The following is a 144179-nucleotide window of genomic DNA, read 5'->3' as shown; positions in this document are numbered from 1 at the left end:
GCAACTCCTGGAAAACCTGCTTTGTTAGAATAAGACGGTTGACCACTAATGAGTCTTTGAATAGTTCTCCGCATGTCGGTGATGACGCCTTCTTGCTCAGTAAGCTTAGCTTGTCACTCCGATGGATTCATTGTATTGACGAAGTATTCTGTAATGTATTCCAGGACACAGGTAGGCAAGGATCCAAATGCTAGAGATAGTATATTGAAACACAAGCAGGAAGGAGTAGTGAGGTGGGTTGGTAGGGTAGTTCTTAGCAATCGCGGAATTGCAGAAAGGAGAGTTGTAGGTATGGTCAAATGTCGAAACCAGCAGGAAGAGTCACGAGTAATCTGAGGGCTAGGAATGAGGCGTAGTCTATGAAGGAAGCAGTGGTCAATAGCCAGGAGAAGCAAAAAAAGGAATGCTCGGTATGCATAAGAGTAATACAATACTTCGCAAGTTGGATAGGTCCGCAAGATAGAGGTTTTATTCCCTTTCAAATGGACCAGTGAATGGCAAACTGCCTTCCAAACCTGAAGGAAACACACTACCCTGAAATTAGAGTTCTTATCACTGAAATGGACAGTCACAGATAAATTCTATGACCACTTTTATGGCAATAAGTTTACAGCATTGACAGACAATAATCCTTTTTACTATGTAAGGTCCACAGCTAAGCTTGATGCCACTGGGCAATGCTGGGTGTCACAACTAGGCCAGTTGCTAGTTGTGTTTGTTTCAGTCGCAGTTCGTACCTCGAACCTAACTAGACTGCTCCATGCAACAGACTCCTCTCCTCACCTCTCAACTTCTCAACTCAACTCCCCAACCCAATTTCCCCACTCAACTGAAGGGGTAGAATTTGTCAGTTATCTTTTGGAAGAAATGAGGCATGTCTAGGTCATGCATATTCAATAACCTCATCACTCAATAACCTTGATCACAACCGGGGGAAAGGAATTTAAGAGCTATAGGAATACAGGAATACATAGGATCCATGATGAATCAATAGTAAAGAAAATAAGTAAATAAAGCAATAAAGGAATAAAAAATAATAATAAAGAAAATGACATATTCCTATCCATTTCTACCTCCTGGTCTTAGAATGAGGGTAGAGCACATAGATAATTATTTTAATTACTTTTCTGGTTTCTAGACATTACAAATTACTAACTTTAATATATTCTCTATTTGGTTCATACAGGATTTCTGGTAAACACAGCTAGGAGTGAGTAACAATTTGTTTACAATATGCAAGAGGTTAAGCAACATACAGATGAGGTAATATGAGTGACTAATACAAATTAATAAAGGAGAAGTAATGAACAGAATAATGTGACAACAGGCATTTATAAAACAACAGGAGCAGACATCACAATTAGGAAATTATATTAAAACTACTATTATTTGATTATCTGACATCATAGTAGATGGTAAATTGTTACTTTGTGAATATGTGGGATGAGCAAAGTTACTTAGCCTGGTAGGAATTTGAGTCTAATATAATTTATGGTCTTCCTTACTATACCCAGGCTTGTAAGAGCGTTTTACCTTACCATCCATCAGTTTATGACCCTTAGAGAGAAGGGGGTTGAGGGTCAGGAGCCAGGCCCTCTTGATAGCTGGGCCATTTATGACTTTGTTGCTAATCCTCAAGGCACCAGCATGTCTGTGGCCCTGGGGTGGAAGAGAGCCCCCCTTTTGACCAGAGCTTCATTAGTGAAATAATTTTTAATCTATCTTCATTGCAATATCCTTAATGGTTCTAAAAGAAAAATGCACAAATGCAACTATAAAGTTGTCCTGCCATGTCAGAAAAAGTCACTAAATGGTTGGCATTTTCTTGCAAACATAAATAGGCTGGGAATAAGGTTTTGGGGGAAATTTTTAATTTTTTTAAATTAAGACTGATTCACTGATTAAGACTGTTGGCTATATATATAGCCAACAGTCTTAATCAGTGAAGTGAATACAACAAAAGCCAAAAAACAGATTTCTCTATTTCTCTGCAAATGCTTTTTCTGATATAATAGAATGAGGTATCTTAATTAGTCATTTGCTTGTATGCAGCACATAGTTCTAACCAATTTCTCAACACTTCTCAGGAAAAACAATTTGAAAAAATTCTAATTTTAAGTGGATTTCCAATTAATGTTTGCCCTAGCATAGTTAAGCTACTATGTAACTAAAATCCACTATGGCATCACTTGTAGCATGTGCAGTTGAATGCATTGCTCTGTCTGTATTTCTCATATTCTCCAAAAGACATGCAATACGTTCTAGCGTCAGAAATCATATTTTATTACTTACACAAGTCAACTTATGAATACTTATGAGGTTGTTTCTCAATATCAATGATATTAAGAATGGGCTGTGAAAAACACCTACATCATTAATTAAATATACATAAACATGATTTTCAGAGCAAAAATCACCTGAGAGGTGTTATTTGGAAACTGAGAAATCACACAAAAATTACTTAAAGCACAGTGATATCCACCATAAAGGTAAATTTTTATCACTATTAAGGATGTTAGGATTTTTGCTTTAGATTACTGTTTCATGTTAAAACTGCACCAGATCCAAGCATCACTGTGAAAGCATAACTCCTGATTGTAATATAAATTGAAAAGGTCAGACATCACATAGTGCTCCCTCCAGCAAGACCTTATGTCCACATTAACACTTGGCCTGTTATTAAAAGCTTAGACTCTAGCACACCTGATATTTTCCTGCCACAGTAAGCTAGGTAAATTGTGTGAATTTCATTACAAGCACTTAGTCTGATACTTGTTCTATTTTTCTGAACATAAGTTCGCAATGTGTCACAATGAGTATCTCAAACTGTCACGAATGGCCACCCTCCTGGTGTCCCTCTTTCTGTGGTTTCCCTGTCCTGTCTGTTTTCCTTTACTTCCTAGTTGTTCCGTTCCTTGGTTTCGTTGAGTGGAGCCATCCGGATCTCTAGTGGGCAGAGCGGAAGCTCAAATCCTTTCCCCTCAGCAGACTCGCCAGCGAAGCTGGAGGAGTCTGCCCAAAGCCCCAGAGGCAAACTGCCTCTGGGATGCGGGGAGGTAGTTTTAGTCTGGATTTATAACAAATCAAAGCACTGAAACCATGCTAACAAAGGTAGTTAATAATATATGCAAATAAAGGATGCATATGATGGGTAGTTAATAACATATGCATATAAAGGATGCATCTCTTTTCTTGTACTTTTAGCTGCATTTAATACCATAGACTACAGCATCTTTCTGGATAAGCTGGAAACATTCTGTGGCATTAGAGGACAAGTATTCTCCTAGTTTAATTCTATTTCCCATAGGATAGATACAACTCCTTCTTTCTGTTTTATCCACATAGTATTGCAGAGATGATGCCAGCACTGACCTGCTTATCAGTGACAAAGAATATGATAAAAAAGGGTCTTTAGGAGAATGCCAGATAATATCCCAGTGCTGCCAGCAGATGAACTGATGTTGCCGTCTGTATTCATCCAACTACTCCATCTACTCCAATGCAATAACTGCCAGCAGATGAGCTAATGTTGCCGTCTGTATTCATCCAACTACTCCATCTACTGCAATGCAATAACTGCCAAAAGCTACACAAACAATATGTGTGTATATATATATATATATATACACACATATTGTTTGTGTAGCTTTTGCCAGTTACACCCACGCACACACACACACATTTCCACAAGCTTCTGCAATGTCACAACATGTAGTTCTGTCTGGAGTTGCATTCATTTTTCCCCAAGATCTTGTATTGATGATGGGAGATTTGGACCACTGTGCAAGGTCTTCTCTAGCACATCCCAAAGATTCTCAATGGGGTTCAGGTCTGGATTCTGTGGTGGCCATTCCATGTGTGAAAATGATGTGTCATGCTCCCTGAACCAATTTGAACCTGATAAATCCTGGCATTTTCATCTTGGAATATGCCCGTGCCATCAGGGAAGAAAAAATCCATTGATGGAATAACCTGGTCCTTCAGTATATTCAGGTAGTCAGCTGACCTCATTCCTTGGGCACATAACTTTGCTGAACCTAGACGATACCGACTGCAGCAACCCCAGATCATAGCACTGCCCCCACAGGCTTATATGGTAGGCACTAGACATGATGGGTGCATCACTTCATCTGCCTATCTTCTTACCCTGATGCACCCATCGCTCTGGAACAGGGTAAATCTGGACTCATTAGACCACATGACCATCTTCCATTGCTCCAGAGTCCAATCTTTATGCTCCCTAGCAAATTGAAGCCGTTTTTGCCGGTTAGCCTCACTGACAAGTGGTTTTCTTAAGGCTACACAGCTGTTTAGTCCCAATCCTTTGAGTTCCCTTTGCATTGTACATGTGGAAATGCTCTTACTTCACTATTAAACATCTCCCTGAGTTCTACTGTTGTTTTTCTACGATCTTATTTCACCACACGTTAAAGTGATCGCCGATCACGATCATTCAAGATTTTTTTCCAAACACATTTCTTCCTCGAAAATGATGTTTCCCCACTGTCCTTCCACTTTTTAATAATGGATTGAACAGTTCTTAACCCGATTTTAGTAGTTTCAGCAATCTCCTTAGATGTTTTCTCTACTTGATGCATGCCAATAATTTGACCCTTCTGAAACAGATTAAAATCTTTTCCATGACCACAGGATGTGTCATTTGACATGGTTGTTTAACAAATGCAAAGCTACTCACTGCATCAGTTAGGGTTAAATAACTTGTTGCCAGCTGAAACATAATTACCCATGCAGGAATTACCCAATGGGAGGCTCTTATCTATTTGCTTAGTTAAATCCAGATGGTGACCTTTTTTTGACCAGGCAGTGTATATATATATATAATGTAATAAAACATGGACTGGTGCCCAAAGAGGTTCGGTTCTCTCTTGAGTCTTGGTCCTCCCATAACTCTGGTTTCTTCCTTAATTCCACCCAAGAAGTTTTTCCTTGCCACTGTTTCTACCGGTTTGCTCATTAGGGATTCAGACCCAAACATTTGCAATTCTACTTTGTGACAACATATGTAAATACATTTGAATTTGACATTATGGTATTCATCTTCATTTTTTTTTCTACAGAGGCTACAAAGTACTAAAGTGCTGAAAAATGCTCAGTATAAAGGTGATAGGCAAACAATACTTCACAAGAAGTGATAGGAGAACTAGGTTTATATAGGCAGATAATTAAGGGGACACAGATGTGTAGAGTTAGTATTCGATAGACTATTATAAAAAAGTTTACTCCCTGCCACACCATCACATATTGTGGTGGCAGGAGGGCTCTGGAACTGCCAATCTGCTGTCCAGAAGGCTGACTTCATCTCAAAATTAGCATCCCTCCACTCCCTACATTACCTGGCTCTAATAGAAACATAGATCACCCCTGAGAACTCAATGACTCCAGCTGCCCTGTCCTCTGCCTTTTCATTTACCCATTCTCCGAGGCGTCTCGGCAGGGGTGGTGGCACAGGTTTACTAATGTCTCAAGAATGTCTCACTCCAATTTCCTTGTCTACAGTTTCCATCTCCTCTTTTGAATTTCATGCCATTACAGTGTCTTTCCCCACCAAACTTCTTATTATTGTCATCTACCACCCTAGATCACTTCATTGATGAGTTCAACATCCTTCTGAGTCAATTCCCTATTGAAGGAAATCCACTAATTTTCCTTGGTGACGTCAACCTTCCATTGGACAAGCTGCATTCCTCCTGCATCCTTCTGCTGTTGACAGCATTTGACCTCACCCTCAACTACTCTCCTCCGACTCACAAAGCTGGCAATGTTCTGGACCTGATCTTCACCTGTACCACCACAACATCAGACATTGCAGTCACCCCTTCCACCTCTCGGACCATCACTTTCTATCCTTCTCACGTTCCCTTCCTTCTCTTTCCATCCAGTCCTCTCCAACATGTTCCTCCTCCCTCCATCGCAATATGTACTCCATAACTCCCTCTTCCCTTACTTCTACTATTTTGTCCACCCTTCCTCACCCTGACTCTCTATCCTCTCTCTCTTTGGATACAGTTACAAATACTTTCATTTCTACACTCTCCTGATCAATGAATCTTCTGTGCCTTCTCTCTTCTAGATCTGCTAAGTCCTCCCCACCTGCCCCCTGGCTAACAGAAACACTTTGCTGCCACAGGAGAGAACTAAGGACTACAGAGAGGTGGTGGAGAAAATTTGTAGATTCAGACCTCAGCTCATACAAGTCTCTCCTTTCCAAGTTCTGACTGGAAGTAACATCTGTAAAGTCATCCTACTACAGAGAGAAATTTGAATCATCAGCATCTGATCCATGAAAGCTCTTCACTATTTTTTCTTCTCTCCTTAATCCTCCCTCTCCCCCTCTTTCCTCATCTCTTACTCCAGAGGATTTTATCACCTTCTTTGAGGAGAAGGTTGCAGCAATCCACCAGTCCTTTTCCTTTGTTCCTACTCCTCCAACAAATGTGCATTCCCCAACATCCAACTCTCTGACTTCTTTTTCTCTTCTCTCCACAGATGAAATTCTTCAACTCCTGACTTCCAGCAATCCGACTACATGTCCACTGGATCCAATTCCTTCTGCTCTGTTCCAGACAATTGCAAGAGATCTGCTTCCTTTCATCTCTGTCATCATCAACAACTCCTTATCTTCTGGATATGTGCCTACTGCATTCAAAACTGCCAGGGTGGTACCAATCCTCAAGAAGGCAACACTTGACAGCACCAATGTTACCAACTGCAGAGCGGTATCACTTCTCTCTTTCCTCTCAAAAGCCCTCGAACGAGCAGTTTATAACCAATTGTCTCTTTTTCTCACCCAGAACCAGCTGCATGGTCCCAATCACTCTGGCTACAAACCAGCACATTCTACAGAAACGGCCCTCATAGTGGTTACTGAGAAACTTCATGCCACTAAAGCTACCAAATAGTCATCTGTTTTGATTCTTCTAGACCTTTCAGCAGCCTTTGACACAGTGAACCACAACATTCTTCTCTCTGTTCTTTCCAGGCTTGGTGTGACTGGCTCTGCTTGGAGATGGTTTCGGTCCTATTTGGATGGACAGTCCTATCATGTGACATGGAGAGGATCCACATCCAAATCGTGTAGACTCTCCACTGGTGTTCCACAAGTCTCAGTATTGGGCCCCCTTCTCTTCTCTTTGTATACTTGTTCTCTTGTTGATGTATTATCTTCTCATGGTTTCTCCTACCACTGCTATGCCGATGACACTCAACTATTTCTTTCTTTTCCACCCTCTGACACGCATGCTTGACTGACATCGCGTCATGGATGACAGCCCACCACTTGAAGCTTAGCCCCAGTAAAACCGAGCTTCTGTTCATCCCAGGTACTCCCAACCCTTACCATGACCTCACTGTTTCCTTTGAGAACTACCTGGTATCACCATCCGAAGCTGCCCGTAGCCTGGGCGTAACTTTGGACAACCAGTTGTCGTTCTCAACTCATGTGTCTAATCTAAACCAGTCTTACAGATTCCTCCTTTGTAACATACGAAGGATTCGACCCTTTCTTTTGCAGAAAGCTACCCAGGTGCTTGTGCAGTCTCTTGTGATCTCAAAGCTAGACTACTTTGCTACTTGCTGGTCTTCCTCTAAGAGCCATCAAACCTCTACAACTTGTCCAGAATGCAGCAGCACGACTGGTCTTCAATCTTCCGAATTTCACACGTTACTCCACTGCTGCGCTCCCTTCATTGGCTCCCTGTGGCTGCACGCATCAGATTTAAAACCTTGATGCTTGCCTACAAAGACAAAAATGGACCAGCCCCTTCATACATGAGGTCAATGGTCAAAGCCTGATCTGTACCTCAAGTACTTCGAACCTCAAGTACGGCTCGGCTTGAAATACCTTACTTCAGGGCTCATGGACGACAAGCATCGAGACTATTTTCTGTCCTGGATCCAAGATGGTGGAATGACCTCCCACTTGCTGTCTGGACAGCAGAGTCTTCAAACACAGACTGAAGACCCACCTATTTGCAGAATACATACTCATCATGCTGTTCGTCTCCAGGAGAGCGACTCATCCAATCATTGACAGTTCATAAGATCCTCATCACCTGCATATTGAGTTCACCTGTATATAAGCCATTCTAAGACTGGTTGTTGTTGCGAAGTATTGCGTCCAGTTTATCTGTGCCATACCGAGTGATCTTTTCCTGTTTTTGATCTCCTGTATTTTTGACCTAGTTTTCCCATTACTCTCGATTCCGATTTTTGCCTACCCTTTATTGCATTTATCTGCCTGTGTTTTTGCTCTACGTTTTTTTGGACTCGGACTGTTTTCCTCTGTGATTGTGTTTACAGTTGACTGCATCTCTCTGGTTCTGACCCTGGCTAGTTTAACCCATATGGATCCGGATTACAATAAAACTCCTGCCTTTTATACACAAGTGTCTGACTTTGCTTACAACATTACAAAGTAGAAATGTATAAGCTTTTTTGCATGGTGCAACCTGGCAGAAAGGCTTTCTATTTGGCATTCTGCTTTGGAATAACATTTCCCAGAAAACAGGTCCATATTAGCCCAAAGTGGCCAGACTTTTGCCAGCATGGACCTGGGTGAATCGATAAAGAACCTACATGGAAACGTCCACAGAACCACTTTTCTGTAATTTGGGCCGACTGGAATAAAATTTGGACCTGGACAAAGCCACCTGTGTGGGCAGCCCTCACTTAGAGCTCAGTTAAGACCAGCCCAGGCCTAAAAGTTAGGGGCCAATAATATGACAATGAGCAAAATATCATGGGCCCATTGTAGGCCTCTACAAGGCTAGGGTAGGATTGCTCACTTGGAAATTGTGCCCAGAAACTGATTCAGTATAGTTAAAAGTATCATTCAGGATAGACAGAAAACTGGCAATATCCATCGTAAAGTAGGGAATTACAGCTAAATGATCAAATGATTACCCTTACACATGCCACTTCATATGAAGTTTTATAATAATAGGTTTTATTTTATAATAATACATAGGTTATTTTGTCATGAAAAGCATTCACTGACTGAAATAGACTAGAATAAATGATGATGATGTGATGGTGATACAGAATGCATTCTTAGTAACCATGACGACTTACCTATCATTAATAATGACTGGATAATGAGCCAATTTTGTCTTCAAGTGTCATTATATTCATACTGTGTGTTGAGCTGAGTGCAGTTTTAGAAATACCATCCTTGTGGAATTGGCTACTGCCTAAATGGATGCAAGGGTGATTGCTCTAAATGAAACTACTTTTGTCAATGAAAGAAACATTATTTTACAAATATCCAAATATTTTCTGATTCCACAATGAATTTAATGAATGTTTGACCTGGGTCATGTTATGAGACACAGCAGATTGTAATGGCCCAAGTGCTGCAGGCTGTAATGATTGAACACACACAAGGAAAAGGATCCAATTGCAAGAGGATTTAATCACAAAATCAAACAAATCCGTGGGGGTCAGACAGGTATTCGTGGTCAGGTCGTTCCAAGGTCCTTAACACGGGGCAGACACCAGGGGGGTTGTCCAGGCGTCAGGTGGGAGACGAGGTCTAAAAAACAGGCAGAAGTCGGAAACCAGGAAGACAAATGATACTAGAACGCTCGGTATGCACCATAGGCTAACGTTCAGCTGCAGGGCCAGAGGAATGGCTACGACGTTCAGCAGTGGGTCCAGAGACGTGGCTACAATATTCAATGTCCGGTGGTGGTCAGTCATTCTGTAACGGCCTGAGTGCCGTAGGGCAAGAAGCAGGACATACAGACTCTCTTGATGGAGAAGACATTTATTAACACATGATAGGACCCCCGGCACTCACATGCAACATAAACAGTGAACAGGAATATGACTATGGATAACATGAACGCCGTGAACATAAACAATGACCGACAACGATGCACACACCAACAGAGGTCTAAATACATACAGATATAACGAGACTAAGTCAGGCTCAGGTGTGTGTTAAACAACATAGGTGTGGTAACAAATGAGACAGACTGTGAATTCCCACAGCAGGCCGTATGACCAGTTGGGAAGGGAGCGTTCCATGACACAGATAACTTTGTCAGCAGTGTTATTTGTTCTCTAACTCTTGTTGCCATTGTAGGCATTGTAGGCCATTTGTATGGTGGCCAGAACAGTTAAATCACAACAGCATTTACAAAGAAAAAAAGTTGAGAACACAGCAGCATTAAGCCAGAGCACTAATAAGATAAGATACAGTTAGATTAGACTTTATTGATCCCAAAGAAAATTGCTGTATTACAGTACTGTACAAATTGCACAAGAGAAGACTTACATTGACTCAGAATAAATAAATAGATCTGGGTTGTTGAATTGGGTTGCAGAAGTACAAAAGTGCAGGGTTGTAGAAGTGAGTTCCAGAAGTACAAAAGTACGGTACAGATGAATTATAAACCTTTATATTATAAGTTAGTGGGGTCTGTATACATATATTAATTATGTACATGGAAGGTGTTCCAAGGACTGCAAACAACATATTACGTGATAAAACATGATAACACAAGTGAGAAATGTCTATATATATATATAAATGACTATGTATATAATATAAACAAGAGCTGCAAAATGATAATTGCACTAATGAAATAGATAGGAAGTGAAACTGTCAGTAAAGTGTTAACAATAGAAGTCACAGTGACAAAATTGGTCAGACTAGACAGTAGAAATAAAGTGAACTTAATATCAGGTCAGATGAGGTAACTGTCAGGTCAACTGAATTCCAAACTCACTACAACACCCAACATGCTGTTCGTCGCAAGGCCAAGGACTCATCCAATTATACACATTCATTCAGATCCTCATCACCAGAATATTGACAGCACCTGTGTTCTACTCCCCACCTGTATATAACCCTGTTTAGCCCTCAGCAGCATTGTGAAGTATTGCCACGAGTTTCTACTGTGCATACTGAACGTTATTTCCTTGATTGCTTTCCCGTGTTTCGATTGTGTTTTTTGCTTGTCGGACTACTGATTTTTGCCTGCCCTTTTTTGTACAGTTTGCCTGGTTTGTTTTTTCTTGCTTGTTGGATTTTGACTTGGACTGTTTACCCTGATGATTTGGATTACCCCTGTCTTGGCTTTCCTGGTTTTGACCCAGGCTTGTGCACCCATCACCAAGTGGGAATATAATAAATCTATTTCTCTACATCTGCAAGCATCTGGCCTTGCTTGTTGCATCACAGAATACTTAGGCAATATGCAGATTCAGAGGAGTTAAAATAGTACCAAGCATCAGGGAGAGATTGAAGATGTTGGTAAATACCAGAGCTAACTGGTCTGTGCAGGTTTGAGGACTCTCCTGCAGATACCGTCTGGTCCCGCCACCTTCCTGGTATTCACTCTTTTAAACACTGTCCTCACGTCACTATCCGTGATGATAAGAGGGTGCTGTTCTATGGTGGGCTCTGTGCATTTGCCGTTGGCTGCACAGATAGCACCATTGCAATGCTGTTAGCATTAGCGCTGTTAGCATTAATGCTGTTAGTTCTAGTGCTGTTAGCATTAGCGCTGCTAGATGTAGCCACGAAGCGAGCGAAGAATGTGTTTAGTCTCGTAGAGACTTATCTGCACTCATCAGTCCGGAGGGTGGGCTCCTGTAGTCCGTGATCGTCCGTAGTCCCTGCCACAGGGATCTAGAGCCACTCTGCTGGAACTGTGTCTCTAGTTTCCTCCCATAGCGCCACTTCACCTCCGTCACCACCCTGCGCACTCCATATACCGCAGACTTGTACTTGTTCATGTTTCTGCTGATGATCCCCATGTTGTAGGCAGCAGTGCGAGAGTTCAGAGCCTCGCGGATGGTTTTGTGCACCCAGGGCTTCTGGTTTGGAAACTTCTTGATGGTGGCTCTTGGAATCATGGAGTCCACCAGTTTCCCAATAAACCCCACTACTGCCTCGATAAACTCGCTGACATCATCAGTGCTGTGCTGGAACATGTCCCAGTCTGTGTCATCCAGAGCGTCCTGCAGAGTGGCCACTGATTGGTCTGTCCAGCGTGTGACCTCCCTCTGAAACGGAGTTTCCTGTTTCAGCCTTTGTTTATATTTTGGTATGAGGAAGATGGCAGCATGGTCTGACTTACCAAACGGTGGATGAGGTAGTGCCTTATAGCTGTCCTTGTATGGAATGTAGCAGTGGTCGAGTGTCCTATTTCCCCTGTTAGGGAGGGTTACATGCTGGTAAAGGTTGGGCACTGCATGCTAGAGGTTAGCGCTGTTGAAATCCCCAACCACAATAAGTGGAGCATCCCGGTGTTGTGCCTGAAACTGTGTGAGAGCCTCATGAAGTTCACACAGTGCAGTGTCCATGTTGTCTGGAGGTGGAATGTACACAGTGTTGACGATGACCGAAGTGAACTCCCAAGGAAGGTAGAAAGGATGAAACTTGAGGGCGAGCAGCTCCAGGTTGGGTGAGCAGGAGCGGGCGAGAGTAACAACATTGGCATTGTTGCAACAGCTGTTGTTTACCATCACACACACTCCATCGCCTCTCAACTTTCCCGAATCTTCCATCCTGTCCATGCGGTGAACCGAGAAGAACTCGGTTCGCATCGCGTCCTTTGTTCTCCCTCGGGATCTCCGTCAGCCATCTTTGGTCCAAGGTTAGAGATGGCTTGAGGTGAGTGCTATGTAGATTAAGAGAAAAAAGAGCACCTCTGCTGTAAGAGATGCACGTCATGGTGTAAAGAGAAGGGCTGTGGAGATATCGGGGATAGCGGGAAGAGTGAAAAGAGCGAAGAAGATAGCGAAAAGAGCGAATAAAGTGCCAGATGTGGACAGAGCAGTTGTGACAACAGCCAACCTCAATGGTGCCATCTTGCTTACAATTTATATTAGAGGAACTATACACCAGCACTAGGACTGACTACTCAGAGGAACTTAATGGCCAAGAGCAACTGGAACCAGACCTTTTGGAAAATGAAATGGAGTGGGCACTGAGACAGCTGCCAAACAACAGAGCACCTGGCATTGATGGAATCCCTGCTGAGCTGCTCAAACCAGTCCCAAGAGCTACACTGACAACACTATGTCGGAAGATATGGAGGACATGTACATGGCCAAAGGACTGGAAAAGATCAGTTTTCATCCCACTGCGTTGACACAAGGATTGTGCTAACTATAGAACAATTGCCCTGATCCCTCATGCCAGCAAGGTGTTTCTAAAGATCATTCAGAAGCACTCGGGCAACATCCTTGATTGAGAACCTCCTGATGTCCAAGATGGATTCCGCAAGGGCAGAGGGACCCGTGACCACATCGCAAATCTGAGATGGATTGTGGAAAGGGCAAGGGAGTACCCGAAGAAGGTCTACCTGTGCTTCATTGACTACACCAAGGCTTTCGAGTGCATTGAGCATGACAAGCTTTGGGTAACACTGAGAGAGGTAGGAGTACTGACACACCTGATCAGGTTGATCAGGTCACCCTACGACAATAAAGAAGCCACAGTGCGAACCAGATATGGGGACATGGAGCCTTTCAAGATCAAAAGGGACACAAGACAAGGGTGCATACTCTGCTTTTCTTTTCAACCTCTACACAGAGGTGATCATGCGCAAGCTGGACTTTGGGGTGAAAGTAGGTGGAAGAACCATCAGCAATCTGAGATATGTATACGATACGACCCTGTTGGCAAAGAATGAGAAGGACTTGAAGAAGCTGATCCTGAAGCTGAAAGAAGAAAGTGAGAAGATGGGACTTCAGCTGAACATCAAGAAAACCAAGATCATGATTACTGTTGACAAGAAAGTCCACATAAAGATTAACAATGAAGAAATAGATGTGGTTGATAACTTCATATTCCTTGGGTCCCTCATTGATTGCAGTGGAGGCTCGACAGCAGAAATCAAGTATCAATTAGTGCTAGGCTACGCAGCCATGGTGAACATGGACTAAATATAGAAATGCAAGGATGTCGTGATTACCATCAAGCAAAGGCTGATTACAACCATCATGTTCCCAATCGTGACATTTGGCTGTGAGATGAGGCTGTGAAAGCAGACAGAATAAAAATGTATGCCTTCGAGCTGTGATGCTGGCGAAAACTCCTACGAATCCCATGGACAGTTAGAGTTGCCAATAAAGCTGTTCTGAAATATATCAACCTAGAGGTGTCCCTAGAAGGCAAGATCATCAGACAGAATCTGACCTATTTTGGACACGTGATGAAAGCAAATTCGCTGGAAAAGGAGATGCTACTCGGAATGGTCAGTGGTAGAAGGAAACAGGGAAGGCCAATGATCTGTTGGCTGGAAACCATCAAGCAGGACACGGGAATGAACATCAAGCAACTGAAAGAAGCTGTGAAGAACAGGGAAGCATGGAGGGGACTAGCCTACAGAGTATCCAAGAGTTGGACGTGACTGAATAGTTGAACAATATATATATAGATATAGATATAGATATATATATATATATATATATATATATATATATATATATATATATATATATATATATATATATATATATATATATATATATTGTGGTTTTTCATGAAAGTGTAAGCATATCTCACAAGAAAGAGATATGATATGACAGAGAGCATGATTATTACCCTCATATTGTACTGTCCTAGTATTAATAATTCAAATAATCTTCCTCTGCCTATTATACTTGATATGAGGAGGTAGTCACTAAGTAATACACGTATAAAGGTTAATATGTATGCATACACCAGAATAATAGGGTTAAGACATCGATATAATAATTTCATGAACAACTGGAATAACAAGGCATAAGAAGGGTTAATATAAATATAGAGAAAGCAGATTTCATAACAGTTCAGTGATGATGGCTAGTTAGATCTCACTCAGAATTGAGTGTACTGAAACTGTTAAGTATATCACAATGCATTGTTGGCCATACATAGTTAATAAGTCTACATGGGGGGGGTCTCCTATAGTCACTGAAGAGTGCTATGGATCCATCATCTATACAATCATTATAGACTATAAAATCTTGTTGTATTCATGGAAATTCTATAAAGTTATATCCCATATATAAATCTGGTCTCATTGTGATGCTCACAAGGCCTTTCATATGGAAAAGGTCAAATTTAAATAGTCCAGCAAGAATATGCCTTTTATAAGTTTTTCCTGATCTGTGTATTCTGGGTTGTGAAGTCATCCTTAGATTCTAAGAAGAGTATTTATTGTCTTTTAGTTCCTCAGATCTAGGGTTGTAAAGTTTTACTTGTAGAGTAACAAATCTTCCTTACAGAGTGGCTTTGAGAACCTGATAAGGCAAGAGTGCCCTTTTTCATAGAGCCAAAAAGAGTTCTGGTGTTTGTAAAGGAGGTGTCTCAGAGTGGGTGCTATGAGTTGTATCAGGAGTGAAGGTCCAGTGGGGTAGTAGAGCAAAGGCTGGAATTCCAAAGCATCTTGATAAGGAGACCTTCTGCATGTGGTGTTGGGTTTATCTTCGGGTTAAATAGCAGTCACTGGAGTGGGGGTGCAGCTTCCACTACAGTAAACTTACAGTGTGCACAGAGTGTGATCTGATTATTATATTTCTGTCTTTTAGTACCTTGTGACTTGGTTGGTTGTCATGGAGCTCCTTTGCACATCCAGGGGGTATGGTGGAATCATAAATTGTGCAGGCAATTTTACACCAAAGTCTTTGTTGTAAAGGAACAATACAATAAATAATTCATACATTACAGATGTACTGAGAGAAGATTAAATATTTTGCCAACTATTCAATAAGAACTTAAAGCTAAAAATATCAATATAAAATTGTAAAATATGCCTTGTTACAGGTGAAAACTGTAATTGAACCAGGTTATTTAATTGCAGCTGTGATGGAATATAAACAAAAACTATATCAGCGCAACTAAAAGGGAGTTCCCAAAGGTGACCACAGGTCACAGCTCTATGAGAGCTCTATTGCATTCTATGAGAGCCTTATTGCATTCAATACAGATCATCGTCACAAACTTGAGTGAATTCAGGAGCTGGCTAGATCACAGCATCAACATCTCTGATTACCAGAAAACTCTATGACTTTGGGCTCCAGGCCCTGTATCATTATACAGAGAAGGCTAACTGAAAACTTGAGAAAATAAGAAAATCTTAATGAGACGATCAGTCCCTTCCATATTCCGTGTTCTCCCTGTCTTGTGTTCAATTCCATTCCATAGTTTTGTTTTGTCCTCACATTGTTTGATTGCTTACACCTGTCCCTCATTTCTAGTTCATGTATTTAAATGCTGTTGTGTGCCTTGGTTGTGGCTGTTCATTGTTTGACTGTGTGGATGTTTGACTGTGTTTGAATTATTGAATTTGTGAATGTGTTTCGTTTTGGTTGTTTCTTTATACTCTGTGCCTTTCTGTTTATCTTAGCCTTCGTGTTTCCTAGCCTTTGTTATAGCCTGATTCCCCTGTTTGCTTTCATGCCTTCATGTGTTTTTGTTTTGTAATGTATCCCCGTGCTCTCCGTTTTGGCTCTATGACCCTAGACTGCCTAAACGACTCTGATTTTGGATTTGCCCATAATAAATCTCGCTCCTCTTTGCACATGCATCCACCTCCTTACCGCTCAACGTTACACCTAAATTTAAAAACTGGGAGTGTGTCTCAGATTAAAGCTGCAAGGATGTTTCATAACTGAGGGGATTTATAGGTGTCACTCTACCCCCAGCTATAGTATTACTAATTTAGGGACTACGAGATGCCCTGCATTTTGAGAGGGCAGTGAGCGAAGTGGGTTATAGTGTGAATTAAATTTACTTATACTGTGGGGCCAGTTTAGAACTTTGTATGTAAATTTCGATCTGAAATTTAACTGGGAGCCAGTGCAGAGCTATAGATAAACCTGCTGGAGCCACATACTAATTGTTTAGTTTTTCCATGCCTCCGTTGCCCTTGGCATGCTCATTAGGAATATGGACCCATATATTTGTAAAGCTGCTTTGTGACAACTTCTGTTGTAAAAAGCAGTATATAAACAAACTTGACCTTGACCTTGACATAAACTAAAGATACCAAGACAGAGTATAAGGATATGAGATGAAGAAAGCTTAAATAGCATACCTAAAACTAATATTCCCTAGTTAAATGTGGGCTGCAGTTGCCACAAGCCATATTTAAACTCAAGGTACTTCATCTACTGGATAGTGCTAACAAAAGCAATAAATTGCATATGTAAGTAGTTTATAAGTCAGTGGGTTTGGCCTACGTGAAGCCAAACTATTTGCAAAAAACACACGTAAAGTACCATTGCTGAAAAAAAGATGTGTTGAAAAGGTTACAGTTTGCAAAAAACACATTGACTGGCCTAAAGAGGAGTGGTGCAACATTCTATGGAGAGATGAAAGCAAGATTGTTTTTATTGGGTCTAAAGGCCACAGACAGTTTGTAAGACAACCAACAAACACTGAATTCAAGCCACAGTACACTGTGAAGACTGTAAAATATGGAGGTGCAAGCATAATGGTTTGGGGCTGTTTTTCATACTTTGGAGTCAGACCCATTTATCGCATACCAGGCACCATGGACCAGTTGGAATATATCATAATACTGTAAGAGGTCAATGTTGCCTTATGCTGAAGGAAAAATGCCCTTGAAATGGATTTTTCAGCAGGACAATGACCCCAAACACACCAGCAAGTGGGCAACATCCTGACTGCAGACTAACAAGATTGATGTTATGTAGTGGCCCGCCCAATCCCCAGACCTCAGTCTGATTTAGAATTTGTGGAGTGACATCAAAAATGATGCAAAACCCAAGAATGCAGAAGAACTCTGGAATGTAGTCCAGTCAGCTTGGGCTGGAATATCTGTTTGCAGGTGTCAGATGTTAGTTGACTCCATGCCATACAGATGTAAAGCAGTTATCAAAAATAAAGGTTATACAACTAAATATTAGTTCAGTGATCAACAGAAAAGCTAAATCTGTAAACAACTTTCAGTTTATACTGTAAATATTCAAGTTTGTAAATGAAAATGAAGACACTGCTACTTTTTTGAACAGCCCATTATTCTTTTTTCTTCATTTTCAGTTTAAAATTGATATTTCGTTCATGTTTTCATTTAGAATTGAATGTGCAGTGCTTCCAGTACCTTTGTGTATATGGAAATAAATGCTATTATGAGGACTAAGCTTTTTCTCAGTTGTTTTAAACACACTGCTACTATTTTACACATAACTGTACATTTATAGTGTTTAGCAGACACTCTTATCCAGAGCAATTTACAAAAGTGCTGTCATTTACTCATAGAATACATCCTATCTACTACAGCAGATTAGAGTCCAATATACACATGATCTAGAATACTGTAGAAATACAAGGATCACCGCTGATGCCTAGAAGTACAAAATACATAAGGTCTATTTTAAACAATGATAATTCTAATAAGCAATTAATACTAGAGTTTATTAAACAACATCCTCTTTGAACATTGGCTAAGTGCTTACCTAAAAATAATTTGAATTATTTAGTTAAGTACTTAGCCAATGTTCAAAGAGGAGTTTATTAAATTTAGTAAAGGTTCAGTTACTTCAGGTAGGATTTCCTTAAGAAAGTCTTTGCGCAGTGAATATAGTAAGCAGGTAGAGGATTTTGAGTATGAGATCTGTGGTGGAAATCTTCCTGGACAGGTTAGAGAAACAATATTATGATTGCAGCAATTGCTGTGCTATGAAATGACTCTGAGGCAAGGGTAAAAAAAAGGTTTATTCAAAGACTAATACTCCCTAACTCCTTACTGTGAGTGGTTTTGTCTTGCTGCGCCTATCTTCTAAGCACCAATGTCAAGAACAGTGGGCAAGGTCGTTGTCAGAGAAACAAGAGCGACAGAGAGACATGATTGGCCATGATTGGCATCTTCATTGTCATGGTTTCCCTGTCTCTTGTCTTTGTTTTGCCTTAATTCCTGTGGTTCTGTTCCATTTTCTTCGGCCCTCATGAGTTGTATCTTTTTATGTATTTAAACCCTGCCTTGTTGCCTGCGTGTTTGCTGGTTATTATGATTCCTAGCATGTATGCTATATCCTAGCCACTGTTTGTGTGATTCCTAGCCTGTGTGTTTGTGATGCAGGCGGCTCAGAGGAAGCGAGATGTGGGGTTGCAGGGAAGTGCATTTTATTATCCATAGATAATAAAGAACCAGAAGCACTATATAAACAAAACACACAAAGTAATCCTTGGGTTGAAGGCAGAGCAGCAATGTTCAACAGCAAAGTTGAGGGCTCATCAGTTAATGTGCAGCGCTGTCTTCGTGTACCTGTGGGTTTTAAATAGACACACAATGACTACTCTGATAGACAGGTGTGCACAATCAGTACTCTGGGGATGGAGAGTGAGGCTGGGAAATGAAGTGATTCCCATCACGAGTGGGCGTCTCCTTCCTGCTGGCAGGCTGGCAAAGACCCTGCCTGCCTCCAGACATGCGGCTGGCCTGGTCTTTGCAGAGCAGGCTTCCCCGGATGCTCTCTGTGCAATTAGGTGGTGAGGTCGGGGTCCAATACCTAGGAGGCTGGTACCCAGCTACATTCTTCTGGACCATACCCCTCCCAGTCAAACAGGTACTGAAGTCCCATCCTATTCTGACACGAATCCAACAGCTTACATACCCTGTACACCAGCCCTCCATCAATGTCATCTTACATACCCTGTACACCGGCCCTCCATCAATGTCGATGGGGGAAGTGGAGGACCTGGGGAGCAACCCTCCTCTGCGAGGGGACCGTCCACCACATGCTGGAGTGGAGGGCGGACACACTGAAAGCCCGAGACACCTTACTGTTTCCTGGCATGATACATGGCATCATTAACCTGCTGTAGTATGGTGTAGGGGCCTTCATACTTCCCCAAGGGGCCTGCCCGGCCGTCTTTCATGGCCACCCACACCTGACTCATATCATGGAGTCTTCCCACCTCTCATATCTGCCTTCCTTTTATAGTTGTGGATTGCTTTGCACAGGTTCTGATGTGCTTCCTCCTATACCCGCTCACTGCGTGAGCACCATTCCTCCATGGCTGGCTGGTCAGATGTGGCTAAATTCTATTCCACTGGCTGATACTCTAAAACACACTCAAACAGTGTCACCCTCGTGCTGGAATAGCATAGTGAATTCTGAGCATATTCAACCCACAGGAGAAAGGTTCTCCAGGTCTCTGGGTGTTGATGGCTATATAAACGTAAGAACTTACCCAGTTCTTGATTAATTTTCTACACCTGTCCATTGGCCCGGAAGGTTCAAGTTCAAGTTTGGTTTATTCGTCACATACATAGTCATACACAGTATAACTCGCAGTGAAATGGTGGAGAGTGCTCTGTCCAAACTGAGGAAAAGAAAACAGAGGTGCACAGAGAAATATAGATATTCTATATATGTGAAATATATATATGCAAAGAGAAATATATATATTCTATGTATGTACAAAATATATTAACAATGTATGTACAATATATGTATATTATGATTATATAAACAATGTACAATGTATCCAGATGTTCACCGTGATGTTCAGCTTTCCCAGCAGCTCATTCCAGATTCTGGATATGAACTGTGGGCCACAGTAAACTATGTCTTCCGGCAGTCTAAACTGCCGAAATATATGGCGGAAGAGCTGGTCAGCTGTCTCCCAGGCCGTAGGTAGTCCTTTCAATGACAAATCTTACCATCTTTGAGAATCGGTCTGTGATCACCAATATCACTGTGTTCTCCTCCGAGATAGGCAGGTCTGTAACAAAGTCTATAGCAATGTGCGACCAAGGACATAGAGGAGTGGGTAAGGGCATCAGCTTACCTGTAGGTGGGGTGCACGGTACCTTGCTGCGGGCACACGCTGCACAAGATGTATTTTATGACCTCCCTATGCATAGAGGGCCACCAATACCAAGCGCTCAGCAGTTGGGCGGACCTCAGATGTCCTGTTCCCACTGATGATTGTGCCCATGTCATGAGGGTACTGCAGTGTTGGAGAGGAATGGAGAGGCGATCAGGTGGACAGTGTGGGTGAGGGTTCGTGGCTTCACTTTCCCCAATCAATGTATCACTTCAGCGCAGCCAGGAAACATGAAGGGGAGAGAACCGGTTCCAAATTGGTAGGTTGGGCTGCCTTGAGAGAGCGTCTGCTCTCACGTTCCTTTCTCCAGGTCTATAGGTAACCCAAAACCAGAATTGGGAAAAGAAGAGTGACCAGCGGGCTTGTCTCGCATTCAGTGTCTTGGCTGTCTGAAGATATTCCAAGTTTTTGTGGTCTATTACCACTATGAATGAATGTTTCACCCCCTCTAACCAGTGTCTCCATTCTTCAAAGGTGAGTTTCATGGACAGTAACTCCTGATCTCCTACCCCATAGTTTCTTTCAGCTGGGCATTTTTTTTTTGAGCTGTGTCTGAGCTGTGCCACCTTTCCTCAGTGCTGGGACAAGACCGCTCCTACCCCCACGTCCAAAGCATCCACCTCCACCAAAAGGCTTGTCGGTGTCAAGTTGCTGCAGGACGGGAGCAGTGGAAAAGGCGGTCTTAAGTCTCTCAAATGACCTGTCAGCCTCGGGGTGCCATTTCAATCTTTTGGCCTGTCCCTGGGGTAAGTCTGTGAGGGGCTGGACTAGGGTGCTGAAAGATTTTATAAACCGCCAATAGAAATTTGCAAACCCCAGAAAACATTGGAGCTCCCGGCACATTTGGGGTTTGGGCCATTCCTTTACTGCTTCCACCTTACTAGGTTGCATGCGCATGCTACCCTTGTGGGTAATGTACCCTAGGAAGCTCACCTCCCTTTGGTGGAACTCACACTTCTCTAGTTTACAGTACAAGTGGTTATGCAAAAGGACCTAGAGGACAGCCCTCACATCATGCACATGTCAGTTCCAGGAAGAAGAATAGATCAAGATGTCGTCGATATAGGCAACGACAGATCTATACAGGAATTTCTCTAGAACCTCATTAATGTAGACCCTCCATGATCCTTATAGGCGCTGCATAGGTCTAATTTTGTGAGAAAAAAAAGAGCTCCCCTTAACTGTTCTAATGCAGTCGATACTAAAGGTAGCAGGTAAGTATAGGGTACTAATAATTCATTAAGGCCTCGGTAATCCATGCATGGCCTCAGTCCCCCATCCAAGAAGAAACTTGCCGATGCTGGAGAGGTGGCGGGATGGATGTAGCCCTGCTACAACTCCTCCTTTATGTATTGACCCATGGATTGGGAAAGTGGCTCCAGCAGATCCCAGGAACAATATCTGAGATCTCCTTCCAGAATAGTCCAGTCCTAGGAACAGCTAAGATTGTATGCAGGACCCTCAAGTTCCCAGGCCTCTGGTAGAGGACCCAAGCTTGAAGGAAAAAGAGACCACCTGGAGGAAAGTGGGGAATTTTTATATAATAATAATTATTAGTAGTATTAATTACATTACTAAAAATATGGGTGAGTTAGCATGTTTTAAGATTGCTTTTTTGGGGGGGGGGGTACTTTGTGTGTGTGAGTGTGTTGAAGATACTCTAAGGTTTTAAATTTGACATTACAGTCTTCTGTTATATCATACACATACAAGCAAAGGAACAAGCTTTCATTGGATTTCTGCATCTCTCCTTGTGTTCTAATTATGCTTTTCATATTCACTCTAGAACAGCTCCTTAACACAAGCAAGCATGGCCTAGATTTCTTGGTCAGCTCTATGTTCATGAGATGGGGATATCTGACTGGGTAAATCAGATTATGAATATTGCTGTTTATATATATATATATATATATATATATATATATATATATATATATATATATATATATATATATATATAAAAGTTAGTTTCCTGGGTTATGATGTATGAAACAGTAAAACAAAGCTATGTAATGAAATAAGGAAAAGAAAAGAAGCACATTTGTTGTGTGCTTAGAAAAAATAAAGTTCTATTACCTAGCCAAATAGAGCCACATTGTTGGCACAAATATATGTAGTAAAGGGTTAAGAGTGGATTGTCAAAAGAGAGGGGGGAAGGTAGACTTGTTTGTGTGTGTGTGTGTGTGTGTCAGCATGCTATTGTGCTGAATAGGGGTTGCAACAAAGTCTAAAGTGCTGATTCATTGTATTCTGTGTATATTGGAACCATTATTTTTTTTTTTGGTCCAGATTTAAGTACTACTTACCTGCTTACCTCAGGATTTAGATAGGTGGGCTGTAGAATTATGGCACTATGCTGGAGTTCCAAGATAAGGTTGTTTTAAATTGATGAAATATTTTACACCTGGAATGCAATGCAATTTAACTGAAGCAGCTGCAGTGCATTAAAAAAACAGGAAAAGCATAAAAATATATCTGAATTACAGATGGTATCTAAGCGTAATGTAAACATTTTAAAAACAATCTAAGATAAGCCAAGATGTGAGATAAGCCAAGATGTTGGGGGACAGGGCATGCCTGGCTCATGCATATTCAATAGCTTTTGTTTTTGCAATGGTGGAAAATAATTTCTATAGGACATGAGAATACATAGGTTCCACTCTGAATTAGTTGAAGAAAATCATACATTTACTACCAATTTCTACCTCCTGATCTTAGAATAAAGTTTGTAAAAGAAACCCTGGCATGGGTAGAGCAATTGGATAATCAACTTAATTAATTTCCTAATTTCTAAAAGTTACACACTACTAACTTTAATATATTGTCTAATTGTTTCATATAGAATTTATAGTAAACACAACTAGTAGTGATTAACAGTTTGTTTACAATAAGCATGAAGTGAGCAATACACAAATGAAGTGATATGGGTAAATAATGCAATTTAGGAAGGAACAGGTAATGAACAGAATAATGAAACAATAGACACTTATCAAATAATAGGAGCAAACATCACAATTTGGAGATTATATTAACATAACCACACAATACTGGCTGGTTATCATTTGACATCATAGTAGGTTAAATGGCAAGTTGTTGCTTTGTGAATCTGTGGGAAAGAGAAACATGTATCTAAGAGAAACAAAAGTTGTCCTGGTAAAGGTTTGAGTCTGATGGAATTTGTCACATTCCAATCTGTGGGTTTTATGACACCTAACTAAATGGGGAACAGTATGACCAGTATGATAAGATAGGCTGTTTATGGATTTGTTGCTCAGCATCACGGCACCAGTGTGGTCCCGGGTCCTGTCTGTGGCCTGGGCTGAGAGAAAGCCCACCTTGATCAAGACAAAGTTTCATCAATGGAGCCATTTGTAGTCTATCTTCACTACAGTTCAATATTTTAGAAACTTTGACACTGTGATTACAAAAACACAAATATGAGTCTATGATTTATGAACAAGATATACAGGTCATATAAAGCGATTAAGTAGTGATGAAATAAAGTGTCCCTAAAACATAGAAAACAGAAGGTACATTCTGATGGGTGTGTGAGTGTTAAAGGAAAGTGGACAGCTTTCTCAGTGGGGTGCTGTGTGTCCTTAACTTCTTTAAAGACTGTATCCACTCATTCTTTATGTTATGTTATGTTACCATATATTACAAAGCCGATACTATAACATTATAATGTATGTATGTAACATTTATTGGTGTTTATGCCAATCATAGCATATGACCTTATGAATGCACTAAAATACATTATGGACACTGGCTTCTTAGAAAGTGTTACCAATGTAATTTTATTGTAAAGTTTTAATTCTTGCATGAATCGAAAAACCCTTCACATTTTCTTGCAATCAGTAATCATGCAATTAATGTACAGTTTTACTTGCAAATTCATTATGCATGTCCATAAGGACAAAACAGTGGTGTACTTAGGCTCATCTGGCCTCTATGTATATATATTTAACATGCTACTGGCCAAATAATAATTTTCCTGAGAACCACTACTATGTGAAGTATTTCAATAAAATACGTTTGGATATATTCTTAAGTGATTTTTCATTTCCCTTTCATGTATTAGGATGTTATAATTAGAAATAATGGGTAGAGGGTGTTAGTGTCAGTGGACATCCTGGGCATAAGCCCCATAAGTCCATTCTAGAACTACCCAAACTAGGTTGATTTGAAAGAGTCAAAGAGTAAAAACTATTGCAATTTTGCATGTGCACCGAACTCTTCCTCTGCTTAAGTGCATGAACACAATTCAAAACTATTGTCATTGTTTAGCTAGCATTCTTAGCAGCTATCATTAGTTTTCCTGCACACCTTGCTAGTTAACAAGAAACAAGCAAGTAAAGAAGATGCAGCTTTAGTGGCTAGCTAACCTGCCAGATAGTTTTCCTAGAAACTAAAGCTACATAAATAGGAATGATTGAAACAAAAAGCAAAACCTCAGTTAAAATAGCATATCTTTCATGTAATACACATAAAATGTACTGAGAAAGCACATACTTTTCTAAAGATAAGCACCATCTACTGGTTATCATGACAATGGTTATGGTCTGAACCAATTAGGTTCGCAGAGCAGAGCCAAAGCAGAGCTGCCTTCAGGACAGTTTTAAGTTCTTCCTCTTAGATCTCTTAATGTGATTCTGTCTATATAAAATGCCTTTCAATATGTTCGTTTCCTCTTTTATTTCCTTCTTGTCTCCTTTAGACATCTGTATCTTGTAACTTGCCCAAATAAAACAGTCAGAGACACTATCATGGTTGGCCCCTCCTAACATCCCATGCTTTCCCTTAATTATGAATTTGTTTTGATTTGTTTTGAATTGATGTTTCGTTTATCCCCGCCCATATTTTGTAGCACCTGTGTCTAGTTAAATCTTATTAGTACATGTATTTAAACCCTGCCTTGCTGCCTGTGTGTTTGCTGGTCATTGTCCTAGCTGATGTCATGAACATAGCTTCTCATTTTCTCATGTGTTAAGCCTTTGTTCTAGCCTTCGCTTGTTCTAGTCACCATCGTGTGTAATCCATGCCTTGCTTGTTATAGCTTATGTTAAATACTAGCCCCTGTGTGTTAATTCTAACTGTTCATATTCCAAGCCTCGTGTTTTCTCTGCCTATTTGTATTCTCTAGTGTTTAGTGTTAGTTATTATTGTTGCTTGCATCTTTTATAGCCTGCTTCCCCTTTTGTTATCATGTGTTTTTTTTTTTTGTTTTTTTTGTTCACCATGTATTCCCAGACTCTCCATGTTGTCTCAATGACCCTGGACTGTTCTAATGACTCGGATTGTGGATTTGCCCTTAATAAAATCTCACTCTTCTCAGCATGTGCATCCACCTCCTGATCGCTCCACATTACAGACAGTAATCAGAATTTAACAGTTCCCCTCGCCATGTACCCCCATTTTGCTGTAGTCTTTCGCTCCGTGTGCTTTTTGTTTTTGTCTCCCTAACTCTGCCCCCTTGTCATGTTGTTCCTCGTTTGTTGGTATATATTTCCTCTTTTCCTTCTGTTCTTTGTTGGTGAATGTGTCAACCTTACCTGTTGTCCTTCCAGGTTTGATATCCTAGAGTGGCTATCATTGTATTGTTCATGTTCTTACTTGAGGTTTTGCTCTGTATGATTGTCAGTAGAACAGGGCTAGCGCTTGCATCCCACCTCAGCACCTCTACTTACCTTGCAGCATTACAGATTCACAGACCTAAAAGATGTTGCAGCTAGCCAAAATAGAGCAGCTTTTGCTTGATGGCTGTTTGGTCCGAATTGCCTGGGACCATGGTAGAACAGTGTACCAGTAAAAAGCAAAAAAGCAGGTTCTGTCCCAGAGCCAGAACCTGAGCTTCCCTCTGTCCCTATCCTGGTGACTAGGCTCTCCTTGTGCCCAGAAAGGGGAGGATTTCAGTGGATTTCAAGGGGGGGCTGCTCACTAGAGTGCCCTGCTTTCTGAGAGGTACCCTGCTTCTTGAGGCTACTGCCTTTGGCATGTGCTGCCTTCCTGAAGGCACTCACATATAATGTAAAGGATGAACACAAACACGAACACTTGACATAGTGAAAACATTTAACATTAAAGCTTTGAACATGAATGAAGGCAATGCCCGACAGCGCTGCACACACTGATAGGAGTTTAATTGCACAGACAAAAACGAAGGCAAAACACTAACCAGGTGCAGGTGTGTGCAGACGTAGTTACAAATACAATAAACAAACAAGACCTTCCCACTGCACGCAGCAGGCCAAACCACTTGAGTCGTGGGAGGAGAGTGTTCCGTGACACTAACATTAAAGTATGTTATAGTATGTATAGTGTATATGCATTATGTATGTATAGTATATTGTTATAGTAGCTATAACTCTCTATTCCTATAAATATAGTTCTAAAATTGAATATACTTGAAACTGCATTTTATTCTCAGGTTGAAACTGGAGACTGATGTTTTTCTCTCTTTTTCAAGTATCTTGTTATATGATCTCCACCTTATTGAACTAGCAACTGAAAGCATTTTGTCGGTGTAGAGGTGGAGAAATTAACTATTTCCATAACACATGTAAAAACCATAGAAATGGCCTAACTGTAATTGTAGGGGACACAGTTACAGCTGGCCCCCCATTCCATGGGCCCCAGTTACATTATTCTATTGCCACAAAACCTCCTACCCAATCATGGTAATTACACCACAGCATTGGGAACATATGGATGTTTCATAAAATAATGGTATGCATACGTAGCATTATGTAGCCACCAATGAGTCTGTGTCCACAGGGGTAGCGGATGAAGAGCCTATGGGAAAGGGAGCAGAGACTTCCCTTTAAATATCTTGTCTATGTTTCCTGAAGATGACTTAAGTCTCCATATCTTCTGGAATTCCATGCCCTCTCTTGTTAAATGAAGGCTGTGTGTCACAGATTCCTAATTGTCTAGACACTACCCTATGTATTTTGCCAGGTATTTAACAAAATAATAATTATGCTAGGATTAACATCTTCTTTAGTACTACCTTTGCGTTTTTGCTGTCTTCCCTAATAGGCAAGGCTTGTACAATCTGAAAGAATCTTTGTGTCATTAAATTGTATTTGCTTTGTCTTATTTTCAGTTTAGATTGCATTTGTTCCTCCATACAGCCAAGGCATGAGAACTCTTGTGTAGAGACACTGTGGGTGGTTTCGTCCTATACCATATGTTCTCAATATATTTCAGGTAGTGTCGTAACAATAATGATCTAGAAGACAAGCAACTTTCACAATGTTTTTCCAGGCTGCATTTGCGGTCATAGCTGTACAGTGATGGCAAAAGGCATATTATGTCATGAATCCTATGATCTCAGTTATTCTCCCAGTGCCACGCCAATGTCTACTTTGCACCGACAGATCTGATCTAACTCAGCTGAATATTAACAAGTCTCATCTGCTCCTCATTTCACCCCTCCCTTAAGACTACCTGTTTATTCAACCCTCAGTCTAAACCTCTTTGTGAGGTATTTCCACTATTATGTTGCTTACTGAGATGATGGCTTGGAAGGGTTAATCGAGAAGACGCTGTTTCTTGATTAACCCTTCCTGCCTTATTGCTTTGCTGGTTATTGAACTGTGTCTGTTTTCTAGATCCTACCTTGCATACTTCCTGGAATCTGCCTACCTAGTGCCGCTTTGGACTGGACTGACTACAAAATGGAAAATGCTCTCACTATGCACAGATGAAAGAAACCTGGCTCTGAACTTGGCTTACAACTGCTTATTAGCCTAGTCTATGGAAAGAATAAAACCTCTAGCAATTGGATTCTCTCTGTCTTGACTGTTTGTTTTCATTACATATTGTAACATTTTTTCTTGATATAAATCATAGCTTTTTATTTCCAGTCAACATCACTATTGTTGAGCAGTACATGTTTTTAATTATGACTTGCATTTAATTAAAAGTTACTGTGCATTTTGTTTTACTGAAAAATAACCCTGAATGCACTTTTGACAGGTTTTTCCTTTACATTTACGGCATTTAGCTGACGCTTTTATCCAAAACAACTTACAATTTTTTATCCAAAGCAACTTACAACTTAGTCAATTATGACTAATTAAAACTTGAGCAATTGAGAGTTAAGGGCCTTGCTCAGGGGCCCAACAGTGGCAACTTAGCAGTGGTGGGGATTGAACCAGCAACCTTCCAAAATACAAGTCAAGTACCACTGAGAAAGTCATTATCCTGTATTTCGATATATAGCACATGAAACCACTAAAAGGTTTTATTTTTTTATCAGAGGGGCCCTTTAAGGCAGAAATAGCTAAAGCAGACATGCAAGGGGAAATTAACTAAGTCCTAAAGTGCATAATTTTATGTGAGGATTACATTAATTAGTTTAGGCCCAAAATAGTTCTAGTCTACAGTTGGGTGGGTGAATAATGAGTGTGACTCATTTCCTGTGTGAGCACCTGGTCTGGCTAGAGAAACCCTTTATCTGTTGTACCTAGCAAGAGGTTCAGCTAAGGTGTCCTTCCAGTTCTGAGTCACAGTTCTGACACCATCATGGGTGATAGCATTTTGCTCTGGCTTTCAGGAATTCTGAATGGCTGCGTGAAACTTTCAGACTGTCACAGAACGCTCCCCTTCCCACTAGTACGGCCCACCGCGTGCAGTGGGAATTCACACATTGTCTCATTTGTAACCATGCCTATGTTTAGCACACACCTGCACCTGTTTTAGTGTCATTATGTTTGTATATATTTAAACCCCTGTTGCCGCGTGCATCTTGGTTGGCCTTTGATCCCGTTTATGTTTGTGATGCCCATTATGTTTGTGAGCTGTGTTCGACATTGCCTGTGTTCACCTTGCCTGTTCCATGTGAGTGCCACTGTGTTCATTATTTGTGTTTGTTCTTCTTCTGATTCATAGCAGCTCTCTGCAGCTCTCAGATAAAAGCATATTTGTGAAATATGCTCTTCTCCTCAACTCAAGCACATATGGTACACAGCTGAAATGCTTGGTTTGTGGGAAAAATGTTGACCCCCTTATTCTGTTTTTGTCAGGTTATTTATTAATTAGTACTTTTCATGTTTAATTTAGCAATTTACATGCTTTCACTCTCAGCACAATACTTTTTTTAAAATCAGTTTCCAACATTTTCACATGACTGTAAAATGTACTTAATGTTTTTTTATGCATAATTAATTAAAATGTAGGAAATATCTAGGAAACACAAGAAAACAAAACATCTCTAATATGAAGGCTATATATTTTTACATATGAACTCCTATAAGGTAAAAACTTATGGCCATTTATTCCATCTTATTTTTCATTCAGTGGAGTCTCTACTGCTGTCTGACATGTAGCAATTACAAGCGATCGACCATCTGAACAATTATGATTTTGGCTGTTTATGAATTGTCCTTGTTACTCTGGAAAACCATGTTGCTATGCTGAACTCAGAAACACTCTCTCACTGTCATTAAGAGGTTCTTGTGACCCTGGTGTGCAATCAAATCTCTTTGGCTACTGGGTGTTTAAAGGAAAATTACATGTGTAGAGAGAAGAATTACCTAGTTGCACATCACTGAAATGCAATAAAAACACATGCTTGCAGTTATGTGGTAAAAATAGACTATGTCAGGAAACTAGCATGTATATGAAGAAAATTAAGACAAAAATGTTTTACATTCCTTAATAATGTGACATAACATCCATGTTTTTATTTTATTATTACAGATGACAGGAAAATGTTATTTTAGCATTTATACAGAGCTGACACAGCACACACACTGGCTCCATTGTAAAGAGTAAAACAAACAGGCAGTGTACCAAAATCAGATAGGCTCTAAAAGGTCTACCAGAGGGAAGTCAATAATACATAGAAATATACACACAGTATTACCACCATGACAATAAGTAGAAAAATAAAAAGTGCCTGAGTCCTCTCAACCGAGTCATGATTCTTCAGCTCCGTAGCACTCCCCTTCTTCTTTTTCTTCATAATTCCACCTGTTGATCTTTATAAAAATGGGAAACTCCCTACAGCTAGTCCAAAGAAAATTTGATCACCAGCTCCCCACTGGATTTGGATGCTTCTTCTTTTGCTTGTCGTAGACAATGTCATAAAAAGGCCTCAGAGGGAGAAAAGATTGGAATTAGTTTGAAAGAAAAAAATGTGAAAAAGGCTACTTCAGAAAGGTTCTTTGCTGGCTTTCAGAAGCTTTTTGTCTAGACTTTGTATTCAGAATAGGCAGGTTGTTTACGGTGGCTGTGAAGGAGATGCACTCTAGAGGATATCTATTCCCATAGGACCCATGGGCATGGCTGATGCAATGCCTCACGTGTAAAGGGCTTGTTAGCCAACCACCTGATCCATCAGCTGAAATAATCACAGAAAGAAAACCTTTTTTTCCTCATCATCTTCTTATCTTGACTGTTCTCTCAGAATTCTAAAGAGTTGTATTTCAAAACTTTGAGGGAGGTGATGAGTTTCGCTAAAATGTATGATGCAAGTGGTTTATAGTGATGCAGTTCATCTATGGTTTTGCCAGACACTAATATATTCAAAAATCCTTTTCCTGGATTGGTAGTTTAATGCTGTTAAAATAATGCTAAATGCAAAAACATACTTAATCTATAGTACTTGATCTATGGTTTTTGTCACTGTTGCTCTACTACAAGTTAAACCTTTTGTAAATATGTATGTTTAAATATGATAGCTGGCAAATTAGTTGAGAATTAACAATGTATACTAATCTCAGCAATTTATCCACTATCAAATACATGTAACTGAATTAACATTTTGAATGGAAGACTGGAAAACTGATATGTCAAAAAATGTTAGGTTGCTAGTATATCACATAATCTGTAGATAATTCATTAGGCTTAATGCATTTTGTTTTTAAATTCCTCATACATATTTTTTATTGATATAATCTCCTTTTCATTGAATTCACTCCTCATTCTGGGATATGCCTTCCATTCTTTCTGAGACAACATGCCCACACAACTTATACTCACAACTCACCCATAAGAGCAATTTATGAATATCTGTGTTTGTATGAAGCTTGACAAAATTGCTCCACTTATGTTGTTTGCTTCATGTGGCCCTACAAGAACCACCCCCCACCCATCATGTAATGTTTTCTCAGCAAAGGTGAATGGTTGGAGACCATTTAGGAACAAATGTCAGAAGAAAATTTACATAAGTCTTTTAGCTCTTAAATGTGTTTCTCAACTTTGCAGGATATCTAAGATTCAGGAATAAACAAGCCCAATGAACATAAGGTGACGATTTGTGGGATAAGCGATTAAAGTTTTCTAAGCACTCATTCGCTCAAGAAAAAAAAATTTGTAAAAGTACAAATTTCAGTCTTATGTAACTGTGAGATTTTTACATCCATCTATCAGCACAGTTCCACCTGTGATGTTGATCACGTTGGCTGGGGTGGCACCTTTCTCTGCTGCAGCATTGCCTAGTACAATGATCTTCATCACAAGCTCAGTGAAGCTATCTTTGACGATGCCTTTGTTGACATTCTGCCAAAGCCTCATATAAATGCAAAGTGGTCAAAACACTGTACATTCTGTAAAGAGGACCTGTTCAACAGCTCATTTTTACTGTTCACAATTTTATTTTTGAGGCCTACTAGATTGGATCTAGATTCTTCAATATTCCAAAAACACAATTTAATCATATTGTATATCTCTATTCAAAAAATCACTGAAACAAGACATGAAATGAGTTCATAAGTTTAAATTACGATCTATCAATATATGTTCAATTTAGCCAACAACAGAGAAGTAAATAATTAACAGTGGCTATACTGCTTTTTGTCTTAACATTAGTGTGGATAAAATTTTCTGATGAAGTTGTGTGCAGAAGTGATATCTATAAAATACATTCATAAAATCACAAAAGTGCCAAATAAAAAAAAAAACTGTTTATTTGTGTAACATGGAGCAGTTAGGAGGCAGACACATATGATAAGGAGGAATATGCAGAAAATGAAACTAAGGAAAAGAACCACAACAAGGAAGTAATGCAAAACAAAGACACGAGACAGGGTAACCATGTTAAGCCCTTGTTATCTGTACATTAAATTTGTTATCTTAAATTTATATCCACCAGACATTTTAAACAATCCTGGTAACATTATTGCTTCATGCTTCAATATTTCTATAGAAATAAAGTTCAATATTTTTTTTCAAATGTAGTTAGTAGAGAGAAGGGTGTTGCTGATCAAGTATGACTCTTATAAACACTGTTATCCACCCCTACACAATTGGCAGGTCTGGTGCAGTACTTTCATAACATATTAGGATTCTAGAATGACTTACATTAAATTCTGGTAAATTTTAAATTTACATGATGATGAAGAGCAATGATAATGTCTAAAATACATTGTTCCACTTTGATTTTTGCTATTAAATCATCTGTAAGGATTCTGGGAAAAAAAATCTTCTACCACACCTTTATCTGTCTTTTCTCTTGATGTTTCAGCAGTTAGCTTACAATGAGGAAAATATCCATATAAATATACAAATGATTAAAACACTGTTTAGTCACAATTTCTATGTAGTTTTAGTGAGCTGATAACGTAACGGCCACTTCATTAGAGACATCTATCATGTAGCATGTTAGACCTGCCTTGACCTTTAGAACTGCAGCAATTTGTCATGGCATAGATTACACTAGTTGTTGAAATTGTTCTGAAGGAATCTTGACCCATATGGACAGGATAGCTTCTTGCAGTTGCAACAAATTAGATGGCTGTAATGATATGATCAATGATTCTACTTCGTCCCATAGATGTACTATATGATTTTATAATGATCTGGGGACTGAGAAGGCCAGGAAAACAAGGAAAACTCACTGTCATGGTCTTAAAATCCAAGACCATAAGATGCCTGTGATGCGGTGCATTGTCCTGATAAAAGCGCCTTTCTGCAATAGTGTAAGTGTACTAATCATGAACAGCTTTCATTAAAGGATGTAGTTGCTTGGCCACAATGCTTAGGTAAGCACTACTTTCCAAATCTCCATTCACAGGTATCAGAAGACCCAGGGTGTGCCAAAAAACATTTCCCACTGATCAATTCATGCTATATATGCCAAATTCTGACCCAGCATGGTGCAACAGAAATCTGGATTCATCTGTTCAAGCAATGTTGTTCCACTGCTCAGCGATCCAATATTTGTGCTCTTTTGCTCCCTGGAGTCTTGCCTTTCTGTTTCCCTTAGCAATGCCAATCTAAGTTCAATCAGAATGATTCTTGACATCTTCCACAGGATACCCTTTCACTTGATGTTTTTCCTCAATCACACCATTCTCTGTATACTCCCAACACTGTTACACATTTGAAATACTGGCCTATGTTTTTCCCATTCTAATGTGGATTCACACACTGAAACTGTTCCACAGAAACTGATCCCCTTGCTCTTCTGATTGTATGCTGCACCTTCGGGTCATGTGTCAAATTCCCATACAGGGACACTCCAATCATGGAAGGGCAAGTGTCTCTAATAAAGTGACCATATAGTGTATATCTTGAAGTTTTTTTAGTTCTCTCAAGGCTCCCAAGTATCCTTTGTCTGCAATGGTATCTCATAATGGTATCTCATCTAAAAAGGTCATAACACCTAAGTGCGGTTTTAAGAATGTTTTTTTAATGATTTGAATGATTTGTACTTGTTCACCTTAACACTAGTTATCTGAAATTGTACACATAATGATAATTTGGGATTCAATTTTAGGCAAACACTTTGTCCAAGACTTGGGCCAAGATTCCTTCACATCCAAGCTTATTTTTTCCATTATTTAGGTTACATTTGAGCTCATCTAATACAGAAGAAAATATCAAAAAAACAAAAGCGCCTTTTATTTTTTTGGTTCGTTTTCAGTCACACTCTACATTTCCTGATTCACCAGGGTCTTGTTATATAAAGTGAACAATTTTGGGCATATACATGAAATTGCTCAGGAGCTACACAGTATTTTCCAGTAGGTGTGCTTGACATCTCCAAAGTGCCCCAAATCCTCTCCAAATGCACAGTCATTAGTCACTATAGATCTTTTTTTTTTTTTTTTGCTAAAACATCACAACAATGTTCAATAACTTACTAAAAGACAATATCAGCTTCATTATAGCTTCACTGTTAAAGGCTAAACAATATTAGCTTCATTGTTATTAGGCTAAAAGTTTATGCTGGGGAAAATACTCGATTACTCAGTGCTGTAATACTGTAAAGAAATAGTATGCTTTCTCATTTATACATACAATTTGCAGCAGGATTACAAGTTTTTCCAGCATTGAATGGAAACTCCCAGTGATTTACAATACATCGTAGCCCATGTGCACATGGCTGTAGCTGACTAAGTAGGTAACCCAATCAGGCAAGTGAGGCATCTAAGTTTTCATCTAAGCATTCTCTATTTGTTGAAACAGCTTCCAATCATACCAGTTGCACCTGAAAACATTTGTGAAGTAATATAATAGCCACCCCGTCCTCTTACCCCCCAAGACATTTGTACTCAATATGTGTGAACTAGCAGCACTCAAAGAAAATAGCTCTTTATGGCCCAACAGCAATGACGGAATCGAAAAGAGGAGGTCCTCAGGGGTCTATTCAGTTCTATGTTAGTAATATGCTAGTTACATGCATTTTGTGGTAACTAAAGGCTTGCATATTTTGTCTTAGGTTATGAAGGAATGTGTGTTTTTGTACAAACATGTAGGCAAGCAAATAAAGAACTTTACTAACATTCTATATACTTTTTAAATATGTCATGCAGTTGCTTTAATGGTAATTTAATTTTCTATGACAAAATCTGAAGTTATCTTATACTGGAAGCATGTTTTAAAAGGCAATTTAAAAGGACAGGCACAAATGTGGAAATTTACCAAAAAACAAGGTGTATTCAGCCTGGGAGTTCTGGTAAAGAGTTACATGTAGCTGGCTGAAAATCTGTAAACAGGTACTTATATTAGTCCTAAGAAATATTATATTGATAGATATACTGTATTTGAAGAATATTTTATGCTGTCAAATGATTTATTTAAGTATGCCATATCGGGCCCACTAGAGGACACAGGTGCAATAGGAGATAAACTTGCACATGATATTACCTGACCTGGTTTTTTGTTTGATTTCAGCAGTACACATATATACAGATTTTGATTATTAAATTTTGATGGTGTTCAAACAAACCAATCAACAAGCCTTCTCTTGGTTGATTACTTCTCTTACAAGCAGCACAGTAATAATACTAATACGTTTAATTTATATAGTGCCTTTCACAGGCTCATGTGTGCTTTACAATGTCAAAGATGGAGAGGGATAAAAAGACAATAATTGACACAATAAACACAATTAACAAATACGAATAGGAAGAGAGGTTATGAGAAATGTTGAGAAAAGAGGTGTGTTTTAAGTTGAGATTTGAAAGAGGAAAGTGAAGAGCAGAGACATAGAGATTGAGGTAAAGTGTTCCAGAATTTTGGGGCCATGACACTAAAGGATCTGCCTCTTACAGAGACCAATCTAAACAGGGATGGAAAGGAGACCTGCATCAGAGGACTGAAGTGTATGGGTGATGCAGTAAGATTGCAGGAGTTCAGCTAGGTAGTGCTGTTCCTAAATCCCCAGTCAGTTAGTTGTTAAGTTAAACATTCAAATATAAAATGAAGATGCAGACTTCAGATTTAGTTAAAGAGAACAGCTGATCTGTCTTTTATTGCAAGTTAACATTAACAAGCATTATTGAGGCACCCTCCGTAGAATGTCTAACAACCAAACAAAGAACCCATATTTTTATACATTGGTCAGAATTGATTATGTATTCACCCCACCATGTTACATACTAGGGTTTGCATTCATCACCATTACATCCAAACCATACGTTATGCAGACATTCAATACCCTCACCAGATGAAACCCGTTACCACCATATTCCAAGAGAGGACTTCTCTTGACCCTATCCTAAAGAAGACTGTTTTTCTGTACCATCCTAAGCCTGGTGAAGCGGTCATATATCTTACCCTGAGGTCCACCAAAGCCTACCCAGGATCCTTTGCTGAAGCCTGCAGGGGCCACTACAGAGGCACTGTATGCAAATATTCTGACAGGACAAAGACTCTCTATACTCCTTTATGTTTTAATTTATTAATATGTCTAATGCAATGTTAGACTTCTTTTGCCTGTTAACACTCTTTTATTAACTCAGTAAAGAGATGCAAAACCATGCAGAGCTTTGAATTTAAAGAGAAGGATTTTAACCTGAATGCATTCAGGGACAGGGAGCCAGTGTATCTGATGTAGACTAGGGGTTATGTAGACTGATTTCCTTATATGAAGGAGGATTCTCACGGCTGAGGTTTGGACATATTGAAGTGAGTAGATGGTTTTGTTAGGGATGCCAATGAAGAGAGAGTTAAGACTAGCAATATTACAGAGGTCAAAAAAGGCATTTTTGACCAGGGATTTGATGTGGGGTTCAAAAGAAAGTGAGGAGTCAAAAATTACACCAAGGTTCTTAACCATGGATGAGGAACTGCTCAAGACACTGTCCAGATTTAATTTAAAATTGAAGAAATTAGAGATTTTGGACTTTTGAAGACCATGCCGGTGAATAATCTGACCAAGGCGTAGCATATAGATAATGAACAGGAGAGGGCCAAGCACGGATCCCTAAGGAACATCTTCAGGGAAGGTATCAGTGTGCAATTTGTGTATACCTAAAACAAACAAATGCGTTTTACCTAAAACAAACAAAATGTATTCTATTGGAAATATAGGACAAGAACCATTCAAGAACTGTATTAGTAATACCAATGGTTGAGAGGCAGACAATGAGTATGTTATGGTTAAGTATGTCAAATGCAGCACTTAAATCTAGAAGGAGGAGAATACTGAGGTCACTAAAATCAGTAGAGAGAAGAAGATTACTGAGAACATGTAAGAGTGCTGTGCATGGGACAGAAACCAGATTGGAAAGGTTCAAATAGAGCCTGTGTATTTAAGAAAGACTGCAGTTGAGAGACTCCAACTTTTTCTAATATTTTGGCTAGAAAAAGGGGATTGGAAATGGGCCACTAATTATCAAAAAGTGCAGCATTTAGTCCAGGTTTTTTAAGTATGGGAGTGATAGCTGAGGATTTAAGAGCTGAAGGAACACAACCTGAAGTAGGGGATGAGATGACAGAAGGGATCGGAAATAGCAGAACAACACTTCTTAAGAAGATTAGTGGAGGCATGATCAAGTTGGCAGGTAGCGGAACTAGATTTGGTTATAACCTCAGAAATTAGGGATGGTTGGGTGAGAAAGAAGGCAGAAAATTGTTCAGCAGCAGGGATGAGAAGGGTGTCCCCATAATCCTGATTAATTTTGCTTATTTTTTTCATTAAAGAATCTAAGAAAACCTTAACATTGCTCAACAGTACCAGATGGAGAAGAAGATAGAGACTGAAGGAGCTTATTAATAGTGGACCACTTATGTCCGGGACCACTGATAACAAAACAGATAAAGCATGAACTAGCAGTATTTAGAACTGACCTATAATTAAGCATATGGTTGGAATAGGCTACTTTATGAACAGTGATATCAGTTCTCTTATAGAGGCACTCAAGGTACCGACCTTTGGTTTTCAAGGCATGTAACTCAGGGGTACACCACAGAGAAGAACTTCCAGAGGGAACCTGCCTGGACTTGACAAGTGCTACCTGTTCAAGTAGCTCAGAGATGGAAAAGTTATCAGGAGAGGACAATTTTGAAACAGACATTGGGGAGAGGAGTGGAGATGAGCAGAGAAAGTGAGAAGGTTAACAGGTTTGATATTATGGAAAGAGATGAGAGATTTAGTGCATGGTCGAGTGACTGAGATGCTAGAAGTGGCTTCAGTAAGTTTATGATCATAGATACCAACAAGCAATCCAGTAACAGAGGTAATATCTAAACCAAATGTACAGGTTGGTGCCAGAGGGAGGCCTGGAGTCAGGCACACCACTAATCAGGCTTAACACCCAACAGCTGGGCTAGACCTTATATAAGCCCAGTGACCCAGTCATTCGGTGCTGGGTCTTTGCCAAAGTTATGAGCCAAGCTCCTAGCCAGTAACTTAAGGTATTGAGTTCAGTGAGCCCTTGTGCTACACTTCACTTCTTATCTGCGAGGGTGTCTGTGTTTTTACACGTCCCCTCCCCTCTCCAGTTTTCCCTGTCGAGTCTGTCTCTCTCCCAAGGCTTCCCTTAGCCATTCAAGTTCCTCCTTGTTTTCTGATTTTGTTTGGGAAGTTTTAGTTTGGTTTTCCCCAGTGCATCAGGGTTGCCATTTCTTCCTGTGGCATCCTTTGTTCTCCCTTTTTCCACGCTCTGTGTGGTGTTTAGTTTTCCTTTTGTTTTACATGATCCAAGATCTAACTGTTCTGCACATGGATCCACCATTGTTAGAGTGTGGTTGCCCAGTAGGCTATTGGTATCATCATCTAACTGACCTGGGTTCATGTCCACCTTACACCAGAGGAGCATATTAGATCTAATATGTGACCATGAGAATGAGTAGGAAAACCATTGAGTCAGAGAAAAATAGTCCAACACAGGATAGGAACTCAAGTGAAAATGAACAATCATTGTCCACATAGATATTAAAAGTCCCCTAGCACAACCATCGCTGAAAACATTCCACTGGCCAGAGTGAGAAGTTCACTGAATTCTGACAGAAAGTCTGAGGATGTTCTGGGTGGTCTCTAGATTACAACCACCTTTTCCCTGGGTTCTGGGCTGAATAATTGTGGCCACTGGGTGTTAGTAAATTGAGATGTAAGTAGTCTTCAGGTTGCTGCTAAGTCTCAGTAAGCAAAGATAAATAAAATTTGTTTTGAACAATGAGATTGTGGCATATGGAGACTTTATCTGTGAGGGAGCAATAGTTGAACAATGCAAAGTTAAGATTATTAGTCCTAGAGTTTTCCCAAAGGAGCTGGGAATCAGTGCGAGGCAGAGGACGAAGAACATCAAAGTTAATTCTCCGTGCACTGGAGAGGGTGGTGGTTCGCTGGTGTTGTCCATTTGTCCAGAAAACAGGAATAGCATAGTCAGGTGAGTGGTAAGTAGAGAACTGAGGTCTGTAGGAGCAATGAATATAACGGGCGGCAAAAAATGCCAAGTGACTGACATAGCATGTAGGTGGAAGACTCCAGACGATAATGGGAACAGAGGCTGCATAGTTGTAATGGCGTGTCCCAGAACACCACAGCCCAGTAGCGACAGGCAGGTCGGACAGCCACAAACACTCCAAAGTCAAAAATTGAAAACAGATACTGCATACAACCAGAAAAGGTCATGGCAGATCTTTATTGACAGAGAACCAGTCCGCATCTCTAGAAAAAGTCATGCCTGGTGTGACTCAGACCTATTTACCATGCTACATTACACATCCTGATATACCAATCAACAGCCAGCATGAGAACAGCAAGGACACACATAGCAACCGAACATATCCAAGTGCTGGCAGCCAACAACTTTAAAGACCAATTAAAAACTCAACCAATAAAGAAGCAGTGAAGGTTAGTGGGAAGAGAGCTCACAGAAGGAAGACTGGTAAGGTCAAGACACACACACACACACACACACACACACACACACACACACAGAACATACATGAAAGAAAACACAGCAGCAAAAAGTAAAAGATCTGGCAAGAAGTGGCAGCAACAAACACACCAAGCGTGCTCTCACCCGGAAGTGACACATGAAGGGGAATAGATGATGACAATTGATCCTTTTGTGCCAGTTATTTTAGAGGCTGTGTTAGTATATTTACATATAGCACATCTAAAGCAGTTGCATGCTACAGTACCACAGCCATTATTTGAATGGACATTTATCTCATGCTTGATGAGCATGTCTTTGATGTTTTTGTCTCATCTGTAGGAGATTAGCAGAGAATCCTTAAAATGGGATGTGGTCTTTGCATTTTGCTGGAGGATTATGAAGTGTTTAAGTATAACATCAGCCACTGTTTTATTTGTAGGATGATAAGTCAACACTAAGGGAATTCTTGTAGTCTTAACTGCAGATTGTTTAGAGGTCAGTGCTTCTACTCTGCCTATAAACAATAGTATCAGAAAATTGTTTGATTGCTTCCATCTTGTAAAGGTCTTTTTCTAAAATGACAATTAAGATGGCTTAATAGGAATGTCACTACTTTTATTTACATTTTTAAGTGCATAGTATTCTTTCTTTGGTAGATTAAGTCATTTAGCAGGTTTTTTTTACATTTATGTTACTAATACCTCTTTTAGATGTATTAATATAAATCCTAATCCTTCCCCTATAGGAGATGTTCAGGAAGACTTATTTAGATAAGTCAAGGTTTCCAAGGGGTGTATAGAGTATTCTGGCCATTTTTATTTAAATAAGCATGTAGTCCTAACGTCGGAAAAAATCTTTAGCATCTGTAATGAACTTACATTCCTTAGTGATTGGCCTTGTACAAACAAATTTTAAAATTTTTGATAGGACTGATTGTTCTGGAGAAGTTAAATTAGTGGGAATAGTGAGAACTTTCTTGCATTTTAAACAGGCAGGAGGAGCAACTGGTCAAGTAGTACTATTAATTTTCCTTCATTTTTTAAGCAAAGCCAACTTCTTGTTTTTATATACAAGCCATGAATTGATCATATCTTTATAGAAGAAGGAAAAAACTTTCAGAACTCACAATATAAGTTAATGTAAATATATATGTGTCATTTTTGGATATTTCTATTTCTCATACTCATTCTATTCCTATACTCATTCCTCATAACTTGTGTGATGGAAAATATTATTCAATCATGTATTATCATGTGATTCATATGTAATGATTCATATATAATCATGTTAATCCTTTCATTATATAATCCTATATGAATAGTTTAGTCTGCACACTCTGTCTCTGTATATTGTGTGAACAAAATGACTGTGGGAATGTTGCCTTATGACCTGCATGTGTCGTGACCTGCAAGTGTCGTAAAGAGGGATTAGGCTTATTTTATCTTGCAAACTGTGTCTGTCCTGGTGAGTGCTCTGGTACTGCAGGAATGTTCATCGCGATAAGGAGTAGGGATACAGAGCACCCCTCTTTGGGGGTGAAGTTTAGGTATAAGGAGCAGAGCCAGTCTACCTCTTTAGAGCCTTTGCTTCAGAGCATTAGCTCTCACACAGCTGTGTTTTGTATGTCCTATTTTCTTTATTAAATTACTCTTTTAATCACGTCTGTTTATTCAAATTTCCACCACAGAAATTGGCGTTGTGGGCAGGATCAGCGAGGGGCACCACGCGGAGCAGCGGTGACTGAACTTCGAGGACGCTCCTCAGAGAGAATTTCTCGACTGAGCTGGAGAAAGAGGGAAACCCACAAGAATACGGGAAAGTACGTAACCAGGGAATGATGTCCCGCTTGACTCCGGTGGTGTGCTCCGCCTGATCTAATGGACTGAAAGTAAGTGGTGGAGATAGTAAACCAATCGTTAAAAGTACAAATATAGAAATCCGCCAGAGTTTGCCTGAGGGCGTGCCTGTGTAAGCAGCGTAGTAGAGGAATACTAGCGCTCATAAAGGAGTCTGGGACTCCAATAGCCTAAAAGAGTTAAGCACACTGTGTAGACGTACAAGTGTAAGAGAAAATAGGCCTTGGCCGACAGGACACCCCATCATAAAGGAGTCTGGGACTCCAATAGCGTAGAGAAAGAAGGAAACTCTGTAAACCAGCACGAATTACTGGAGTGATACTAAATTAAAGCAACGTTAGAGATGTGATTAACAGAAGAAAAAAAAATAATAAAAGGGAAACCAAAAAAAAAAGGGGAGAGAGTCACCCGTACCCATATTATTCATATTATTTGGTTATATTGCAATCACATTTGTGCAATCACCCTTACCTACAAAAAAAAATAAAAAATAAAAATAAAAAAAATGGGTAAAGGGCAAAGTAAGGAATATGAATTTAGCAAAGATAAATTTTCTAGTAGCCTGTTCTTCCAAATGACTAAAGACTATGGGGAACATGTAAATAAATATGTCCCGTTTTGGATTAAATACTATGGGTTTAATGCATCGGGGACCTTGAGTGTTGCATATTTACTTAAATTGGTTGAAAGAGTAAAGGTTAAACCAAGGGAGGCTGATAAGAAAGCCTGGAAATATTTTGATGAGAACAGTGAAGATATGCTGGAAAAGGCAAAAATGTGGTTAGAGGAGGCTGAAAAAAGACAGAAGCAGCAGGTAGGGCATAGAAAAGGTAATAATGAAGTGTCTCAGTGTGTTTGCTTAGCTGATCCTGACCTCGATGCCGCCCTGCCGAGAGCCCCCCAGCTGATTCAACAGCCACCAGCGCTAACAAACCCACCTCCATATCCTGAGCCAGGGACTTCATCGCTAACATCAAAGCCGTCTCTATATGACGAATCAAGACGATAACTGGAGGCAATAACCTCACCAGTGGCTCATCGCACTCGAAGTCACACCACTACAAGGCCATCTGCAGAGCCTGAGGCAGGCTGTGCCCCGCAGTTCCTGATGGTGGAGGTGTCTGGACCAGATGGAGTAATTATGGTCCATCGCCACTGGACTGCAGACGACATCATGAAAGCGGCCGACGGAAGGGGCAACCCAGGCGATACGACATTTGTGCAGTCCTGCAGACCAACTCAGGCTGAATTGAGACGATTGCTGATGATTCGACTCGGACCGCAGTGTAACCGCATTGACAGAGACTGGGTGGATGGAGATGAGTGGAATGCAACGCCCCAAGGCCAGCTTGACTCAAATGGCCCATACAGAGAGATGATAAGAGGACTCATCGAAAGGGTGAAAGCAGCATACCCGACAACTATTAACACCGATATGATAGCAGCATGCAAACAAAGGGATGACGAGCCCGTGGCTGATTTCCTCGTCCGTTTGACACGCGTCCATACTGATCATTGTGGAATTGATGCACCAGCACAACGTGCAGCGGGCCCCGGAGAAGTGGGGGCGTGGGAAGCTCATCTGAGAAATAGCTTCCTTATGAATATGAGAAAGGACATTAGCGACCTCATCAGAAAAAACTGCATCGGTTATAGTCGAGCCCCTTTGTCAACTATTGAAGAACACGCCAAGCATCATGAAACTACTCTGGGTAAGAAGGATGCTAGACGGGAGCGCCAGCGTGCCGACATCACCCACCAGGCGATGCTGACCATGCTCCAAAAAGTAGGAGACAGAGGAAGAGGTCGTGGATGTGGCAGAGGACGCGGACGCGGACGAGGGAGAGGAAGAGGTCGAGGAAAAGAGTTTGGAGGAAGGGAATGCTACAATTGTGGAAAATTCAGACACTTTGCAAGAGATTGTCCTGAAGAAGAAGGGGAAGATAGTGACAGCACGGCTGTGGAAGTTAAAAAAGACACGGGCGGAGGAGAGGCAGGACAGCGACGGGCCACTGAAGGAAGACGGCAAAAGGGAAGTAATATATTTAAATTATCAATTATTACAGCAGATTAGTAAAGGGTCAAGAGGTCTCCCTGAAGTAACTGTGAATGTAGAGGGAAAAAATGTTAAGTTTTTGGTTTACAGTGGTGCCACCCACTCGGTGTTGAGAGAAGGTTTATTAGAATGTAGAATGAGACCAAGGTATGGGATAACAGTAATTGGAGTGGGAGGTCATCCCATTGATGAAAGGATGTCCGAGCCTCTCCAATGTAGTTTAGGAAATAGTCAATTTAAACATAGCTTTTTGGTGTCAGAAACGTGTCCAATTAATTTGTTAGCTAGAGACCTAATGTGTAAACTTGAATGCACAATTAGCAGCAACCCAGAGGGGTTATTTGTCACGTGGGAAACACCCACACAGGGAGTCCAGTTAGAAGCGGGGGTCCCTTTGTATGTTTATGAATTGCAGTGCACTGCTGGGGAAGTACTAACACATTTTATGACTGAAGTTACTAACACGCTACCTGCTGAGCTGATCATTAAACAAAGTGACTCTATTCACTGTACGATGAAGGTCCATGAGGGACCAGACGTTGATTTTGAGCAGAAATTTGACTTAGGGGGCAGCAACAGTTTGATTATCACAGCTATAGCATGGGACTGTGAGTGGGCTGCGGGATTGATGCAGCTCTCAGCTAAACAAAAATCTTTATATTCGGTCTCACATGCAGCGCCTCATGTGTCGCTGGCTAGCACACATGCCGACCCAGACTGGCAGAGAGTAGGACTATGGACTAAACGCGTGTTGAGCGCAACTGACTGGGTAAAAGAATCCCAGTGTGAAATTATGTACAGCTCGAGCATAAAAGCGTGGAAAATGCCAGCCCCGTATAGGTTAAATTGCAAAAAGGGGGTCGAGCTTGTGAGTCCAAATATGACGATTATGGCAGCCTCTGTTACCCTCTCAGAGGAAGAGGAAGAGGAACTGAAAACAGTTCCTGCAGAGTTATGGGCACAGGGAAAAAATGATGTGGGCTTAATAAAAGGATGCGAGCCTGTCCACATCACCCCAAAATCTGATTATAGACCACACCAACACCAATACCCTCTGAAACCAGAGGCAGCAGAGGGTATTAGGCCTGTGTTCCAATCATTAAAGCAAGCAGGAGTAATCGTGCCATGCCTAGATTCACCAGTACATACTCCAATCTTCCCAGTTAAGAAACCAGGGAAAGATGAATGGAGATTTGTGCAGGATTTGCAGGCTGTCAACGCAGCAGTACAACCTAGAGCCCCAGAAGTTCCAAATCCACACACCATTCTCTCTCAGATCCCACCAGACAGCAAGTGGTTCAGTGTAGTTGATTTTGCCAATGCTTTTTTCAGTGTACCTGTGCACAAGGATAGCCAATTTTGGTTTGCTTTCACTTTTGAAGGAAAGCCATACAAATTCACGAGGTTGTGTCAGGGGAATTGTGAATCACCAACTATTTACAATGCCGCCCTACACCGAAGCCTAGAGGCTTTAGAGCTTCCTGAAGGAACAGCTCTGCTGCAATATGTTGATGATCTTTTAATTTGTGGAAAAACACGAAAAGCGTGTAAACAAGCCACGGTGGCACTGCTACATCATTTAGCAGGGGAAGGCCACAAGGCATCCAAATCTAAATTACAGTTTTGTAAGCAGCAAGTGCACTTTTTAGGACATGACATTACTGAACAAACGCGCATGCTGACTAAAGACCGGGTGAATGCTATTTTAACTATACCGAAGCCTATGATGAAAAAACAGCTGCTGTCCTTCTTAGGCATGTGCTCCTATTGTGGAACATTCATACCATCTTATGCAGAGCATGAGGGGCCACTCAGAAATATAATGCCGACCAAGGGGTCGAATTCCTCCCAGTTAGAGTGGACGCCAGAGGCTGAAGCGGTCTTTACAGCATTGAAGCAATTATTACAGGTCATGCCCGCCTTAGGCATCCCAGACCTCAGTAAATCATTCGAACAGACAGTGGATGTGAAAGGACAATACATGACAAGTGTTTTAACGCAAAAACACGGGGACAAACAGAGGCCAGTATCCTACTTCTCAGGAAAGCTGGATGCAGTTGCAGCAGGCCTGCCATTGTGCATAAGAGCAGTAGCCGCAGCAGAAAAGGCCCTAGTAGCATCCAGAGATATAGTAGGGTATGCTAATCTGACCCTATACGTTCCCCATGCAGTATCGCGAATATTGCAGGACCAAAAGGTGGCACATTTATTCACTCAGCGATGGCTCAGGTACCACACTGCTTTATTGGACATGCCAAACGTTACTGTGAAACGATGCACAACCGTGAACCCCTCCACTCTATTGCCTACAGAGGAGGAGGGGGAGCCCCATGACTGCCAACAAGTGTTAGAAATTGCAACATCTCCTAGAATAAATTTAAAGGAGGAACCGATACTTAATGCGGACCTGGAGTTGTTTGTGGATGGCTCAGCCAAACGTGACTCTCAAGGCACTAATCGAGCAGCATATGCTGTCATGTCACACACGGAAGTGGTGAAAGCAGAACCACTCCCATCTAACTACTCAGCGCAGGCAGCTGAGCTTGTCGCACTCATACAGGCATGTAAGTTAGCACAGGATTATGCGAAATGGAAAAAAGGTGGGTGTAAACAAATAGGCGGGATATGGGTACACCCAGGCATGAACAAACCATGTCTCCCCACAGCTTATATGAAAGGACTAATTGAGATTGCTCATGGGAGGAGTCACATGAGCAAAGGGGGGATAGTGGAGAGTATAACGAGACATTGCTATGCACCCGGAATAAACACACATACCCAAAATGTTTGTTCCCGATGCCTGGTATGTACACAAAATACACCGCATGGAGACAATCATACCAAACATGCCCCCGCCGGACATCCGCCGCCTAGTGAACCATTTCAACATTGGCAAATAGATTTTGTAGAACTAACACAAGCAGAAGGGAAGAGATACATGCTTGTGTGTGTGTGTGTGTGTGTGTGTGCATGTTTAGTAAGTGGGTGGAGGCCTTCCCAACGGGAAAACAAGATAGTGATGCAGTAGCAAAAGTGCTACTGAGAGAAATGATTCCCCGGTTGGGGTTGCCGCAACGAGTGTCCAGTGACAACGGAACACCCTTCGTACACGAAGGGTTAAAAGCTCTGACTAAATACTTAGGAGTGGATATGAGAAAACACTGCAGCTATCACCCTGCTAGTGCAGGGGCGGTAGAAAGGGCAAATGGAACCATTAAAAGGGGATTAGCTAAAATGATGCAGGAAACAGGCATGAATTGGGTTAAATGTCTCCCCCTAGTCCTGTGGCAATGTCGAACCAGGCCGCAGGCACGAACAGGCTTATCGGCTTTTGAGATAGTGTTTGGATGGCCTCCCAACACAGGGGTAGGACCGCCCGACTGGGACACTAACCTGATCAATGAGTCACTTTTGCAGTATTGTGTGTCTCTGCACGAATCTCTCTCCCATGTGTCTAAGCAGGTGAAGGCAGTCCTTCCTGAGGTGACGGATACTCCCCTCCATACGCATCAGCCAGGCGATTGGGTGCTGATTAAAGACTTCCGAAGGAAGCGGTGGAGTCAACCCAGGTGGAGAGGGCCATGCCAAGTGCTACTGACGACCAATACTGCTGTCAAAACCAACGGAAGAGCCACTTGGGTACACCATACCCACTGTAAAAAAGCACCTGAGAGCCCTACAGATGACTAGAAACCATGAAGAGCAGAATGACCGAAGCGATGGCTCTGGCAGCGCAGACAAGTATAAAGGATCCTGACGCGCAGGACGAAGACTTCTATAGACTAAGAACATTATTAAACCCTATGCAATTACAAATGATTGTATCAGAATCAAAGGGGGGGCAATGTGATGGAAAATATTATTCGATCATGTATTATCGTGTGATTCATATGTAATGATTCATATATAATCATGTTAATCCTTTCATTATATAATCCTATATGAATAGAGTCTGCACACTCTGTCTCTGTATATTGTGTGAACAAAACGACTGTGGGAATGTTGCCTTATGACCTGCATGTGTCGTGACCTGCAAGTGTCGTAAAGAGGGATTAGGCTTATCTTGCAAACTGTCTGTCCTGGTGAGTGCTCTGGTACTGCAGGAATGTTCATTGCGATAAGGAGTAGGGATACAGAGCACCCCTCTTTGGGGGTGAAGTTTAGGTATAAGGAGCAGAGCCAGTCTACCTCTTTAGAGCCTTTGCTTCAGAGCATTAGCTCTCACACAGCTGTGTTTTGTATGTCCTATTTTCTTTATTAAATTACTCTTTTAATCACGTCTGTTTATTCAAATTTCCACCACAGAAATTGGCGTTGTGGGCAGGATCAGCGAGGGGCACCACGCGGAGCAGCGGTGACTGAACTTCGAGGACGCTCCTCAGAGAGAATTTCTCGACTGAGCTGGAGAAAGAGGGAAACCCACAAGAATACGGGAAAGTACGTAACCAGGGAATGATGTCCCGCTTGACTCCGGTGGTGTGCTCCGCCTGATCTAATGGACTGAAAGTAAGTGGTGGAGATAGTAAACCAATCGTTAAAAGTACAAATATAGAAATCCGCCAGAGTTTGCCTGAGGGCGTGCCTGTGTAAGCAGCGTAGTAGAGGAATACTAGCGCTCATAAAGGAGTCTGGGACTCCAATAGCCTAAAAGAGTTAAGCACACTGTGTAGACGTACAAGTGTAAGAGAAAATAGGCCTTGGCCGACAGGACACCCCATCATAAAGGAGTCTGGGACTCCAATAGCGTAGAGAAAGAAGGAAACTCTGTAAACCAGCACGAATTACTGGAGTGATACTAAATTAAAGCAACGTTAGAGATGTGATTAACAGAAGAAAAAAAAATAATAAAAGGGAAACCAAAAAAAAAAGGGGAGAGAGTCACCCGTACCCATATTATTCATATTATTTGGTTATATTGCAATCACATTTGTGCAATCACCCTTACCTACAAAAAAAAATAAAAAATAAAAATAAAAAAAATGGGTAAAGGGCAAAGTAAGGAATATGAATTTAGCAAAGATAAATTTTCTAGTAGCCTGTTCTTCCAAATGACTAAAGACTATGGGGAACATGTAAATAAATATGTCCCGTTTTGGATTAAATACTATGGGTTTAATGCATCGGGGACCTTGAGTGTTGCATATTTACTTAAATTGGTTGAAAGAGTAAAGGTTAAACCAAGGGAGGCTGATAAGAAAGCCTGGAAATATTTTGATGAGAACAGTGAAGATATGCTGGAAAAGGCAAAAATGTGGTTAGAGGAGGCTGAAAAAAGACAGAAGCAGCAGGTAGGGCATAGAAAAGGTAATAATGAAGTGTCTCAGTGTGTTTGCTTAGCTGATCCTGACCTCGATGCCGCCCTGCCGAGAGCCCCCCAGCTGATTCAACAGCCACCAGCGCTAACAAACCCACCTCCATATCCTGAGCCAGGGACTTCATCGCTAACATCAAAGCCGTCTCTATATGACGAATCAAGACGATAACTGGAGGCAATAACCTCACCAGTGGCTCATCGCACTCGAAGTCACACCACTACAAGGCCATCTGCAGAGCCTGAGGCAGGCTGTGCCCCGCAGTTCCTGATGGTGGAGGTGTCTGGACCAGATGGAGTAATTATGGTCCATCGCCACTGGACTGCAGACGACATCATGAAAGCGGCCGACGGAAGGGGCAACCCAGGCGATACGACATTTGTGCAGTCCTGCAGACCAACTCAGGCTGAATTGAGACGATTGCTGATGATTCGACTCGGACCGCAGTGTAACCGCATTGACAGAGACTGGGTGGATGGAGATGAGTGGAATGCAACGCCCCAAGGCCAGCTTGACTCAAATGGCCCATACAGAGAGATGATAAGAGGACTCATCGAAAGGGTGAAAGCAGCATACCCGACAACTATTAACACCGATATGATAGCAGCATGCAAACAAAGGGATGACGAGCCCGTGGCTGATTTCCTCGTCCGTTTGACACGCGTCCATACTGATCATTGTGGAATTGATGCACCAGCACAACGTGCAGCGGGCCCCGGAGAAGTGGGGGCGTGGGAAGCTCATCTGAGAAATAGCTTCCTTATGAATATGAGAAAGGACATTAGCGACCTCATCAGAAAAAACTGCATCGGTTATAGTCGAGCCCCTTTGTCAACTATTGAAGAACACGCCAAGCATCATGAAACTACTCTGGGTAAGAAGGATGCTAGACGGGAGCGCCAGCGTGCCGACATCACCCACCAGGCGATGCTGACCATGCTCCAAAAAGTAGGAGACAGAGGAAGAGGTCGTGGATGTGGCAGAGGACGCGGACGCGGACGAGGGAGAGGAAGAGGTCGAGGAAAAGAGTTTGGAGGAAGGGAATGCTACAATTGTGGAAAATTCAGACACTTTGCAAGAGATTGTCCTGAAGAAGAAGGGGAAGATAGTGACAGCACGGCTGTGGAAGTTAAAAAAGACACGGGCGGAGGAGAGGCAGGACAGCGACGGGCCACTGAAGGAAGACGGCAAAAGGGAAGTAATATATTTAAATTATCAATTATTACAGCAGATTAGTAAAGGGTCAAGAGGTCTCCCTGAAGTAACTGTGAATGTAGAGGGAAAAAATGTTAAGTTTTTGGTTTACAGTGGTGCCACCCACTCGGTGTTGAGAGAAGGTTTATTAGAATGTAGAATGAGACCAAGGTATGGGATAACAGTAATTGGAGTGGGAGGTCATCCCATTGATGAAAGGATGTCCGAGCCTCTCCAATGTAGTTTAGGAAATAGTCAATTTAAACATAGCTTTTTGGTGTCAGAAACGTGTCCAATTAATTTGTTAGCTAGAGACCTAATGTGTAAACTTGAATGCACAATTAGCAGCAACCCAGAGGGGTTATTTGTCACGTGGGAAACACCCACACAGGGAGTCCAGTTAGAAGCGGGGGTCCCTTTGTATGTTTATGAATTGCAGTGCACTGCTGGGGAAGTACTAACACATTTTATGACTGAAGTTACTAACACTGCTACCTGCTGAGCTGATCATTAAACAAAGTGACTCTATTCACTGTACGATGAAGGTCCATGAGGGACCAGACGTTGATTTTGAGCAGAAATTTGACTTAGGGGGCAGCAACAGTTTGATTATCACAGCTATAGCATGGGACTGTGAGTGGGCTGCGGGATTGATGCAGCTCTCAGCTAAACAAAAATCTTTATATTCGGTCTCACATGCAGCGCCTCATGTGTCGCTGGCTAGCACACATGCCGACCCAGACTGGCAGAGAGTAGGACTATGGACTAAACGCGTGTTGAGCGCAACTGACTGGGTAAAAGAATCCCAGTGTGAAATTATGTACAGCTCGAGCATAAAAGCGTGGAAAATGCCAGCCCCGTATAGGTTAAATTGCAAAAAGGGGGTCGAGCTTGTGAGTCCAAATATGACGATTATGGCAGCCTCTGTTACCCTCTCAGAGGAAGAGGAAGAGGAACTGAAAACAGTTCCTGCAGAGTTATGGGCACAGGGAAAAAATGATGTGGGCTTAATAAAAGGATGCGAGCCTGTCCACATCACCCCAAAATCTGATTATAGACCACACCAACACCAATACCCTCTGAAACCAGAGGCAGCAGAGGGTATTAGGCCTGTGTTCCAATCATTAAAGCAAGCAGGAGTAATCGTGCAATGCCTAGATTCACCAGTACATACTCCAATCTTCCCAGTTAAGAAACCAGGGAAAGATGAATGGAGATTTGTGCAGGATTTGCAGGCTGTCAACGCAGCAGTACAACCTAGAGCCCCAGAAGTTCCAAATCCACACACCATTCTCTCTCAGATCCCACCAGACAGCAAGTGGTTCAGTGTAGTTGATTTTGCCAATGCTTTTTTCAGTGTACCTGTGCACAAGGATAGCCAATTTTGGTTTGCTTTCACTTTTGAAGGAAAGCCATACAAATTCACGAGGTTGTGTCAGGGGAATTGTGAATCACCAACTATTTACAATGCCGCCCTACACCGAAGCCTAGAGGCTTTAGAGCTTCCTGAAGGAACAGCTCTGCTGCAATATGTTGATGATCTTTTAATTTGTGGAAAAACACGAAAAGCGTGTAAACAAGCCACGGTGGCACTGCTACATCATTTAGCAGGGGAAGGCCACAAGGCATCCAAATCTAAATTACAGTTTTGTAAGCAGCAAGTGCACTTTTTAGGACATGACATTACTGAACAAACGCGCATGCTGACTAAAGACCGGGTGAATGCTATTTTAACTATACCGAAGCCTATGATGAAAAAACAGCTGCTGTCCTTCTTAGGCATGTGCTCCTATTGTGGAACATTCATACCATCTTATGCAGAGCATGAGGGGCCACTCAGAAATATAATGCCGACCAAGGGGTCGAATTCCTCCCAGTTAGAGTGGACGCCAGAGGCTGAAGCGGTCTTTACAGCATTGAAGCAATTATTACAGGTCATGCCCGCCTTAGGCATCCCAGACCTCAGTAAATCATTCGAACAGACAGTGGATGTGAAAGGACAATACATGACAAGTGTTTTAACGCAAAAACACGGGGACAAACAGAGGCCAGTATCCTACTTCTCAGGAAAGCTGGATGCAGTTGCAGCAGGCCTGCCATTGTGCATAAGAGCAGTAGCCGCAGCAGAAAAGGCCCTAGTAGCATCCAGAGATATAGTAGGGTATGCTAATCTGACCCTATACGTTCCCCATGCAGTATCGCGAATATTGCAGGACCAAAAGGTGGCACATTTATTCACTCAGCGATGGCTCAGGTACCACACTGCTTTATTGGACATGCCAAACGTTACTGTGAAACGATGCACAACCGTGAACCCCTCCACTCTATTGCCTACAGAGGAGGAGGGGGAGCCCCATGACTGCCAACAAGTGTTAGAAATTGCAACATCTCCTAGAATAAATTTAAAGGAGGAACCGATACTTAATGCGGACCTGGAGTTGTTTGTGGATGGCTCAGCCAAACGTGACTCTCAAGGCACTAATCGAGCAGCATATGCTGTCATGTCACACACGGAAGTGGTGAAAGCAGAACCACTCCCATCTAACTACTCAGCGCAGGCAGCTGAGCTTGTCGCACTCATACAGGCATGTAAGTTAGCACAGGATTATGCGAAATGGAAAAAAGGTGGGTGTAAACAAATAGGCGGGATATGGGTACACCCAGGCATGAACAAACCATGTCTCCCCACAGCTTATATGAAAGGACTAATTGAGATTGCTCATGGGAGGAGTCACATGAGCAAAGGGGGGATAGTGGAGAGTATAACGAGACATTGCTATGCACCCGGAATAAACACACATACCCAAAATGTTTGTTCCCGATGCCTGGTATGTACACAAAATACACCGCATGGAGACAATCATACCAAACATGCCCCCGCCGGACATCCGCCGCCTAGTGAACCATTTCAACATTGGCAAATAGATTTTGTAGAACTAACACAAGCAGAAGGGAAGAGATACATGCTTGTGTGTGTGTGTGTGTGTGTGTGTGCATGTTTAGTAAGTGGGTGGAGGCCTTCCCAACGGGAAAACAAGATAGTGATGCAGTAGCAAAAGTGCTACTGAGAGAAATGATTCCCCGGTTGGGGTTGCCGCAACGAGTGTCCAGTGACAACGGAACACCCTTCGTACACGAAGGGTTAAAAGCTCTGACTAAATACTTAGGAGTGGATATGAGAAAACACTGCAGCTATCACCCTGCTAGTGCAGGGGCGGTAGAAAGGGCAAATGGAACCATTAAAAGGGGATTAGCTAAAATGATGCAGGAAACAGGCATGAATTGGGTTAAATGTCTCCCCCTAGTCCTGTGGCAATGTCGAACCAGGCCGCAGGCACGAACAGGCTTATCGGCTTTTGAGATAGTGTTTGGATGGCCTCCCAACACAGGGGTAGGACCGCCCGACTGGGACACTAACCTGATCAATGAGTCACTTTTGCAGTATTGTGTGTCTCTGCACGAATCTCTCTCCCATGTGTCTAAGCAGGTGAAGGCAGTCCTTCCTGAGGTGACGGATACTCCCCTCCATACGCATCAGCCAGGCGATTGGGTGCTGATTAAAGACTTCCGAAGGAAGCGGTGGAGTCAACCCAGGTGGAGAGGGCCATGCCAAGTGCTACTGACGACCAATACTGCTGTCAAAACCAACGGAAGAGCCACTTGGGTACACCATACCCACTGTAAAAAAGCACCTGAGAGCCCTACAGATGACTAGAAACCATGAAGAGCAGAATGACCGAAGCGATGGCTCTGGCAGCGCAGACAAGTATAAAGGACCCTGACGCGCAGGACGAAGACTTCTATAGACTAAGAACATTATTAAACCCTATGCAATTACAAATGATTGTATCAGAATCAAAGGGGGGGCAATGTGATGGAAAATATTATTCGATCATGTATTATCGTGTGATTCATATGTAATGATTCATATATAATCATGTTAATCCTTTCATTATATAATCCTATATGAATAGAGTCTGCACACTCTGTCTCTGTATATTGTGTGAACAAAACGACTGTGGGAATGTTGCCTTATGACCTGCATGTGTCGTGACCTGCAAGTGTCGTAAAGAGGGATTAGGCTTATCTTGCAAACTGTCTGTCCTGGTGAGTGCTCTGGTACTGCAGGAATGTTCATTGCGATAAGGAGTAGGGATACAGAGCACCCCTCTTTGGGGGTGAAGTTTAGGTATAAGGAGCAGAGCCAGTCTACCTCTTTAGAGCCTTTGCTTCAGAGCATTAGCTCTCACACAGCTGTGTTTTGTATGTCCTATTTTCTTTATTAAATTACTCTTTTAATCACGTCTGTTTATTCAAATTTCCACCACAGAAATTGGCGTTGTGGGCAGGATCAGCGAGGGGCACCACGCGGAGCAGCGGTGACTGAACTTCGAGGACGCTCCTCAGAGAGAATTTCTCGACTGAGCTGGAGAAAGAGGGAAACCCACAAGAATACGGGAAAGTACGTAACCAGGGAATGATGTCCCGCTTGACTCCGGTGGTGTGCTCCGCCTGATCTAATGGACTGAAAGTAAGTGGTGGAGATAGTAAACCAATCGTTAAAAGTACAAATATAGAAATCCGCCAGAGTTTGCCTGAGGGCGTGCCTGTGTAAGCAGCGTAGTAGAGGAATACTAGCGCTCATAAAGGAGTCTGGGACTCCAATAGCCTAAAAGAGTTAAGCACACTGTGTAGACGTACAAGTGTAAGAGAAAATAGGCCTTGGCCGACAGGACACCCCATCATAAAGGAGTCTGGGACTCCAATAGCGTAGAGAAAGAAGGAAACTCTGTAAACCAGCACGAATTACTGGAGTGATACTAAATTAAAGCAACGTTAGAGATGTGATTAACAGAAGAAAAAAAAATAATAAAAGGGAAACCAAAAAAAAAAGGGGAGAGAGTCACCCGTACCCATATTATTCATATTATTTGGTTATATTGCAATCACATTTGTGCAATCACCCTTACCTACAAAAAAAAATAAAAAATAAAAATAAAAAAAATGGGTAAAGGGCAAAGTAAGGAATATGAATTTAGCAAAGATAAATTTTCTAGTAGCCTGTTCTTCCAAATGACTAAAGACTATGGGGAACATGTAAATAAATATGTCCCGTTTTGGATTAAATACTATGGGTTTAATGCATCGGGGACCTTGAGTGTTGCATATTTACTTAAATTGGTTGAAAGAGTAAAGGTTAAACCAAGGGAGGCTGATAAGAAAGCCTGGAAATATTTTGATGAGAACAGTGAAGATATGCTGGAAAAGGCAAAAATGTGGTTAGAGGAGGCTGAAAAAAGACAGAAGCAGCAGGTAGGGCATAGAAAAGGTAATAATGAAGTGTCTCAGTGTGTTTGCTTAGCTGATCCTGACCTCGATGCCGCCCTGCCGAGAGCCCCCCAGCTGATTCAACAGCCACCAGCGCTAACAAACCCACCTCCATATCCTGAGCCAGGGACTTCATCGCTAACATCAAAGCCGTCTCTATATGACGAATCAAGACGATAACTGGAGGCAATAACCTCACCAGTGGCTCATCGCACTCGAAGTCACACCACTACAAGGCCATCTGCAGAGCCTGAGGCAGGCTGTGCCCCGCAGTTCCTGATGGTGGAGGTGTCTGGACCAGATGGAGTAATTATGGTCCATCGCCACTGGACTGCAGACGACATCATGAAAGCGGCCGACGGAAGGGGCAACCCAGGCGATACGACATTTGTGCAGTCCTGCAGACCAACTCAGGCTGAATTGAGACGATTGCTGATGATTCGACTCGGACCGCAGTGTAACCGCATTGACAGAGACTGGGTGGATGGAGATGAGTGGAATGCAACGCCCCAAGGCCAGCTTGACTCAAATGGCCCATACAGAGAGATGATAAGAGGACTCATCGAAAGGGTGAAAGCAGCATACCCGACAACTATTAACACCGATATGATAGCAGCATGCAAACAAAGGGATGACGAGCCCGTGGCTGATTTCCTCGTCCGTTTGACACGCGTCCATACTGATCATTGTGGAATTGATGCACCAGCACAACGTGCAGCGGGCCCCGGAGAAGTGGGGGCGTGGGAAGCTCATCTGAGAAATAGCTTCCTTATGAATATGAGAAAGGACATTAGCGACCTCATCAGAAAAAACTGCATCGGTTATAGTCGAGCCCCTTTGTCAACTATTGAAGAACACGCCAAGCATCATGAAACTACTCTGGGTAAGAAGGATGCTAGACGGGAGCGCCAGCGTGCCGACATCACCCACCAGGCGATGCTGACCATGCTCCAAAAAGTAGGAGACAGAGGAAGAGGTCGTGGATGTGGCAGAGGACGCGGACGCGGACGAGGGAGAGGAAGAGGTCGAGGAAAAGAGTTTGGAGGAAGGGAATGCTACAATTGTGGAAAATTCAGACACTTTGCAAGAGATTGTCCTGAAGAAGAAGGGGAAGATAGTGACAGCACGGCTGTGGAAGTTAAAAAAGACACGGGCGGAGGAGAGGCAGGACAGCGACGGGCCACTGAAGGAAGACGGCAAAAGGGAAGTAATATATTTAAATTATCAATTATTACAGCAGATTAGTAAAGGGTCAAGAGGTCTCCCTGAAGTAACTGTGAATGTAGAGGGAAAAAATGTTAAGTTTTTGGTTTACAGTGGTGCCACCCACTCGGTGTTGAGAGAAGGTTTATTAGAATGTAGAATGAGACCAAGGTATGGGATAACAGTAATTGGAGTGGGAGGTCATCCCATTGATGAAAGGATGTCCGAGCCTCTCCAATGTAGTTTAGGAAATAGTCAATTTAAACATAGCTTTTTGGTGTCAGAAACGTGTCCAATTAATTTGTTAGCTAGAGACCTAATGTGTAAACTTGAATGCACAATTAGCAGCAACCCAGAGGGGTTATTTGTCACGTGGGAAACACCCACACAGGGAGTCCAGTTAGAAGCGGGGGTCCCTTTGTATGTTTATGAATTGCAGTGCACTGCTGGGGAAGTACTAACACATTTTATGACTGAAGTTACTAACACGCTACCTGCTGAGCTGATCATTAAACAAAGTGACTCTATTCACTGTACGATGAAGGTCCATGAGGGACCAGACGTTGATTTTGAGCAGAAATTTGACTTAGGGGGCAGCAACAGTTTGATTATCACAGCTATAGCATGGGACTGTGAGTGGGCTGCGGGATTGATGCAGCTCTCAGCTAAACAAAAATCTTTATATTCGGTCTCACATGCAGCGCCTCATGTGTCGCTGGCTAGCACACATGCCGACCCAGACTGGCAGAGAGTAGGACTATGGACTAAACGCGTGTTGAGCGCAACTGACTGGGTAAAAGAATCCCAGTGTGAAATTATGTACAGCTCGAGCATAAAAGCGTGGAAAATGCCAGCCCCGTATAGGTTAAATTGCAAAAAGGGGGTCGAGCTTGTGAGTCCAAATATGACGATTATGGCAGCCTCTGTTACCCTCTCAGAGGAAGAGGAAGAGGAACTGAAAACAGTTCCTGCAGAGTTATGGGCACAGGGAAAAAATGATGTGGGCTTAATAAAAGGATGCGAGCCTGTCCACATCACCCCAAAATCTGATTATAGACCACACCAACACCAATACCCTCTGAAACCAGAGGCAGCAGAGGGTATTAGGCCTGTGTTCCAATCATTAAAGCAAGCAGGAGTAATCGTGCCATGCCTAGATTCACCAGTACATACTCCAATCTTCCCAGTTAAGAAACCAGGGAAAGATGAATGGAGATTTGTGCAGGATTTGCAGGCTGTCAACGCAGCAGTACAACCTAGAGCCCCAGAAGTTCCAAATCCACACACCATTCTCTCTCAGATCCCACCAGACAGCAAGTGGTTCAGTGTAGTTGATTTTGCCAATGCTTTTTTCAGTGTACCTGTGCACAAGGATAGCCAATTTTGGTTTGCTTTCACTTTTGAAGGAAAGCCATACAAATTCACGAGGTTGTGTCAGGGGAATTGTGAATCACCAACTATTTACAATGCCGCCCTACACCGAAGCCTAGAGGCTTTAGAGCTTCCTGAAGGAACAGCTCTGCTGCAATATGTTGATGATCTTTTAATTTGTGGAAAAACACGAAAAGCGTGTAAACAAGCCACGGTGGCACTGCTACATCATTTAGCAGGGGAAGGCCACAAGGCATCCAAATCTAAATTACAGTTTTGTAAGCAGCAAGTGCACTTTTTAGGACATGACATTACTGAACAAACGCGCATGCTGACTAAAGACCGGGTGAATGCTATTTTAACTATACCGAAGCCTATGATGAAAAAACAGCTGCTGTCCTTCTTAGGCATGTGCTCCTATTGTGGAACATTCATACCATCTTATGCAGAGCATGAGGGGCCACTCAGAAATATAATGCCGACCAAGGGGTCGAATTCCTCCCAGTTAGAGTGGACGCCAGAGGCTGAAGCGGTCTTTACAGCATTGAAGCAATTATTACAGGTCATGCCCGCCTTAGGCATCCCAGACCTCAGTAAATCATTCGAACAGACAGTGGATGTGAAAGGACAATACATGACAAGTGTTTTAACGCAAAAACACGGGGACAAACAGAGGCCAGTATCCTACTTCTCAGGAAAGCTGGATGCAGTTGCAGCAGGCCTGCCATTGTGCATAAGAGCAGTAGCCGCAGCAGAAAAGGCCCTAGTAGCATCCAGAGATATAGTAGGGTATGCTAATCTGACCCTATACGTTCCCCATGCAGTATCGCGAATATTGCAGGACCAAAAGGTGGCACATTTATTCACTCAGCGATGGCTCAGGTACCACACTGCTTTATTGGACATGCCAAACGTTACTGTGAAACGATGCACAACCGTGAACCCCTCCACTCTATTGCCTACAGAGGAGGAGGGGGAGCCCCATGACTGCCAACAAGTGTTAGAAATTGCAACATCTCCTAGAATAAATTTAAAGGAGGAACCGATACTTAATGCGGACCTGGAGTTGTTTGTGGATGGCTCAGCCAAACGTGACTCTCAAGGCACTAATCGAGCAGCATATGCTGTCATGTCACACACGGAAGTGGTGAAAGCAGAACCACTCCCATCTAACTACTTAGCGCAGGCAGCTGAGCTTGTCGCACTCATACAGGCATGTAAGTTAGCACAGGATTATGCGAAATGGAAAAAAGGTGGGTGTAAACAAATAGGCGGGATATGGGTACACCCAGGCATGAACAAACCATGTCTCCCCACAGCTTATATGAAAGGACTAATTGAGATTGCTCATGGGAGGAGTCACATGAGCAAAGGGGGGATAGTGGAGAGTATAACGAGACATTGCTATGCACCCGGAATAAACACACATACCCAAAATGTTTGTTCCCGATGCCTGGTATGTACACAAAATACACCGCATGGAGACAATCATACCAAACATGCCCCCGCCGGACATCCGCCGCCTAGTGAACCATTTCAACATTGGCAAATAGATTTTGTAGAACTAACACAAGCAGAAGGGAAGAGATACATGCTTGTGTGTGTGTGTGTGTGTGTGTGTGCATGTTTAGTAAGTGGGTGGAGGCCTTCCCAACGGGAAAACAAGATAGTGATGCAGTAGCAAAAGTGCTACTGAGAGAAATGATTCCCCGGTTGGGGTTGCCGCAACGAGTGTCCAGTGACAACGGAACACCCTTCGTACACGAAGGGTTAAAAGCTCTGACTAAATACTTAGGAGTGGATATGAGAAAACACTGCAGCTATCACCCTGCTAGTGCAGGGGCGGTAGAAAGGGCAAATGGAACCATTAAAAGGGGATTAGCTAAAATGATGCAGGAAACAGGCATGAATTGGGTTAAATGTCTCCCCCTAGTCCTGTGGCAATGTCGAACCAGGCCGCAGGCACGAACAGGCTTATCGGCTTTTGAGATAGTGTTTGGATGGCCTCCCAACACAGGGGTAGGACCGCCCGACTGGGACACTAACCTGATCAATGAGTCACTTTTGCAGTATTGTGTGTCTCTGCACGAATCTCTCTCCCATGTGTCTAAGCAGGTGAAGGCAGTCCTTCCTGAGGTGACGGATACTCCCCTCCATACGCATCAGCCAGGCGATTGGGTGCTGATTAAAGACTTCCGAAGGAAGCGGTGGAGTCAACCCAGGTGGAGAGGGCCATGCCAAGTGCTACTGACGACCAATACTGCTGTCAAAACCAACGGAAGAGCCACTTGGGTACACCATACCCACTGTAAAAAAGCACCTGAGAGCCCTACAGATGACTAGAAACCATGAAGAGCAGAATGACCGAAGCGATGGCTCTGGCAGCGCAGACAAGTATAAAGGATCCTGACGCGCAGGACGAAGACTTCTATAGACTAAGAACATTATTAAACCCTATGCAATTACAAATGATTGTATCAGAATCAAAGGGGGGGCAATGTGATGGAAAATATTATTCGATCATGTATTATCGTGTGATTCATATGTAATGATTCATATATAATCATGTTAATCCTTTCATTATATAATCCTATATGAATAGAGTCTGCACACTCTGTCTCTGTATATTGTGTGAACAAAACGACTGTGGGAATGTTGCCTTATGACCTGCATGTGTCGTGACCTGCAAGTGTCGTAAAGAGGGATTAGGCTTATCTTGCAAACTGTCTGTCCTGGTGAGTGCTCTGGTACTGCAGGAATGTTCATTGCGATAAGGAGTAGGGATACAGAGCACCCCTCTTTGGGGGTGAAGTTTAGGTATAAGGAGCAGAGCCAGTCTACCTCTTTAGAGCCTTTGCTTCAGAGCATTAGCTCTCACACAGCTGTGTTTTGTATGTCCTATTTTCTTTATTAAATTACTCTTTTAATCACGTCTGTTTATTCAAATTTCCACCACAGAAATTGGCGTTGTGGGCAGGATCAGCGAGGGGCACCACGCGGAGCAGCGGTGACTGAACTTCGAGGACGCTCCTCAGAGAGAATTTCTCGACTGAGCTGGAGAAAGAGGGAAACCCACAAGAATACGGGAAAGTACGTAACCAGGGAATGATGTCCCGCTTGACTCCGGTGGTGTGCTCCGCCTGATCTAATGGACTGAAAGTAAGTGGTGGAGATAGTAAACCAATCGTTAAAAGTACAAATATAGAAATCCGCCAGAGTTTGCCTGAGGGCGTGCCTGTGTAAGCAGCGTAGTAGAGGAATACTAGCGCTCATAAAGGAGTCTGGGACTCCAATAGCCTAAAAGAGTTAAGCACACTGTGTAGACGTACAAGTGTAAGAGAAAATAGGCCTTGGCCGACAGGACACCCCATCATAAAGGAGTCTGGGACTCCAATAGCGTAGAGAAAGAAGGAAACTCTGTAAACCAGCACGAATTACTGGAGTGATACTAAATTAAAGCAACGTTAGAGATGTGATTAACAGAAGAAAAAAAAATAATAAAAGGGAAACCAAAAAAAAAAGGGGAGAGAGTCACCCGTACCCATATTATTCATATTATTTGGTTATATTGCAATCACATTTGTGCAATCACCCTTACCTACAAAAAAAAATAAAAAATAAAAATAAAAAAAATGGGTAAAGGGCAAAGTAAGGAATATGAATTTAGCAAAGATAAATTTTCTAGTAGCCTGTTCTTCCAAATGACTAAAGACTATGGGGAACATGTAAATAAATATGTCCCGTTTTGGATTAAATACTATGGGTTTAATGCATCGGGGACCTTGAGTGTTGCATATTTACTTAAATTGGTTGAAAGAGTAAAGGTTAAACCAAGGGAGGCTGATAAGAAAGCCTGGAAATATTTTGATGAGAACAGTGAAGATATGCTGGAAAAGGCAAAAATGTGGTTAGAGGAGGCTGAAAAAAGACAGAAGCAGCAGGTAGGGCATAGAAAAGGTAATAATGAAGTGTCTCAGTGTGTTTGCTTAGCTGATCCTGACCTCGATGCCGCCCTGCCGAGAGCCCCCCAGCTGATTCAACAGCCACCAGCGCTAACAAACCCACCTCCATATCCTGAGCCAGGGACTTCATCGCTAACATCAAAGCCGTCTCTATATGACGAATCAAGACGATAACTGGAGGCAATAACCTCACCAGTGGCTCATCGCACTCGAAGTCACACCACTACAAGGCCATCTGCAGAGCCTGAGGCAGGCTGTGCCCCGCAGTTCCTGATGGTGGAGGTGTCTGGACCAGATGGAGTAATTATGGTCCATCGCCACTGGACTGCAGACGACATCATGAAAGCGGCCGACGGAAGGGGCAACCCAGGCGATACGACATTTGTGCAGTCCTGCAGACCAACTCAGGCTGAATTGAGACGATTGCTGATGATTCGACTCGGACCGCAGTGTAACCGCATTGACAGAGACTGGGTGGATGGAGATGAGTGGAATGCAACGCCCCAAGGCCAGCTTGACTCAAATGGCCCATACAGAGAGATGATAAGAGGACTCATCGAAAGGGTGAAAGCAGCATACCCGACAACTATTAACACCGATATGATAGCAGCATGCAAACAAAGGGATGACGAGCCCGTGGCTGATTTCCTCGTCCGTTTGACACGCGTCCATACTGATCATTGTGGAATTGATGCACCAGCACAACGTGCAGCGGGCCCCGGAGAAGTGGGGGCGTGGGAAGCTCATCTGAGAAATAGCTTCCTTATGAATATGAGAAAGGACATTAGCGACCTCATCAGAAAAAACTGCATCGGTTATAGTCGAGCCCCTTTGTCAACTATTGAAGAACACGCCAAGCATCATGAAACTACTCTGGGTAAGAAGGATGCTAGACGGGAGCGCCAGCGTGCCGACATCACCCACCAGGCGATGCTGACCATGCTCCAAAAAGTAGGAGACAGAGGAAGAGGTCGTGGATGTGGCAGAGGACGCGGACGCGGACGAGGGAGAGGAAGAGGTCGAGGAAAAGAGTTTGGAGGAAGGGAATGCTACAATTGTGGAAAATTCAGACACTTTGCAAGAGATTGTCCTGAAGAAGAAGGGGAAGATAGTGACAGCACGGCTGTGGAAGTTAAAAAAGACACGGGCGGAGGAGAGGCAGGACAGCGACGGGCCACTGAAGGAAGACGGCAAAAGGGAAGTAATATATTTAAATTATCAATTATTACAGCAGATTAGTAAAGGGTCAAGAGGTCTCCCTGAAGTAACTGTGAATGTAGAGGGAAAAAATGTTAAGTTTTTGGTTTACAGTGGTGCCACCCACTCGGTGTTGAGAGAAGGTTTATTAGAATGTAGAATGAGACCAAGGTATGGGATAACAGTAATTGGAGTGGGAGGTCATCCCATTGATGAAAGGATGTCCGAGCCTCTCCAATGTAGTTTAGGAAATAGTCAATTTAAACATAGCTTTTTGGTGTCAGAAACGTGTCCAATTAATTTGTTAGCTAGAGACCTAATGTGTAAACTTGAATGCACAATTAGCAGCAACCCAGAGGGGTTATTTGTCACGTGGGAAACACCCACACAGGGAGTCCAGTTAGAAGCGGGGGTCCCTTTGTATGTTTATGAATTGCAGTGCACTGCTGGGGAAGTACTAACACATTTTATGACTGAAGTTACTAACACGCTACCTGCTGAGCTGATCATTAAACAAAGTGACTCTATTCACTGTACGATGAAGGTCCATGAGGGACCAGACGTTGATTTTGAGCAGAAATTTGACTTAGGGGGCAGCAACAGTTTGATTATCACAGCTATAGCATGGGACTGTGAGTGGGCTGCGGGATTGATGCAGCTCTCAGCTAAACAAAAATCTTTATATTCGGTCTCACATGCAGCGCCTCATGTGTCGCTGGCTAGCACACATGCCGACCCAGACTGGCAGAGAGTAGGACTATGGACTAAACGCGTGTTGAGCGCAACTGACTGGGTAAAAGAATCCCAGTGTGAAATTATGTACAGCTCGAGCATAAAAGCGTGGAAAATGCCAGCCCCGTATAGGTTAAATTGCAAAAAGGGGGTCGAGCTTGTGAGTCCAAATATGACGATTATGGCAGCCTCTGTTACCCTCTCAGAGGAAGAGGAAGAGGAACTGAAAACAGTTCCTGCAGAGTTATGGGCACAGGGAAAAAATGATGTGGGCTTAATAAAAGGATGCGAGCCTGTCCACATCACCCCAAAATCTGATTATAGACCACACCAACACCAATACCCTCTGAAACCAGAGGCAGCAGAGGGTATTAGGCCTGTGTTCCAATCATTAAAGCAAGCAGGAGTAATCGTGCCATGCCTAGATTCACCAGTACATACTCCAATCTTCCCAGTTAAGAAACCAGGGAAAGATGAATGGAGATTTGTGCAGGATTTGCAGGCTGTCAACGCAGCAGTACAACCTAGAGCCCCAGAAGTTCCAAATCCACACACCATTCTCTCTCAGATCCCACCAGACAGCAAGTGGTTCAGTGTAGTTGATTTTGCCAATGCTTTTTTCAGTGTACCTGTGCACAAGGATAGCCAATTTTGGTTTGCTTTCACTTTTGAAGGAAAGCCATACAAATTCACGAGGTTGTGTCAGGGGAATTGTGAATCACCAACTATTTACAATGCCGCCCTACACCGAAGCCTAGAGGCTTTAGAGCTTCCTGAAGGAACAGCTCTGCTGCAATATGTTGATGATCTTTTAATTTGTGGAAAAACACGAAAAGCGTGTAAACAAGCCACGGTGGCACTGCTACATCATTTAGCAGGGGAAGGCCACAAGGCATCCAAATCTAAATTACAGTTTTGTAAGCAGCAAGTGCACTTTTTAGGACATGACATTACTGAACAAACGCGCATGCTGACTAAAGACCGGGTGAATGCTATTTTAACTATACCGAAGCCTATGATGAAAAAACAGCTGCTGTCCTTCTTAGGCATGTGCTCCTATTGTGGAACATTCATACCATCTTATGCAGAGCATGAGGGGCCACTCAGAAATATAATGCCGACCAAGGGGTCGAATTCCTCCCAGTTAGAGTGGACGCCAGAGGCTGAAGCGGTCTTTACAGCATTGAAGCAATTATTACAGGTCATGCCCGCCTTAGGCATCCCAGACCTCAGTAAATCATTCGAACAGACAGTGGATGTGAAAGGACAATACATGACAAGTGTTTTAACGCAAAAACACGGGGACAAACAGAGGCCAGTATCCTACTTCTCAGGAAAGCTGGATGCAGTTGCAGCAGGCCTGCCATTGTGCATAAGAGCAGTAGCCGCAGCAGAAAAGGCCCTAGTAGCATCCAGAGATATAGTAGGGTATGCTAATCTGACCCTATACGTTCCCCATGCAGTATCGCGAATATTGCAGGACCAAAAGGTGGCACATTTATTCACTCAGCGATGGCTCAGGTACCACACTGCTTTATTGGACATGCCAAACGTTACTGTGAAACGATGCACAACCGTGAACCCCTCCACTCTATTGCCTACAGAGGAGGAGGGGGAGCCCCATGACTGCCAACAAGTGTTAGAAATTGCAACATCTCCTAGAATAAATTTAAAGGAGGAACCGATACTTAATGCGGACCTGGAGTTGTTTGTGGATGGCTCAGCCAAACGTGACTCTCAAGGCACTAATCGAGCAGCATATGCTGTCATGTCACACACGGAAGTGGTGAAAGCAGAACCACTCCCATCTAACTACTCAGCGCAGGCAGCTGAGCTTGTCGCACTCATACAGGCATGTAAGTTAGCACAGGATTATGCGAAATGGAAAAAAGGTGGGTGTAAACAAATAGGCGGGATATGGGTACACCCAGGCATGAACAAACCATGTCTCCCCACAGCTTATATGAAAGGACTAATTGAGATTGCTCATGGGAGGAGTCACATGAGCAAAGGGGGGATAGTGGAGAGTATAACGAGACATTGCTATGCACCCGGAATAAACACACATACCCAAAATGTTTGTTCCCGATGCCTGGTATGTACACAAAATACACCGCATGGAGACAATCATACCAAACATGCCCCCGCCGGACATCCGCCGCCTAGTGAACCATTTCAACATTGGCAAATAGATTTTGTAGAACTAACACAAGCAGAAGGGAAGAGATACATGCTTGTGTGTGTGTGTGTGTGTGTGTGTGCATGTTTAGTAAGTGGGTGGAGGCCTTCCCAACGGGAAAACAAGATAGTGATGCAATAGCAAAAGTGCTACTGAGAGAAATGATTCCCCGGTTGGGGTTGCCGCAACGAGTGTCCAGTGACAACGGAACACCCTTCGTACACGAAGGGTTAAAAGCTCTGACTAAATACTTAGGAGTGGATATGAGAAAACACTGCACGCGCAGGACGAAGACTTCTATAGACTAAGAACATTATTAAACCCTATGCAATTACAAATGATTGTATCAGAATCAAAGGGGGGGCAATGTGATGGAAAATATTATTCGATCATGTATTATCGTGTGATTCATATGTAATGATTCATATATAATCATGTTAATCCTTTCATTATATAATCCTATATGAATAGAGTCTGCACACTCTGTCTCTGTATATTGTGTGAACAAAACGACTGTGGGAATGTTGCCTTATGACCTGCATGTGTCGTGACCTGCAAGTGTCGTAAAGAGGGATTAGGCTTATCTTGCAAACTGTCTGTCCTGGTGAGTGCTCTGGTACTGCAGGAATGTTCATTGCGATAAGGAGTAGGGATACAGAGCACCCCTCTTTGGGGGTGAAGTTTAGGTATAAGGAGCAGAGCCAGTCTACCCCTTTAGAGCCTTTGCTTCAGAGCATTAGCTCTCACACAGCTGTGTTTTGTATGTGCTATTTTCTTTATTAAATTACTCTTTTAATCACGTCTGTTTATTCAAATTTCCACCACACTTGTTTTCTGATTGATAAAGGAGAGCTGTTATTCCCGAAATCTGGCAATCCTATAGGCAACATGAACTCTGGAAACCCATAGCAGTTGTAAGTGTGTGAAGTACATTTTATTTCAGCTTTAGTCTGTGTTTAAATTTTAATTTCCACTGTCTGTGTTTGAGATCCCTGCAAAGACAAGAGAAAATGCAAGAAAAACAGACGTTTTAGGAGTGAAGTTTTAGAAGTGGTTTTAAAAGGGAAAAGATCATGGATCATGAAATATATTAGAAATTAGAGTTTAAATCTTAATTACTGTTGCCATGTAATTAAGATTTAAATTTGCTAAATGTATAGTAGTTTGACTAAACATATGTTTTATTATTATTACTTTGCAGGCTTACATTTTTGGTGATAAGAGCAGATAACTCAATGTGAAAGCAATTCATAGGTGCTTTTGAATGTTTGTTTGTTTTTCTATACAATATTGTTATGCTCTGGCATTGTCAAATAGAATAATACATTTGCATTGTCAAAACGTTTTGTATTTTTGTGTGGATGAACAGGAGGATACAATGAAGACGGAGTACATATCCAGCCCCTAAAAGATAAGTGCATAGGTAAGTCTGATAAGTATTAGTGTTAAGTGCTCAGTAAGGCAACTACACTCTCCCAGTAAGGCTAAGTAAGGCAACTACACTCTCCAAAAGGGACAAAAGATGAGGGGGAAATTCAGCAGTTCTAGTAGAAACCAGTTCCTATACTCTTCTCTGAAGAAAGCTTTAGACAATAATTGAAATAAAAAGCTCCTTTATAATTCCAAGTTTTTGTAATAGATATTACTTACCTGGTAGTCATTTTACAAGTTGGTTTGTATTTGTACATGCTTATTGACTAATGTAAGTTATCTGATGCCTTCTCTGATTCTCATGGCCAGTTACTTGGTCATTATCGTTAGCAACGTAACCATTATTCAAAAGTCAGTCCTTTCCCATGTGATTATGATTTGTAATATGGATAATATTTGATAGTAATATGGATAGTAATATGAGAATTACCTTCCTATAAGTGAAAAAAATGCTTTTTAGAGAAACTATCCTGAGGTCATGCATTTTCAGTATGCCATTGAGAATGGGCTCACAGCTGTGTATGTTCATACACTTCTTATTAAGGAGCTCATCAAACATACTGATGTACATGATAAAATTCAAGAAATACATTTTTCTCAGCCCAATCACTACGAGTCATTGAGTTGTTTCATACTTTCATGCAAATGAGCTGATATCACCACATGAGCTAAGATTGCCAGTCATTTTAAATGTTGATGAGTCATAAGTTTTAAATCCTTTAGGAAATCCTTCAAGGAAAATACACAAACTCCTTTCAGTATACTTGTACTATACAGTATACCTGCAAAGATATGTAAACATGTAAAGAACCTGATCTCCAGAGTTGTGGTTATTAAAATTTCTTGGTCCATTGGAACAACACATTTAAACACTAGAACAAGATGGTATGTTCATTAAGTCACTTGGTCAGTCTATCAAAGGTCTTTTGAGTTGCAGCAGATGATGCAGCAGCTAATGGATTAGCAGGCTTTGTCCAGACTTTAAGGTCAGAATATGTGTGCAGGTACCACCCTCTAGCTTGCAGGTCTCCAAGTGTGTCTCAGCATGCTTGACTGACATTGCGTCATGGATGACAGCCCAACACTTGAAGCTCAACCCCAGTAAAACTAAGCTTCTGTCCCAAGTATTCCCAACCCTTACCATGACCTCACAGTTTCCTTGGAGAATTCTCTGGTATCACCATCCAAAGCTGCCTGTAGCCCGGGCATAACTTTGGACAACCAGTTGTTGTTCTCAACTCATGTTTCCAATCTAACCCAGTCTTGCAGATTTCTCCTTTGTAACATACGAAGGATTCGGCCCTTTCTCTCACAGGAAGCTACCCAGGTGCTTGTGCAGTCTCTTGTGATCTCAAAGCTAGACTACTGCAACTCACTACTTGCTGGTCTTCCTCTAAGAGCCATCAAACTTCTACAACTTGTTCACACATGTCACTTCACTGCTGCGCTCCCTTCATTGGCTTCCAGTAGCTGCACGCATTAGATTTAAAACCTTGATGCTTGCCTACAAAGCCAAAAATTAACCAGCGCCTTCATACATGAGGTCAATGGTCAAAGCCCAACCGGTACCTGAAGTACTTACAATCCAAACTGTATCACAAGCATGTACAGCTCGGCGTGAAATACCATGCTTCACGTCTCATGGAAGACAAGCATCAAGACTATTTTCTGTCCTGGCTCCAAGATGGTGGAATGAACTCCCACTTGCTGTCCAGACAGCAGAGTCCCTTGCAGTCTTCAAACGCAGACTAAAGACCCATCTATTCATAGAATATTTAAATGACCAGTGACACTGCTCCTATGTTGACTTAACTGAAACTGTTACTTATTGTAGGGTATTGTTTATTACACCGATGTGGACTAACAAACTAGTACTTAGTGTATATTGCACTGATCTTTGTTTAAGAGAGACCTTATATATTTTGTACTTCTAGGCAGCAGCAGTGATCCTTGTATTTCTACAGTATTCTAGATCATTTGTATAATGGACTCTAACCTGCTGTACTGGCTAGGATATATTCTATGAGTAAATGACAAAGCACTTTTGTAAGTCACTCTGGATAAATGCATCTGCTAAATTCCTGTAAATGTAAATTTAGACTCTGGCCAAAACACTATTTCATCAAACATTATTCACAATTGATCAGATCTTTTCATCCTCTTGTTCACTTATGGACCATAGGATTTGAGGGCAAATACAACTTCTTTAAGTGGGTTGTACTGTAGTAATTGATATACTACAGTTGGACAATGTTATGGCTGTACAAAATAAAATTTTATAACTGCAAAAACTGTACTGGAACTACTGACAGCTGACAAGCTACAAACTGACCAAAAACTATGACCTGATTATGTTGCTGGTTTGTAGTGTTAGCTGGGTAGTCATTTCATAAATCAATAATCTAATTAGCTAGCCAGCTATCTTAATAAACTGCCACCATATGTGCTTCTGTTAAGATGATCATTTGGCTCATAGCCTAATTAATAGCCTAGTATAAAAAATGTAAGTTAATGGCAAGGTTAGTCATGTGCATGAAATGGAACAACCTTTGCTAGGTTTATTTGACATAGCTAGCTATCTAGCTAACTGAATAACATTCCATAATGCACCAAGAATGGAGAAAGTTAACTAAATACCACCCCCACCCCCCCACCCCCCAATTGCTAGGTAGGTATTCAAGTTGGTGGTGGGAAGAGCTGAAAATTTCCATTGCACTGCTTGTAGAACAAACTTGAGCTTAATTCTGTTGCCTCTAATTCTGATTTCACAGGACATGCTCATAATGTGTACTGAACATTGTTATTACATTTCTCAGTTTTGTTTCACATCAGTGGATAAGATTTGAGAAAAACATTGGAAATTTTAGTTTGGCATTTAGACTCAGATTTACAAATGATTTAGAAGAAAGATAATGACAAAAACCCTACAAAGTATTACATTAATTTCTAAGAGATTCTTAAGTAGTATATACAAGTAGTGAATGAAGGGCAGACGCAAACACTGGATATAGTGAGATTTATTATAAGCAAATCCATAGTCAGGGTCAGGAAAACAGTCAAGGTCAAACACCAGAGGAAACAGAACCAGAAACATAACCACAATACATGATGACAATCAGATAGAAAAAGACAGAACAAAAAGGAAACAGGAAATAACATTACATGGCCTTTAGTGCAACAAACACAGCAAGGGCTTGTACCATGACCAGCAACATAACAGGGGAAACCAAGGGCTTAAGTAACAGAACTAACAAGGACTAATGAGGAAATAAACCAAGAACAGTTGAAACCAATGATAGGCTGGGAAAAACAAATGAGGGGGGAGAACAGAAAAAAAAAAAAGAAAAAAAAAAGAAGCACATGGAATGAGAACCAGGAAGCAAACCAATACAAAGGAAGGCAATGTAGGTGTTGGAACCGCGACGCCAGGGGAGGGCCAACCGTGACAAGCAGCAAGTCTTCAATAGTAATAAAATAATTCAGTATAAACCAATTAAAACTTGAATTTACACAATTCTTTTATGATAAAATTTGAGTTTACATAATTTTTATTTAGTGAATCCAATTTTTTTTAATCCAGACATTTTAGTATGCCTATATCAATTTCACCCAGATATATAGACAATAAAATCAATTTTCTCCTGATATTTAGTACATCTAAATACATTTTCCTTAAATATTGAATAAATATTAATCAGTTTCTCCCAGATTTAGTAAATTTAAATAAAATTTAAAATGTATTTAGTGAATATAAATTAATTTTGATCAGATACTTACTGAATATTATTAATATATATTAATAGTAATAATATTATTAATATATATTAGCTCTATATATTAATATACTTGTAGTAATTCAACATTTATTACTAAATTCAACATTAACACTTTTTAACTTTTTTTAATTAACATTTTTGCTTAAATTTAATTCACATTCAAAACATTTTAATTAAGATTTTTGTAATTAAAACCTATTCAATTATACGAGTCCGAATTTCCAGAAGTTTTTAAGTAACTATTAGACACATTTTTACAGTATAGAGGAAATAACAAAATCAGATTAATCAAAAAAGTAAAATTGTTTAAATCATTTGATTTGTATGTTTACAAAACTGCTTCTCTGATATGAAGTGAATTGTGTTCCATGATTTGGAAAATACAAATGATCAGCATTTACCATATGACCTATTTTTTTTCTTAATCACTTTGTATGATATTAATATTATCATATAAAATAATATTACTATATGTGTATATTTAGCACAAGTCTAGAATTCTTCAAATATTCTACAGTATTGTTCATCAGTATGTCCTATTTTCTTGTTGTACGTTATGGTCCACTATTGTGTTTTTTTCCAGCTGTGAAAACAATTCGATGGCATCTGGTCGTTCCTCAGGATTGCAGGACAGCATTTTTTGAATTAGCTTGTGCTGTTTTACATCAACATTGGCAAACAGATTACATAAAATTACATGTGCAACCTTTAAGTTATTCTGCACAATGCACAATTTAGCAGCAAAAAAAGACAAGCTGTTTTGTACAACCAAGATCATTTAAATATAAATTACAATAATGCTCAGAACATACAAAACAGTTTATATAAAACTCTAAAGGAGGCCACAATGTATGTTGTGAGTTGTAATACAATTTATTGTATAGCTTTACTGGCTATAGCATGTGTAACACCCTGACAGCACAAAATTATGTATTAGCTGAATATTTAATGTAAGTATATCAACTTATATTAAAATATACTGTGTAAATAATTATGTGTGCCTAATTCAAGAAGAATATATGACAATTATATGTATTGATTTGTCAGTTTATTAGGTATACCATTCTGGTAGAATGATACAACTCCTTTATCTTCCAGAATGGCATGAATCCACCTGGACATAGATTCCACAAGATGTTGTGTACAAATGTTGTACAATGTGGAAATTAGTGTACTGCACAGTTACAAATTGTATGTTGCACAGTGTGGATCAAAATAGGCCTTTCTACCCCATTCCAAAGAGGCTTAATGGGGTTGATACCTCATGGCACTGGAGCAGTAAAGATGGCCGTCATGATTCTATGTTCCAGCCATTATACGTACCTTGTGACATGGTACAATGGTATGATAGTGTCCTTCCACATATGAAAGGATTAACTTGATCAACAATAATTTTCAGATACACCAGCTGTACAGATGTTCTTTAATTTTTTAGTTTATACATTCTAAATTATACTAAATTATACATTCCCCACATTATCACACTGCCACCACCTGTTTACCTTGACACCAAACAGACCACATATTCGAACAGAATAACTTCACAGATACATTTCTTGTGCCAAATTCTGATCTGTCTTTCCAAAAGGATTGGATTCATAAATTCAGATAATTTTTATACCTCAGTGGTCTATTTTTGATGGTACTTTGGCCACTTTTTTGTTCTTCACACCCAACACGGTCTTTGTTGTTTGAGGGAACTCTGTCTAAAATGTCCCATCTCTCTGGAAACCTTGTGCATATCAGAGAAATTTTTACTACCTCTACATCTTATACAAGAGTATACTACACTATATGCCTTGTGCCAGACGTACCCAGCCCTATAAAGCGTGAGGGTGTGGAGCAATATTTTCACTGTTCCTAGGATTAAACTCATCTGGACTGAGACTGATGATGTCCTCCCTGGCATCTATTGAAGCCATTCCTTCAGCTTGGAGGTCACAACCCCATGTGCTCCGATCACTTCTGGGATAATATTGTTATTAACCTCCACATCCTGTCTATTTATTCTTTCAGTCCCTGAACTTTTCATATACATTAGCTTATTAGTTTGCCTGATCTGGTGGTGAACCAACTAGGTGTGTGTGTATGTGTATACTTGGCTGAGGTGGTTGTGGCCTGTTGTTACTCTCCTTCATAATTCTTCCTGTTCTCTTTCTAGCTCCATATTTATGATCATGAATATGGGCCCAAAATAATATTACAACTCACAACTAATCAGACACCATAGAAATATTTTGTACACACTGTGTAAATTATGCATAGAGTGTAATATTTTGAGCATCAACATAATGCAGAAATAATAATAATTCCTTCTGACAAGAAAAAGACACACTAACCTCCAAACCAAACATCTCGTGGAATGTTTTTGGAAGGTCCTTGTTTCTTATATTTGCCCAGATCTAAAAATGATGTTAGATTTTTAATGGTAAGTGTTTTTAATGATATCATAAATGCAACTGATATTTAGGACACCTTATTGTGGCACTATGTAAGATTTGTTTGTTAAAATTGAAAAAAAGTCAAGAGTAAAAAACATCTGCTAAAATACAGTGTCCTTATGCTTCTGCAAGTTACCCTGTAAGGTATGAAGTATTCATTCAAAAGTCAGAGCTGTCAGGTTGGACTTATATATTAGATATGTATATTACATATTAGATCTATTTAGATATTTACATATTAACAGCACATGTTCATGCACAAAAAAGAGGTCATGCTCAATAGGTAACATTAGTGGGGGGGGGTGGCTCATAATATTGAATTATGAAGCAATGAAAGTTAATGATTGGAAAGAGAGAGATACTGCTGAATATGGAGACATTGTAAGGGAGAGCAACAAAAGAGCCAGGTGTTAGGACTCAGGTAAGGTGAAGTGTTGGGTTTACACTGATGAGAGTGTGGGGCTGGTAGAGACAGACTGAATGGATGGCTGACTGACAACCTTTACACCTGACTGATGTTTCTTGGGGTTACATTGGGCCACTGGATCATGTAAAATTCTATTACCTAACTTTGTACAGAAATGCAGACAGCTAATAGCAGATAATGTGAAGCAATGGATATTAAACCAAAAAGGCTAGTTTAAAAGCACAGCAAATACATATTATTTTGGCATAGCTTTCTATAGAACAGTACCTTTTCCTAGCTAAACTGTACACTATACTTATGATAGCAACCTAAATACACATTGTTAATTATATCTAAAGCTTAACCTAGAATTTGGTTAATATGAGTTGTTCTCACACATCTCAAAAAGGTCTCAAATGCAAATCCAACATCATAGTGATTAGGATATGATGAAAAACACAAACATTCACTTATGAACTGAGAGTACTTTCCATCACTGAGTTCTGATCAGTTCTTTTGGAATACTCCTTGAAGTGAATGCACTCGTAATCATCAGATAAATCAACTCAGAAATGGAACGCAGCACAACCCACATGTTTCATGCAATGACATTTCCATCAGAGAGGTCAGCAATTTCCCAGACTTGAACAGTGCAGGTTTAAATAAATGCTTAAATGAAATGTAATGTTTTTATGTATTTTAAGAAATATTACACAATAACAGAGTTATTTAATTTCACTAACCTTTTGCTTTTCATTCACTGTTCCAAGGTGCCAAAGCAGCTCAAAGTAAATAAGGCCTAAAGCAAAAATATCCACCTTTCTGTCATAGGAGGATTGGTTCATCTAGTCAAATAAAAGGGAGCACAATTCACAATCTTTGTTGTTTTTTTTTTGTTTTGTTTTTTTTACAAAAGAAATCTGAATATACATACTGTACATAATGTACACACTGGGGAATTATTATGCAAATTACATACTTGTTCTGGGCTCATGTAAGAACGGGTTCCTGTCCTGTTAGTCCGTTCCAGTAGACCTCCATCGTTGTCTGCATCTTCTGCAGCAACAAGTCCAAAGTCCACCACTTTCACTCCTCCCTCATGTCCAAACATAATGTTTGCAGGCTGGTGAAAATGAAAATACCTTATGAGTTGCTTGTAAAGCAGAAACAATAACAGTGTGAATTTAAGAAATGGTTTAGTCTCTATTTTCATATGTGTGAAAAGACTGTTACTATGTCAAGTGTAGTGCTATAAAATACAGGTGTCACGACAATGTCATGACAATCAGTGGGTTCCTTTTGGAGGCTAAAGGGATGAATGAAAGGAAGGGGTGGATAGATGAGATGCACAGATGAGTGCTTTTTTTGCTTACAGTAAATACAGGCTGTACCTCAGGGGGGTACTCTAAGACACTAGATGGAACAAACTATACTACTGTCTGTTAAAAAAGAAATGTAGTCTTATGCACTGGGAGGGTTTTGTTGCTTTTTTTCCTGTTGTACCTAACTTCATGGTACTGAAACACAATGTCCTAACTGACTTCTGTGTATTGATACAAGCACATATTATTTTCAAGTGGTGTCTTTTCCCATTGTTCTTTACTGTTGTCTGACTGGTAAAATGTTGGTCATTCATTAACTTGCTCATATAACTTGCTTAGTACCACCTGTTTTTTCTGCATTTATTAAATAGATTGCAAAGCAAAGCACTTTGTTGTTATTTTTCATACTTATTATAAATCTTATTATTCTCATTCTTCTTATTATTATTATTCTCATCAGCCTATTTAAATTGCATTTTCACCCAACCTTTGTAATGCCTCTGAATGTCTTTTGAATACACCCCTTTGACTTCATAAGTAGTAGCACTTAATGCAAGACACTGAACTTTGTGATATGAACATCCTGATATTAGTACACTAATAACATTAAATAAAAAGTAGTGAATGAAACTAGAAAGTAAAGTTTGTTATCAACTTTATGCTGGGTTGCCAAAACCCATTCATGCAAAATACAAACTATGAATATGGTAACTGACTATCAGTATATCAATAAATACAAATTCAATTCAAGGAGTATAAAAATCAAAGGATTTATATTGAATGGTGGAGGAAGGAAAGAATGGACATAAGGCTAAACAGGGTATGAATTAAAGTTTTGTATTTTTTGTGATAGTGGTGGAATCTTCATTCTAGCTTTGATGACTTTTTCTTGAAATTCTTTTCAGATAGCATCAAAATAAACAGGTTTCTATAAGAGAAAGGAGGAATGATTGAAAGTTAGATGAGGGCCATCGGCATGAAGTCCAGTTTAATAAGCTGTTGAATTGTTATACTTAGCTCAATAGCGCTGAAGTCAAGACCACTGGAGCTACTAGCCTAAAATTATTGTTAATTAATATCAAATTATAGTCTTATTCAAAATAGGATATTGTAACTCCTCACTGAAGGCCACAGAAAGGGTTCATAGAGAATGAGAAATGGGTTCTCCAACAGCCCCACACTCCTCCCATGAATGCACATTTGTGGACTGTAGGACAGGAAGTGCACCATTTGGAACTGAACTGTGTGGACAGATTATTAGTTGTTGAGTAATTCAAAATGGTACCTTTAAGGATAATTGCAGGTTATTATTGGGTATAGCATGGTAATGTGACTCATTATTGAGTGTGCACATGGTAATGTGACTCAGCAAGCAGGTGTAAATGCAAATTTGCAGTTAGGTGATGATCACCCCCTGAAGGAGAGAAAGTAATGTGATGGGGCTCGTCACTTCAGACAGGTGAAATGGGTGCTCTGGTTGCTATGCCAGAGAGCTGGTTATTTGGCCTGGTGGTCTGGGCGCATGTTTACCACCTGTTGGGCCTGGATTCAAAATCTGGATATGGTTACTTGCTTTCAGCCTTCATCACAAACGGTGTCAGAAGTGGGATGGTGCCGTGGAGGGCATTGCGAGCATGCTCGTGGTTAATGAGCTGTTAGGGCAATGGTTGTGTTTGCTGCCTTCAGCTTTCATCATATAAAAATATTCAAAGTATGTTCATTTATTGGAGGGATACTGGACAAGAAGGGAATGTCTCGTTTTTTCTTTTTAGCCAATCTGAGTGCAGATTTTATTTGAGCATGCTGAAAAAGGACTGTTTTGTTCTATTTGAATAGATTCTTTATATTCAATAAATCCGTTTCAGTTTTTAGTTACCTCAGAAGGAGGCATCACACTCAGATGGTCTCAAGAACAATTTCAGATTCTACCTTGCCCTGAGACAAATGATGTTGAGGAAAATTTTTTATAATAGACACATCTCCCCATTGATACCTATTGACAGTAAATTGGTAAGCGCTAGCTTGTGTACTTCACCATCTCTAATATGAAATGTAATATTCATTATTCTGTTTTGTGATAGCTTCGTTGTTAGTGGTTAGTCTATGAGTAACTTCTATTGTGACTAACATAAGACCAGTTTGAAAAAATGTCCTGTACAAGTGTACTGGGAAAGGGAGCATATGTAATGCTGATCTAAAAAGCACCTCTTTCAGGTATTAAACAAAAGGTTTCTGAAAGGTTTGGTGGTTCTATTTTAAAAAGAGGGAAGATGAAATACTTCTTAGAAACTTTTGTAGAAAAATAATAAAACAAATAAATAAAAGCATAATTTTGCCAATCCAATTTATCAAAAAGACACCGAAAATCAATAGAGAAGTTAGTGAGTTGCCTACCTTGAGGTCTCTGTGAATAAGTTTCTTGGAATGGACATATTTCACTGCCTCCAGGACCTGTTTCATGATCTGTGTTGCTTCCTGCCTCCGTTTTGTGTTTTGTTTTCGTTGAGAATTCCTTTCCTCAATCCACACAGACAGAGTTTTCCCCTCACAGAACTCAATCTGAATATAGAGGAACTTCGGTACTGAACCACTGCCTGAACTTAAAAAAAAAAAAAAAAAAAAGTCAATAAAAATAGATTTTTATGTATTTATTTATTCAAATCCTATATTAGGTAATACAGAAACTCTATGCAAAAGTCCTATGTAATTATTTCAATTTATTATGATTTATCTTATTGATATTATTTCAAATTACTAACTCATTATTTCAACATAGTATTTTTTTTGACACTTTTTTTCCAGCCTTTTTATTTCAAATTTGTAATTCATGCCAGTGTAGTGGATGCTGCAGCACGCTCCTTCAATTAAACCTAAGGTACCCCAACACCCCTCAAAGAAAGTCTCCTTATCAAGAGGCTCTGAAATACCATTAGCTGCCCCCTGAAGCGATCGAACCCTCAGCCCTGAGACACCTCATCACACCCACTCTGAGAGACATTGTTTGACAAATACCAGAACACTTTTGGCTCCACTAAAAGGGTACTCCTTTCCCTTACCAGGACACACGACCCCCTGTCCTGAATTGGGGGCAACAATGTCATAAAATACCTCATCTGGATAACTTCACAGAGCCAGAATACTTAGATAAAGGATAAGTTATAAAATAACGTGTTACTGAAAGAATGCAGGAATGTAATGTTCTACTTGTGAAGGGTCTTCTCACGAGGATCGCAACAAAACCTTGATCATGTATGGAAGATGATTTTTGATTGTTTAATTAGAGCTTTCCCTTGTTTTTAACAAGGTGATACTTCAGATGGACTATGTGGACAATGGATCCACAGCAACCCTCAGTGACTATATGGATGTTAACCATGTATGGAAAACAATATATCGTTATATACATAAGCTCAACACGCTCAATTTGGGATGAAGACTAACTAAGCTCTCATCACTGAACCTTTCTATTGTCTGGTTATTTCAGCCAGTCATGAAACCATTATATCCATGCCTTAACCCTATTATTCTAGTGTTTGCATATTAACCTTTGTACATGCATTACTTAGTGATTACCAGTCATCTCAAGTATAGCAAAGAGAAGATTATTTGCATTATTAAAAAGAGTACAGTAACATACATGTGTAGTAATCATGCTTTCTACCTTTCTCTATATCTCTCTTCTATGCTCTTCTATCTCCCTCAGTAATCAACTCTGTTTTTAAGTTGTATACTTATGGGAAAATGTAACTGCTTTATTACATATAATTGTCTGCTTTATAGTAGTTATAAGAACATCTGCTCTATGTGGACCAAATGGTTCAGGTGGATTAAGGTAACTGATCCCATCTGTTATAGTTAAAAGACATATGTCTTATAACCAAATACCATCACCTATTTGTTTTATTCCCCCTCTTTCTATTATTTTTAATGACACAAGGCAAGGCCTTTGGGAAACATGATACAAAGGAGACCAAACTCTATTCTGAGTACTTAATTCTTCTCACAAGAGGTTCTAACTTCTTTTCTGGGTTGACCATAACTACTTCTTAACTTCTTAATCCAACTTAACTCCTTAACTGCACCACTCCTTAATTTACTCTTTGTTCCTGAGTGTTGATGTTTTTAACCATTACTCAGGGAGGGGAATAGATCATTCTCAGGTTCTCTTAGGCATGTTCATGCCTCTTTGTGTCCTCTCTGGCTTTCACGGGTAAAAATAAATAAATAAATAAATAAATAAATAAAAGTACTTAACTAATGTCTGTTTTTTTGTTTTTTTTCCCAAATTAGTAATCCTTATTTTCATCATATCTTATGTCAACATATCATACTGCTGTGACTTTATACCTTTTTTTATATAATTAACTCATAATTTGGTCTTGGTATTTCATTATTTTGATTCAGTACAAAAACTGCCAAGCATTTTAAACCACACCAGGTTGTAACACTGATCGTCATGATCTCTATTTCTTTGTAGTTTCTATAGTTCCCATGCCATGCATGTCTAACAAAAAGGCCTGTTTGTTATTTAATAGGTATTAATTGTAAGAAAAATATGTGATTAAATTAGGTACACTCGGAATATGGAATGGTTGACACTTGGCTACAAAATCTTAATGAATATACTGACAAAAATGGTCTTAGACAATACACACAAATTGCAGTGCAGGTGCTTCCATGCAGGATTACTATATTTAAAAAATCATTATAGTGCAATGTCTAAAAACGGCCTAGTTAACCTTGGTTAACCTCAGATAAAGATGATAAAGTCACTTTAACCATTAAAGTAAACCATTTTTATATGATTTATATTTCTACACTTTAATACTAGTTATCTGATTTTGTACATATAGCTCAATGGTCATTCAGGATTCAAATTGAAGCATTCAGCTTAGGTTCACCAGGGTCTTGTCAGACAAAATAAAATTTTGAGAATATAGATGATTGTATTCAGGAACTACACAGCATTTTCCACTACGTGTCCTCTTGGTCACATGGAGTAAAAACCACAATGTCACAAAACCTCTCCAAATACAATACAAATCAAGAGTGTGCACTATATTTCAAGAGTGTGCAAAATTATTAAGACATCCCAACATGCTATATTATACACCACAAGGTGGGTAATGTTTAGCAACTAGCTAAGGCATATTAGCTTCATTGCTAACAGGCTAAAAGATTATGTTGGGGAAAATACTGTAAATACTACAATAATATAAATATATGGTATGCATTCTCTTATGCACAAGTCATTTACACTTACGAAATGTCCAGGTTACACATCGATCGAACATGCAAATGTGTCCTGTCTCATAGTCCATGCTAGCAGTTATTGTACGATTACTCTCAGTTTCTAGCTCATCATTGCACCCAAACAACTCCACACAAACTTCAGCAAAAGTAAACCTCTTCCTTTCCTTGATGGGCAAATGTATTGGTAATCAAATTATCCACTAAAATAGCTTATCTAAAGTTGGTCTATTGTTTTGTGCATTGCCCTCACTCAATCAGTAGATGACCACTCAAGGCAAGTGAGCTGGCTACATTTTCAGCTGAGGAAGCACAATTTGTTGAAAAAGCTGTCAGTCATGCCAGAGGCATCTTAACACCAAGTGATCAATAGGTGTGAAGGAAAATCACTCAAAGAAAATAGTTATGGCCCAATGCAACCACAGAATTTAAGAGAGTATGGCAGTAGCCTTCTATTCATAAACAATATGATATTCCAGGGTGCCCTCAATGGGCACTGAGAGTTATGGTAAACTGGGATGTTGTCACGTCACCTCTCTTTTGTCACTCAAGTTTGTTGACTGAGAGCGGAAGAGTGCTGATGTTCCAGTGTGCCCTCATGCCTGTGTCTCCTTCTGGCTCTATCCTTTTAGCTGTGCAGTCATAGCTAGATGTCCATGTTTGCACATTACAGTTCCCTAATCTACATACCCTCAAACCTGGACATGCCTAATAATCTATTCTCTCTTTCTGCTGAGGTACACCTATGCCTGATGTCATACTATTACTGAGCTTCAACCTATCTCAGCTGTCATGGCTCCTCCCACCACCCCCAGGTGCCCCCTGCTGTATCCCACCACACCTCCACCCCAACCAACAACTTCTCTGTTGCCACTGAAAAACGTTCTCATGCACGATGGGTTTCGGACATGTGCACACTGTCAAAACCAGACTAGGACATCTAGAAAACCGGACTAGACATTGATTACTTGTTTCTTCTTTTTTCCCCTCTCTCTTACAACTTATTCTGCTCCTTATTGTTCACATTGTTGTTATTGTAGTGTCCGTTGTTTGTCAGAGGAGGATGGGCCTCCCTTTGAGTCTTGGTTCTTCTCAAGGTTTCTTCCTCATGTTCTAGGGAGTTTTACCTTGCCACTGTTGCCCTTGGCTTGTTCACTGGAGGCTTGGACTCTGACATTTGTAAAGCTGCTTTGTGACAACAACTGTTGTAAAAAGTGCTATATAAATACATTTGACTTTGACTTCCTCACATGTTAACACAAGTTACCTTTGAAGAATAGACAGCCATTTCGTGTTCAGGAATGTGTCCACAATAATTCTCTTTTAATTTTCTTTCTGAATACAAAATCGCCTGCACCTCACACAGTTCTTCTGTAGCCAATTTCTTTACTTTCCTCCCAGTTGACTTACAAACATGAGCAAGGACGTGAATGTGCAAGAATTTATGCCATTTATGATTACCTAATCTGTCAGAGTTACCATTGTGGAAAAAAAAGAAAAAATCATGTATTCTGATCTTGGCATAAACGAGTTAATTATTGGGATGATGAAAAAATGTTTAAGCAGTTGTAAATTATGAGCCGGTGTTGAAGTATATTTCCTTGGAATGGAAGGTTAGTTTGTCACAGGGATGATGTACATGAAGACGCAATCAAGTGCTTAGCTCATTAGCATGTTTCTTTGACAATAAGCACATAGAGGTTACCTACAAGTCCCACAGTGCATTGCTTTAACCGGATATGATGTTAGCCGCTTATGGTGTTGTACCATAAAAGTAAGCAGATAGCTTATTTAAGAGCAACTTTTGTAAGTCGCTCTGGATAAGGGCATCTGCTAAATGCCGTAAATGTAAATGTAAGAGAGTTAACAATTCCATTTGGAAAAAAAGCCATATTTGTAAAGCGACCTTGAGTTTGAGAAAGGTGCTATGTAAATGAAATAATAATAATAATAATAATAATAATAATAATAATAATAATAATTTGAGGATGCAGTAGTTGAATCATTCAAAAAGAAGCTGAAATATTTTCAAAAAGGTACTTGACTAGTAATCAGAAGGTTGCCAGTTCAAGACACACCACAGCCAGGTTGCCACTGTTGGCCCCTGAGCAAGGCCCTTAACCCTCAATTGCTCAAGTTGTGCTCAGTCAGAATTGTAAGTCGCTTTGGATAAAAGCAGCTAAATGTTGTAAATGTAAATATGTATATTTTGTGGCTGAGGTGAGAGAACATGGTTGGTGGGTGTATATAAGGCCTGTAGAGATGGTACTAGGGGCTTTGTAGCCAAGCCTGCCATGTCCTTGCTTGTTGAATTTGGTTTTAAAGGCTGTAAATGAAGGGTAGATGTGAAGGAATTATATGAAGTAGCTAAAAGTACAAGTCAGCAGCCATGGATGAGGAGAGCACAGATTACTTGGGGTGTATTATGTTTTAAAAGTGTGGAATGGCCTAGGTGTTCAGTGTCTCAAGTACATGGAGGACTGGGCAAGTGAGTGGATTGCTGTGTCATGCCATTGTCATGCTAGATTAGCAATGATTAAAAGAAAGGAATGCACCATGAATACAGATCCCCCCAAATAATAAATGGGCAGATTAATGGGCAAAGAAAGCTACCAGTCAGGTTGCTGAGACAGACCCCAGGAACAAAATATTTGACCTATAACAACTCGAACATATAGCTTCCAGACCTAAAAACTGGTTGTGTATATACTATGGCAGTAAGTTTGGGGGAGACAAAATTTGAGAGGTCCAGGAGAAACAGTAATTCTGCCAAGTTTGTTAATGGATTTAATGAGTCAACTGTTTTGTCCTATAGATGATGACAAATCCAGGTGGTTGCAACATCGGATGGAACAAGACATGTAGGCACCTGAAGCTGAACACTAACATTTTTGATTGTTTGCATTATATGTTGTTTTGATTATGTGTGCTGCAGTTAGTCTGATGTAACCTTGGACGGACCTGTAGTGTAAGAATGAGATAGAAAGCTAGACCCATGTAACCTGTGCATTTTACCAGCAGATTTCATATATTCATTATTTGAACTGAAGCAGGAAGGAAAATGCCCTGGTAATGAAAAAAAGGTAGAAGTGCTCCCAACTGGCTATGGCACAGTAGCAGGTGATCTTATTGACAGGGAAAATACCAAGATGGGCCCATCCTGCCAATTTCATACCAATCAACATTGGAAAAGTCACACATTTTGGAGATAGTTATAAAATACAGCAATATACATCCCTAAGAGCAGTACCAACTTGATCCCTACTAGTAGTGAATATGCTATTTCCCATGCATCACCACTCAAGCCAGGAACAATCTTAAACTAATGTAACACCTCTAAGGAGCAACAATCTTAAACCAAACACAACATTAATTGTTTATCTAATGTGTATATCTAGATTAATGCAGTTATGGTGGTCACATTAGGGTGGTTCTTTGTGAATGGAACATTTAAGAAAGAAGCTGTAAATGTTGCCCACATGCAGAAATCTTGTGTTTGAGGTCCATCCTAATTTGCCTGCTCTCTCCCTTTGAAATGTTAATAGGTTGACACTTTGATTCTCTGGATGAGGCACATACTAAGACAACTCAATACCAATAACCATTGCAAATTTATCGACTCTTTGGATAAGGATCATTCCAGTGCATACAATAAAAATCGTAGAGCACTTAATTGTGGATAGATGTCACTGGGTCTACAAAAAAGGCCATTTCTATATTCATAGACAAAAACAACCACTTGCAGAAAAATTATTACCAATAAGTACCACAGCAGTGGCAAAAGGAGGACTGCTGTCTGAACAAGCTACTTGCAAACTGGCTTCTACAATGTATGCTACAACTGTTATGCTCATCATTTATTGAAAAAAATGTTAAACATACAAAACACTAAAGTGTTTTCCAGATTGAATGAGCACATAGCAGTCAGAGCCATCTGTACTCCACTGTGTGATTATAGGCCTTTCTTCTTCTGTCAAATCCTATCTAACCTAATTCCTCTTTATCTAACCCCTTTACTGTATTAATCCTGCTGGTACCTCTATTACCATCGGCTCTCTACAGTTTGCTCCTGATCTCACTGCTCAAACAGTTTTTAATGAATCAGCATTTCTCACCTATTGATAACCCCCAACACTTAGAACTGTATAAAGAGACAGGCTAATCTACAGAACATCACAGACCACTAGAATATGTCCTCTTATGCTGCTCTCTTCATCAGACAGTAGTATCTGTCACTAAGCTATTTTTCTTCATAAAAATGCATGTTGCTGGTTTTTACAATAAAGTTCCCAAGGTAACAGCTGTGATATAACAACACACACTGGTGTCAAAGTAAACACATGCCTGTTGTTATGGTTTATTTAAATTCTTTAATTTATGGCATTTAGTTGACACTTTTATTCAAAGCAACCCATGTCTGAATACTCAAGCAACTGAGGGTTAAGGACCTTGCTCAGGTCTTGAACTGGCAACCTTCCAATTGCTACTTTAAGTAGCTTAACCACTGAGCTACCACTGCCCAGGCATATAAAGCCCAATCAAATAAAGCAATAGATGCAAGAGGCAAGTTTACTTTCGTAACTAAATAAAACTAACTTGCACTTGCACCCTGCCCAGCACTCATCACACCATCAAAAAAAAACATTTAAATAAATGTATGACTATATGCTGAAGCAAACAATACTGTCATTTAAATGTATGGCTACATTTTTAAAAAGTTCCATTACTGAGGGTCAGGTTATAGCACAATAGCTTCTATAGCTCCGTTTTATCATTAGAACAGTTACTATATGCAAATGTTGTTCAAATACACTTTGATGATTCTCAACTTGCATCAATTGTTTATACCAATCTGACAAGTTTTAAAAAAACTAATCATTGAATACCAGAACACGATACATGCCGCTATAGAGATACTCTGACCCAGTTGTCTAGCTATCACAATTTGGCTCTTGTCAAAGTTGCTTAGATCCTTACACTTGCCCATTTGACCTGCTTCCAACACATCAACTCCAAGAGCTGATTGTTCACTTGCTGCTTAACATATGCCACACCTTGACAGGTGCCATTGTAAGGAGATAGTCAATGTTATACACTTCACCTGTCAGTGGTTCAATGTTATGGCTGATCAGGGTATATTATTGTTTATTTATAGGGTTAGGACACACTTTATCTGTAGAACACTATTCAGACCATTTAGTGGTCATTTTTCATGTTGCATTTGGGGATATAATAATAATAATATAATAAATATAATAAAGTTGTAGAACCCTTTCATCTTTTTCAAACCTTATATTGGAAATTATATTACAACTTGTTTAGATGTGCAATTTCATAATCTACAATCATACCAAATATTTTAGGTGACATACTATTTACAATGAATTAACTATGAACAATGCTTTTTCCAGCATGACAGAGCACCATGTCACAAGGCAAAAGTAATAACCAAGTGGCTCGGTGAACAAAACATTGAAATTTTGGGTCCATGGCCAGGAAACTCCCCAGATCTCAATCCCATTGAGAACCTGTGGTCAATCCTCAAAAATAGGGTGAACAAACAAAAACACAGGAACTGTGATCAACTCCAAGCACTGATCAGGCAAGAATGGGTTGCCTAAGTCAAGATTTTGCCCAGAAGCTGATATCCAGCATACCAAGGCAAATTGCAGAAGTCTTGAAAAAGAAGGTAAATATTAAGTCTATTAAGCTTAAAGTGGATGTATTTGTCAATAAAAAGTAAAAAAAAAAAAAAAACAACAACTTGTGAAATGCTTATAATTGTACTTCACTATACATTCATATAATTTAGAAAACACTTTTATCCAAAGCAACTTACAATTACAACTGAGTACAACTTGAGCAATTGAGGGTTAAGAGCCTTGCTCAGGGGCCTAACAGTGCCAACTTGGTACCAGTGGGGCTTGAACCAGCAACCTTTTGATTACAAGGCAAGTACCTTACCAATGAGCTACCATGCCCTGAGCTACAGCATACTAAATGAGTGTCTGACAAAAGGATCTTAAAAAAACAGCAGCAGTAAACTTTGTGAAAACTGTAGGTTCTGTAGCCTGGCCAGATTGAAATATATGAGTTTTTGTGATATTAATGTGAAATAATCGGGTAATGTTGACATAATCAGATATTACATGGAAATTGCAGGATATGAAAAATTACTGCTTTGAAAAAATTAGATTAAATTGTTAGATATTGAGAAATAATAACACTTAGCTATGTTAAGGAATGATAGTGCCTTAAAAAGTTATGTGGATGAGGGCTTCTGTAAAGTGAGCTGATGTAGGAAAACTAATTTTCAACTTGTGTAATGAATTACTTTGAAGTGCTGGAGCTGTCTGAGGCTTCATCACTGTATGCAGTGTCCTCAATCCATGCGGTGTAGTATCGCACTATGTTGGTGTGATCAAGACTTGCCAAAGCATCCACCTCTCTGCGGGCTTTCCTGTGGATTTTTTAGCACATAAACACATTAAAATAAAAGAACAGAAAAATATAAAATTATAATGACAGTGAAAATTAGTTACATTATGTACTTACTCTGTATACTTCACCATCTTAACAGCATAATATTTCTTTTCAAGTTTTCGTTCAGCCTTAAAAACACAACCAAAGCCTCCTTTGCCAATTCGTGTTATTGAATCAAATTCTTCTAAAAACCTACAGAAAACATAAGCAAATTGTGGCAAGTGAAGATTTATCCATCCATCCATCCATCCTTCTTAAAAGAAAAAAAAAATACAACCTCTATTGCATAATTGGCCATATAAGTAAGATAAACAAATCTGTCACGATTGGCCACCCTCCTAATGTCCCTGTCTCATATTGTTGTTTCACTTTCTTCATTCCCATTCCAGTCCTTGTTTTGGTTTTCACTGTTTTCATTATTTGCACCTGTGTCTTGTTTGTCTCATTAGTTCATGTATTTAAACCCTGTCTTGTTGCCTGTGTCTTGGTTGTTCATTGTCCAAAATCTGTAATTTCCATGTAGGCTCTACAACCCTGGACCGTTATAACGACACTGACTCTGGATATGCCTTAATAATCTTAATCATCACCGTTACAAAATCAACAACAGAAATACTGAAAATAACCTATAATATGGAAGTATTTTTTGAAAAGGCCCTACAGTAGTCTAAAACCATGGTTATAACCATTATAATTACAATGACTCTTAGAATTGATGCAAATATAATTTACCAGTGAATGTACTTGTTAACATAATTTGGTATAATACAGTGGAAAATATTTTTTAAAAGACTGATATTTTAAATTTTAAAACAAAGTTTATAAAACAAACCATCCTGTTGTTGACATTTGTATCAATACACTGTTCGTGGAATTTGTGCCATTTCATGTGATCAATATACATTTTAATTTTGAATACAGAATAACCACAAAGAAAAACAGAAATAGATCTTCTTCTTGATATTCCGATGGTTGATTGCTTGCTGGTTGCATCATAACAGCAGTGCTATGCTCACTTGTCTTTAAGTCAGACAGAAGAGACATCAACTCTGCAAATGACTTGCTTTGTGATACCCTCCACCTTCTTTTTTTAATGCAAGTTGTCCAGAACGATGCAACTCTTGTAAAGGACTTTTAGCTTTATTCACACACTCCATTTGTACTATAAAACATTTTCTCCAACTTCTCCACTACTCTTTCATTTACATTTACATTTATTCCCAGAATTCATCCTAGGCAGTAGAGTAGGTTAGAGTTCAAAATACCAATGAACTAGAATACTGTAGAAATACAGGGATCAATGCTGATGCCTAGAAGTACAAAATACATAAGCTCTAGCTTAGACAAAGATAAGTGCAATATACACTAAGTACTAGTTTGTTAGTCAACATCGGTGTAATAAACAATACCCTACAATAAAGTAACAGTTTCAGTTAAGTCAACATAGGAGCAGTGTCACTGGTCATTTAAATATTCCACGAATAGATGGGTCTTCAGTCTGCGTTTGAAGACTGCAAGGGACTCTGCTGTCTGGACAGCAAGCGGAAGTTCATTCCACCATCTAGGAGCCAGGACAGCAAATGGTCTCGATGCTTGTCTTCCATGAGACTTGAAGCATGGTATTTCAAGCCAAGCCGTACTTGAGGTTCAAAGTACTCAAAGTATGAATCAGGCTTTGACCACTGACATGATATATTGGGGGGGCTGTTCCATTTTTGGCTTTGTAGGCAAGAGAGTAGTCAAGGTTTTAATTCTGATGTGTGTAGCTACTGGAAGCCAAATGTAGAAAGTCTTTCACATGTAGAAGTATACAGATGGGATAATGCGATATCCACATAGTGTTTGTGGCTGGACAGCTCAAATCTGGGTTTAAGTGTCTCTCAACAGAGTAAACTGAAACTACTTTCCATGTCTTTCATGATATAAAATACTGCATCTTGCCACCAAAGAGTTTGTGTCATACGTCAGTGCTAGAATACGATATAGCTAATGTTAGGTGTTTTTTTGTGGAAGCTTTTGATGTCTGAGGGCAGCTGCCATTACTGTTTTCATCCCATAGTTTGTCACATTGCTCCCATTCTACCAGGTGTTTGCATCAAAAGTGCTGGAATAAATTTGTTATGCTGCAACTTATATAAAATATAAATATAAAATAAAATTGTGTTAAAACAATAATTCTAATTAATCGAATTAATTCTGAACATTAATTGTGAACATCACACACACTAATGTAAACCTGAATTCCCAATAATTTTACTGAATTACATTTTGATTTTTTTAACCTTGAGTCTCAAATATTAATGTAAAGTAATATTACACACAAAATAATACAATGAAATGTATATAGACACAAAATATCTAACTAATTTGTGACCTTGAAATAAAAATAATCTAGATATACTTCACCTTGATTTATCAGATTGGTTGAAGGCTGAATTTGCCTTTGTTGAGGGCTTCGCCAGGTTCTGAGCATTCATACTGGGTGCCTCCTTATAGGATTGGGGTCAGGGGATGAATAAAAAAAGTAATAAAATGTAATGAATTCAAAACTGACTAAACATGCTTTGTTTATTGATAACACAAGTAATTCATTTTATAAACAGGTTATTATTATTTTTTATAATCAATAATACCTCTTTACTCCTGCCTGGTGAAATTTGGAAATTTGGTGCTAGTCTAAAATAAAAAAGAATAAGACTTATTTATTGGGACTGTGGATCACAAAAAAATGCCTTTTTAGTTGTAAGTGCTTACTTTCGTTTTGGCCTTGTATCCAAAGGGCGTAGTTCTGATACCTAAACATATGTCAATATATTAAAATATAATCATCATAGCATCAGTATTTCCAGTAAAAATAAATAATTAAATGCATTGCTCTGCCAAAGTACTTAGAAAGTTTGGTCCTCTTTTATAGCCAACATAATGCTTACTAAACTAATAAAACACATTAGCCTCTTTTCTTGCCATTGTTGCCATCAGCTTGCTCTTGAGGGATCTGGTCCCATATGTTTGTAAAGCTACTTTATTTATACAAAGTTGACTTAACTATAGTCCATGTTAAAATTGGAAAAACAAAGAAATGGAAAAGATCAAAAAAGAAAACAATATTCCAGAAAAAAAGACACAAAAATTAACCTACACAAACCAAACCCTAACATGCGAAATATATTTTTAACAGCCAAAAGATGGTGTGAACAAAACTACAAATAGTACAGCTGGAAAAACGCAATGCTGGATAGCAACTATGGGAAACAAGGAAGCATATAGTCAAAAGTCAGGAAAACAAGAGAGCTGATAAATGACGAGGTGAACAGAATGAATCACAGGTGAGTACAACAAGGGGGCAGAGAACACAGACCCAGACAAAAGGAGCTCAAAGCAAAAACAAAACCAAAAAAGCATAAGGTGATAAAAGCCACATCAACCATGATGCCAGATGGAGAAACTGTGACCCTAAACTTCTGTGTTGTATTCTCTCTCATTGTCTGTGATGTACATTTGAATAATATCCTTTGCACGTGATTTGCAAATATAAAAACATTAACAATCAAAACAACTCCATCTTGTTAGATGCATGAAGCAAGCAAAGTGGTTCAGCGAAAACAACTAACAAAATTATGTTGAGAACCTGTCAACACAACACAATTTCCCCTGGTTTTGTTTATGCACCCATTGTTCTGCCTTTGTCTCTTTCTGTGCCTGTATTTGTTTGTCTCTGCTTCTGTTTCTGTCCTAGTGCCTGTTTGTATCTTTGTTCCTCTGCCTGTGTCTGTTTTTTTTTCGTGTTCTGTTGCTTAGTCTATGTTGCGTTTGTTGTCTAGTCCTGTTTTTCCCTCCATCGTCCCTCATTCAGCTTCATTTTTGGTGTGCCTCCTAGTTCTCCCTGTCAGTCTATTTTTCGTCCTCGGCGTGTTCATGTTTCTTCTATTCCACATTCCACTCGTGTCCACTTATGTGCTGGTCTTTGGTGTCGCCAGTTCATGCTCCTGTTGTCACCCCGGGTCTTGTTCTGTTCCTGTTTTGTTTTCTGTGCCCGTGTCTGTTCTTTGTTCCCTTTCGTCCTCTGTGTCTGTTTCTGGATCTGTTTCTGTGTCTGCTGTTTGTTTCTAGGCCTGCTCCTTTGTCTGCCCATGTTCCTCCTGCTCCTGTTTTTGCCACTGGTTCTGCTGGTTCCTGTTCCTGTGCTGGTTCCACATCTCGCCCAGTGTTCTGCTCCTGGTCTGTCTGTTCCTGTGTCTCATCCAGTTCCTAGGGGGTACTGTCAAGGTTGGTCCCCTCCTAGCGTCCTGGTCTCCTTGACAACCCTGATCCTGTTAACCTCTGTAATTATACCCCATGTTTCTAGTGTTTCCCTGTTGGTCATTTGTTCTGTCTTGTTCTGTGTACAAGCCCTGCCTGTATCTGATGTTCTTGCCTGTTGTGCTCTTGCCTTGGTTTTGTTTGTTCTGTCAGTGTTCTGTGTTTGCATGTTGTTTCGTCTATTTCCTTGTAGCCTTCCATTACTGTGTTTTACTTGTAATATAGGTCACATATGCATATTATGTTTGTTTGTTATATATATCCCAGTTCTTCACATACTTGTTCTCTGACCTTGGGCTGTTTTTATGACTCTGATCATGGATTTGCCCTTAATAATTCTCGCTACTCTCAGCATTTGCATCTGCCTCACTATTGCTCCATGTTGCAGATTTCCAGCACAACACTGGTTCCCCCCTGGGATTCCGAAACAACTTAAGCTTAACATGGCCTTAGTAACTGTTTGGCTCTACAGTGGAAAAGAAGACATTGAGTACTTTTGTAATTGTAATGTAATAAAAAAAATTTCCTATTTTCCATCAGAACAGCACAAAAAAGCTAAGAAATCAAATCTAATATAGTTCCACACAAAACTCTAGACATGATCTGGACAAAATTATTGGGACCCTCAACTTAATATTAGGTAGCACACCCTTTGGAAACAATAACTGAAATCAAGCTATTCCTGTAACCATGAATGACTTTCTTACACCTATCTACTGGTATCTTGGACCACTCTTCTTGCACCTGATCCAGGTCTCACACATTTGATGGGTGAATTTCCCACTTGATGTTTTAAGATCTTGTGTTTTGTGGGATTTAGATCTGGACTCATTGCTGCCTACTTCAGAACTCTTCAGCACTTTGGCTTAAATCATTTCTAGTTGCTTTTTAAAGTATGCTTTGAGTCATTGTCCTGCCAGAATAAGGTCTCACACAAGGTCCTACACTGCACCCCAAAAATCTTAGGTTAACTTCAGATTTCATGATGCTATGCAGAATCAAGGCAGGAAGTGCCAGGAGCAGCAAATCAACACCAAAGCATGTGAAACTCCACAATTAATGACCGTATGGACCGTAGTGTTCTTTTTTCTTTGAAGACCTTATTTCATTTTCTGGAAATGGTACAATGGTGTACTTTACAAAAAGCTTTATTTTGGAATCATCTGTCCACAGGACATTCTCCCAGAATGTCCTCTGCTATATTCTGGAATTCTGGCTTTTTTATGTCTCTGTGTCAACAGTAGGGTCCTCCTCGGTCACCTAACACAGCATCTCATTTCATTCAGATGGCAACATATCTGTAGCCATTATCATCTGTACCCTGTACACATTCAAGGTCAGCTTTAATTTGCTTAGAAATTATTTGATGTTCTTTATCCACCATTTAAACATTCCTTCACTGTAATCTTGCATTCACATCCAGGGAATCCAGGCTGGCTACAGTGTCATAGGCTGTAAACTTCTTACTTACATTGTAGACAGTGGACACAGGAACATTACAATCACTGGGGATAGAACTGAGATTGTCCATGCTTTTTCAAAATTTTGGTCCTGACATTATCAGAAAATTCTTTGCTCTTCTTTCTTTTCTCCATGCTCAACATTGTACACACAGAAACAGATTGAATAAATGTTTCTCCATTTAAACTGGCAGCAAGTGTGCCTGCTATATTGCCAGTACTTATTATTTGCCACAGGTGACTTTTAATACAAATGAGCATCACATGATTGAAATCCAATTATTTCTTACAATTTTAAAGGTGCCAATAATTTTTAAATACACAGAAAACCTATGAGCCTATCAAACTTCTTGAAGATTGATGAAAGCACTGTGGAGATTCATATGTTTAAGTAAATGAAGCTCCACCCAAACCATTCATTGACATATGACAGCCGGATTGTATGCAACTGTAAAAATGTTTTTGATAATAATTCAAGTTTAAATTTAGGTATATTTTGACACAGATCTATTTTGTGCAGAGCTGAAGAAACACCTAGGAGTAGTTCACAAAATTAGGTCTGGTGTATTATTCAAATTAGAAAAAAACAAATAAGCACATGGCAGAGATTAATAGGCAGAGCATTTTGGAATTCAAGAGAAGCCAAGGATTTATTTTGAAAAATCATTTTGAGCCTATAACTCACGATTTAGAATTTATGGCACTAAATGTTTAATGTTGCACTTTGGCACTCCCTTCAGGCCAACTGGTTGATTGCTTATGTAGCTTCTACAAGGTTGGACTTATTTACCAAGTTTAATTTCTCTATGACTACGATTTAGTCTGTACAGTAAGGTTTATGTGGAGAATGAGAATAATAATAAGAAAAACTCCCTTTCCCATGTTTTTAAATTAAAGTGTACCAAACATACTACTTACAGGGCTCATGACGTTTTGCTTTTCAACAGAAGAGTGTCTGAAGACAATAGACTCACTTGTGTTCTGGTTTTTAGAAATACTCTTTGATGAACTGAAATCATCATCATCAAGCTCACTAGGTAAAGAACAAAACAAAACAGTTACAAGTAGAACTAATGCTTTCTAATTTTGAATTACATATTAATTCCTTGGACAATGCTGAGCATTCTTTTGGATAACATACGTATTTGAGGTTTGAGATGATGAATTATCTTCAAGACTAGTTGATTGATTTGAATTCTGTGAACAAAATTTGGAAAAAGATTATATGCTCTGTAACAATATAACCTATTTCAAAGTGAAACTGAATTAACCTTTTTAATAAACACAATAAATTAGTATTTATACCTGACTGTTCGAGCGAGACTCCTTGATAATTTGACAGCAAGCCTGCTGAGCTGCATTCTGTTGTGCCTCTTTTGCAGTCTTTCCCCGTCCTTCAGGGTATACTTTTTTGTTTATAACAACTGTGAACACAAATCTGGTAGAAAAAAATATTATTATTCATACTAAATGTAGTCAGAGATAAACATTCATTAGTGTACACAGCATTTCAGGACTTACTCAGGATCGTGTGCAGGCCCTCTTTTTCCCACCAATTTAAAATCATGGACTAAATTAGCCTTTTGGCAAAACTGATTGATAATCCCTTTGAAATTCTGGTCTGCTTTAGTGCTCTCATATGAGCTCAGGTTTAGATGTCTCAGAGTAGAGCTTAAAGAACACAGAAAACACAGAAGGGAAACAAAATTAAAGAAAATGACCCACATTTTTAACTAGTGTAATATAGCCTAAATGTTTAGGATATTTTGTGTAGAGTTGTTTAAGGTGTTACAGATCAAGACAGGTAATAAACACAATACTTACCCAAGGCATGAGATATTTGGATTTTGTACTCCATTACCATTTTCATCACTGACCTTTAATATTAATTTGAATGTCAAAAACAGCCAAAAAACCTTCAATGGCTCTAAATATAAATAAGCTTTAAAAAACATTTCCACTTTACCACCGTTTTCTGTTCCTTAAAAAGTTCTTCATGAACTAATTTAGCTGCTGCCTCCTTCGTCTCTTTCTTTCCTTTGCCAACAGCTTCTGGGAATTCTCTATCACCACATACATACTGACAAGCATATGAAAATCTGAGGGGAAAAAAAAATCCACAATATTCACCACAAAAAGAGAACTCTACTAGAATGTGGTAACCCAACAAAGTAAATTTGTAAAGATCGTGATACTTGCTGAGCATTCAAGTCTGGATTCATGACGGTTTTTTCCTTAGTCTTGAAAAATATTTTGTTCTTTTGAGCATATTCATTAAGCCAACAAGTGTAGTTGGGTTGAGTCAATTTTGGAAAGCTGTCAGATGAGCAATATGCTCTTGCCTGCAAATATACATATATAAAAATATGCAAGATTAATTTACATTTTGTACACTTATTACTCCTTTTTAAGAACAAAATATTTCTACATGATTACAAATGTCCAAGTTATTGATTTTTGATAATAAATGAAAATTTAACACCAGCTTTGGCAAAACTGTCTAAAAAACCTTAGGTACATTGGCAGAGGGTCAGAATGTCATTTTAAATAGCAACTTTTTTTGGTGTGTCTACATTTATTTTTATATATTTGTAACACCTCCCAGAAGTCATGAAATAAAATTTTGAGGGAGTACATCTCATTGCAACCCAGCAAATGTACGTATTCTCTTTTAAATAAACTGCACAATGTGATAACTAGCACGGTGCCTCTAATTTGTGTAATAAGGACACCATTTATTTTGAGACCCAAGCTTATTGAAGGAAAAAAGAAGGGGAAAAAAATGACTTAAAATTACTTTCTTGATGAAACAAAAAATTACAATGAAAATAGATGAATTGAATGTGACCCCGTCTTCAATGCATTTACACCATAAAGGGATGGAAAAGAATAATATGGATGAACAGAAATTTAAAAAACCCTACTGTTAACAACAAGTTTTTCTTTATCCCCAACCATTTAAAGGCCTTAGTTTGTGAATGCTTGACTGGATAACAGAAGAACCAAAAGAAGTGCAGGGAAGTGAAGTTCTAGGCATAAAAACAAAGAGATAAATTATAATACAGTTTTTTTGTTTTTCTTTTAAAGGGTTTCTACATATTTATAACAAATAAGGCCACACCTTGTGGAATTAGTTTGGTTTATGTTCCATATGCTGAAAGATGAAAATGTTTTTGATAATTAAGAATTTTCTGAATCCATTGAGCATATTATGGTTATATTGCAGTAAAAGACCCAGGACAGCTTAAATTGAATGTGGTGGAAAATACAATTTAGACAAATAAAGATTTTCAGAAATACATTTCTTGGGTAAAAATTGTAAAAGTGTTGTCTAAGAAAGCCCTGAACCACAATCTTCTGTGCTATGTCAATTTGAGATATCTTACTTCACATTAATAACTTGCTATTTTAACAAAAATATCAGTGCTACATATAATTTCTAAATTATTAACTCATACTTTTTACTTAATATCTTATTTTTAATATTGCATATTATCTTGACTTATTCTGCAAAATACTTATTGGACTACTAATTAAAATAAACTATGTTTTCTCCTTTTGCAAATTTTGAAAAGGTTGAAAGGTTACAAAGTTAGAATTTAGAGTATGTAGGCCTACTACGTGCTAATGACATGAATTATCTTACTGAATTAACAGGTTCCTCCTTTTCCAAACAGCAAAAGGCATTCTTTGCAGCATTTTGCTTAGCTTCTCTCTTGTTCCGCCCAGAAGCATCAGGAAAAATCCTGGTTCCAGAATTGGTCTTTACAACTGCCCTTGTAGTATATCTAGAGGAAAAAGAATCATGAAACAAATGTCAAACTCAGTGAACACAGACATTTACTCACCATCTTTATTAATGATGTGCATTTATCCAACACTTTATTAATGATGTGTATTTATCTACCTGCTTCCATTTGTGTTAGCCATCCTTCAGCTATTCTTATTATTCTATTAATCACTGTTCAGTTTCTAATACAGGACCATGTAAAGCTAAAGGAACAGTAATTCATAAGAATTCATAAGACAGGTGTACATAACATTGTTGTAGTGTAGCTGTCTAATAAAGTGGACGTTGATCGTATTTTTGACTAGTAGGCCTACATAATTTGTAAGATCGCAAATAAATCATGTAGCCTATAGCAAATCAAAATTACCCTAGCTCATTAGTGACTGTGCTGTATGGATAGTCGAGAGTTTAGTTTTAACATGTGAATGAGTCAAAGCAAAGTTCATTTTTATACTGTAATGATACTAACATGTAGAACAGACTCCTGAGTTAACGTCACTATAACTTACGTTTTAGAGTGATCTGGCCCTTCTGTGTTCACCTCCTGATATTCCACAGTCCAACATTTTTTCTGTGCGAGTTCATTAAGCAAAGCAACGTAACGTCCTGGTCCTGCTTCCATTAGCCAGAGAAGCTGAACAAAAACTTTCCGTAGATGACAAATGACTGCAAATTAAAGGAACGTTTTCCGGAACATAAACCTGTCTGACATAGGCTCATTCATCGCCAGGTACTCTGTGTACTCTGAGAAAACAAAACAAAACGCATTTTACATTCATTTACGTGTGTTTCTTTCGATTCACATGAAAAATGGGCTCTTTAAGTTTCGATTACCAGACTGCGTTACACCACTGCTATCTAGACGACCAACGCGTGAAATATGTGTGATATCTTCTTAATGTAGGAACTAGGAAGGCAACAGGCTTGTCTGAAATAAGCGAGGTTTCTGCAGAATGGATAACGCGCTCGTCGCTAGAACATTTGATCTTAAAAAAGAAGGCTCATGAAGTTTTTCCGGCCACTTCGCGATTATGTAAAAGCTTCGAAGCACTGGAACGTTGAAAGCCGAAACCAGAACAGATTGACACCTAGTGGTTAGGAGAAATCATAGCAGTGAAACGTTTTTTAGGTTCCAGGCACATAGTATGGGGCACGTAGTGCTTCGAACCCTATTGTAATTGGTGGTATTTTAAGGGTCCAAGCACTTTAGTACTTATTGTACTTGGAACTCGTTTGCTTTTGTTAGGATTTTTCTTATTCTTTTTCTCACTTAAAACAAATTGTGCAATTTGAAACTTGGTCAATAGATAGATAGGTAGTCAATAGGTAGACCCTCCTGCTACTCAGGCGCAAGATGCCAGCCAGATTGGACAGGTGGTGCTACAGCTCACACAAATGCATTCGAGTCCATAAGTCCTACACCATATGTCAAACAGACAAAATTATTTTTTCCAGTCATTACTAGTCTTCAAGTCTACAAAAAAACATAAAGAACCCATAAGCTCCGCCCACATAGATTTTGTGATAATTTAAACATTTTGCAAAGTCGCATGCATTTTTTTTTTACCACAAACTTGTCCTAGGATTCTCTCCAAACCTACACAAATTCACAAGAGTTTGAAGTTTAATAATTTGGAGATTTCTACAGTGTAGTTTCCACACGCCAATCAAATCAAGAGTCAGAGATTCCACTCCAAATCTGAATATAAACAGATCCAACTTATGAATTCTTCAGTGCAATGACACCCCAATGTATCCCAAGCAGGTATGGGGCAACACAAACATCTTGGTGCACCCGCTTTACTAAGGGGCGCTATAACAGGCACATACCCCAATTGTCCAATTAATGTGAAACTTGGTACACATCTATATGCATATATGGAACAGGACCTACAACAGGGATATTATATTAAAAATATTGCCATTGGCCAATCAGCATTCAGTACACATTTCACAGGCTTAGCATTGGTCAATCCACATGAAATTTTAATGTTATTGTCATGTATACATTCTCTAAAACATAGTCAAGTTTCAAGGGAATAGGGCTCTGGAGGTGCTATACTAGAATATCAAGTATATCTATCTATCTAGCTAGCTATCTTACATAATTTCACTTGGCAACACAAACTTGGACTCAAATGAATTTTTGCAGGAGTCCAAACAACTTTGCAATTGCTTTTCAAAAATGTTTCATTTTGTCAAATCATCATTATTCATAATATAAGAAATCAAATCAAATCAGGTCTTGAAATAATCTTTAGAATTTGAAACTAAATAATTATCAAAAACATTTTTACTTTTTGACTGTATGTGGCTGCAACACTTTGATTAAAGGGGTGCCAGTATCACTTTTCTGAGTCATAACACTGAAATGATATAGTTTGTCTGATATTGACCAGAATGTAAATATATATTCACAGTACCATTTTGGGGGGGAAAAAGCAAGGTTTGAGGCAAATCCATTCCAGGAGGCATTCAACATTGCAGAATTACCTATTTTGCTTATAATCCTAAGTGTCACAAATGCTAGGACACAGGTAGGTTTGGATCCAAATGGTAAAGACTTTAATGGGATCACAATACAGGTAGGGACCGTTTGAGGAGTTAATAGGATTGGCATTAGCAACCAGGAGATCACGATGCAGAGTGGTCAAATCCAGGTTCACAACCTGGCAGAGTCCAGTGTGAATCGAAGGGCTAGGAGCAAGGCATAGTCTTGGGAGGAAACAGAAAAAATCAACAGAAGAGAACACTTGGTATGCATACTAGCATGGCAATACTTCACAAAGAGGTCTGGGAGAACAGGAGTCTTTAAAAGGGAACAGATGCAAAAAACAGTTGTCACTCATTAGTACTCAGGAGAAGGTGATCTAGGTCTGGGTGCGGTAAAACTAGTGGGCTGGGCCAAATTCGTAACAGAACCCCTGCCCCCTCTGACAGGCGGCTCCAGACAACAGAGAATGAACTACCCTCAGCCTGCCCCAGCCTCTGGGACTGGGACAGTCTGGATGGGCGGCATGGAATTCAGAGATGAGTGAGGAGTCCAGTATGTTTCCTGTAGGCACCCATGATTGTTCCTTCGGTCCATACCACTCCCAATTGATGAGGTATTGCCGGTGAACCCTACACCTGCAGGAATCCAGGACAACTCATACTAAATAGGTAGGCTGGCCGTCTATATGTAGAGGAGCAGGAGGACTGGCAGGAGCAAAACCTGCAGAGAAAGGGCTATAGTGAACAGGTTTTAGCAAGGAGACATGGAAGGTCGGATTGATACGACTGCAAGGTCGGAGCTGTATACGATAAGAAATCGTGTCTGAGTACCTTAAAGAGGCCGAGGTAATGGGGGCTTAATTTACGGCCAGAAGACCCCAATTTCATGTTGTATGTGGATACTATAGTCTTTGATCCAAATGGAACACAGGTGCAAAACATCGGCAGCGGTTTGCAAACATTTGCTGCAAGTGGGTTTAATTGAACATGTGCTCTTAATTCAACTAATGTTGTTATTGTCTAGTGTCTGATACTGTCACTTCAGCACTCACATACACTCTTAGAAGAACCATGCCAAAGGCACAAACTATACTGTACATTTAACTAAGGCTTTTGTTTGCTACATAGCTTTTGCTCACTATCTGGGTTGTTGACTCAAAGAGGGTGAGAAAGTGAAAAGCACTGTATAAGGGAGCTTTACCTGACTTTTGAAAATAAAGCTCAAGTAAGAAAATAGGACCACTCATTTTACTTCATATTCTAGCTAAATAAATAGATTAGTGTAATTTATTAGTCCTGATCTTAGTTTATTCATCATTGTACTTCTCCTACAAGCTTACACTAAATTACACCTTTTGTTTTTTATGGAACATCCATGTTCTGTTTTTAAAACAAAAATATTACATCATACATAGTTATTTAGAAATAATAAAATCAAGCTTCTGATGTCAATCACTGGGGACAGAAATCCAGTCAGTCAATCTCAACAGTGTTGAATAAAATTTGAAAGGTGCTTCAAAACATCTGAAAGAGTGCAGTAAAAAAATAAACAAACATGCAATAAGAAGAGTGAAATAAGAGCAAATCTGACAATAAGCAGGCAGGGCTCCAAAATAATCTTGATGTTTTAGTCATTGTGATCTGCTGCTGTATCACCAGGACAATTCAATTTTAAATCCTCCTCATCTGTGAAAGGAAATGGATTATACAATCATAATTCTACCTTTCTGCAAATGATATATCTAACAAACAGACAAACAAGAATGAATAAAATCTGCTTACCACCATATGCTGTCCCACACCATAAGCAGTAGAAATGCATACTTCTTAAATATGATGTGATAAACTGCAGCTTGACTAATGGCTGAAAAAAGTAAACAATATGACCATAATTTTGGCATGTAATGTTGTAAACACACGCAGATCAAATTGGTCTGTAATGCTTTTGTAGATATGCAAAAAGGAAGGAGTGTTTTTTTGTCACTTTTGTCACTGTTGAATGCACAACACTGGTGTTGCTTAAATGAAAGATATTTAACTTTTTTTTTTTAATTGTGCTCTTTGAATAGAACACCTAAATTCAACTTTTATTGGGCTGTTGTTTTTTCCACTACTAATGACCGCTAATGCCCTACAGCGACATTAATGTCCACATATGTATAAAGCTAAATTTGAAACACAAGAAGAAGCAAATTTCTAATGTTGGTTCTTTCGCCAATGCTTTCTTTTAAAACTTACTGTTAATTCCTCCTTCTCTTTACTTCCCTCAATGGTGGACTCATCACTATGATCACCATCTTCATCCTTAATTACTTCAGGCCAGTACCAGCTGTCCTTTGGTACAATCATACCCTAGTCAAGAAAACAAGATCATAACTTCAATGTACACAGAAACATGCATAAAAGAGAAGGGGAACATCATGTTTAAATTTTTTAGTCCAGGAGACCTTTTGACTGTCAAGCTGTTCACAGGCCTGCTGGCTCTTTCTCAGGTCTTGCTCTGTTTGGTGCTTGTCTTTTTCTGATCTCTTGCGCTCTCTGTGATAGATAGATAGATAGATAGAGAGATAGATAGAGACAGATAGATAGACAGATAGATAGATAGATAGATTACTGCCACCCTCAATTAGTATAAATAACATAAGAGTTATATTGTCACAATTAGTCCCTCCCAGCTTCCATGTTCTGTGTTTTCCCTGTCTTGTGTATTTTAGTTCCATGCCAGTTTCGTTTTCTCTGCCCCTCATTTGATTTTCCACACCTGTCCCTCGTTTAGTTTATGTATTTAAACCCTGCCTTGTGCCCTTGGTCTTGGCTGTTCATTGTTTATTTAAATCTGTGTGTTTATGGGTTTAATAAATGTTTTTGAAAGCCCGTCTCTGTATACCTGCAAGTTTGTATTCCGTGTATCCTAGCCTTCGAGTTTCTTAGCCCCTGAGTTTTTCCTAGTCTTTGTCATAGCCTGCTTCCCTTGATTGCCTTAGTGTATTTCTGCTTTGTTTCTCCTAGCTTTCATTTATCCTAGTCCTTGTCTTGTATATCATGTATCCCCGTGATCTCTGTGTTGGCTCTATGACCCTGGACTACTACGACGACGCTGATTTTGGATTTGCCCATAATAATCTCGCTTTTCTCTGCACATGCGTCCGCCTCCTTACCACTCACTTACGTATATAATACACATTATTGTTAGTGAAATGTTATTTATACTTATTACTCTAACAAATTTATTATTTTGTAGACAAAAACACATGCAAGTATTTTTTTCTTCACAAAAATAAGTGTGCCAGTTAGTCATTTTGATACATTGTGCAGGCTCCCTTTATCAAGATAACACCAATGAGTCACCTAAAATGCATACAGTAAGGGATTAATAGCATATAGCATTCATCCAAGCATAATATATCTAATTCTCTAAGAATTCATGGTTTCCCTTATGGACTATCTTTAGCACATCCCAGATATTTTTAATCGAGTTTAAGCTTTTGAGCAGTACTCTGACCTAATATCATGGTCTATAAGTCAGGGCCAGACCAACGCCTAAGCGAACTATGTGCCTGCTTAGGGCACCCATTGACACCAGAGCGGATACACTTCTGGAGTAGAGATAAGAAAGATGAAAACAGAAGATGAGGAAAAAAAACAAAAAGATAATGGTATGTTGTTTTACAGTTATTGACAATAGTCACTAGAATTAGCGGATCCATACTTAAGGCCCAATAAAGGCTTGGGCTGGCTATTAAGGTTTTAAATGTCCTGGAGTTCCTGATGGTATGCATGCTTAAAATATTTCTCAAAGCCTTTGAAGAAAAAAAAAAAAAAAAAAAAAAAAAAAAACCCTTCAATGCAGCACCACTTCAATTCAAACAGTCAAAACACAATGCATATTTTATTCAAAACTAATGTGGAGTGTGATAGCTGACTATCACACAACACAAGCACATGGCACTTAAACTGTCCCTCATAGAAAGACTTAGGAAGAATTAGGAAGAATTTAGGAGCATGTCTGCATACCTGAAGTCCTCAAAAGATTTCTTCTCTATCTGTTGTTTCGTCTGCTCTTTTTTTCTGTAATTTTCTAATTTTTCTTCTGCCTTCCTTTTCTTGAGCTCCATCATTCCAATGCCCCCTCGATCTAATCAACAAAATATTTCAAGTTTTCAGTGCTTCATGTATTCTATGTCAGATCAGAACAATGACAAATATTTGCCATAAATAACTAGGTATAAATGCACTAACCTGTTTTGATATTGATTGGAATTGGTTCAACTCGTCCACCACCTAAGATGTTAGAATGATATATTAATCTTAAAAAGTTTAACAATGATTGTACTGTGGAAGCTCAGAATAAGACAATGACTGCAAACCATTCTGAATGTATTTATGAGTCTAATAGTGCACCAAAAATTATTATTATTTTTTTTTAAATCAAGGCACCACATATTCTGATAGTGAAGGGGCCAAATATTTATTCGGGTAAAGGAGCTAGATGCCAGCAACTCAGCAAGGTTAGAAAACTGTGATCATACTCTGCAGTGGCATTTTCCATTAAAAAAAGACAATAAATGCATTAGCACCAACCTTCTTTTCCTAGGCCTTGTCCTAGTTTGTATCCCATCTTACTTAACAATGCAAAACCTTTATTTTCAGAACTTATGGAGGTCTCCAGTGCAGCATCTCGTCTATCCCGCTCATGTTCCTTGTAGCTTTTCTGATTATTCTGAATATTTTTCTCTTTGTGGAGTGTCTCTCTCCTTAAAGCCTCCTTTGCACGTTTCACCATTGGCATGCCAGGCCTAACATCCATTCTGACAAGACATCAAATATAAAATAACTAAGGAAAGACATTTACATATTATGCTCATGCTGCACATTATGGCTTTTAAATATAACAAATGCTTAAATCTGTGATGTCTTCATATTGTACACTGTGGTGGTGGTGTACTTGCAGCTGAGTGAAATAGAATTTTGCAGTTGTGAATTAATTTAATAAATTACACAAAACCCACAACTCCGAAATTATGCATTTAAATCAACAGTGTTGTTGACTTGTAAGTTTAACATTATGTTCATTTTTAATTAATGATCCTAATACTGTAAATTGACCAGGCTTCAATATTGCATGACACTGCAAAAAAATGCATATCTTACCTAACCCGTACCTTGCTTACCTCATTAGTACATACAGAATAAAGCCAATGTGATTTTCGAGAGAAATCTCAAGAAAATCTCAAGGCTGCCCATTAGGTGGCTGGGTGGACTGCTAGAGAAACCTTGAAATACACATGAGAAATACAGCTCATATTTTAAGAATTTTTCAGGCTGCAACCAGCTTTTCAGTCACCATGAAGTCTGACATGTGATACTAGTTTGTTACTCAAAGCATGACATATGGATGAGCACTGAACATTCTCTAGAATGTCTCTTAGGTTCTGTTACTCTTCTTGGCTTAGTTTGACATAAACAGACCATTTCTAAACCAACTTATCACAAACAATTAATTTTTGCATGAAATCTAGGGGCAGACAATTGTCAAAAAAAAAAGCCTATCAGCAAACATGCAAGGGTATTTTCTACTAACTGCTTCAAAACATTCTTAAAACAATGTACTTTATTAATACCTGTCTGTTTGTAGAGTTGTCACACTGCACTAATCCTTTACACTAAACAGAAATTTGTGTCATTGAGCCACATCACAGGAACACAAACACCAGGTAACTAACCTTTTTGCTCAAAAATCACACGTGCATCTCTAATCTAGTAACTGAAGAACAAAGGCATCCAGCATACACATAGTGGAACAGTATTCTCACTAGGTGCATTAGCCAATTTAAAAAATGCAGTGGCCTCTGACAGCGCCTTCTCATGTGCTACATAGGCCATGATGGATGAGTGCAAGTGGCTAGAATTCAATACTTTTTTTAGTACTAGTACATCAACTAGTAGTCTTTCGAAACATTTTGTTACATTTCCATGTGTGAACATAACAGTATCTAATAGTTAAAGCCAACTTAGCATGCAATATACTTCAAATGGCATCTGAGGCCAAGATCCCTGCAAACCATAATGAAACAATGTCTTTTGCTAATGGCCATGACTCATTGTAGGACTGTTAATTTTAGTTTTACCATGTCAATTTGTTTAAGTAATGAAAAAAAAAGACAATTACTGTGGTCAAATTATTTATAACAATTACACTTTATTTTCTATACAAAACAACTGTCATTTTTGTGTGGAATTAAATCTTCAAATACATTATTTTCCTTCCTCATAAGGTAAACATTTATTCAAACTGGAACATCACATCCAAATCTGGTCCTGGATTTTGTAATTGATGTAGTTGTTTTAAATGATTAATGTAACTGGTTGGCCACTTTGTAGCATGACTACTTTGTGATCTGACTCCTAGGTAAAGGGAAGGTAGGAAATTTGCAGGACCTGGACCTGTGATTTGAATACTTGTGCTTTAGTTGCTCAAACTTCAGTGCAACTGCAAAACTGAAGCCTTTATGAGGGCATGACCAAGTGGCTTTGTTAGACTTTGCCTGACCTACCGAGGCCCTTCCTATCTTGGTTGCAGCCTGTACTAGAGTCTATTCTTGTTTTGAGAACCCCCCGCTTTTATACATTTGTTGACGGAGTAAACACTTAGCATTGTTGTAAATGTACAATATATCTTATGTCAAATATATACAAGAACATTATAAATACACTTGCAGATAGATTTGCATGGAGAAAAACAATATAAGGAATAAAACGTATAGCAACGATGCAATAAGGAAACTACTGGTTATACAAATATGTATGTGTAATGTTACGTTTATTATTTGAAAATAACCGTATTTTAGAACATAAAATATTATTTAAAACAATTAACTAAAAGAGCAAGTGCTTCATTGTTGATTTAAATGCATTTAAGACCCTTTTCATTTGTACCCGATCAAAAGAGGATGCATATCTCGGTGGCCATGTAGAATTTCTCTCAACACCGGCAGCCTTTCGAAATAACCAAATATGCTTGCTAACCTAGCTAACGTTACTCAAGTTTCCCAGTCAATTAACTCGGGCTTGCAACTTTATAGCGTTAACTAAAAACAGTTCGACTTAGCTGTTTAGACGACTAAGAACATATGTAAGGCCACTAAACAGTCACAGTCGAACAACTTACATTTGGGTAAGAAAAGCATCAGACATATAATCCTCTTCGTCATTCGCCATTTTTCTTGATTACACAAAGGAACGACGTGAAACCAGCTACCAGTGAGATATACGTACGCCGCATTTGCAATACTCGTCAAAATAAATGTCCTAGTTAAGGGGGTCTTTTTAAGGGGGAATTCACATTAAATATTCCTAGTCAAGCATCAGTTTATAATAATTTTATATAAATTATTAGTACGTGCACAGAATTTAGGCTGAAAAGATTGAAATAAGATTGTTAGCCTTTTTCTGGCATACAAGGTAAAAATATTATAAGTATCTTCCTAAACTCAATTGTATTACTTCTGTATTACCTCCAGAATAATCTTTCAGTCAGAAAATTATGTTCAAGCAAAGTTAACATTAATATATTTTATTTGAAAATAAGCATCTCATTACATGTACCCATTTACTTTTCTGTAGCCCTTAATAGACATTCTCTTGCAGGATGGATCCCAGACACATGTATACCTCAGGACAAGATTACATTTACAGCAGTTAGCTGACACTTTTATCCAAAGCAACTTACAATTATGAGTGAGCCTACATTGAGCAATTGGGGGCTAAGGGCCTTGCTCAGGGGCCCAACAGTGGCATCTTAGCTTGAACCAGCAACCTTCTGATTACAAGTCAAGTACCTTAACCACTGAGCTACCACTGCCCAACTAGGACCTCTAGAAAGTTGGACTAGACATTAATTGCTTATTTTTTTCATTTATTTTTCTCTTTAAATTGTTATTATTGTGGAGACCATTGTTGGCCAGAGCAGGATGCCCCACCCCCTGTAAAGATGCTTTATGACATCTGTTGTAAAAAGTGCTGTAAAAAATACATTTTGATTGATTGACTGATTGATTTAGTTCAAAATATTAGAATCACTGTTCAGAAGAGCTGAACAAAATTGAAATATAGATTCACTTCCATTCAGACTTTTCATCTTTAACTTTCCCCTAATCCAATCTATTTTCATCTACAGAATCAACAATTATTTAAATATTCTGGCTTTCAATACAAAAATCTCATTGGATTATATTTACATTTCCGAAACTACCATTTGTACATCCCAATTTCCTCATAAAATATACTTTAAAAATGCATTTTTACAAACATAGAAAAAGAAGAAAATGAAAAACAATAAAACATTTCACAAGTGTTTAAAAAGTGTTTTTAAAAGTGTTTAATAGATTGAATATTAAGAAAATATCAAGCAGCAAAATTCAAAACATAATACTCAGGCAAGCTGTTGTGAGGTTTTGAGGATTTTATTTCATTGTATATATTTGGATCATGTGCCAAAGTTAGTCAAGCTTAACAGAACTGCTGAATGAAGATGGGCTTAATGAGGCAGTTCATGATGGATTAGTTTGTAGTATGAGCCACAGGAAGGACAGCGCTGGGGATCCCCAGCATGAAGCCAGAACCAGACAATAGCAGTGTTGTCCTCTTCACCTTGAAAAAGAATAAAGGGAACTGGTGTTCAACTACAGTTTTTGCTATCAGACAAAATAGAGACATAACCACACCACATGTTGCCAAGAACTCTGTTCACCATAAAATCAGTTTCCAGTCAAGTAGTGAATTAACTGTTCATGTTCATATTTTGTTCATGTTTGTTCACAAACTAACACTATAACATGGTAAATCCATGAGACTGCTATATTTATTGCAATTACGGAGTACTTTACACAGTTTTCTTTCTTTTTGTACAGTGTGATGTATCTTACAGAGGCACCCAACAAGGCGTTTATCACTGATGCCAGGGACAATGTGAGGGTCCTTCTTAGTTCCAGCATACTCTTTTGGCTTTAATATGCTGTAAGGGTCCTATTACAAAATCAAAATTTGTAAATATGATTTCCAGTCTGTGTACATGTTTATCACAAAAGTATCATTAGCCAAACATGGGACTTCTTTTTACCTCGCCCTTTTTCATAGCTTGCAGCACCCGTCTTTCTAATCCTACAGCCTGCTCTTCATTTGTTGGAATACCTATGAAGAGAAGAAAGAATACATTTAATTGTAACGGTGAGCAGTAAGGAGGTGGACGCTTGTGCGGAGAAGAGCGAGATTTATTATGGGCAAATCCAAAATCAGAGTCATAGTCATAGTCCAGGATCATAGAGCCAACACGGAGATTACGGGGACACATGATCAAACAAACAAAACACACGAAGGCAAACAGGGGAAGCAGGCTATAACAAAGGCTAGGAAACACTTGGAAGCTAAGAAACATGACCCGTCCTGGTCCGGTTCTTGTTCCTGGCGTGAGAGACGCCGCCCGTCCTGTTACCAGGTTTGTTCCTGTGGCCAAACCTACGGACCTCCCGGACACGTCACTGAACACCGCAGCCTGTCGCGATTAGTCCCTCCCAGCTTCCATGTTCCATGTTTTCCCTGTCTTGTGTATTTTAGTTCCATGCTATAGTTTCGTTTTCTCGTGTTCTCGTTTGATTGCTTACTCCTGTCCCTCGTTTCTGCCTTGTTAAGTTCATGTATTTAAACCCTGTTGTGGGTGCTGTGTCTTGGCTGGTCACTGTCTACTTCATTGCGTTTATGTTTATTTTAATGGTTGCGTTTATCTGTTTGGTGAATGTTTTTGAAAGCCCGTATATGTATGTATTTAAGTTTGCAATCCATGCGTTTGTGTTCATCCTAGCCTTCCTTATAGCCTGCTTCCCTTGTTTGCCTTCGTGTGTTTTGTTCGTTTGATAATGTATCCTTGTACGCTCCGTATAGGCTCTATGACCCTGGACTGCCCTAACGACTCTGATTTTGGATTTGCCAATCATAAATCTCGCTCTTCTCCGCACATGGTTCCACCTCCTTACCACTCACCATTACGTTAATATAGAAAGTGTTGCCATTAAATAATTGAATGGGAAATATACTTTGCATCTTCTGAATTCTGGCTGAGAGTACCCTGTGTACATATGTGCTGCTGTTTCTTTCTGTATCTTTTTTGTTGTTTTTACTGTCAGTTAAGTTTACTTATTGGAAATCTCAGGTTACTCTGTGCTGTGTGTAATGGTGCGTGGTAAGGTGGCGGATGCATGTATGGAGAAGTGCAAGATTTATTAGGGACAAATCCAGAGTTGCAATCGTTGGAGTGGTCCAGGGTCATAGAGCCAATACGGAGATCACAGGGATACATTACAAAGAAACACTACAAGGGAAGCAGGCTAAGAAACAGGAAGGCTAGGATAACAAAACAGGCTAATATAAACAAAGGCTTTAAAACACAGACTTGCTTTCATACATCCACCAAACACAATGAACACACAGAGAATCAGACAGGGTCTACAGCCATGAACTTAACAAGGTAGAAACGAGGGACAGGTACGAGCAATCAAACGATGGGTGCAGAAAATGAAACTATGGCATGGAAATAAAATACACAAGACAGGGAACATGGAACATGGAAGCTGGGACGGACTAACCATGACAGTACCCCCCCCCCCCCCCCCCCCCAAAAAAAAAGCACAAAAGCATGCAACACCAGAAACCACCAAAAACAAAATATGACTAGGACGAGACACCAACAGAAACAGAACGGGTAAGATGCGGAGCAGGGACAGGACCCAGATGAGACACAGGAGCAGAAACAGGAGCCAAAACAACAGAAGTAGCACCAGGAGCAGACACGGAAGCAGGAGCAGAACGAACTACAGAAACTGACTGATGATGAGAAAAGTGCCGGTATGGAGGACGAGGATTACAACAGTGCAAAACAGACCAGTCCAGGGATGGGAACAAAAACAGACATGGGCACAGGGACAGAAACAAAGGCAGACATAGGAATCGGAACGGGCACAGAAACGGGCAGAGGGACAGACAAAACAACAGGATCAAAAACAAAAGCAGGCAACAGAAAAGGCAAAAACAACAGGGCAGCAAGAGCAGGCAACAACGGAGACACAGGAGGCACGCGGGGAACAGGAGACATAGGCCAAGGCCAACACCACAAACTGAACCAATATTACTGCTCTTCTAAAAGCACATTCTTAGCTGTATTTGCACATTAATTACAATATGTTTACAACTCCACAGGTCACTTTTATTATTCCTCACTATTCCATACAAGATGCCCTGAGCCTTACTGCCTTATATCCACTGGGTTATCTCTGTGCTGCATCATAATGTTTTGAGTTCTTCTGCTGGCACTTTTTTTGAGTTTGCTTCCTTTTATTTATCTTTTGCCAGCTTGCCACTGTGCCTTTTGTTTATGCTAAAGAGAATAAAAACACTCCAAACTTGCACTTGTGTCTTGTCACAATTACATGCTTATGCAACACTACTGACCCAAAATAGACTCTTTTTTTTTTTGTTTCGTGCTTTTGATTGACAGTAAATTTTGACTCTTACCTGTCTACCATTGCAGGGCTATGGTGTCTTGCTACATGCTAGCACAATTTATTTTGTTTCCATTCATGCCTGAATTCTACCTATACGAATGCTACCTATATATTTATGCCAGTCATTTGGCATTACATTTACCCTTTCTCCAGATTACGACTCTCTTTCGACTGCTCATTGGATTCTGCAATCTCTTTGGAACTAGTAAATTGCGGCATCTCTCAGCATGTTTTCTCACTGAGACAATTGAAGTTTCTCAGTCTCAAAATGACAGTGACCAGTGGCTATAGTTTTATAGCTAAGTCTTGGCCCCAGAATAAAGGTGGTGGCCTAGATGCTGTTTATTGTAAGGCACTCAATCTTAGCCTCTCTAAAATCCTCAATTAGTATAATTTGCATCTTTAGGCATGAAACAGGCTGTTTCAGTCCTGTTTTCCTGTTTCTGTTAATCAACTATCTACTGACATCTGTTCTACTGGATTTCTGTTGTTCACATTGTTAAAAATCCATGATCATGTACTCCAATTCTCTGAGTGGTTTCTCACCAGTATGCACAAGAGAAAGCTGTGGCAATACATTGCAAAGGTAAAACAAACCTGCTGAGATTATACAGGCTCACAAAATAAGTAACAGGTGAGTCTTGTTTATACTCTGGAGAGGATGATCTACTGATGCGGTGCAGGGTGTCTTTGGAATTCTGGAATGTTGAAGCATTGTCTATACTTCTCTGTGTAACAGAGAACCATGTTACACTGTATTACTGTTTTTTTTTTTTAATGGAAACCAACAACCATTCTAATTTGCCTTTAGAATTGTCCTAACTCTCTTGTGTTTTCTTTAAATTGGTGTGCTGTCAGATCCTACAGGTGAAAGGTTAACTAAAGTAGTGTGCTTCAATTCAATTCCTTGCCGCTGTGCTACTAGGGTGGTCCAGGCTGGTCCAGACTTTCTGTACACCCAATCCCATTAATCTGGGCCAGGCTCTAAATTTGAGCTTGGTTAAGACAGGGAGCAAAACATCGACAGACACAGGGATGGACACATTGATGGGTACAAGCACAGACACAAAGGTGGACAAAGTGACAGGGACTTGTACAGTGACAGGAACAGGAACATGAACAAAATTATACCATGGGTTGTGAAAAAGTACAGGGAAGCTGGCAGGAACCCCAGCCTTCTCCCAGTCGTCGGCTGGGTCGAAGTCTGACTCTGCTGTGGGGGATCACCCTTCGCAGATTTGGGTGGCGCGCGGCTTTTCTGGCTTTGGAGCAGATGCCTCAGGAAGCGCACCAGTTGTTTTGCCTGTTTCTGGGGCGGGCATTGGTGATGCCTCCTTCTTGCCTCCTTGAGGCTTGCACGTAGGCACACAAGCTCTGGAGCTGTGTGCCTTAGGTGAGGAAGTGTCCTCGGATGATGACAACACCGCCTCTTTGCGAGTCATATGGGGCAGCTTGCTGACTCTAGTGCATCATGCCTTGGGCGCCATCGCTCTTGGAATCTGTCGACTATGTGTCCATCACAGAGGGGGAATCCTCCTGGAGAGCCTCCTCCACCTCCATTACTAAATCCCCCAAGCAACCTCCTAGTCTGACCGGAGGATGACATCGTGGTACTCCTCACTCCGTTTGTAATCCCCGTAGCCCTCCCGGTAGTCCCAATATGGATAATGGACCCTGCAGAGTCTGAACCTGGATACTGGTCGGAATCGTGTCAGTTCCGGTAGTCCGACCCTGTACTACACTCAGGGCCCCCCAAAATATACCAGGAGCACTTTCCCCTGTTGTACCACTTTAGAGAGTGCCCAAGAGTATGGGGGGTTTCCCTGCCAGGGCTGGGGAGGAACAGTTACACACTGCTCTTTCCTGGTATCCTTTCACGGTCAGTGTTTCTGTAATGTCGGAGGCTAGGCAGTACTCAGGAAGGAGCCACAGTGACACATTGAAGTTTATTTACAGAAAACAATACAGAAAGTAGCACTCAGGCACACGCAAGGTTAAACACCAGCAAACACTAATGATTAGACAAGACCTTAAATACATGCACAGTAATGACGGAAAACGAAAAACAGGTGTGAGGCATGGGGAGCGCGTGGCCATACAAATGAACAGACACAGACACACAGAGACGTCTGGGAGGAGGGGCCATACCATGACAGGCACCCTCTGGAGAATGGCTAATGGAAAATGTTTACATTTTTATACATTTGTCAGAAGTGATCATGTATTCACTTTACCTTTTTTACATACTAGTGTTTGCATTCGCCACCATTACAACCAAACCATACATTAGTCAACATATGCAAACTGATATTCAACACCCACACCAGATGGAACCCATTACCACCACATTCCAAGAGAAGACTTCTCTTAACCTTGTCCTAGAGGAAGATTGTTTTTCTATACGGTCCTGAGAATCTCTATACTCTCTTATGTTTTATCTTATTAATCTGTCTAATGCAATGTTAAGCCAATTTTCCAGAAACATCTTATTTTTGGAAACTGTGCATTACATTTAATGTTTTTTATCTTTAACTACATTTAAGTAGACTACTACACATTGCTAAACACTAATTAAATACAGACTAATTAAATACTATCAGATGTGTTGTTTTAGCAATGGTATAATGACCAAATTATTTATCTCCCCAGACTGGACTCCATTTCCCAGCATTCATCCAATAGCAGTTCTCCCATCACTCACCATATCAGCCTCCCCTGATTACTCTATCCACCTGTTCCTAATTCATCACCTGCCTATTTAAACCTACCCCCCCCCCCCCTTACTTCACAAAGTATCATCATTATAATTACATGTTTAGCAAGTTTTCTTTCTGTTTGCATCTCTGGTTTTCTGCCTGGCTTTTGCTACTGTTTTATCCCTAACTGGTGTGTTTGTTTCGTTGGACTGATATCTGGCACTTTACCGACTTGACTGTTTTATCGATTACCTCTCTGCCTGCTCCCTGTGCTCTGGTTACCTTCTCTCTGCTATTAGATCTCAGCATGACTAATGACTTTGTATCTGGATTATCCCTCTGCTTATAGTATTTTCCAAGGATCTGCAAGTGCCTAATTCTAATCCTGTTCATTACACACACACACACACACACTTATATATATATATATATATATATATATATATATATATATATATATATATATATATATATATATATAATATATAAAGATACAAAAACAACAACAACAACAAAAAAAAAAAACAAATTTCAGAACAAACAAATGTCAGTATGACCTCCCTTGGCACTGAGCACATTTTGAGCTCTTTTAAGGAGTTTTCTGAAGTTTTCTGAAGTAATCTTCTGGTATATTATACCAGGCTTCTTTCAGCACTTCCCAAAATTCTTCTATTGATTTAGGCTTTTCCTGCTATTGCACAGGTGTAAGGGGAGGTCACACTAAAAACTTGCCTCTGTAGTCTATACAAGCTATTTTTCTTCCCAGTTTTTATTAATAATTCATATTTATCCTGTATTTTCTGCTTGCATTCTAATATAGAGACTGAACAAAAAAAATTAGATATACACACACACACACACACACACACACACACACACACACAAATTTTTAGTAATTTGTTTGATTTGATAAAGTACTGTACAAAACTCTTAGGCCACCATTAGATTTATTGTTTTAACATAGGTATAATGAGATTTTATATATATATATATATATATATATATATATATATATATATATATATATATATATATATATATATATACATACATATATATATATATATATATACACACACACACATTTGCAGTTAAAAGTCTGACACATTATTAAGTACATTTATATATGGAGCTAATAAAGTGATTTTCCACTATATAAAGTGACTACATAAAATGAAAGGGCTGAAGCCTGGCCTCTTTGCTTTTCTGACAGCTGTGCAATGACATGAAATACTTGGCACATGGTCTCACTTTCATTGCCAGAAAAGGCAGGACCATCAAAAGTCTTGTCAAGCAGGAGTTAAATTGTTTGACCTTGATCAAACAACCTCATCTGTACTACAGTCTAAGTTAGAACTAGCATTTTAACTCTTTTATTCACTTAGCACTTTTTCTTTAATAAACAATTAATAAACTATTAATAATAATTCTGTGATTGTTTATCAGTAATGATGTGATTCGAACCATTTTAAGTACACTATAAAAATCGTTATATGTTTTGAAAACTTGAACTAATTAATTTTGTCTTACCGCCCCCACTAGCGATTGCACGCTGAAGTGTTCTCAGAAACACATTTTTTCTTGCTGTCGAAGTCAGTCTGTGTGCACGGAGCAGTATTTTGCTTGCCATCTTGATATCTTTCACTCCTTGATGCGCATATGACCGAGTGTGAATTTAACCTGTGTCCGTAGCGACGAGGAAATGTGACTAAATGACTGACAAGGTCAAACGTCCACTCTTGAAAAAGACACCATTTTCTGACCAATGGGTTTACAGGGACCGCAGGAAGGACGTCCATAAGAACCCAGCTGTAATGTTGCAGGTTCTGTGAAGCATGCTATCAAGCAACACACCGTTCATAAGAACTCACGCCTGTCTCAAATCGCGCAATGTGCGATATATAATTACATAATGTACTTTCCAGCGTGGCCTTTTTGGTAGTTTATCCTAGTGTTAGGTGCACTCAGTAGTGCGCACCTGCACTAAAAGTTTCTAGACATCATAGGCTTCTACGGAAATGCGCTGTTTGAGGTATAGCCATTGGCTGCATCTAAAACGGCACACACTAAGAAGCTAATGAGTATTCAAAAATAGCATGATAATCAGATTTTCTCCAACCTCACAAAGGTTGAACTTCAGCGATATTTTGGTAATATTCGTTAATGTCGAAAACATATCCAAGCTATAAGCTACACACAACACAATACATTTGTAGAAAGGATATATGGTTTTGCCATAGGTTTGTCATTTGTCATAGGCGTACATATCTTGAAAATGCCACGTCTATGAAATAACATGCGTTATTTTATTTAAATAAGCTTAAACTACGATCCATACTATTTCACATAACTTAACAACGTCTGTAGTTGCTATATATCATATTCCCACTAAGGACATTTTTATAAAGACGACGCAAAAACTAAACAAATGCATACATTTTGAATCTCACAAAATGAGACAAACCATTCTGCTATATCACACACACACACACACACACATTATATATATATATATATATATATATATATATATATATATATATATATATATATATATATATATATATATATATATATACACACACATACATACACACCCACCACAGATTTCAGCAAGTTAACAAGAGTAAAATTGGTAATCATATTTATCATATTTCATAATTTCTAAACTTTTGCAGAAGGCTGGAAGGAGCATCAGATGTCCAACGAAATATCTGATGCCCAGAATTACCTGAGGGAGAAAAACACGGGTTAAACATCAGAAAAGCGCCCAAGACATTTTAGACCAACGTGCTAATTCTTTTGTTCAGTGAAAGTGTTAGAATAATACAGGATAACACAAATAAATTGGATGTTTTTTCTCAATTTTCTTACTTGAAGAAAGTTGCTCATCAGATGATATCACCTCCGCTGGCCACTGTCTAGCTTGGTTTTCAGTGCTCTTTGCATTTGTGTCTTTTGCTTGTTCTAGCATTTGCTCCTTTTTGGTCCTAACAGCCCAATGGATTGACTGAAGAATTGAGGCTAATTGTTAGCAAGCAGGTCAAGGCAGAAACTAATTTTTATTGTCTACACTTTAATATTTAATTACATCATGTGTAATCACTATGTAAAATTTCATAGTCCAGTTACATTCACAATGCTTATTTGTGGTCATAAATGAAAACTGTTAATTTTATGCATAAAAAAAGGAGAAGGAATGTCATGTCAGAAAATGGCACTAACAGTTTTAACTGAGTCACTCAGGGCCTGCCACTCGCTGAATGGCACAGTGATCCTACTCCTCAACCAGAAATCATATTTTTTTCTTTTGGTTTCATCTGTAAGAACCTCCTTGGCCTCTTGCAACTTCTGAAACTCTTCCACTGTAAGGAAAAAATGAACAAATACAATTAACTGCCCAGGTAAGACCCCCAGAAATTATTTTACTTATTTGAAACAAAACTCCAATTTACTATGTGTAACTGCTGAAGGGTAAATAGGCTTACACTATTTTTGTATTGTGTTATATTTAACAATTTCTTCATAAAGTAGACTTGTCAGTTTTCATTTCATTGCATTACCTGCTTTAGGATTAGCTGGATGTTTGTCTGGATGGCAAGCCAGGGCTCTCACTTTAAATTCGCTTACAATTTGATCAGTCTAATGCAAACAGAAAGAAAGCATGCAAGCAAGAAAGGAAAACGATAACGAAGCCTGTTCGCAATCACCAGATTACCACAAGTATTCTAACGGACGCTTTTTAGAAAGCCCTGTATATCTGTGGGGGAAAAATGTTATGGCCTGTTTGGACAAATAGTGTAGCCTTCATTTAAGCCATAGCCTAGTTGACCAGCGTCGAATATGGCTTACAGTGAGTAATCAGTTGAGTGCTCTCACCATAACGTAAGCTAGGTTACCTACTTGTTTAGCTGTGATCGCAGACTGAAGATTAGCGTGTCCAAAGTACCAACAATCTTACCGTTGACAGCTCATCGCACCCAAGCAATCGGTAATAGTCTTCCAGATCTTCCAGTTTACAGTTTAGTATCGTCTCCATAAGTGCCTGGTCTTAGCGATCTTTTAACCCTGGGTCTCCAATGTCCATACTAGTCTAAAACATAACACCGTAAAATGTGTCTTATCGCTTAATACTGGCCACCAGTGGAAGCTACAAATTAGACTATGGTTGCGTGTGCGCGAATACACGAAACACAACGGTATTGTATGTTTTTTTTTTTAATTATTATTTAAGGGCTTATCTTATAATACCAGGAAATACAGTAGTATAGTGTTATACAGTTAAAATTAGTCTATGCGAAATTTATATTTGAAAAAGTAGGTCCAGTGTCGTAGGATTCATTTCAACTTTTGGGGGCACACTGCTCAGATCATCCAACCTGACACATCATATGAGTAGTGTGAGCAGGAATTATTGCTGATCACACTAACCCCCACCACTCCCCCCCCCCCCCCAAAAAAACTACGCCTATAAGTAAATCATTACATTCATTCATTCATTTGCTTGCAGAGCTGATGAAGGACCTCTCTCCGAAATGTTCTATTTCCAGAGAACCATCTATCTATCTATCTATCTATCTATCTATCTATCTATCTATCTATCTATATATATATATAAATATATATATATATATAGATATATAGATATAGTGTATGTGTGTGTGTGTGTGTGTGCGTTTAGCTATCGCGAGCAAACTCTTAATTCACCTCAGTTGCTGCAATTACTTACTACCCGCCCCCCGTTTAACTTTCTCGTACCCGTTATGACTGACGTCATACATTATTTCGAAGTAAAGAAGACCAGCGGTGGTGTTTGGAAGCAGAAGTCACATGCGTGGTTTAAATATCTACCCAGCTGTGCTTCAAAGATTTTACAGCCCTTGTGTTCATTATATTAGGAAAACACCGCCTAGTAACGCAACTGAAGATGGCGGACGGGGAAAATAAATTGGTTGGAGCCAAAGCCGGTTCTGATGGGATAGAAGAACCGATGGTTAAGAAACCACGGATTAGCATTCTTCAAAATCGTGGTATGGACATTATTCGCGGAGAGCATATAACATGTGGAGCCGAGTCGGATGAAACTTGGGCGGCCGCGATTTTAACACGGCCCGAGGGTGCTGAGATGGCGGTGAGTCAGGCCACGGCGTTAGCAAAAGAAGAAGACAAAGTGTCTGTGATTTGGGAGCCAAGTGAAGATGCCTATAGCACAGAGAAGACTTCCGTGTCTGGACCTGAAAGTGAGCTTTCAGGTAGCCATCTAGCTAGCTACTACACCATCATTTTGTTTTTATGTGAGGCCTTAATGGGACTCGGGACTGTATCCCGAGTATTCTTTCGCTTTACAATTATGCTAGTCTGTTAATATAGTTCTAGGGCTAAGAGCTGGATAGCTAGCTAGCTAACCAGCAGGGAAATTGACTCACTCTGTAGCTAATATATTGTAAGGTTTGAGAGTAACTTGTAAAATGTATAATAATGCTGAGAGCTATCTGTGTGATTTGAGAAATTTGTAATTTTTGTTTTGACAGCAAAGATCAGCACGCTGCTAACACAATAGCGAGCTAGCTAATGTCTCCGAAAATATTATGCTCAGCCCCAAACTCTTAATTGCAGGTTCCATCATCAGCTAGGTTGGCTTTGTACTTCTCATTCTACATCTCATATTTCCACCTCATTTTAAAAGGGTAGCTGCTTGTTTGCTAGCTGTAATTCATAAAAAGACATGCAGTACTGGTTTCTTATAGCTAGCTAACATGACTAATTAAAACTAAATTGAGTATTATAATGAGTACTTTTTAATTTTGTACGGTGAAATGGGTAAAGGTAAGTTTGTTTTACAGAGACAAATCTTAACTTGGTGAGTTTGGGTTTGTTTACAGGGATAATGGATGACAGTGTCCACCCCAATGGGTTTTACTCACCTGATGTTAATGAAGACGATGACTGCTCCTCCCATGCCAGTTCCAGTGACTGGACTCCCCAGCCTCAGATTGGTATGTCTAGACCACAGGTCCTTTTAACCTACACACAAACAAGAATAAACATTTTGTACGGAAGTCCAAAAAGACCATGGGTTGCTTATTTTTCCTGTACTGTTTTCTTGGGATCTCAGGTTAATAAAAGTTGTTTTCTCAACTTATTTTCCTCAGTGTCAACGTGCATTATTCGGCATACTTGTTGTACATCATGGATGAGAGCATTTGTTCTTACTTTTAGGGATATAAGAGATATGCTGTCATGCATGCAGGCATTTGCACACTGAACAGAAATGAAAAAAGTCCTTTTCTTTGTTTACTTGTGCAAACCATTGCTTGCAGTAGCTCTCGCAGAGCGTTCATAATACAAATCCATTGTTAAGTTGTATAAAGTCAGATATTTTGAAGAGCTCTAAACACCGTCATAACCTCCACATGCTCTCTGCTTCATAAAGTACATGTTTAACTGGGTAAAGTCTTTTTGTATTTTAAAATTCCAAATTCCACCAATTCCTGAAAATAATTTAGCTTGTATATACCTTATATAATAAATAAAATCATTTGATGTCTTGAGAAGTAAAAAAAAAAAAAAGTTGAACTCTTGAGAAAACAACTTTTATCTTGAGTTCCCTATCAAAAAAGTCAATCTCAAGAAAACAACCTTCACCTTGAGATCACAAGAAAAATACTCATGGTCTTTTTTTGACTGCCGGAATTCCCACAGGGTTTTTATTTCTGTGTATCCTGAAATTGCTAGTATAGGATTAATATTAAAAAAAACAAAACATGCTTCTCTTCCTTAAAATTTTATTTTGTATGGTGTTATTAACTGATGGTGTAGATTATAGTTTAGACCTTTTAACAGGTATTAATTTGTCTTTTATTAGGTTCTTATCACTTCATTCAGCAACACATAATGAGAGAGACTGACCCTCGGACTATTCTAAAAGACCTACTTCCAGAAACTGTCCTTTCACCTGATCTTGATGACATGACACTATGGCAAATTATCATCAACATCTCAGAGCCTCCTAAGAGAAAGAAACGCAAAGATATTAATACCCTGGAGGATGTCGTCAGACTCCTTAATGATGGCAAAAAGATACTCGTCCTAACTGGTGCTGGGGTATGTGTTTCAATTTAAAATTGTCTGTGTCCTAATTACCAAAACATGACTGACACAAATAAAAATAATGGAGCAGTCTAACATTTCTACATTTTCCCAAATGCAGATGGTTATGTTTTGAGCGTCACAGGCTTCCACTCCTCATTTGACTAAAATTAATTATTTACCTTTTTGTAATGTGCCTAATGGATGCAAGTCTGTGTAATCGGCTGTAGCAGGTCATGTCAGTTTCTGCTGACCTGTAATTAACAACTTTGTTTCTAACACCACACTAGTCATAGTTTAGTTTTAAAGCTAAATGTAACTTGCTGCCATGCGTGAGAGTTATTTAAAAGAGCACAGGATAATTTGTTCCTATCAATTAAGTATATCCCCCTTTTCACGTGTGAACTACACACGTTTAGATGTTAAACTTTACATAGCATTATCCACCATTCACTAAATTACAAAAAGTAATTACTTTATTGGGTGGTGCATATCCTATTTATATGAAGTTTTCTAAGCTCACCATTACAGTAAATACCACTTTTTGGTTGGAGCACACATAAGATTCTAATTTCAAGTCAAATGTCTGTCACATTTAGCATTTGGTATTTCTGGAAAGACCTCTTTTTTGAGGAATAAACAGCACTTTTTGTGTAAGGATCATGGCAACACCAGGCACCTTTTATCAAGTCGTCAGAGTGAAGTATAATGTCTCATTTTCTCTAAGTTTAAATGCCCATAAACCACAAACATATGTCCTGGTGGACCAAAAGGGCATCTTTCAAACTGATCACTCTTTTTGGATTTTCCTCCAGGTGTCTGTTTCTTGTGGGATACCTGACTTCAGATCTAGAGATGGGATTTATGCACGACTTGCTATAGATTTTCCAGACCTTCCAGATCCTCAGGCAATGTTTGACATAGAATATTTCAGAAGGGACCCAAGGCCATTTTTCAAATTTGCAAAGGTTTGTATGGTGCACCTGGGATACAATTTGCAGAAAATGGTCTGTGGTGATAATGGCAGTTATATCTCTAATAGCTATTTTCATTCTGCCTCAGAGGACACAAAACCCATCTACCAAAACGTGCACAATGTTGTACTGACTAGTCTGTGCGCCCTGTCCTGTGTGATTGCCACTGTATTGTGTACCTAATGTCCTGCTTATTGTTTGTCCTTATCCCCCCCCTTTCTCACATTTATCCTATGTGAGGTTGCTTGAGTGGCACAACAGAAAAACCCTATAGGGCGATTGTGAGCTCGATCCCTGATGTTGGGAACCCAAAATCGCAAAATTGGCCATGAGGGAGAGAAGGCCTACTCACTGTCTCCTGTCAATTACAAGTGATGACATGGGCATCTGTGAGTTCATGCATCAGAAGGGGGTGGATACCACCATTCTCTGAACTTTACTTCACCCCCAGACGTTGCATGAACTGCAGTATGAAAAGATGTGTTGATTGGCTGCATGTTCTTTGGAGGAAGCATGTGACAGCCCTCATCCTCCCTGGTTTGCAGGGGAGACTTACCTGATGGGTGGGAATAGGTTATTTGTAAGGGAGGGTCCCACAAAGAAAATAATGGAAAAAAAAAAAAGAAAAGAAATTGTACTGTGCTGTGGTGATCCAGAATAAACCTTTTGATCTCTCTTCGCCATTAGTTTTAAAATCAACACTCAGATTTTAATTTTGTTGTAGGAGATCTACCCTGGACAGTTTCAGCCATCTCTTTGTCACAGATTCATTTCAATGCTGGATAACAAGGAGAAACTTCTGAGGAATTACACTCAGAACATTGACACTCTGGAGCAGGTTGCAGGAGTCCAGAGGATCATTCAGTGTCATGGTATGTTGATTTCATATTGTAATGCTTCATTTATGTCTAAATTGGGGAAAAAAAAATACTGGTGCCACGCAACAGTGAATCTGGTAGTACATTTGAAGGTCACTACATAGAACTTAGTAAAATATTCATAGTGTATGTATAAGTTCAAAAAGCATAGACACTTATGAATTCTTATTAGCAACCACGGTTGGTATTTGTCATAATTTTTGGCATTAATATAACAGGACACTAACTAAAGACAATTGTATGCAGTTGAATTTGTTGGTTATGCAACATGCCAAAAAAATTACTTAATGGCATCCCCCCCCCCCCCCCCATCCTTTCATCAGTAAACATGTCTATGCAGGCATTGCTGATGCCTACAAAAGAACAATGAACATGTCAGGTAGTTACTGCAATCAGTTCCAGTACACTTCCAGAGCTAACTCTTAAGATATAAATACTATTTGTAAACTTATATACCTTGGGAAGAAAATATTTCCAAGTGTGAGATGTCAACTTTGTTACTCATCTGGGAACATGTGTTGGTGTAAAAGCTCACAATTCTAGCCTGTTGTCTGATATCATTTTGTTATGATTGAATGCCTGAACTAGATAAAATGTCACCTACAGCTGGATAAAAGTGTATATACCTTTCTATTTATTGTGTTCTTTGTTTGCTTGTTGATTTTTAAAATATCAAGATTTTAAACCTTTTTTTATACTTCTACCTTAAATTGCTCATCCTTTTGTGCCATCTCAAATTCAGCAAACTCTATAAAACAAAATGATCATAAATAACCCTATGTAAATAGCACATTTGACTGTTGCAATTTAGAATATTTGACACTTCAAAAATGTCTTACCAAGATAGGCACTCTGACTCATTTGTCTTTTAATCATAAAAGTGTATCTAAGAAGAAAAATAACCTTGTAAGGCTTATCAGATGTGATCAGAAGCCATTATTTATGAAGCCTGTTAATTATAAAGGTTTTGTAAGTGAGTGGAAGCAACCCATGTATATGAGGAATGCTGGCTAAACAGCTTGCTAGTTTGACACAAATCCATTTAAATGTCTTCGATGAAGATGGATGGCTTGGTCAATCTATTGAACCCAGGGAAATGGTAGTGCTACAACAGCAGGAATTTAAAACTGTAAGCATCACAAACAAGGATACGAAAACAAAGTAAAAGAGCTCAACACTCTAAAATTCTGTGTAAAGACAATATAACAATGATTACATGCAATATAATTCCAAGGTACTTGAATTTGTCAGAATGCAAAAAAGCGAGCAGCAGGGGTTCTCCATTTAGTGCACATAACATCACAGTTGTTGGGTAGTCACTGTAGGAATGCCTAATAAGCGGCAGAGTTAGCTTTTAGTGTGAATGCTGCAAAAAACCCAAAACACTGAAAAATGTGAAAGCACTATTATGCGAGGGACAGGACAAATAGATTGATCAAGAATTCAGAGCTATCTTTTTACAGACTGATGAAAGCTAAAGAAAAGAAAGCCAGTGTTTGTTAATCAAGACAAACCCAGTTTAGATGGCTAGCCAGATAACTGTAGGTTTTAGTTATAATATTAGTTGGAATGACAAACATTCAAGATCATAGTGAACACAATTTTATTTCATGTGTTAAATTTAATCATAACATTGGAGGAGATGTAATTTTACCTGCACAAATACTCCATGTTACAAAAAAAACCTGCATGTTACTGAATGGCAGTGTTCACTATGAACAAAGTAGGCCTAGCTAGCTTACAGTGTAACAAATAAAAGTTTTAATAAAATACAAATATTTGTAAAAACCTGTCCACATACAACCAGAAAATCTGAGCCCTCGTTGTCTTTTCAATAGGCTCTTGCAGGCTAAGCCTTAAGGCTTTGCTTAGCATATTTATGTGGTGTCGAAATCAGGTAAATATAAATTTCAGAAAAGAAGATTCCTGGCCATATGTCAATGTCCATGAATAACTGCTTCTATGGTAATTTGGATGGCCATCATCTCCAACTGCCTTTAAGTAGATAATCCCTTATTTCGTTCCTGGTTTTGCCATTCTCCCTAATAAACATAGCCATGTTGCATGAATTGTTTTGCCACTCAGCCCGACTGAGGGCTTTTCCAGTGGAAAAGTGACGACAAAACATACTTTCTAAAACAGCAGCAACATGTAAGAGAATTAGTCCAGTGTTTATCTTAATATATTGACAGAAAATACCACTATAGTACATGGATCTTGAAGAGTAGAGCACAGTGTTACTAAGTACTACTTAGTTATTGACATTATTCATCATTAGCCCAACAGTACCAGGTCTGTTCTACTCCAGCTGTATGGTGACTCAGTCTGACAGCAGTGTGTAAGAATGACTGACTGTTTCACTGACTGGTAAAGTGAATAATATCTTTTTACAGTGGCACCTGTCAAGGGGTGGGATATAATAGACAGAAAGTGAAGTTGGTTCTTAAAGTTGATGTGTTGGGCAGGTGATTTCATATTGTAATGCTTCATTTATGTCTAAATTGGGAAAAAAAAATACTGGTGCCACGCAACAGTGAATCTGGTAGTACATTTGAAGGTCACTACATAGAACTTAGTAAAATATTCATAGTGTATGTATAAGTTCAAAAAGCATAGACACTTATGAATTCTTATTAGCAACCACGGTTGGTACTCCAAAAAGGGTCAAATTGTGATTAGATTGTGGTTATACAACTGGGTCAGAGCATCTCCAACATGGCAGGTCTTGTGGGGGTGTTCCTGGTATGCAGTGGTTAGTACCTGCCAATTCAGTACCTGTCATTCCCTCCTGCCTTTATCCAGCAATAGGTAGGATTGCCTTATGTTAGCCACCTGTTTATCTGTTAGTGCTACATTCCATGGAGGGCCTTATCCTTCACTTCTGGGGGGGAAATCATCCTTACTTGGATGTATTCATGGATGTTTTTAGAATCTTTTGTCGGCCCGTTTGGTCTGTCTTCCAACCGGTGTACAACCTTTGGATGTTGGATCTTGGGTGGGGTGCCCATGCATAATTTTCTGGTTTTGACATTGGTACCTTCCAGCTTTTCTCTCGTCCAGCTTATTGTGCCTGTTGGGTATCTGATGAATGGCAGGGCATATGTGTTCATGGTTTTGATCTTGAAGTGCTGCCTAACCCTATAAAGGGACTTGGATCTTGCTGCTATTTTGTATCTGCCTCATGGTTTATGTGTGACTGGAGAATCTCAAAGTCATGTCAAATCAAAATTCATTTGTGTAGTGCTTTTTACAACAGATGTCCCAAAGCAGCTTTACAAATTTCCAAGTCTAAGCCCCCAGTGAGCAAATCAAGGGTGACAGTGGCAAGGAAAAAACCCCTAGAGCATAAGGAAGAAACCATGAGAGGAACCAAGACTCAAAGGGAGGGCCCATCCTCCTCTTGCTGACAATGGTCACCACAATAATAACAATTTTAAGAGAAGGAAAAAATAGAAAATTGTACTAGACATTAACTACTTAGAGGTCCTAGTTTTGTCCAAATGGTGTGCATGTGTCCGAAAGCCACCATGCATTAGAATGTTCATCAAGGGCAACGGAGAAGTTGTTGGTTTGGGTGGACGTGTAGTGTGCTACAGCATGGGCCACCAGGGGGTGGTGGGAAGAGCCATGGCAGCTGAGATGGGTTGAGACTCAGTAACAATATGACATCAGGCATAGGTGTACCTGAGCAGAAAGAGAGAATAGATTATTAGGCATGTCCAGGTACGAGGGTGTGTAAATTGGGGAACTATAATGTGCAAACATGGACTCCAGCAGATTTAGCTATGATGGCACAGCTAAAGGAATAGAGCCAGAAGGAAAAACAGGCAAGAGGGCACCCTGGAATATCAGCATGGCGCCGCTCTCAGTCAACAAACTTGTGACAAAAGAGGTGAAGTGACAGCATCATAATATCCCAGTTTACCATAACTCTCAATGCCCATGGCTCCCCAGATCTATACCTTTACCCAAGATGGGAAGTAGTTAATAAAATGCCTGACTGTACAAGCAGGTTTTCAGTCTAGCCTTAAATATTGAGACTGTGTCTGATTCTCAAACATTTGCAGGAAGGTTATTCCATAGTGTGGGAGCTTTATAGGAAATGGCTCTGTGAGGATGCACAAGTTCCGTATGGTGAAAGAAGAATCTTGAGGGGAAAATACTGGAACTAAACCTGCTTATTTGGATGTACTGTCTGTTTGGACAAGGAGAGTTTAAGGGTAGAACATGCAAAATGTGAAGAATCGGCTAATTCTCACCTTAGTTATTCCCTGACTTTCATAGCTAATTTATTTTGGTAGATTAAAAAAACAAACACAAAAAGGAACTGTGCTGTACATTGTCATCTAATTTTATGTTCAAGTTGACAGTGCAAGCAAAGGTGGTATTAAACACCTTTATCATTTTAAAGGAGAGATGTGTAGAATCTAGTAATAACTGCAATCAACGGAATACTCCCTCACCCCTGCCTTTCCCAGCATGATGTAGAACCTGTCGTGACTGTGAAGTGACAAGGCACATATAAAATTATATCGTCTATGTCCGTGTTGAGTAAAGATAAAAGCCAGCAACAGGTTATCAACTATTTTAATCAGTGCTGTCTTTGTACTATGATGAAGCCTAAACTCTGACTGCAGATTTTGTGTATCTGGTGCTGATGAAAGTATGATCTTTGCTGATTAGCTACTGCTTCATCTAGGGTCTTAGAAATGGAGAAGGTTTGAAGTCTGCCTAGTTTGACAACTGACATGGGTGAAAGTTAGCTTTCTTGATCAGTAGTTTGATAACTGCTAATTCGAAGGACTTGGGTACATACCCAGTGTTGAGGGAGTATGTAGTATATTAGAGGTTTGATTTACTTTCAGTAGGATTTAGATGGCTTGTGATGGTCAATGAGTCTAGTCAGCAAGATTTTGAAGAGGTGATTAATGCTGATGAGGTTGTTGGGTAGGAGTAAAAGACTCTTTATTGACATGGTTATTTTGGTTTCTATATAACTGTCTGATGCATTTAATACTCTGAGTGTTATCTGTTTTTAATTTTCCCATTGGAAAAAAAAAAAGTAAGAAATCATTACTACTATCTGATGTAATCTGAGCTTTGGTGTAAATTTTTATTTTTTTCCTTGTAAGTGCTATTGTACTACATAATCTCAGATAATTTATATTATCTTCTATTAGTTTAGAGAGAAGCTGTTTGAGCCTTTTTAATTCATTAAGAAGGCTCCTTCCATGTGAGCTGGAAGTTTAGTTTGGTGCTACTAATTATTTGACTGTTTTAAAATGTGGATCTGTTTGTTATACCATGGTTCCAATTTTTTAAAAATTATTCTTAAGTGAAGTAACATCATTGGGTATGCAACAAAATGTAGATTCTAAACATTGTCATTTGATCCAGTTATACAGAGTTTGAGGATGTCCCAATCAGAATCAATAAATCAGGGAGATTTGCAATAAACCTAGTTGCAGTAGCTGATGTAATCGTGCATCTGGTGTGGTGGCCAGTCAAGGTGACTATATTGTGACTGCAAAGCTCAAATTAAATAAGGGAGTGGTCTGAGATGGCATCAGACTGGTATAGGATGACTACTTTCTATGTCTATGCCATACCTCAGTATTAAATCAGTTATATGCCCACCAGAACCATCCACCAGCGTTCTCCTCTTTTACATTGATTCTTGTATAGAACTAAAGGCTGATATCAAAAGGTCTTCAGGATTATCAAGGTGAATGGTGAAGTCACCAACAATAATAGCCGTTTCTATCAAAATATCTAGATGAGGTTACATAGATGAGCTACTGCCCTTGTCCCTCACCAGGGATCTAGGCTATTTACCATCCCCCTAATGGAAGAGGTGGGTTCCACCCCCAAGTGCAGCTCCAATTTTAAGATCATTTTTGAACGATTTGTACTTGTACAAATAGCCCACTGATCCTGAATGATCTGAATTTCAGTGACTAAAGCCCCAAACACGTCCTACAGGTGATAAACACGATCCCTGACCACCAGACCAAAGAGCCAGCTCCCTGACAGAGCAGCCAGAGCACCCTCTCTCCTTCAGAGGGTGATGGACATTGTCACCACAGTGTCATTCTAAATAACTGCAATGCCATCTCCACAGCCAGTTAGACAAGGTCGGTGTACACAAATATAGCCTGAAGGACTTTTCATTTAAAGCTATGTAATCATTTAATCTGTTCCAAGTTTCTATTGGGTGCAGTACATTTAAATCTATGGTATCATAAGAACTTTAGATGTTGCATCTAATATTTAATTATCCTAGCTTTAGATGAAAGATGCTTACGGTATTCTATGCATCATTTACTTAAATACTATTTCGGTAATTGAGACATTAATGTTTTTCTAGTATTTTTCTGTACTTTTTCACAGTATCACTATGGTGGACTTTGGGTCCAGACATATCAGCAGATGGTCAGTTTAGCAATTTTGCCTGCTGCCTGGCTTCCATTATGTATTGTATTGTCATTTATTTGCCATGAAAAAGGTTTCGATTCAGTAGTTGCTTGTCCTTTAGGCAACTTGTGATGCATTTAAAAGTAATACAACACTTGCCCTTAGAACTGGGTATTAGCAATGTTAGTTTCTTCATGTTGTGGGTGTTTTCCCTTTCAGAGCAGATAACAGTTACATAGATTTTATTTATAGTGGTTCTCAGAAGTATATTTAGGGAAGTTTCATTCCTGGGTGAAAACTACTTCAACTTGCATTAAGTTAGATTGTGTGCTATGTTTATGAATTAGTAACTGTAAAGCACGGTTTTGCCTAAAATGTTTTTGTTTCAAATTGCACCCAGAGTACAACCTTGGAAAGCAATTTGTTGTAGTAATTTTTATTTTAATTACCTGCCCTTTTTATTTACCAAAATGGCAATGGATGGATGGGTGTTTACCAAAACACTTTGGCAAAGAAAAGTGAATTGTTTTTATTATTTTAAGTGCAAGGCTCTGGGTGTTACAAGTGTAACTACAATATCTTTGAAGTTTCTTTTTTTATATACAAAAAATAGTGCTGTTAGATGAAAATAATCTATCAATTGCAAAAAAGGCTTGACCAGCTAAGGCATTTTGATTTACTTAAAATGTGTTTGTGGTTTTTTTTTTTTTTTTAATACCTGTGATTTGCTGTCTGTTTAGGGTCAGGCAGGTTGGGAATCCATGTGAATTCAATGTCTGTCTTCCCCTTGGGTGGTAACCATGGCATAGAGTTTTCCATGTCAGTTAAAGTTGGTGCTTGCCTGTGTAGGATGTTTGTGAGGTAACCGACACAGGTCAGCAGCTATAATTCTCCAAGATAAGGGCTTCATGTATTGTCAAAAAACAAGTTTTTCTTCAGTAGAATTGGCTAGCTGACTGGCTATGTTGACACTGAGTGTAATGTATTAATCTGAAACCCCCTTTGTGCATGCAGACTTAGCCATAGATGCTGAAGCAATTTTTATAGGATAGAAAGGGTTGTCTGTGAGCTTGAACAGAAATTGATCATGTAGTTTGTTTGGATTAGACCCACATGCCGTTTTTGTTACTCCTAGTCATTCAGGCTGTCTAAGCATTTTACTTTCTCTTCTGAAGAGGGTCCTGGGACACCAGCAGTGACAACCTGCCTTGCCTGGGTAGTAACACCTGTTTCTCCTTAGCTGTTTGTCAGCTCAGCTATTTAATCAGTAGTCCTCCACTAGCTCATCGTGCACATTGCATTGCTCCAAGTGCTCTTGCTCTGCTGCTTTATCATTCCTGTATCTGGTTAATTCCTGTTATTACCTGTTGTTTCACTGTAGCCTACATGTATGTAGTGTTCTCCATTGGATAGCTATCCAAGCAGTGTTTTTGTATACCTTTTACTTTGTAATTCTCTTCTATAGTTTACCATGTCATTCTGTTCTGTGTTTTGTTTGATTGCCAGTCTGTTCTTCATTCCCTGTGTTGCTGCTGCTGTTCTCCATTAAACCTGCTAAAGTATTCATTCTCATATGCCTGTCTCACTACATTAGGTTAACTTGACAAGCTACCAATCATTAATCATGTATTAATGATCAACCTTGACAATTGGCTGCAATGTCTGAAGATGCAATATTTCATGCATATTATAGTATTTACACAGTTACAGACAATAGCACTGGCAAGTATCTGATTAATAATTACCAGCCTAGTAAATAACAAAGGATGAAATCTTAAGCAAATAAAGACCCTGTTAGCATTAGTAAATGGCAATATTAGTGAATTAGTTAATGGTAGCTGTTCAGCTAAAATATTTTCAGTTACAAGGGTACATTGCATTTCATTACAGCACCAACATAAACTTTTATAACAACAATAATAATATGCTTGCTATTTTTGGTAGGTAGCTACCAAACTACCAACATAACTAAATAAACTTGTAAAATAATTTTTAAAAAAGCCAAGTCAACATTACTCCTGAATCCCTTCAGGTATCTCAAAGCCAAGCCAATGTTTATTCTGGTCTTAGCTCAAGTTCTGTTGCTCTCCTTTTTAGCTTGCCAGCTCACTTTATTTATACACTTCCTTGACCATTGGTAAAGCCTCAGAAGATGATTAGGTTTGCCATTCTAATGTCATCATATTCAGCGATACCTCTTTCTCCTTCCATTCACTTTCAGACCTGTATTAAATTCAGGTAAACAGTCCATCGAATCAGACCTACCTTTTGAGCCTGTGCGTATGACATTAATACACAGAAGTCAGTACAAAAACCTCCCAACAAATCTTGCATAATGCTGCTTTAATAGTGCTACCTGTAGTATTGCTACTACTGGTGAAACAAAATGCTCCAAATCTTTGATTCTTTTAAAACCTAAAGTAAAGCTTCATTCACAGCACAAAGATTTACATGATTTACATGAAATTTGCTAGTCATGTATGAATCATATTGCTGCTTCATTTATAGATTACATTTATAATCTTTAAATAGTATAAATCAATAAATTATAAAGTTATAAACTATAATCCACAATTAATTAATCTACATATAATTTATGTTTGATTAATGGAACTACCAAGATATTTAAAGCCTGCATGAAAGCCTGGTTTAAAATTATGGTTCCTTAATGAGAATTAAAAGGCTTCTTGTTGCTGTAAATCTGTGTTCATTTTTCATCCATTCTTACCATGAAGTCTTACTTCATGGGATTTTTTTTATTTTTATATATTTGATCTTTTTAGAGTGAAAGTAAATTTATTGTAGTTTGTTAAGAATATAATAGCCAACTTTATCCATCTGGATTAAGAGAGAGATTGTAGATTTGCTATTAATGTGGCCACAAAACATTTTGTTGGCAAGTCTTGATTCATTAAAAATCATAGCACTGCCTACAGACCACAATCAAGTGATAGTAAATGACACATGCTGATCATGTGGAGTAAGTTTTAATCATTCAGTTCAGTGTTCATTCTTTCCCCATTCTTTTCCACATCAGTTCATTGTCCTCCTTGTATGTTTTAGGACTCATTTTTGCCATGATTAGTCCAATAGCCTTAGCTCCAATCTTTTTAATCATCATGTTGCGATGCTGCCTATCATATCTTACCACCTTTTTAAAAACAATTTTTCCATGTATAGCGCAATCAAAACTAATCAAACCTATTCTTTTTCTAGACCTTTGTTTGATTTGGGTAAGAAGACACGCTGTTTTTCATAAGTCCCTTTAACATGGAAATATGCTCTAATATATAACATAATGCTGCAAAATCCTAGACAGAAGACATCGCTAGCAAAAAAAAAAAAATTAACACCATTCAATTTATGTTCCAGGAAACAATGCCTTTGGTGGGACAATGTAAAAACTAGAATGAGTATTTACCATGTCATTGTACCTAGCAACTGGCTGTTAGCAGGGTTGGGGCAATTGGTTTAGACAAACGTGAAGGGGAATCGGTATTGCAAGAGAAATTATGCTGTTTCTTTCTTCTGTAAATTATGCACATGAGCCTCTTTTCCACTGTGGGGTTGAACAGTTTTGAGTATGAACAGTAACTGTTCCTGATGCTACCTTTTTATGCATACTTGGTGCCACCAGTTCCATATGAGCTTCATGCACTACACCAACAGAAAACACTGCTGTTTCCACACAGCCAATCACAATTTGTTGCCATGAAACATACCTATAATATGCATAAATTGACAGCCCCCTTCAGCAATGCACAGCATCATGCTATATCATTTACAAATAAAAATTGTCAAGTTATTTCAGAATGCGAAGGTAAAAAATGTTTAGCAACATTAACTACCTCTAAATTATATATTTCAGTAGCCAAATGTAGAATGTAAGCTATATTAAAATGACTAATTACTGTTATAATGGTTAAAAAGTGTACCCTAGGGTTTGTAGACACCTCATTCGAATAAAAGCTTGACCACTCTTTCCAGCTTACAAAATATTATCTGAACACTTATTAGCTAATGTTAGTAACAGTGCATAAAAAACATTATACACTGACTACATCAGGTTCCAATCCAAGTGGGTCACTTTTCTAGATTCATGGAAAGTTCAAAAGAACAAATTTGACTCTGGAATTCTTTAAAAAGAAAATGTAAGGGGTAGGTTAATGTACAACCAACTAATCATCATCACAAAACTCCTGATGTGAAGTGGAGCACCTGGCCTTATTTGGCTGTACGTACTTCATAGCAACTTGCTAAATAAATCATTAATTTTATATGTTTGATTTCCGCAAAGAAAATGCATCAACTGATCAGAATTGAATTTACAGACCCAAGTAAATATAACAGTTTAGATTTTAGTAATGTATAATTAATGTATAACCTCAATATTCAAGGAATTTGGGCCAGCCTTTTTTAAAGAACTTTATTCTACCAGTGACATATATGGTGAAAATGCTGACTAGTGACGCCTATACTGATATCAGTAGGTGATTTTTCAGAAAGTTGCCTAAGGTCTTTACACAATATTATTAACATATGCATTACCATTTGTCTTGTGATTATGTAGTTGGCTTGTCTTGTTTTGACGTTTATAAAATGTTTTTACGGGACATTTTAATTACATTGATTAATGCTGCCCTCCCCTTGTTTTTCCTTTTTCTTTCCATTTTAATTTTTTAGGTTCCTTTGCAACAGCATCCTGCCTTGTTTGTAAACACAAAGTTGATTGTGAGGCCATAAGGGAAGATGTATTCAAACAGGTATAGTTCAGTTCATTGCCCATATACATGAGTGTAAACATGAGCTATTTTTAGGTCTGTATCACTGTAGCAATTGACATCATGGTTACTTTTTCTTTTAGTCTTGAAAACAGACAGAATTTAAAATGGTGAGGAAAATGAGAATTAAATATTAAAGTTGCTTTAAATCCAAACAATCTGCTACAAAACATGCCTACTTGCCTTACCGTATGCAATAAAATGATCAGTAGTTGAAACTGTCTTACGCTCTCATATCATTTAACCTGTAGATATTTTCTTATTGTCTTGTTAAAATGACTGCCTTGAGATTTGTATGTAGATGACATTGTACAAAAAACAGTATGTGCTATAGCTTTTAATTGTTAGTCCTGAGTTCAATTGTTTAACTGGTTAATATTCTTTTCAGCTTTATCTATATAAAGGCCATTCAACATTTTTACAAAAAAAGTCATGTCTACCTAACATGCTGAATTAATAACATTTATTAACAACTGAATACTCAGTGTGACTCATGCAGTAGATCACTTAAGACAATGTCACATATAAAGCAGTGTCAGTTTCTACCTGGCATAATTCCAGCCAGGTCGCTATTTAACTAGCATCATTTATGAAATTTACTTGCAAGGCAATATTATTTTCTATACTGGGATGCACCAAGCAATAGCTAACCTTTATTATCTAAGGCTTTGTAGGGATAAATAATGAAGTAGGGTAATATGTTAATCTCCCTACTTGTTTGAATATTATGCTGTCACAAACTAAGGCATTATTGTGGAAAACTGCAGGCCACCATTGGTTCTTTGGATCGTGCTTTGTATACATATGCAGGGGCAGTGCTTAATTTGTGCTGGATGCTGCAGAAACAAGATTCAGTGTGTCTCATATTTGGACATCCACGTTCTGGAACTTGAATATTCCAGAACAAATTTTCATTAAAATATACTTTTGTGTGTAACCACCTTTCCAAAAACCCAAATTCTTTTCTTTGGTATCTGTAATCCTGTCATAATCAGGTTATTAGTCACGTACCAGGAGGGCTAGCAGACAGCATGGTTTAGATATGGCAAAAAAGACATCTGACTTTCTTAAAGAAGTAAGCAAAAAACCAACCTGAACATGTATTGTGTATCTTAACATGCTGTAAATGTCCACAGAATTGTTTAGATTTTATTGTACTGCAGTCATCATAGTAACATTAGGCCTAGTTTGAATGCTACTATATTCAGACCTATTTTGAGCAGTTAGAGCACTGTTTTGTCAATAGAGAGTATTCACTGACGTCTCAAGCTTGGTCATACTGGTAATATTTGTTTTATTACAGCTTTTATTTGTAAAAATAAGATAGCTAGGCTTACTTTGTTTCCAGCAAATATTACTACCCAGTAATGTTATATATTTGTGCAGATAAAACAGCCTCTCCTACATTTTATCACTAAATCTTAAAATAAATTCTTGTAGTCATCATGACCGTCAATGTTCCTTAATTCTAAGTATAACTTGCAAATCTACAAAGTCTGGCTATCTATCTAAACTAGACTTGTCTTTCTTTAGCTTTCAGTGGTTTGTAAAAAGATTTCAGAACTCTTGCTGAATCTATAGTCTAGCACAGTAGCTCATTTCATATTTCAGATTTTTTGGTGTTTCTCCAGCATTCACACTAAACACCATCTCTGCCACTAAGTGGTCAAAATTCAGTGACTCTCAACAACTGTGACATCACATTCATACCCGCCATATGTTCCGGGACATTTCCCTCAGTGTCCACTTGCTGATCGTCACCCTTAATGTTGTTACATTGTCTTTTACAAATTAATCACTGGCTAGGGGTTGGAGGTGGAGTCAAACAATAAATAAATTATTCCAGTGGTGGTGTAGCGATTTTATTACTTTTAATACATTGTCAGTTACAGTTGGTAAGATTAATTGGGGTACAACCCTGATTAACAAGGAAAATGTACTAATTGTAATTTATTACTAATAATTTTACTAATAATATTACTAATAATGACTAATAATTTAGCTTCAACTCATGAAAGTGGCCAGTACAATAGGTGATTATTTCTTGGCTCACAGACATATTAACCAATGTATGTTTATTGTATAAGCAGAGGTAGGAAAAATATGCACAACAATCATTGACTAAGATTCTAATAATGACCAGGAGTATCTAATTCACTAGAAACATTATAACAAGCCTAACAATGTAAACAAGCTAAATTTAACACAGTTTGTGGTGATTACAGGTAGCTAGCTAAAATAAGAAAAGAGTAGAGCAACAAAAAGTAAATAGATTGTTTTAAGTAACATATGGAAGTAACCAAATGGGTAATCTACTTATCAATCAAGACCAACAAAGTGAAATGTAATCAACAAATTCGGAATGAAAGTATGCCTACAGTCTAATTGGAGGATCAGGAGAGAAAGTCATTGTGAACAGTGACGTGGGGAACTAATTAGGAGTGCTGAACCAGTGTCACAGGTGAGGGGACAGTTAACTTGTCTAATTTGATTAATAAACACTAAATTTACTATTGATACCAACTGGTAGCATATGAGAGAAATGTTGGCTCTTATGACTTGCTGGTATTCAACCCTGTCGAACTGTCTGGAGATGCATGCGTGTGTTCCATTAGATTGTCTGGACAGTGTGGAGAGAGCGAGGGAGAGTCCATTTAACTTTGGGGCTTCAGTTTACCATGCTAGAAGTGAAGGTCAGTCTTTTGTCCAACTGCCTGAATTGTGGTGAAATTCGTATCCTTTCTGCGTAATTGTCCGGTGACTCGGAGAGTTTGCTGTTTCTTGAAGTCATTCGAGTGACTCTGAGATTGATGGGATCCGATGACGATGAGGACACCAGGGTACTTAGCCCGAGGAATTAGACCTTCAGTGATGACTCAAGTGAGAGCCATATAAGCTTTCGCATGCAGACCTTTCTGAAGTAGGAGTGGGTTCATTACCAACCCATTACTAAATATTGGAATTCTGGTCTCAACCAGATGGGTTATAAACCGTGATGGATAAATTCCGATGAATACACAATAATGATAAGAAATTAATAATAATAAAATAAACAAAACAACAAAATTAAAATATGGTAAACAATCTAAGACAACCTGGTTTCAAGTATTTCTAGCTGCTTAGCGGGAGGTTATTGACAGATCCATGGGAGGGAACCCCTTTTTGTTTCAGTCAGTTTTTGCACCTTGGACCAGACTACTGAGGGGGTTGAGTGTCAGTTATATCTTGGAGGAAACGAGGCCTGCCTAGGGTAAAGAATTTAGGAGATATAGTAATACAGAAATGCATAGGATCCACTACATATCAATTATAAACAAATTGAGAAATAAAGGAATAATAACATAAAAAGAAAATCATATATTCCTATTCAGTTCTGTCTCCTGGTCTTAGAATGAGTGTAAAGCATTTGGATAATCAGTTTAATTACTTTCCTAATTTCTAGACGTTACTTTAATATATTGTCTAATTGGTTTATATAGGATTTCTTTTATACAACTAGGAGTGAGTAAGTTTGTTTACAATATGCAATATGAGGTAAGCAACATACAATTGAGGTAATATGGATGAATAACAAAGAGGAACAAGTAATGAACAGAATAATGCAACATAGCAGATATAACAAGTAAATATCACAATTTGGAGATATTATAATTACCATGCATTACTGGTTGATTATCATTTGATATCATAGTAGACTATAAATGGTAACTTGTTACTTTGTGATACTGTGGGATGGGAAAAGTTGGTTGTCCTTGTAGGGATTTGAGTCTGATGGAATTTATGGTCACAGTTTCTTGGAAATATAACCAGGCTGGTAAGCTTTTCAGCTTCCTATCTATGAGTTTATACCCCTAAGGGGAGCGGGTTGAGGGTTAGAAGCCATGCCATCTTGATAGCTAGGCCTTTTATGGCTTTGTTGCTCAACCTCAAAGCACCAACAGGTCCTAGGTCTGGTCTGTGGCCTGGGGGTGGGAGAGCCCCCCCTTTCGACCAGGTCAAGTTTCATCAGGGGAATAATTTGTAGTTTATTTTCAGTACATCAAAATTAGCCAAGAAAAATGAATTCTTTGCTGGAGCCACATTGCAGTCCTCTCCTGATGCTCATTTATCTAGGCTTCTGCATACAAGCACTGGGTTAATAGCTTCCAAGCAGTTCAGTTTTGCTAACAACTTGTTAAATAATAGAAGTATTATTAATAAACAGCCTACTTCATCTTTTGAAAGTGATGATGACAATTTTGGTAATTCTAGAAAACCAATTGAATTACACTTGACACCGTGGATTTTTAACAATGGGTTAAAAACCAGTGTTGTGTTCACCTGCTTAACTGATAGTTTCTTGAATTTTGACTAATGCACCCTTAGTAAAATGTGTTATATATCTAGTTGATCTGGAATAAATAGTACTCTATGACAAAATCTGTGGTATCATGTCTTTTCATGTTCCTGTATCACCTGCATTAATAGTTGAGGTACTGGTGAATTTTACCTTGTCAAATGCCTTTAAACAGTATAATTCTTTTACAGATTGTTCCTCATTGCCCAAGATGTTCTGATGTCCCTTTTGCTATTATGAAACCAGACATTGTCTTCTTTGGAGAGAACCTTCCTGAATTGTTTCACAGAGCCATGAAACAAGACAAGAATGAGGTGGACCTCCTGATTGTCATTGGATCGTCTTTGAAAGTGCGACCAGTGGCTCTTATCCCAAGTATGTTTTAAGTTTTAAGTTTGACCTTTGTCTCATTTATTTTCATGTGAGAACTAATCACTAGGTATACCTACTTTGTTACAAGCTTTCTAACTCTCAGGTATTGAGAGTGCAGTTTACCTCGCTCTCAGTCTCCACACCTGCTGTCACTCCACACCTGCTGTCACTCCACACCTGCTGTCACACTCTTCCCACACTCTGAATTTTTTTCTGTTCTACATAATAAATTCCATTTCAAATTGTGGTGAGCAAAGTTGGTATCCTTTTGAATAGATGGTAAACCCTATGGTTAGCATGGCCTGTAATCTTAATGGAGCTTCTTGTAACACACCATAATTGTTACCAGTGAAGTATGAAATCAATTTACTATGGCAGTTTAATAAAAAAATCATTAGAGAACTTGTGCTGGTTAGAAGCGCCTAACATTTTCCAGGAATGTTGGCAGTCTTCTGAAAGCTTTAAAGCCAAATGTGTTTTAGAATTCACTGGTTAAAAGCCAAGCAACAGCTAACAATGAATCTAACATAAAACAGAGTAACATGATTCAGTATTTTGATTATGTAGATAGTGGATAGTATGAACTACCAAACAAGTTGTTACATTTTAAAATGTAGACAAATACATGAAATATACACTTCGTTTTTATTAGCTTGGGTGGGTTAGTGAACATGAGTTGGCATTTCAACAGTTTTTTTTAATTTAAGGAATTACTGTATTTTTAAACCAAATCTCTACCCTAGATCATTGTTTTTCATTTTCATGGTACATGGCAGACGTCCATATTTATTTATTTGTTTGTTGACTTTTTTCTATCCTTAGAGGCAAACTGTATTTCTTTTGTCACTCTCAATGTTGTCAAATTTGCTTTCCAATACATGATTGTTGCATTATGGTTTTGAGTAATGATAAATAATAGTTAATTTTTGCTTCCATTAAGGCTCTGTTCCCCATGAGGTGCCTCAAGTTCTGATCAATCGCGAGCCACTGCCCCACTTGAATTTCGATGTAGAGTTGCTGGGAGATTGTGATGTTATTGTCAACGAACTATGCCATCTGCTTGGTGGTGACTTTGAGCAGCTTTGCTACAACTCCTCACCACTTAGTGAAATCACAGAGAAACCTCCTCTGCCTGAAAAGTACACTGAAGTCCAGTCATTGGAGGTACAAAACACTGATGCAGGCGAGGCTTCCACAGAGTCATCAGAAGCCATCACAAGTATATACTCTCGTCCAAATGTACAGTTGCCCAAAGATGTTGGAACCAACGTATCACCTTCTGCAGCTACTGAGGCAAGATCTTATCTGGAGTTTGGAAACCTCAGTACAAATTTACCAATACCTTCAGAAAAAAGGGAAGTTTCCCCAAATACACCCAAGAGAACAAGCCCATGTCCAGGGAGCTCAGTGAGCTGCCAGAAAGCACCTATAGAGGTAGATGATTTTAATTTAAATAAACAATACCAAAAAGGGGATATACCAGATAGATTAGAAGCTAAAAATGAAGAGGGTTTGAAGCACCGACATCACAACAATGAAGTTTGGAAAAAATGGTGGTTGAGTCAAATTCATCGAAATCCAATCAGTAAACGGCTTGGAGGTAAGATTTCCATTTTTTGTTAAATGACAAGACTTAAATTTGCATACAAAATCAGACTGGCAGTGTTGGTCACTGTGGTTCTGTTATTCATATGTTCAAATTCTTAAGATAATTATGGTGCTCACCATTTGCTAATGTATGTTCTGTTTTGCAGCTCACCAATATTTATTTCAAACACCAAATCGCTACATCTTTCATGGAGCTGAGGTGTACTCCTGTTCAGAAGATGAGACCTCCAGCTCCTGTGACAGTGAGGGCTCCTGCTGTAGTGGGAATGGTTTAGAGGAAGAAGAGAGTGATGCAGAGGCAGCATCTGCACCAGAACAGAGTATGGGAGATGGAGAGAATGATGTCAGACGGACAATATGTGACAGTAAATGCACCACAAGCCTTTCCACAGACAATATGACAGAGAATCTACACACTATCACAGACTTCTAAGTCACTCTGTTCATATGTCTATAAGCACTATGTGTATTTAATGTGCTCACTTCTGTTTTAGACTGTATATTTTTGTACTTCTATCCCTTTCTTGTATTGTTACAGTGCCCTCCAAAATGGACATTGAGATCAAAATTGCTATTTTTCTCTCCAAGCAGTTTTGAAGGATATGGAATCTAAAGTTTATTTCTGGGTAATTCTGGACCTACAAGCTACCATTCATGAATAATAGCAATTTTTGTATCCACATTTTATGAACATAATTAGATTGAATTAAAGTAATTGATCCCAGTCATTTGATCCCAGTGGACTTTCCAACAAGCTCTGAGTTACAAGAAAAAGCAGCAGCAGAATTATTCAACAGCAGAATTATTAAAAGATTAGAGCAAGACAAATGTATTATCAATTGACAGAGATGAACTTCCAGACTCTTGTAAATGTTTATGTACAGATTAAGTCAATGGGAATTGTGGACAAAATATACAACCAATTAAAACAAACTACCTCTTGTGTGCAACATGTTGGGTTAGTGTTTACCAATGGTTTTGGAGGGTACTGTCATTCTGATTTCTGCAAGAACTTTTAGTTGGCTCATTAAAATTGTTTTTTTCATTTTTCATTTTCACATTCTGTACATGTAAAACTGAAGTTTAATTACAATCAGTGTTTCAGTACAATGAGATGGTGGAAACTTGGACTTGCCTTTAATAACCTGGAATAAAAAGGGAAATGATATTCCCCTTCTCTTTGTTTCTCTAGACCAAAGAGAATATTCTGCATTTATAAACATTTTTGTTCCTTTTTTATTGGATGAAGTGTTTCACGATTAGCATCCCACCAGATTGTAGCATGCTTTTTTTTAAAAAGATTATTTGTTTAAAAGAGTAATGTCATTTTTCCAGTAATTCTTTATGAAAAAGCTTTTGTACTGACGTATGTGTGTGTGTGTGTGTGTGTGTGTGTGTGTGTGTGTGTGTGTGTGTGTAATATATAAAAAACTAGTTATAGTTGTCTGTGAAAGCATGTCTAATCTCATTTTATTAAAGGAGCAGTAAGTAATTTTTACTACCAAAATGTAGAAACAATTTATTAATAATTTACACACACACACACACACACGTTGTCAGTACAATAGCTGTTTCATAAAGAATCACTGGAAAAATTACTTATTACTCTTTTAAACAAATAAAAGAGAAACATTTTATCATTTTCTGGTAATGGGTTTCTTATATTAACATCTGGCCACCTAATGATTTGTCAGTTTTGAACCAACACCAAAGAAACCATAGAGGAAATGTTGAATGGCTCACATCAGAGACATTCCGTCAGTTTGCAATATTCAACGAGGCTCAAATATGATTCTAAAAAAAAAACAAAAAAACTAAACGCCACTTAATAGAAAGGGACTCTTTGTGCTTTGCTACTTTCAGTATATAGGTATGAACTAATTGGATAGTTATCAAGCCATTCATTATCTGAGTTTTGTTACAGTAGGTACAAAATGCACACTGTTTGGAGTCACCAGGATTGGGGCTGAGAACTAATGGAAAAGAAACACTTTGTAAAATGTTAGTGAGAACTATAAACATTTTTAACCCAGTTGCATTAAAATGTCCTTATCATTTTGTCCAAAGTACGTATTGTTTGAAGACAGACATTTATATTTCCAGAGGGCTTAAAATGGGACACAAACATCCAACAGTTTCCAAATAAGATGGCTCATATACACAAACGGCACACAAAATGAAAGTTTTCACTGCAGTTTCATTTGTGTTTTTGTAAGTGTTCAGTAGTGATGCGGCTCGCATACAATTTTGTGATAAGGAATTGCCTAAAATTGAGAAATTTTTATCAAACGTTTTGACACCATTTAACAGTTCAATTTTTCCAGTGGGGAAAAAAAGCACTTTAAAAATGTTTAGTGTTCCTAAAAATTCTTCCAAATCCTTTGTATAAGTTTCATAAGCAAATTATAGTCAGAAGGAGTGCTTAAGAGAGTTCAAGGCCTCAGGGTTTTTGGCACATAACTGGAAAAAAAAATGCTGTATATCTCATTTGGGGGTGGCATGACAAAAAAAGCACATGACAAAGTTCGTCACTCTGACTTATAAAACTTAAAACTTGTATATACTTTGTGTGAGTGCATGAGTTCAAGTGAAGATACAATGCAACATCTCCAGTTTATATCTGGAAATATCACCTTTACATAGGCATTCAGACCCTTTGTTGACACTGGTAAGCACTGGTGCTTATTGCTTATTATGAATAGTCCTTGACATGTTTCTGCAACTTGTTCACTTGTGCCTTAACTTGAGGCTAAATTGCCTAAATAAATAAGCATGTATGGAGGAAACCAGGCACTGAGCATAATTTCATTAATACTATCTATGCAGTCATACATGGTAGTGGCACCATCATGCTGTGGGGACTGGGAGACTAGTTAGGATGCAGGGAAAGATGGAGAAAACCATAGAGCAATCCTGCGTCAAAACCTTTCATGTATCAAACTTGTCTAGTGACTTAAGAACTGTTAGTTTTTATTGTCAAAATGCTCTGAAATTTGTCCTGTGTCCCACAACAGTTCTTCACACAGGTTTATACTCCACAGAACACCTTTACACATGCCTGCAACAAAACAACTCAAACATCACAGGACATCTTGCATGTATTTGCAACAGTAGCACACTTACACACTCCACAAGACCCATTTGCACCTAATTACAACTACACTAACCTGCTCCACAAAACATTACACTTTCACACTATCACATTTTACAAATATTGCTACATGTAATCTAAAATGGGCCCCTTTTATTTATTAACAGGTTTGATTGAGGATAAAGGAGTTCATAAATCTATTTAATTTCATCCTTGGTACTCCAAACTGTTTATTTGAAGGCAGAAGGCTGTGTGTGGTTATAAAGCCATTATCTAAAGGTTGACTCACTATTTTGAGCATATTCATACTAGTCTAAAAATTCTGCTCCTCAATTTCACTGAGAGACACCTTTCACATTATAGTATTGTAACAGAATGAGATGAAGATTTATATCTAACTGAACCGTTTCAATGAAAAAAATATCAGACTGAATGGTATTGAAATCTGAATAGAAGTCCAGAAAGAG

The 144179-nt window shown here is 39.3% G+C and overlaps 6 protein-coding genes across 13 annotated transcripts; 2 read left to right on the top strand and 4 right to left on the bottom strand.

The window, feature by feature from the left end:
- Nucleotides 1-62686: 62686 nt before the first annotated feature.
- On the top strand, nucleotides 62687-68179 carry LOC118242233. Its single transcript, XM_035531761.1, has 3 exons — nucleotides 62687-63863; nucleotides 67618-67684; nucleotides 68140-68179. Exons 1-2 carry the CDS (start codon nucleotides 62936-62938, stop codon nucleotides 67677-67679), a joined length of 990 nt encoding a protein of 329 aa, XP_035387654.1. The 5' UTR covers nucleotides 62687-62935; the 3' UTR covers nucleotides 67680-67684; nucleotides 68140-68179.
- A 3792-nt stretch (nucleotides 68180-71971) lies between these two features.
- On the bottom strand, nucleotides 71972-98466 carry eif2ak2 (eukaryotic translation initiation factor 2-alpha kinase 2). Of its 3 annotated transcripts, XM_035531538.1 has the most exons (20): nucleotides 98263-98466; nucleotides 97938-98172; nucleotides 97285-97426; nucleotides 95838-95980; nucleotides 95605-95737; nucleotides 95463-95515; nucleotides 95160-95309; nucleotides 94944-95076; nucleotides 94780-94835; nucleotides 94557-94671; nucleotides 90634-90674; nucleotides 90513-90555; nucleotides 90286-90368; nucleotides 87952-88071; nucleotides 87731-87856; nucleotides 78541-78745; nucleotides 75804-75947; nucleotides 75568-75669; nucleotides 74317-74379; nucleotides 71972-72632 (listed from the first exon to the last, which is right to left on the bottom strand). In XM_035531538.1, exons 2-20 carry the CDS (start codon nucleotides 98048-98050, stop codon nucleotides 72504-72506), a joined length of 2094 nt encoding a protein of 697 aa, XP_035387431.1. In that variant the 5' UTR covers nucleotides 98051-98172; nucleotides 98263-98466; the 3' UTR covers nucleotides 71972-72503. The 3 variants fall into 3 exon arrangements, with proteins under 3 accessions (XP_035387431.1, XP_035387430.1, XP_035387432.1); XM_035531537.1 differs by having other exon boundaries at nucleotides 97938-98466; XM_035531539.1 differs by lacking the exons at nucleotides 97285-97426; nucleotides 97938-98172; nucleotides 98263-98466 and having other exon boundaries at nucleotides 95834-95923.
- Nucleotides 98467-99970: 1504 nt separating this feature from the next.
- On the bottom strand, nucleotides 99971-107171 carry gpatch11 (G patch domain containing 11). Of its 4 annotated transcripts, none has more exons than XM_027014097.2 (9): nucleotides 107090-107149; nucleotides 105073-105194; nucleotides 104503-104729; nucleotides 104161-104202; nucleotides 103936-104056; nucleotides 102369-102459; nucleotides 102160-102273; nucleotides 101704-101785; nucleotides 99971-101607 (listed from the first exon to the last, which is right to left on the bottom strand). In XM_027014097.2, the coding sequence occupies exons 3-9, from the start codon at nucleotides 104726-104728 to the stop codon at nucleotides 101549-101551; spliced, it is 735 nt and encodes a 244-aa protein (XP_026869898.2). In that variant the 5' UTR covers nucleotide 104729; nucleotides 105073-105194; nucleotides 107090-107149; the 3' UTR covers nucleotides 99971-101548. The 4 variants fall into 4 exon arrangements, with proteins under 4 accessions (XP_026869898.2, XP_026869899.2, XP_026869897.2 ...); XM_027014098.2 differs by having other exon boundaries at nucleotides 105084-105194; XM_027014096.2 differs by having other exon boundaries at nucleotides 105093-105194.
- A 1196-nt stretch (nucleotides 107172-108367) lies between these two features.
- LOC113579886 (cytochrome c oxidase subunit 5B, mitochondrial) lies at nucleotides 108368-116061 on the bottom strand. The gene is made up of 4 exons (XM_027014084.2): nucleotides 115700-116061; nucleotides 109040-109110; nucleotides 108846-108945; nucleotides 108368-108570 (listed from the first exon to the last, which is right to left on the bottom strand). Exons 1-4 carry the CDS (start codon nucleotides 115797-115799, stop codon nucleotides 108458-108460), a joined length of 384 nt encoding a protein of 127 aa, XP_026869885.1. The 5' UTR covers nucleotides 115800-116061; the 3' UTR covers nucleotides 108368-108457.
- Nucleotides 116062-116796: 735 nt separating this feature from the next.
- On the bottom strand, nucleotides 116797-118315 carry dnajc12 (DnaJ (Hsp40) homolog, subfamily C, member 12). Its single transcript, XM_026995550.2, has 5 exons — nucleotides 118131-118315; nucleotides 117733-117811; nucleotides 117395-117534; nucleotides 117044-117179; nucleotides 116797-116900 (listed from the first exon to the last, which is right to left on the bottom strand). The coding sequence occupies exons 1-5, from the start codon at nucleotides 118206-118208 to the stop codon at nucleotides 116818-116820; spliced, it is 516 nt and encodes a 171-aa protein (XP_026851351.1). The 5' UTR covers nucleotides 118209-118315; the 3' UTR covers nucleotides 116797-116817.
- Nucleotides 118316-118914: 599 nt separating this feature from the next.
- On the top strand, nucleotides 118915-143397 carry sirt1 (sirtuin 1). Of its 3 annotated transcripts, none has more exons than XM_026995547.2 (10): nucleotides 118915-119421; nucleotides 120052-120165; nucleotides 121035-121273; nucleotides 122074-122226; nucleotides 122957-123104; nucleotides 134208-134287; nucleotides 136921-136998; nucleotides 138833-139016; nucleotides 139954-140613; nucleotides 140768-143397. In XM_026995547.2, exons 1-10 carry the CDS (start codon nucleotides 119097-119099, stop codon nucleotides 141052-141054), a joined length of 2268 nt encoding a protein of 755 aa, XP_026851348.2. In that variant the 5' UTR covers nucleotides 118915-119096; the 3' UTR covers nucleotides 141055-143397. The 3 variants fall into 3 exon arrangements, with proteins under 3 accessions (XP_026851348.2, XP_026851349.2, XP_026851350.2); XM_026995549.2 differs by having other exon boundaries at nucleotides 119216-119300; XM_026995548.2 differs by lacking the exon at nucleotides 136921-136998 and having other exon boundaries at nucleotides 118916-119421.
- Nucleotides 143398-144179: the final 782 nt, after the last annotated feature.

This window comes from Electrophorus electricus, chromosome 11 (genome assembly GCF_013358815.1).
Source record: "Electrophorus electricus isolate fEleEle1 chromosome 11, fEleEle1.pri, whole genome shotgun sequence".
In the NCBI taxonomy this organism is placed as follows: domain Eukaryota; kingdom Metazoa; phylum Chordata; class Actinopteri; order Gymnotiformes; family Gymnotidae; genus Electrophorus; species Electrophorus electricus.
This window is presented reverse-complemented; position numbering and strand designations above follow the sequence as displayed.

What these genes read in the sequence shown, in the direction of transcription:
- gpatch11 (XM_027014094.2), bottom strand. Translation starts at nt 107,139, where the DNA reads ATGGCGAATGACGAAGAGGATTATATGTCTGATGCTTTTCTTACCCAA. An exon ending in ACAAGGCCTAGGAAAAGAAG is followed by an intron (nt 104,203 to 104,502) that starts GTTGGTGCTAAT and finishes CTAACATCTTAG; the next exon opens with GTGGTGGACGAGTTGAACCA. An exon ending in TCCAATCAATATCAAAACAG is followed by an intron (nt 104,057 to 104,160) that starts GTTAGTGCATTT and finishes TTTGTTGATTAG; the next exon opens with ATCGAGGGGGCATTGGAATG.
- LOC113579886 (XM_027014084.2), bottom strand. Translation starts at nt 115,799, where the DNA reads ATGGCAAGCAAAATACTGCTCCGTGCACACAGACTGACTTCGACAGCA. An exon ending in TGCAATCGCTAGTGGGGGCG is followed by an intron (nt 109,111 to 115,699) that starts GTAAGACAAAAT and finishes TTCTCTTCATAG; the next exon opens with GTATTCCAACAAATGAAGAG. An exon ending in ACGCCTTGTTGGGTGCCTCT is followed by an intron (nt 108,571 to 108,845) that starts GTAAGATACATC and finishes TTCTTTTTCAAG; the next exon opens with GTGAAGAGGACAACACTGCT.
- sirt1 (XM_026995547.2), top strand. Translation starts at nt 119,097, where the DNA reads ATGGCGGACGGGGAAAATAAATTGGTTGGAGCCAAAGCCGGTTCTGAT. An exon ending in TCGTCCTAACTGGTGCTGGG is followed by an intron (nt 121,274 to 122,073) that starts GTATGTGTTTCA and finishes ATTTTCCTCCAG; the next exon opens with GTGTCTGTTTCTTGTGGGAT. An exon ending in ACCAGTGGCTCTTATCCCAA is followed by an intron (nt 139,017 to 139,953) that starts GTATGTTTTAAG and finishes GCTTCCATTAAG; the next exon opens with GCTCTGTTCCCCATGAGGTG.
- LOC118242233 (XM_035531761.1), top strand. Translation starts at nt 62,936, where the DNA reads ATGGTGGAGGTGTCTGGACCAGATGGAGTAATTATGGTCCATCGCCAC. An exon ending in AGGAAGACGGCAAAAGGGAA is followed by an intron (nt 63,864 to 67,617) that starts GTAATATATTTA and finishes TGATTGATAAAG; the next exon opens with GAGAGCTGTTATTCCCGAAA.
- eif2ak2 (XM_035531537.1), bottom strand. Translation starts at nt 98,050, where the DNA reads ATGGAAGCAGGACCAGGACGTTACGTTGCTTTGCTTAATGAACTCGCA. An exon ending in CCAAATATCTCATGCCTTGG is followed by an intron (nt 95,310 to 95,462) that starts GTAAGTATTGTG and finishes GTGTTCTTTAAG; the next exon opens with CTCTACTCTGAGACATCTAA. An exon ending in TTATTCACAGAGACCTCAAG is followed by an intron (nt 75,948 to 78,540) that starts GTAGGCAACTCA and finishes CATTTTCACCAG; the next exon opens with CCTGCAAACATTATGTTTGG.
- dnajc12 (XM_026995550.2), bottom strand. Translation starts at nt 118,208, where the DNA reads ATGGAGACGATACTAAACTGTAAACTGGAAGATCTGGAAGACTATTAC. An exon ending in TCCAGCTAATCCTAAAGCAG is followed by an intron (nt 117,535 to 117,732) that starts GTAATGCAATGA and finishes TTTTCCTTACAG; the next exon opens with TGGAAGAGTTTCAGAAGTTG. An exon ending in TGATGAGCAACTTTCTTCAA is followed by an intron (nt 116,901 to 117,043) that starts GTAAGAAAATTG and finishes TTTCTCCCTCAG; the next exon opens with GTAATTCTGGGCATCAGATA.